A 101,405-nucleotide genomic window follows, 5' to 3' on the forward strand; every position below is an offset into this window, starting at 1 on the left:
GGTGGCCAAAGTGGTTCCATTTCCAAGTCGGTTTTTAAAACCTTTGAAAATATCAATAGGGGATTAAGGTCTTGGGGACCTAATTCAACCTAACCAGTATAGTTCATATAGGTTGGGTTTGGATTAGGCTTTGAGTTGAAAATATCAATAGGGTATTGAGTTTTCTCATCCATATTTATTTGAGTTAAATACTTAAACTACTCCAATAGTTTAGCTAATAGACAAGAAGTTACCCTAATGTTTGCATAATCACTTAATGTATTCTCTAAATTTTCTAACAATGGACAAAATCCTCCCCTACCCTTAGTGCACCATTACAATCCATTCTCATGTGATATCATGTAATTTATATAATTTTTCTTAATTCCAAAACTACCTTTTTGCAATCAACTTTTCCCTTTACTATTCTTTAAATTTTAAAGACAAAACCCAAAAGCTCCGGCTTCAACTCCCACTTCTCTTTAATTGCCTCACCCATACCTAGCGCATCTCCCATGAACCAATGCCTCCAAGAAGCAGGAGAATGCAATTAAAAATTAAGAAAAAAAGGAGTAAAGAGCATCAACACTAGTTTGTTGGAGTTCAAGCTACCAAAATAACAATAACTCCTACAAACTAGAATAACTTGGTCCTTATTATGGATTCTTCCATATTTCTTATGAGAATCTGCAAGACCATGATCCGTTGGCTCTTCAAGGGACTCATTCTCTAGCTTCTTTCTCAACTTTCTTCTCATTCTTGGTTAATAATCTAAACCCATCTTCCATTGGTGGTGGACTTGCCTTTCTAATCTCATCGGATGATGAGAAGATCGGCAACGCAGGTGGGGTTTCTTGGCCTAGTTGGAAGGAGCTCCACGTATGGGTTCATTGTCATTGAATTTGACACGCTGATGGACGTGGAGTTCAAGGACATTAACGGGAATCATGTTGGCATGGATCCAAATAGCTTGGTTTCTTTTTAGGTGGGCAATTGGGTATAGTCAATGTAGAACTAAAGAGCGGAGATCTCGTGAATGCTTGGATTGATTATGATGGGTTCACTCACTTGTTCAATGCCTTGACTCTCTGTTTCTTACTCAAATCTTTGGCCAACCAATCCCCTTTTGCCATTCACTCTTAACTTGGATTGGTTGGTGAACGATTTCATTTTCGTGGGTTTCTCTGGTTTGACTCGACGGAGTATTGAGATTCACAACATCAAATGGTGGAAAACAATTGGGTAGAGCAGCTCTCCTTTACAGTGGGTCTCTGATGACCTAGTAAACGCTGAATAGAAAACACATTGGAGTTGTTAAAGGAGAAGGAAAGGTAACGTCTGAATAGAAAAACAACACTTCCGGCCACCTTCTCCTATCGAAAATCTCATCGGGATCACACCTTCAACAGCATCTCCATTCGACCCTAATAACTTAAGTTAAACTAAAGGATTTCTTTAACACTTTACTTAACAGAAGGGTAAAATGGTCATTTTATTTTCCATCAATTTTTAATAGTTTTGTCCATTGTCAAAAACTATAAGGATAATTTAAGTGAATATGGAAATAGTAGGATAAGTTCTTGTCTATTTGCTAAACCATATGAGTAGTTTAAGTATTTAACCCTTTATTTATTTACATATATCAACAATTTCAATTTAGTATAACATGAATTTAGTATTCTTAAAACATTTTTTCATTTTATATATAATAAAGTTAAGATTCATGAATTTTAATCCACTAATATGAGGTCAGAAGAAAAAATAAAAACATTGTAACAAAACAAAGCAAAGAAATTGGACCCAATCCCAAGCTTGAACAAAAAAAAAAAAAAAAGGATTTGGAGTGGGGGTTTAACAACTTGGGTTGGGTTAAGGCTTGCCTCAATTCAACCTAATTAAGCTTAACTTGCACCCCTAGAGAGAATTATAATGCAACCAATAGATAAGCTTAATGTTATTTGATTATTCTATTCTATTTTATTTTATTTTCTTCACCTCATTTTATAAGGGAAAAAATCCTATTCTGATCCTTCCTGGCCACCCATAGGCTTTTTTTTTTCCTTCCTAAATGAAGCCAAAAGGATGTATGAATTCAACCCATCAATGACCAACCCATAACCCACCAATCCACGTAAGGCCTAAGACTCACATTACATAGACTCACCAATCCTTGTTTGTGTATCATTAAATGACTTACTTGGGTAAATGCACTTACCTAGGCAAGTGTTTATCGGAAAACATTTAACTAGATAAGAGCACCTACCACTCCACCAGTGTTCTTTTATTCCTCGGGTAAAGGTGTACAATGACTGATTTATCTAAAAATAGTGACATTATTGAAATGATAATGTTGTTTCACTGCATATTAGCAATTTTTGGCATGCATGGTTAAGTAATTTACCCAAGTCTAAAGAGATTATTACTTCCCCATGTAAATGAGCTGCTTGGGAGTTGTTTGTGTCTACAAAACCCACTAATACTGGAAAATGAAAGTAGTTTTTTTTTTTTTCTTTATCATGGGACTTAACAATATACATGCCCCTACTTTACGAAAAACAAACGAGGCCTTGAAATGGAGGCCTAGAGGGTAAAAGGTAACCTATGGTCAAATCTACTAAGAGATCATGTGAATAGTCCAAACTTACGAGTTAAAGTGGTGCATCAATCCTCTATGACAAATGTTAGATAATGTATGCCCTTATTTCTAATCAGATTGATGTACAAATAAATTTATTGTAAATGAATAAAAGTACATTATTATGTTGATATTGGTATGTTTCTGTGAGATTACCCCTTAAATTGGACACTTATGAGATTCACGTTAGTTTAAAATGTTCTCTACCATTGGATAGATTTGGGGAGTTTATCATGCAAAGTTCGACATTGATATGCTGCCAAAGAAGTAGAGGCAGCTTGTCTCAGCTACTAGGGTTAGACCCAAAGCGCATACAGTGTGTGTTAGGTTGAAACACTGAACCTGAACCATTTTTCAGTTATGCCCTGGACCCTAGAGATTGATGGGCAAAACTGAAAAGTTACACATAACCCTTAAACTTAATTATGGTGTTGCACTAGGTATTGGATTGGGTTGTCTTTGATATGCAAATCAGTGAAATCCATTAAGGGTCAAAATCTGAGTATGTTAGGGCAGTCTAAGAATTCATCTGAGTGGATGATCATAGTGATAGGATCGGCCCCTTTGTCAGACAAAGTGAATGATAAGGATTACACTCTCTCTAATGAAAACATGAACTACCGACATTGGATTTCAACTATATTTGAGATTTAATATATATATATATATATATATATATATATATATATATATATATATAATAATGTTTTATAAAAAAATGTTTGCAAAAAGGGTTTTAATTCTTGGGATCCATCCGAGCAGAGAGTATGAAACTATACATTGCAGTTAGGGGAAAGGTCCTTCCCCGTTGGCCAGTGTTTGATCATTATGGGCCGAGAGGCTAAGTTAAGAGACCATTATAGGGTTACCTAATGGGCTTTATCTTACTTAAGTCCATTATCCTTGGGTCTTCATAGGATGGCTTAATTCAATGATCATTTAAATGTAAATGTTGGGCCCATTTTGAGCCCATAGTGATATACTCAGAGGTTCACTGTGTTTAGTAGTAGATTCGACCAAGCTTTTTCATAGAGGCTGTGCCAAACCCATGTGGACTTATGTGAGGTCGTTATGGGGTCCCACGTCATACAAATTAGGCCTAAGTTGGTCATGCAACACCCTTGGATCATGAGCCTTATAGCACCCATCCCCTTACGAGGATAAGGCTTATCTCTTAAAAGAGTCCATATCCAAATTAAATTTGGATAATCTCCTAATTTGATTAGGAGAAGTGCTCCATAAAGAGATAAAAGAAGAAGATGGCGAACTAGACTAGGACACCTATTTTCTTTTTCTTTTTGTCTCCCAATAAACCATAGTTTGACCATAGCTATTTTGGAACTGATAGAGATCAGTTTTCTTCTGTTTTTTGAAGAAAAATCCAAAGGAATTTCATGCTCACCTTCCCCAATTCGATCCAAACAATTAGATTGCAGTTTTGTTGAACCGACTTCAAGAATACACTATGCCATCTCCAGTGGAGGCTAGTTTTAGGACTGATTTGGGCACAATCTTCAGGAATACCTTGGGGTCAATGTTTGTGGTATCCGTATCAGGTATACATCTCTCTATTTGGTTGGTTTTAAATCTGATATGATTTAGTGCAAAAACGATCCTAAAAAATGTAGTTTTTCAAAACTTAGGGAATTCAATTCCCGAAAGGATTAGGAAATTTTTGAAATTTCGCCCAACCATCTAGAATGGTTCATCCATCCATATGATGGATCCTAACTCTTTCTTCAAAAAATATATTGGACCAGTCATGATATGCCATGACAATCTAAGCCTCAATTCATAATTGAATACTTCCTTGGCCACCCATTGGCCTTTTCTCATTTATAAATGAAGCCAAAAGGATGGTTTAAATGCATCCCATCAATAGCCAGCCCATAACCCACTAATCCATGTAAGGCTTAAGACTTGCCTTACATATAAAATTTTTCTTGGAGTGGAGGCCTTGAGGGGGAAAGGTAACCTACTAAGTTTGTTTAGAGATCATGTGAATGGTCAAAACCCACTAACATAAGTGGTGCACCAATCCTCTATGAAAAAACATATTGGGATCAATCACAATATGCCATGACAGCCTAAGCCCCAATTCATACCTAGGTCATTCCCTGACCATCCATTTACCTTTTTTTTCTCCTTTATAAATGAAGCCAAAAGGACAATCTAAATGTATCCCATAAATGACCAACTAATAATCCACTAATTCATGTAAGGCCTAAGACTCACACTACATAGGATTTTCTCCAAAGTGTAGAGGCCTAGAGGGGAAAAGGCAACTTATGTTGGAGTCTATTGAGAGATCATGTAAGTGATCCAAATTCACCAATAGAAGTGGTGCACCAATCCTCCATGAACAATATATTGGACCAATCACGATATGCAATGACAACCTAAGTCCTAATTCATACAAACCAAGGATATGTGTGGTGCATCAAGATTGGTCTAACATTATACGTGGAACTACAAATGTTTTAATGAACACCTAAGTAATGTTATTCTTAGGGGTGCAATTTGGGCCAAGTTTAAGTGGGGATCGAGGTTGGGCTAAGTTTGGTTCCCTTATCTACCTCCTTTTGCCTTTTAGGGCTCATTCATTTTTAGATGAGTCATTTATCTAGGTAAATGCACTTACATGGGGTCATGAGTAGGTGCATCTACACATGTTCTTTTGATCATAAATTTTACCTTAGTCATAGCCCGATGGTTCTTACCAATGACTATATAGCCGTTTTAGGGGATTTAAATGTTAAAAATACTCCACAATAGTTATAAATAGTTATTTTGGAGGGGTATTTGTGTGTTTTGCCAATGGGTTACACAAAATGACTTAAATGTCCTCAACAACTACAAAAAGTTAATTCAAGGGATCATTTCAAGTAAAGCGATAAATGAACTTTACAAATGATCAAAACATCCCTCCCAACAGCTATACAAAACTAGTTTGTGAGGGTATTTTGGCCAATTTAATTATTTTCAACCCCTTTAAATACCATAACCCTTATCCAATTTCATCACAACAACAATCAATCTCTCATACCTTCGATTTTTTTTTTTAATTACAACAAGAATGAGGCTTGTAGCTTAATCAAGTGTTTCACCTTTCAAGTTAAAGTTGTGAATTTGGAAGGTTTAAAAGCTATGCATTCAAGTTGAAATACTGAAACAACAAACCAAAGGTGGACTTTAAAGTGTAATTACCGAGTTAGTTATAATTTTTTATAAATTCTATATTTCAATATTTACTAAAATGGATGGTTCTTAGATCCCCTTTCACTTTGCTGGCTTTGATGAATTTCAAATCATGGTATGATAGCACCAATGTCAAGATTGCTGCTAGAACTACTGAGTAGTGAAATCAATATGAGACTAGTCCTAGTGATTCTATGGCAATAAAGAAAAAAACCAACTGTAGGGGATATTTAATTATCAAAGTAGTAGTGGCATTGCCATTTAAGAAAACATATTCAATAAGCTCAAAATGAGTCAACCCAAATCCAAATATCATTTATTAATTTTCATTATTACCATGAAAAAACGAGGCAAGCATCAATTAAGTATATAACACACACTAAATAACCATTTATATTTGCCAAAGATACTAGATTTGAAAATTTTGTACAAACATCAATTAATCTTGCATATAGAAAAGTATTTAGGAATATAACTAGATTGGATGTTGTAAACCTTTTTGAAACATATAAATAAAATATAATTTATACCTTGGCAAATATTTCTTCTAAATTCCCTTTACTTCATATGTTTGGTCTCTTAGATATAATATTAATTATGTTTGTGTAACTACTCATTTTATTGGCGATACACAGGTTTTATAAAAGGATTTTAAGTTTTACAATATTAGAATTGTCATATAATGCCCTAACAATTGAAACTACTATTTTAAATACCATACATAATTATGTTATAAAAGATAAAAATTTTTAATTATTCTTGATAGAATTAATAATAACGATTTAAATACAAGTATTTTAAAATATCAATTAAAACATATTTTAGAAGGAAAATTATTTCATGTTAGACATGATTGCCATATTTTAAATTTATGTATACAAGATGGTTTAGACATGATATCACACCATGTTCAAAAAATTGGTAATTATATTTTATTTATGGGCAAATTTCCTAAACTACCCTAATTGCTTCGCTAATTGACAAACTGTACCCTTATTGTTTAACTATTGTCTTACACCACCCCTACTATTTATAACAATTGTCATCGCCACTAAATTCTAACAGAAAGGATGAAAAGTCACTTTTACCCATCTACAGACAATCAATTGTAAATTTCCAACAGAAAGGTACAATCTTGATCGGCACAGCTAGGCTGTTACCTCCCAAATGATCAACTAGCTTTGACTCGTTGATAATAACAATGAGCTTCCGAGCCCTCAACCATCTTCTCCGTAAGCAAAGGCCCACCTTGGCCTTTGATAAGATTGAGATGTGGATAGACCTCATTGGCCCCATCAATTGTAAGATCAAGAACCGGTTGCTCATTGAGGTTGGAGAGATGATCCCCAACAACATTGCTTGATCTTCGATTTTCTTTGAGGTGGGTATCCTAATAATATTCTTGAGAGAACCACGCCCACATTAGTTGAAGTGGTGGAACGCCCCTTTGAGCCAAAGGGGGAACTTCTTGGTCTCCAAGAGATATCTGCAATGGGATAGAGCTAGTGCCTGGTCCTTTTCTTGGCAAAAAGCAAGCACTTCTTTATCTTGAAGTGCATTCCAATTTTTTATGGAAGGCACTCCAAGTACAAATATTTTCCCTTGTCATTCCATTTTTTGAATGACAGACACTGTAGGTACACTATTTCATGGTCGCAAATGATCCATTGAATTGGATCATCATCAAACCGCTCAAAAAGAAGCGCTTTTTCTTCTTTCAAGTCTTTTGCGATGACATTGATTACCCTTTATGGTGGAGATGAGGCATCTGGGGTTATAGAAGTAACAAACCCATGCCCATAATCGAAATGAAATAGGATTGGTCAAGGGGAGGTTCAGGACAATACAAAAGTTGGATCTGTAGCAAAGTGGAGCCTCTCGAGGTATGGTGGCTTGTGTTGTCATTTCGATCCATTTGTGGAAGATCATCAATCTGATTCACTGCAAACCATGTAGCCCCAAAGTGAATTCAAAGTTACTGAAGTCAAATGCTTTCTTGGAACCATGCTTAGCTTATTCAAATGCCTTCTCCCCATCTTAAGCAAACTATATTCAGTGAGGTTTTAGGAAGATTTTAGAAGAGTAGAGTCCAATTTAACTTGGACTGGCATCTATGTTAGAAGAGGTAGAGATGGATACGGAGATGAAAACTAAAAGGAGGCAGAGGCAAATGCAAAGGCGGAGCTTGGTTTGCAAGGAGGAAAGGGAGAGGGAGATGGGTGAAGGGTAATATTGGGTTTTAAATAAATTATACGTCATGTGGTGTCACATGTGTATGAATTTTGATGAAACATTAATGAATGCTAACGACAGGGGTAGAATTAGTCAATTGTCAGAAACAGTATGGGTGGTTTAAGACAATAGTTAAACAGTGAGGGTATAGTTTGTCAATTAGCTAAATAATAGGGGTAGTTTAAGAAATTTTCTCTTTATATATTAGATCTTTAGGTATAAGAAAATTAATATTTAAAAAAAGTGTCATTGATATGGAAAAAAATATAAAAAAAAATCGATTAGATATCCAACATAGGTGGAAATCCACATATATTATGTTAAAAAGTACTATACTGTATAGAAAAGTTAAAAAACTTTTATAATGAAAGAATGCCAAATAATATAATAACTGATATTGATTGGAATATGAAAGTTTGTATAAAAGAGGTTTTACAAATAAACATTTTTTCTGGTATTTATTATCTAACTTCTTCTATTTTAAGTAACCACTTATATTCAATTAATGAGTGTTTTGCAAAACACGGAAACGAAGGCTATATTGAAAATATTCTTGAGCAAATAGAAATTAAATTTAAAAAACATTGGAAATATTTCTTCCTTTATACTACTTAGTTGCAATATTAGATCATAGGATCAAACTAGAATATGCAAATATAATACTTAATTCACACAATGAAAATATGCAAACAGATATAGGTAAACAAAAAAATTTAAAAAATATATATTATTTAATATGTATATTATATATGAATCTAGAATAAAAAAAAAAAACTGTTTATTGCCACATGATGAACCTATTAGTAGTAGTAGTAGTGTAATAACTAAGAGATATTTTATTTGTAAAATACATTTTTTTTAAGTTTTCTCATATATGAGGAAATAGATAATTTTGATATTTTAGCTTGGTAAAAAAGCATATAAAATAATTATCTTATACTTGTCGCGCCATGGCATGTGATCTATTAACCCCTTTAGTGTCCACAAGAGCATTAGAAATCTTGTTTTAGTGTAGAAAGCAAGGTGGTAACTAAGAGGAGGAGCGGGTGATAGATGATACATTAGAAATGTGCATGTCTAAAAGATTTGTTGGAAGCAGAAGATATGTTGCAAGATAAAGGAGGACCTGACAGATCATCCAATACCACTAGAAGAAGAAGATGAAAGTGGAACTTGAAATTGAAGAAAATTTTTGAGATTATTGTAAAATTTGATATTTTCAATTTTATTTGTAACTTGTAGGTTATTTGTAATTTTATTACAATTTTCCAATGGAATAGAATTTTATTACAATTTGTAATTTTATTTGGAACTTGTAGGTTATCCATATGGAACAGAATTTTAAGATTTTTTTAAATATGTTATTATAATCTTTCAAATTTATTGTAATTTTAATTTTTTTCCTTATTTTTTCAAATTTTCTTAAAAGATATATTAGCGCCACAACCTAACCCACATTACACCTCAAATTTTTACCCCAAAATTTTATTATTAAAAGGGGCATTTTTTTATCAATGAATTGTAAGATTTATTAATTCAAAAACAAAGATAGTACATTTTAGGGAGAGACACGAAATGCTACCTCCCCTTTAAAGAGGGGAGATGGAGGATACCATCAATCCTTTAGTTAATAAACAGAAAAAAGGACAAAGAAAATTATAGAGAAGCCCAATACAAGGAGACCCGAGTAGCCCCTTGTTTAGCAAGATAATCAACAAAGTCATTATCTGATCTACCCAACAATTGAAATCTAACTATCATATCCCTCAATAGAAATTTAACATATTTTAAAATATCCTTAAATTCCCGAGTGATAGTACCTGGGTCAGCCACACAACTTTTTTCAAAATTGATTTTCAGATTTAAGGCATTTTCAAAAAGGTTTATTAAGTTCTTAAGGTTCCTTACCTTTCACAAATCACTTCCTTCACAAAAGATTATAGCATCGTCTGCAAACTGAAGGTAAATCACAGGAACACTATTTCTTCCTATTCTCTATCCACTCACAATCTCCTTCCTATCTGCTTTTGAAATCAATCTACTTAGCACATCAACAACAAGAGTGAATAGAAAAAGAGGGAAAGTGGATCACCTTGTCTTAGCCCCTACATGCTGGGAAGAAGTCTTTAACTACTCCATTGACAATGATGGAATAATGGTAAGAAGTAAGACAACTTTTAATGCAATTGCACCATCTTTCCCCAAACCAACACTTACTTAGCACCTTTAATAAGAAACTCCAGTCCACCAAAATTGTAGGTTTTTCAATATCCAATTGCAAACAAAGCCTTTTTTACCCGACCTCTTTATCTCCTCCACACATTCATTAGCTATCAAGATTTGATCTACTATTTGTCTCCCTTGTACAAAACCTTGAGCTTGACTAATTAGAGAGGGGAGTACAACTTTGACCCTCAAGGATAAGACCTTTGCCAAAATTTTGTAAATACTAGTCACCGAGTTGATTGGTTTGAAGTCCTTAGGATGCTTAGCGACAACCTTCTTGGAAACAAGAGCTAAAAAAGTAGCGTTAACTCCAGGTCTAACAACAAAATTATCCTCAAACTCCCTGAAGACCTAAATATCATTTTTAACTATGTTCCAACAATCTTGATAAAAGGCCATCATAAATCCATCTGGCCCAATAACCTTAGATCTATCCATTAAGAAAATTGCTTGTCTAATCTCTTCTTCCTCAAAGTTTCTTTCCAACCATCCCTTCTCCCTCTCACAAAGACTTAGCCAATCTAGACCACCCACTTCCTAAAGGGATGAGAGATCCATCATATGGATGGCCGAACCCTGTAGGAAGGTTGGGTGAAATTTAAAAGTTTTCTCCCTCTCCCGTGTGGAAATCACATTCCCTATTTTAGAAAACTGCATTTTCAAAGATCAATCTTGAAATCAAATCGGACCATATCTGAAACCAAAAGGTAGGAGAGGGATATACCTGATATAGAGTAACAATAACTCCCAACGAAGGTGTTCACGCCCAAGGAGAAAACCAAAGGCTACTCCCAGTAAATATAACACAGTGTGAGGTGGAGCAGAATCAGTAGGATGGCTCTTCTGCAAGAACCAAATTCTTCAGCAAAAATGTGATGGAGGGCTGGTGAGCACGACTTCAAATTACCTTTTCTACTATAATATCAAGAACCTTTCTTGATCACTCCCACAGGTGGAGATCAAACTGACAAGGGTGGCAAAAGGAGGAAAGAGCAGAAGACAAGAACAGTCAAACTGTAGATTCATCTCTCTTTGTAATTTGTGAACTGAGTATTGTGTGTCTTGGAGGCTCGCCCTACTCCTCTATTTATAGCCTTTAAATAGAACATCTTCTAATCCCATTAGGAGTTTCCTAATCCAAATATTGTATTTGGATCTGAACTCTCTTTAAGAGATAAAGATAACCCATTATCTTATCTGCAGATAAAAATCAACCATCCTAATCAAATTTGGAGTTTCCTAATCCAAATCTTTATTTGGATTTCGACTATCTGAGTGGATAGGGATAATCCCTTATCCTATCTACTAATCTAAATCCCAGAACTGCCCCTATTTAAATAATATTATTAAGCCAGTTCGAATTGGGTTTTAAGCCCATTAAGTCCATGTGCTCACTTAACATCCAAGCTGCTGCCAAGTTAGCTATCTTTGTATGGCGTGGGACCCAAACATTGATCTACACATCAGTCACATGGGTTCAGACCAGCCTTTGTTACAAGGCCTGGTCAAATTGACTATAAGAAACAGTGAACCCCTGAGTCCATCACCATGGGCTCTTAATGGGCCCAACATTTACACTAAATAGTCTTTGAATCAAGCCACCTTATAAAAACCCAAGGGCTGTGGAATATATCTTTATATAAATATATTTTGCAAAACAAATTTCAACGGTTGAAATCAACTACCGGTAGTTTTGGTTTCCATCAGAGAGAGTGCATCCCCGATCATACCCAGGTTTTGACCCCCTCTAAGGATCTCACTGATTGGCATATCAAAGACAGCCTAATCTGACACCTAGTGTAGTATCATAATCAAATCTAGGGGTCAGGTGTAGCATTTCAGTTTTGTCCATCTATCTCCAAAGTACAGGGTAATACTGGAATTCTGATCTGGTTCATGGTTTCAAGAAAACCCACACTGCATGTACCTCAAGTCTCACCCTGGCAACTGAGATAAGCCACCCGTTAGTAGCACATCAGTATCAACTTTGGCAAGATAAATCTCCCCAAATCTATCCAACAACTGTGAAGATTCTAAACTAACACGAGTCTCATAATTGTCCAGTTTAAGGGTATTACACAGAAATACACCATAATAACATTAATCAAATTTATACTTTATTCATTTACATTAAATGTCATAATGTACATCATTTTGATTTGAGCTAAGGGAATACACTATCTAACACTTCCACCCTACAATCAAGTGGTCTTCTCATAATTGACTTGAAATTATCTAAAATGCATTTGGTTATCTCTTCTTGATAATATAGTTCCTCTCCATCAATCTTAAGTTGTGATACAAAATTTTTCCTCCTTCGCCCATTAGTCATCGCATGAAAAAATTTTGTGTTCCCATTTCTTTCATTGATCCATTTAACCCTTGATTTTTGCCTCCATGATATCTTTTCTCGCAACAAGACCTCTTCTAATTCATTCTTTAACTTCATCTCAACTTTCTTTCTTATGCATTCATAGTCCTTTGGGATTCCTTCTCCAAATCTTCAATCCGAGTCAACAACGAAGATTTTAAATCCTCTATTCTCCCAAAATGGTCCATGTTCTAGACTTTTAATTTTGTTCTCAAATTTCTTAGTTTTTTATGAAATCTAACTTCTTTCCACTTCACCACCTTAGCTCTTAACTCTATAAACCCTCAACATTTTTGACAAAGTCTAGGTAAGACAACCACATATTCTTAAATCTGAAGGGTTTAGATCCAGAATCTAAGGGTTCCTCTCCTAATTGAATAGGACAATGATCCGAAGTAACTCTAGGTAACCCTTTAGCCATCAAACCCCTCCATTGATTCTCCTAGGATTCATTGAACAAGAATATATCCAACTTCGAACAAGTTGGGTTTTCCTAAAAGTTGGACCTAGTAAAATTGGCTTGCAAAAGAGGAATCTCCTTCAGCTCATAAGAGTTGATAAATTCATTGAATTTTCTCATGCTAGTCGTGATGGATTGATGAGGGTTATTTGACTCACTTGTGAATCGAATTATATTAAAATATCCACCCAAGCACCAAAGACCTTTCCATAAAACTTGAATACTGTACAACTCCTCTCACAATTCATTCCTCTCTCTGTAATTGTTGGGCCCATACACATTGGTTAGCAGCCAAGTAAAATCTCCCTCCACCATCTTGATTTCAAAGACACAGAGAAGTTACCTACTTATTCCTCAATTGCTTCTACAACATCTTCTTTCCACAAGGTGATTATACCCCCTGAATCTGCCCAAGAGGGAATTGAAACCCAACTAATCCCTCTTGACTTCCAAACACTTCTAGCCAATCTTTAGTCCAGCCCTTCTAATTTGGTCTCTTGTAACACTACAGTGTCCAGCCCTTCTCTTCTAGGCATTTCCTTTATTAATCTTCTCTTCCTTGCACTTCCAAACACTTTTATCCCAACTAATTCCTCATTTATTAAAAGGGGAAATTTTGTTTAATAATATTTTGACAACTCACCCCATCCCTAGGTGAGAAAGTTACTTATTCACTTGAGAGCAAAATATTACTTACCATAGTAAATGATACACATGGAAAAATAAAATTAAAATGGGACCTACAATTACCAATACATTAATGTGGGAAAGTTGGCCAAATTTCTCATGGATAACTTTCCCCCCTTTATTTACCAAAACATGAACGGGGCCTTAACCTGCCCCTAGTTGCAACCCTAATTACTCCCAATTTTTTAAACCCCAACTTGAAAGCGGGATCGCCTTTTTATATTTAGGACAATAAGTTAATGGTCAAACCATTTAGATCAATAGATCAATTTGTGATATAAAAATTATGAAAAATAATAATATAAAAAAATTAGTACCCTATTGAATGGATCAATTGGGTTAATAATTCAAGTTGTGATTAGCTATCCATAAGACATTACAAATGTATATTGGGAACATTTCCCCATGAGTGACAACATACATGCACAAGGGATGTTCCTTATGTGTGGCTTTTCATGTGGGTAGCAAATCCAAGCTCCATTAATTCAATCATCTAGGGTTGATAAGATGAAGGGTGCAAATTAGGTGGGTTGGATTTGGTTTAAGTTCAACACAAGCCCAAGCCCTAAGAATTGGACCCAAGTCCTAAGCCCAAATTGTATAACTTGGGCCCAACCCACATTGAAATTTGATGCACTTCAGTTGGCCATGGGCCCGAATTGGGCTAGGGTTGGTCAATTAGCCCAAAACTAAAATTTGGCATAAATATGTGTGTATATGTATGGTTTACCAAAAAATGTACATATATGTATGCATGCCTGTATACATAATTGAATTGGGTTCAAGCTATCAAAGTACAAGACCTGAGCCCAACCAAAATAGTAAAAGCCTGAACTTTATGGCCTAAATCCACTATGAGGACCGAAAATCCAAATCCATCCTATATAAATTTGTAGGCTGAATCAATTCAAGAATTTGGTTTATCCCACCCAAGTTGCACCCTTAGATGAACTATTGATTAAGTCAACGTTTTTGTGATACAATGAACTAGTAGTCACCATGGTTTGACTCTTTTTAGGGGATAAAGAAAATGATTTCATAAAGACAACAAAAACTAACACTATACAACCATAAACATTATTATGCTTATAAAAAACATGAACATTATTCGTAATCAATGCCTCGAGTTTTCATAATATGTAGTAATGTGAATTTTTTGAATCTTTACATACATACATATCTATACTATCTATAAAAGTATGAATAGATGTGATTGGCTTTTGAAATTTTCACTAGACTAAAATACCCCATATCTAAGGTTTAAATTAGAGGAGCAATGGTAAATATGTAATTTTGTTTTCTCATTTAATGCTTATTAGGAAAAGATTCTTCTTTCTCATTTAATGCTTATTACAAAAAAGACACAAAACTCCGTTCTTTTTGTTCAAAATTGTAAAACAAGTCAATGGCAAAAATGTTATTTAACATTCCATGCCATTTAATGCTTGTGAGGGAAAATACACAAAAATCCATCTTTTTGTTCAATCATTGGAAAACAAACCATAGTAATGGTGGAAATCTCCCTTCATGTTTTTGACTATTGCCCAAACCCCCCTTAAAGTTTGGTAATTGCAATCACTTCCCCTAAACTTCTTGAAACAGTTGCAAATAGACCCCCTTATAAAATCTTCTAACAAGCAGCATGAAAATTGATGAAGGGTGATTTGGCCCGACCTCCTGACTGGGTGACACGTGTACGTGACTCAGCATATATGACAGCTCGGAATAGGTGGACTGATACATGGACATGACTCGACGCAGGTGACAGCTCGCTACGGGGCGAGCTCGAGCACGTCGATGTCTCGGGCTACACTCCGAGTTAAGTTTGTCCCAGTTCGCGAACTGGAACAACGAGCTCGCTCTAGGCCCAAGCAAGTGGGCCGCCTCGAAGACAACTTACCTCAGGAAGAACCACCTCGGCACGCCACCAGTAGCTTGCTACGGGGCGGCTCGGCGTTCTACGGGAAGCTTCTAATCTGACAAAGCCGTACCTACCAAACTGCTCCTGCATCCCTCATCTAATGACGCAACACCTGCCAATTCAGAAGGCTGCGCCCCTGTCTCCCGCCTGGTGGCGTCATGCTTACAAGTTGTCCCCCCAGCTGCCGGGACCGTACCGTGCAACGGTCACTGTAGCCTGCCTACTCTCAGCCCTGATAGTAATGGCTAGCCACTCTGAGGTACGACCTGATAGTGGATTGCCACAGCAGATTTTTGGGATCAATCCCACTGAACCTGTCAGATGCGAGTATATAAGCACTCCGACTCCTCAGAGGGGAGTCCCATAACGCCGCTAAACCACGGTGCCCCATAACGCCGCTGAACCAGCAATCGTTCGATTGCCACTGAAGTAGCCGACCTCCCCGCAGAGGGGAGACCTCCCAGGCCTCGTCCCACAACAGGAGAGGATCAACAGCCCCCCGCCGCCTCGCAGCAACAAGGCAGGTCGGGGATCGCCTGCCCCACCAAGGCCGGTCTATCCCAACACATGCAACCAGAAGCCTCATTGATGGGCAATTGGTTCAAAGTCCTGGCTAACAAACTTTGGGCAAAATCCTTCAGCTCTCGAAAGCCAGTTCCAACCAAAAGGCAGTGGAGGCGGTGCCCCAAAGCTCGCCGTGCACTAATCCCTAAACAGCTTGTGGAGCTTGACCAGTCGGAGCAGCTCAAAGGTAAGGCGGGAGCAGACCCGGGAGTCACAAAGGTCGTGCCCCTCCTATCAGTACCATCTCCCCTCTCTCCTGACCTCCTAATGGATCTCATGCCAAAAGGCTTTAAAATTCCCCCTCTGGACAAGTTTGATGGGTCGTTCAATTTGAGTGACCATGTGGACTCCTTTCAGTCCCACATGCACCTTGTCGGAGCTAGCAAAGCCTACATGTGTGTCGCCTTCTCCACGACCTTAAGAGGAGTAGCGCACACATTGTATAGAAATCTCCCATCCGGGACAATACGGAGCTAGGCACAGTTCGTGCAAGCATTCACCTCGCACTTCATCACTAGCAAGAAGTATTCGAGGTCGCAAGAAAGCCTTCTCAACATTGTCCAGAAAGAGGGAGAGTCCATCCGGAACTACATCAAGCGCTTCAACGACACCTACCTCTCAATCCCGAACTTGGACCCTACGGTGAGACTTGTCGTGGCCAAAAGAGGAGTCACTCACCGGGAGTTCAAGTGGCATGTGGTAACGAACAAGCCCAAGGACATCACCGCCTTCCTCAAGCTCGCCAACCAGTTCATTGAGACTGAAGAGGAAATGAACCAGAAGGCCGGAGCCCCAACAGAAAAGAGGAGGAGATACGATGGCAAGGCACACCATAGGAGCAGTAAGAGGAAGAAGAGCAAGTCCCCAATCAAGGGAGACAAGTCAGGTTGGCACCCCCGAGCTCCTCCAATCGAGAGGATGAACTACACCCCTCTCAACATGAAGCGAGGGGAAATCTTAATGACAATTAAAGATGCACCATTTGTAAGGTGGCCACCCCGGATGAAGGGGGACCCCGCCACCAGGAATAAGAATGTATATTGCCATTTCCATAAAGACCATGATCAAAGTACCGAAAACTGTAAAAGTCTCTGCGACGAGATTGAGGAACTCATTCATCGTGGGTACTTGAAGGATTTTGTACAGAAAAAGTAATAAAAGCCAAGCAAATCGGCAGGGGGAGCAGAGGAGAAATGCCCCCGAGTCCAGTAACAGGCAAGCCGAGCAGCAAGAACCGCCCGAAGAAAGACTAGTCCGCGAGGTGATAAACACAATTACTAGCGGATCCATCATCATGGGTTGCACCTCGGTGGCAGGGAGGACCTCGGTCCGTGAACTAGAGCATGAAGAACGGAACCCACCAAAGTGCCCATGGCTTGCAGACCCCATATCTTTCACCGAGGACGACGCGCGAGGAGTCCAGTACCCCCATGACGATGCGTTGGTCATAAGGATGAAGATCAATGACTTCGAGGTCAGATGTGTCTTGGTGGATTCGGGAAGCTCAGCCGATATCCTATTCAGAAGCACCTTTGACAAGTTTTAGTTTCGGGAGAATGACCTCCAGCCTGCAAGCACCCCTCTAGTGGTCATAAGGATGAAGATCATTGCCTGTAGAGATCGGGACATGGCCCAGTGTCGCAAGATTCGAGCACACCTTCCTGGTGGTAGCCACGCCTTCCCCATACAACACCCTTATAGGAAGGCCCATCACCCACACGCTTCGTGCCTTGGTGTCTACCTACTACTTGACGATGAAGTTCCCCACGGACTTGGGCATAGGAGTAGCCCGAGGTGATCAACTCGAATCCCGAAGGTGTTACGTGGCGGCCCTTAAAGGGAAAGCCAAGCTGACGGAAGGTGTTGAGCTCGAGCGGCCCGTGGAATATCCTGAAGAACGAGCTGCGCCAATCGAGGAGACGGTCTCCATCTTGACTTCAAAGGAAGACCCGACCAGGACCCTCCAAATCGGAGCAACAGTAGTGGAACCCCTTCGAACTCGACTGGTAAGTTTCCTACTCCAAAATTTAGATGTATTTGCATGGTCCGCGGCAAAAATGCCTGACATAGACTCGAAAATAATTACTCACAAGCTAAATACTGATCCCTTAGTCAGGCCCATTAGACAAAAGAAACGCAACCTCACCCCAGAACGCTGGAGGATAGTCGATGAGGAGGTCGGGAAACTTCTTGCAGGCGACTTCATCATGGAGGTCCATTACCCGAGTTGGGTGGCTAACCCCATTCTGGTAAAGAAGGCCAACGGTAAATGGTGCATGTGCGTCGACTATACTGACTTGAATCGGGCCTGCCCGAAGGACTGTTTTTCACTCCGCCAGATTGATCGTCTAGTGGACGTGACCTTAGGGCATAAGTTGTTGAGTTTCCTGAATGCATACTCGGGGTACAACCAAATCAAGATGGACCCCACCGACGAAGAGAAAACGAATTTCATTATCGAATTGGGCCTGTACTGCTATAAGGTCATGCCCTTCGGGCTGAAAAATGTTGGGGTGACCTACCAGAGACTTGTAAATCAAAATTTTGAGCCACTGATTGGCGACAAAGTTGAATGTTATGTAGACGACATTGTCGTCAAGACCCGACTTTTGAACTATTTAGTAAGTGACCTGCAATGCGTATTTGAAATCTTGCGCAAGTAATATGAAACTAAACCCGACCAAGTGTGTCTTCGGTGTCACCTCGGGAAAATTCCTGGGGTACATAGTTAGCTGACATGGCATCGTAGCCAACCCTGAAAAAATAAAGGCCATCCTGGATATGACCCCACCTCGCAAATTGAAGGAAGTTCAGAGGCTGAATGGTCGAATAGCTGCCCTAAGCCACTTTTTGTTTAAGTCGGCAAATCGATGCCTGCCTTTCTTCAAGGCCATTAAGAAAAGTAAAGGCTTCGAGTGGACTGAGAGTTGCTAGTCCACCTTTGACGAACTAAAAAATTACCTGACCAGCATCCCGATTTTAACCCGGCCCGAGGAGGGCGATGTTTTAAAGATGTACCTCTCCACAAGCGATGAGGTAATTAGCTTGGTACTGATAAACGAAGTAGATCGGGTCCAAGGACCTGTCTACTACGTGAGCAAAGTTTTGCAGGATGTCGAGACTAGGTACCCAGAGATCGAGAAGCTGGAATATGCACTAATTGCAGTAGCTCGGAAACTTGGGCCGTATTTCCAAGCCCACATGATCGTTGTCCTTTCCAATCAGCCTCTAAGGCAAATACTGCTCAAGCCCGAGGTATCTGGGAGGCTGACGAAGTGGGCTATAGAGCTCAGCGAATACGACATTCGGTATGAACCCCGAACAATGATTAAGGCCCAAGCTCTGGCCGACTTCGTGGCGGAATGGACTTTCAGCACCACAACGCCCGAACTGATGGAAATCAAGTCCATGAAGGAAGCCTCCACTAGTGTGGAACCAACCCCAATCAGAACAAAGTCAACTTGGGACAAAGAGCCTTGGATCCTCCACATAGATGGTTCATCGAATCAGCAAGGAAGCGACACCGAAGTCATCCTATATGGACCAGGCGGAGCGAAGCTGGAGTATGCGCTCCACTTTGAGTTTGTGGCATCCAACAACGAAGCATTGATAGCCAGACTCATGCTAGCAAATGAAGTACAAGCGAAACACCTCGTACTTCATCAGGCAAATGAAGTACCAGCTTGTAACCCCACCATGGCCGCCTACCTTGCCAAGGCTAGGGAGGTTCTACCCGGCTTCCAGTTGTACTTCATCAAGCAAATTCCATGATCTGAGAACGCTGAGGCCGATGCATTATCCCGGTTAGCCAGCACAAGCAGGAATTCCATGAGGACCGTGTTGGCCTAGCATTCTCAGGAGGGGGGCAGAGGAGGTAGCTCCTGTTGCTTAAGCGGAGCCGAGCTGGGTTGACCCACTCGTGAGCTACCTGCTGCATGGGACCCTCCCTGCAGATCGCAATGCAGTCAGAAGGGTAGAGCGATAGGCAACCAAGTACGTCATTATAGATAGACGACTATACAGAAGATCCTACACGCTCCCCTACTTGCGCTGTTTACGATCCTCAGAAGCCAAGCTCATTCTCCATGACACTCATGAAGGGCTGTGTGGTGGACACTTGGGGGGCAGGGCCCTCACCTAGAAAGCACTGCGACAAGGATACTACTAGCCAACGGTGAAAGTAGATGCACTCGAGCTTGTCAAGAAATGTGATAAATGCCAGAGGCACGCCAATATCCATCACCAACCCGTCGCCGACTTGAAGTACCTCACCAGCCCATGACCCTTCGTATAATGGGGAATCGACAATCTTGCACCATTCCTGCTAGCGACAGGACAGAGAAAATTCCTAGTGGTGGCAGTGGATTACTTCACAAAATGGGTAGAGGCGGAACCCCTAGTGACAATTACAACTCGAACGGTACAAAACTTTTTTTGGAAAAATGTAGTATGCCGCTTTGGACAACCTCGAGTGCTCATCTCGGATAATGGAAAGCAGTTCAAAGATATCAAGTTTCAAGACTGGTGCTCCGAGATGGGGATATAGCAAAACTTCACCTTGGTAGCACACCCTCAAGCGAATGGGCAAGCAGAAGTCACGAACAAAGCTATACTCCGTGGACTGAAGGCCCACTTAGCCTGAGCTAAAGGGTTATGGGTGGACAAACTGCCTATTGTACTATGGGCCTACCGAACTACTATCGAGATTGTCACGGGTGAAACCCCCTTTAACCTCACCTACGGCACGGAGGCAGTGATCCCGACTGAAATTGAAGTACCCACGTTACTCTTAGAAGCGTACGATGAAGAGGCCAACGATGAAGAGCTCCGCACCAACCTCGACCTAATAGAAGAGGTACGGGACCTCGCGTATATCCGGACCACAGCATGCCAGCAAAGGGTGGCTCGGTACTATAACAACTGGGTCAGGAAGCGGCACTTCCATGTAGGTGACCTGGTCCTTCGGAAAGTAATGGTACCTAAGCCCAGAGCGGGTAAGATGGGGCTGAACTAGGAAGGTCCATACTGGGTAAAAGGAATACTCGGGGAAGGCACGTACGAGCTCGAAATGTTGGAAGGAAGGCGGGTACCCCGAGCCTAGAACATTAGCAATCTAAGGCAGTACTACTTGTGATTGTTGGCCCAAAGTGGACACCGAGTCGCTTCGCCTGGGCGAACTAAGTCCCAGTCGCCTCTACGGCATGGGCCAACTAAGTCCCAGTCGCCCCTACTGCGTGGGCGAACTGAGTCCCAGTCGCCCCTACGGCGTGGGCAGACTAAGTCCCAGTCGCGTCTACGACATGGGCGAACTAAGCCCCAGTCGCCTCTACGGCATGGGCGAACTAAGCCACAGTCGCCTCCACGACATGGGCAAAGCTTAAGAGTGGGCTCTAAGTCACTCCAAGAACCTAAGGGCCAAGATGTCGAATTGATAAGGACCTCGGCACCAACTAAGTCCCAGTCGCCTCTACGGCATGGGCAAAGCTTAGGAGTGGACTCTGAGTCGTTCCCCGAGCCCAAGGGCTACGAAACTAAACTAACAAAGGCTCCAAATAGTGCGTAGGACCTCACCCCCTCACCTACTAGAGTCAAAAGCACAGACAGCTCGGGCATGAACCCTATGATACCTACATCACCTTGACAACGATCACGGTTTGGGTCCATCAGAGGACCTACGTTCAAACAGACGAATTCTATGCGGGCAGCTTGAGCCAAGAAACTTAGAGAAAATCTTGCTAAGGTTACCCTCACTCGCTACCAGGCTCGATAGCCGGATAGTTCGAGGTAACTCACATAATTCGGGATGACTTCCATTTCAATTACCCTTGCTTGTTGCTAGCTCGGTAGCTCGACAGCCCGGGTAACCTATATACACATGACTTGGGCCAGGAAGGAACCATTTTAAGCAAAAACAATATTTCATTAAGTATCAAGGTTTTTTATAAAAAAACCAGTCTTAACGGCCTGAGAAAATACATCAAAAAAAAAAGAGAGAGAACCGGGCTCAGCTACCCGGGAACATGCACTCAAAGATCAGAAGAAAAAAAGAAGAGCAACCCCAACATCAAGGGTCCACCACTTCCATGTCCTCATTAGTCTCCTTCAGAGAATTAGACTCCTCCTTCATCATGATGCCGTCAAGGCTAAGGCTAGAGAACTTCTTCCAGACCAGGTACCGACAAAGCTTGAACCCCGAACGATTGGAGTTCATGCCGTACTCGACCTGAAGGTCACGAAACTCCGGGGACTCTTTAAATCGGTCCACCGCCTTGACCTTTTCTTCCTCCATGACAATGTCAAAGGTTCGAGCTCGTACGTGGAGGGTGGCCTCTAGACTTCGAACCTCCTGCCGAAGGCGCTCCCTATCCTCGGCCGTCCTAGAGGACTCCTCCCTGTAACGAGTGTTCTCCTCGATCAGCTGGGAGATCCACGATTCCTGGTCCTGAACAAGTAGCCCCTGGGCCTCGCTCCCCTTCTTGGCCTGGAGGACCTCACCTTGGGCCCGGTCCAACTCGCGATTGAGCCTCCGTACTTCTGTCCTCTAGGCGTGGGTGTCCTTGGAATGAACGGTCGTCTGATAGGGCATGGCATGGAGGGCTGAGTTCAACTGCCAATAGAAAGCTGAGGTAAGTAAAGAAAAAAAGGGAGAGAGAAAAAGAGCAAGCACTTACCACCATGCAGTGAGTCAAAGCCCAACTCCGCATTCGACAGGAGGCGATGCGCATCAACATGAGACAACACGCTTGCCCCTCTGAGAGTTCGACAGGAGGCGACGCACATCCACATCCGACATTACAGCTGCAAAATGCAAAGAGGAGTTAGCCCAGCTCGCAAAAACCAAGAAAGGAAGGACTAACCTAAAGGTAACCTACCTGGGCTCAGGGCCTGCACGAGCTTGTCCTTGGCCAAATAGTCCATGTAGATGAAGCCAATCTCTGCCCAGGACTGAAGTGTTTCCCACGTCCTCAGATCCAAGCTAACGCCCAAATCCTGAATGGCAGCCCTCTAGTGGGTTGGAAAGGGCCACCCTTGGGATTACGAACTACAAAATAGCCCCGCTTCCAGGTCGAGACCCTGTTGAGCAACTCATGGAGAAGCTTGAAGCCGGGACGGGGGGAAAAATAGTAAGAGCACCTATTTGCAGGAGCTCCAGGGGAAGCGTTCTTGATTGACAGGATGGAGGCGAAGGTATCGAGAGAAAGAGGAAGACAGTACTCGTAAAACAAAGAAATGGTCCCCACTAGGTTTCGAACAGAATTCGAGTGCAATTGGTCTATGGTGACTTTAAAGTGAGTGAGGACCTCTACTATCAAAGGGTGCATGGGAAGGCGAAGACTAGCCTTGAGCTATTCCTCGAAAATCACGATTTCGTCATGATCATGCTCCCAAGGATAATCGTCGGTCGGAAGGCTGTAAGTAAGCTCCCTTGGGAGTCTCTTGGGAGTCTCTCCATCGGCATAGAAGAAGGGCCAAAACTGTCCGGCTCCCAACTTCGAGAGGTGGAAGCCAGGTTATCAGAGACTTCCCAAGCCTTCGGAGACTACCCATTGAAAGGTCCCCGAGCTCCCCCCAAGCTCGAGGGGACTTCGCCCTGATTACCAGCCCGGGAAGGAACACCACCGTACGGATACCCAAACATAATTGGATAAGACAGAAAAGACTCACCGAAGAAGATGGGCTGAAAAGAGCGACGCGAACGGGGAGAACTCGAGTAAGCAAGGCGAAGGCACGATCTCAGAGCTGAAAGGAAGGTTGGTTGGTATAAAACATGAGGCCTGGGGCCCTCCTATTTATAACCATTGTGCCCGAAAAACAATGGCCTCGATTAAAGCAATCCAATGGCTCACAGTAAAACCGACTGCACATCCTCCAAGATCAAAAGCAGTTTAGTGCATTTTTGGCACCCGCGAGATCTATAAATCACGTGACGTCCGTGCGTACACCTCACGTGGTTTGACAAGATAGTTTTAATTACGGGTCAAATCCACCTATCACTTCATGAACTCCCCACGCTAGGGCAAGCCCCCTAGCTCGGGGAGTGGGGGGCAATTGATGAAGGGTGATTTGGTCCGACCTCCTAACTAGGTGACACGTGTACGTGACTTAGCATATACGATAGCTCGGCATAGACGGACCGGTACATGGACATGACTCAATGCAGGTGACAGCTCAGCAAGTGTCAGCTCGCCACGGGGCGAGCTCAAGCACGTCGATGTCTCAGGCTGCACTCCGTGTTAAGTTTATCCCAGTTCGCGAATTGGAACAACGAGCTCGCTCCAGGCCCAAGCAAGTGGGCCGCCTCGAAGACAACTCACCTTAGGAAGAACCACCTTGGCACGCCACCAGTTGCTCGCCATAGGGTGGCTTGCTACAAAGTAGCTCGCTACGGGGTGGCTTGGCGTTCTACGGGAAGCTTCTCATTTGACAAAGTCGTACTTGCTAGACTGCTCCCACATCCCTCATCTAATGGCGCAACGCCTGCCAATTCAGAAGGCTGCGCCCCTGTCTCCCGCCTGGCAGCGTCGTGCTTACAGGTTGTCCCCTCAGCTGGCGGGACCGTACCATGCAACGGTCATTGTAGCCAGCCTGCTCTCGGCCCTGACAGTAATGGCCAGCCACTCCGAGGTACCACCTGATAGCAGATCACCACAACAGGGATTTGGGATTAGTCCCACTGAACCTGTCAGACACCAGTATATAAGCACTTCGACTCCTCAGAGGCAAAGGTATCACATATTCACCACTCTCTAGCTCTCATCTTCTTGCGTACTCATTCTCTTTCTCAGCTCGCTACCGAGTTCTAACTTAAGCATCGGAGAGTCCCCGCTGGGTGTTCAACCCCGGGTCCCTTCGTCCTTCTTGCAGGTATCTCTTGCTCGTCGCCAGCTAGAAGCCTCATCACTTCTAGCTAGGAGTGGCCGGATTGCACATCATAAAAAATGTTCAAAATAACCTTGCAATTATTATTGATGCTGGTTTATACATAAAAAGCAATATAAATGTCACGAGCAACCAAAAAAAGAGAGTTTAAAGTTGTAATTTTACCTTTGAGCAATTGATATGAAAGGCAAATTTGGAAAATACATCAATTCTGAAAAAGAGATTAGATGGGATTAGGGTAGTGATTGGTATGAAGAAAAATTTGGAAAATAAGTATTTTGCTCAAAAGTAACTATATGGGTATTTTGGATATTTTTGTACTTTTGGTAGAAGATTCTAACAGAGGATTTACTTGCAACTGTGTCAAAAAATTCACAGGAGGTGATTGCATTTACCAAATTTTAGGGGGTGGGGTGGTGTCAACAATGACAAAAAAAGCTTGAAAATACATCTTATGTTCTCAATAGCCAATGTTGGGCCGCATTAATCATCATGAAAAGATTTCCAACTTGCAAATGGATGAACAATTTATTCTTTAAACTATTTTCTTGTTTTTTTAATATTTTTGACCTATTTTCATTGGTTCAATTTTTTATCATTAAGGTAATAGATGGTTTTTCTATTATTTATTCCCACCATATGGTGGGTTAATTTTTCATTTTTGTTAAAGCCCACATCATTTTGTGACAAGATAGCTATAGGAGTAAGTGATACTTTTTATAATAGTTCATTATAAGGTTTTCAAAAGCTGAAGGAGCTAAAGTTGGATTTATTATATAGAAGTTAATTCTTGCAAATGTAATGTGAATTCAAATAACATTCTAACAAAGGTAACTAATAAAAATAATTAATTTTATTAATGAACCATAATAAATAAGAAAAATAAGAATTTTATTATTTCTCGTTACCTTTGAAAGAATTTTATTTGGACATATCATTATATTAATAAACATGTGATAAATAAAATAGTTTTTATAGATGTAGAAATATAAAATATTTGCAAAAAAATTGGAAATACATTATATACTATCATTATCACAAAATTTGTCATGTGAAATGCACATATACAAATACTAGTATATATAGAGAGAGAGAAAGAGAGAGAGAATATAAAGAGAAAAGAGGGGAGGTGTGGGGTTCTCTCACCACAAAGCTCACATGTGCTTCATCATCCTCTCTATTTTCACACATGTGCATTTTTTTAAATGAAATCATTAAAAATATAATAAGTCATCAACATTAAAACTCTCATGCGTCTTCATTGTATTTCATAAAATCTATATTTACTTTCTCTCTTTCATAAATGTCTTAAAATAGAACTGGCGGCGGTTTAGAACTGGCGGTAGAGATAATTAAGGTGGCGTTCTCCTAGCAACCGCCGCTTGGGAAATTAAAATAGAAACTCCGCAGCGGTTTTTCATTGAAGCAGACTTGAGACGGTCTAAATAACTCGCCCGTCAACTTTCATATGAGATGATAAAAGCCAAATACTCTCAAGACGTACTCCTGCATTCGCTTGCCTCCCGCGTTCAACAATATTGTTCAAATGATTTTAGGGTTAGGGTCTTGGATTTTGGGGGTTCCATTGACCAATAGAATGCGTGATATCTATTTGAAACTGCAATTTTGTTGTTTTTTAAGAGGTAACTTTCATCTCTCATTTTTTTCCTACATTATATTTGAGCACTTTCAATTCCATATGCTATGTTTGTTTTCATTATATTTTTATCTTTTGTCTTTTGTTGTAGGATTCATTGAACCGATGAAAATCATCTCACCTTCGTTCTATTGTTGTTTAAAGACCTCTTGCATATCTCCATTACCTATGGATTCTTTGTTGGCCTCTAGGGAGCTACTGACAGTAATCACAACAACCATTTTAGCCAGTATGAGTAATGTACTCATATTGCTAATCCAAGTTTGGATTCCCCATTTCATTTTCTACATTCTTCTCATTTTTATCTTATTTTATTTTGTATTGTTATTTTTTGGTCTACCATCTGCTTAACCTTGTTTTAATGATAATCAATGACAATGAATTGCATCCTGTTGAACCCTGATTCAGTTTTGTCAATTTAGCCTCTGCTTAACCTAGTTTTAATGGTAATCAATGGCAATGACTTGCACCCTATTTAACCCTGATTCAATTTTGTTAATCACATGATAATTATCTTTTTTTTGTGTTTAATCTAAATGAAATTAGTTAGTACTGTTATTATTTTGGGAATTTTTTGAGAACTTTGAGAAGTTTTTTGCAATCTAATGGAAGTGGACATCCTTATTTAATATCATCTGGGACAGTCTGATTTAAGAAGATTGAGATAATAGATTTCTTCTTTGGTAGCTTCTACTTCTAAGTGGCTTGCATTCTAGCATTCATTTACTTATGAATTTAGAAATGTTTAATGGATGTTTATCAATAGATTCCAATCCAAAATTTTCAACAATGATCAAATTTGAAACACTTCTTGATCAACAACCTAGACCCCCATATTAGATACTTTTTGACGTGTCTATCTTATTTGTTGTTGCTTCCTATGGTCAGTCTCTTCCATCATGAAGTTATAGGTCTTTAGAGTGTCAACTCTCTCGGTAGTAAGTTGTAAAATCCAATATCAAGTTGCAAAGAGTGGCTTTGAGGTGAGATGTTAGCTATGATTTCTAAGTCAGGTGCTTTATTATTCTTAGAGGCTATAGATATGCTGATTTTAATGGTATTGTAGAGGTTTTCCAAATGACTTTTGGTAGTTTGAAGCGATATGTTTGACTTATCCATAAACCCATGAGATATATTTGCAACCCATTGCAATCAATAGTTTTTCAGCTTCGATATGGGTTATAATCATTTTTATATTGTTTTGAATATATCCTTTGATGATTTTGGCATTTCTTGCCACTCAAATTGATTAAAGGTTACATTATGAGGGCACTTGGGTGCTTGAAGATCTTGACTTTTGTTTGGGAATTGGACCCACTATTTATAGGGTAAGTTTAGGTTGGATTTTTTATTTGATTTAGAGACTTGAACTTAATTGATAATTCACAATCTATTTTATCTAAAAGAATGTACCCACACCAAGATATTGAAAATTTTTCTGCTGGATTTTTTTTTTTGTCTTAGGATATTAAATTGGATTAGATTTGTTAGAGAGAGATATAACTTATGAGGTAGCTTTGTAATCTGGATTAAAATTTATTTGTTTCTTAGGCTTAGTTTGGAAGGAGTACAAATACATATATGCAAAGTGTAAAACCTTGTATTTTGTATATATTTGTATTGTACATATTTGTATATGTGCTCTTTCCAAACCGAGCCTTAAAGTTTTGGCTCATCGAAGAAAAAACTAGCTCAATTATACTTTGCATGAAATTTTGAAGGATTATCATTTGCTGGTGCTAGCCATATTTCTTATTAAGACAAGTTCTACCTTCTATAAATAGGATTATCATTTGCATGTATGCTCTGTAGCTGAGAAGAATGCTACAATGAGCATGGGTGTTGGATGGGAATGATTTGAGTTCAACAAGGATGCCCCACTTGATGAGGAAATTGAAGGTCTGCTCATTCCTCTTGTGTTTAAATCCGTACTCATTCTATAAGTTGAAAAACATTAAAACTTCCTTGTTTTGTATTTCGCCAAGAATATTGACAAGATGCCATTGTTTTTCCCTTTAAAACACAGATCTTAAGCTGGAAGTTTATTTTACGAAGTTCACCAACATGGTGGCATTTACTTAATACAAAAGATTTTGAAAACCAAATAAACAAATAAATGGCTAACACATACACACACACACACACACACATATTAGCAATAGGTTGTGCACACAACTTGAGGGGCTATTGTGGTCACTTGGTGAAGAAGAAAGAAAATGCCAAAGGTTAAACCACATGCAGTATACCCTTCCCAAGACCCTTCCTAGTACTGTGCACATGGCGCTAGGGGAGGTCAGGTTTAGTAGTTGAAGGTGACTCAAAAACTCTGATGTATCTTTTCATATCAATACCCATGAAGTTAAAGTTCAATTATTTCAAAAAAAGAAAAAAATAAAAGAAAAAGATATCACAACTTCAATTATATTCTCCTTTGGTCCCACTAGGCTGCCTAACAATCTTTTACAATAAAAGGGTTAGCTTGTTCAATTGAAAAATGAGCATGTATGGCCACAACTTTTGGTTTGAGTGCCTCCATATTATCATCTTGTTGCTTTAAATTTATAGGCAGGCATTATTTGATACTTCCTCTTAATTTTTTTATTGGACTTCATTACATGAAATGTATGTGTGATTCTAATGGCATGTGCATGTGTTTGTAGGAATGCTCGTATAATATAGATTCTTTATCACTCAAAGGCAACAATGATGCAACATGCACACTTATTCTGATTCAAAACATGACTAAGCCAAGGGCTTTCATAGGTAGTTTTGTCTTTTGAAGGGAAAGGGGAACCTAGTTGAGAGAAGTGATTCACAAGGGCTCAACATTTAGAAGATAGGAGTTCCTTTGGAGAGGAATTGGATGGCGGGTTGGGATATGATGCTTTCAAATGGCCTTGACGTGTGTAAACAAGTTTGAGAGCTCCACTTGTTTATGAAAGAAGACTTGTTTGTTTTTCAAGCCATGGTGGTAGGATGGGATGTTCATATAACTATTGCATTCGGTTTACCTTTTATTTACTATGGTTGTATCCATCAGGGAGCTTTTATTTAGCTTATCTTTAGTGCTAAGTACTAAAGTTTAGTGTTACGATTTGCAGTATTCAGCCATTGTGCTAAGTGGATTTGCATTCGAAGATACACTACATTATTTGAGAAATCGATTTTTTTAAAATTTTTTGTATTTGAACATTTGGATATTGTATTTTAACAATTTGTTTTGGATATTATAATAATTAATCGTCTAATTAATATATATTGTTGCAAATTGCATTTTTATATACATTTAAGTTTTCATGGCTAGGATTTGCATAAAGTAGGTATTAAACCGATAAATCAATAAAAGTGTGGGTACAAAAGGTACAAATAAAAATCTAGAATAAGAACATTAAAAGAAAAAAATCTAAGTCGGTGGTCTTAATGACCACCAACATAGCCATAAACATGAACTAAGGCGGCGGTCAGATTGCCAGGTAAAAGGATTGGGCAATAGTTGGCAAAATCTGATCTACACCGCCCTCTAAAATGTCTGGCACGACTTAAGGTGGCGGTCAGAAACATCTAAACTGACAGTCCAAACTTTTGACAATGCTAAGCCGGCGGTTCTTACATACCGCCGCCTTAGAGGTGTTTGGACCGCTTTAAACCAGCAACCAAAGGCGGCATCCACTTAGCTGGCAGACCAGAGACCGCCGCCTTAGATCTAAGGCAGCGGTCTAAAGGTCTAAACCGGTGGTTCTTGGACCGCTGACTTAGACAATTTTTCTTGTAGTAGGGTTAGGTTAAGGGCTAACACAAAGATGAACCCTAATTTGGACCTAAACTAATGTCAAAACCCAAATGTGTTCACCCAATACATGGGGTGAACCAATTTTCTTCTTTAAACTCTTAAGAAACCATTGCTCCTTTCCATGGGTTATAGAACTTCTCTCTCTCTCTCTCTCAAATTTAGTGTAGATTTGTTTCATGGATTGTTTTGGTTCAAATAATAAAATATAGTAATAAGGCACTTAATGCAAACTTTTGGTAGGGGTGGCAATCTTGACCCTAACCCTTTTGACCCTCCTGCTTCAAAACCCACCCATTTCAGCAGTGGGTTATATAGGTCAAGGAAAAGAGGGTCAGGGTGGGTGGGTTGAGGGTACCCATTGGGTCAAAAAAGGTTAGGGTCACTTGGGTCAAGGAGAGGGTCGAGAGAGTGTAAGGGGAGAGGGTCGATAGAGAAGCTACTGCAAAAGTCGAACTGTCGAACAAGGAGAGGGTTGAGAGAGGGTAAGGGGAGAGGGTCGACAGAGAAGCTGCTGCAAGAGTCGAACTGTCGTACAAGGAGAGGGTCGAGAGAGGGTTAGGGTTTCAAGCCACTCGCCGTAGAAATTTTTTCGCAGTTCTCTCAACTCTTTGTTTCCGCCATTGGAGCAAGTTTGTCCTCTCCGCCATTGAAGCATGATTGTCTCTCAATTCTCTGCTAGTTTTGCAGTTCTCTCAACTCTCTCAACTCTCTCAACTCACTGTTTTCATCGCTGTTGTTTCTCAGAGTTCTCAAGTCGTGTGTACATCAGAGCTTTGGATAGGTACATCAGAGTTCTCAACTCTCTCAAATAGCTGTTTCTTATTGAATGGTTTCTAGTTTCCACATGGAATCATTTTTTTTGTAGTCTCCTTTAATTTAGAGGATATATTGATTCATATTTTTTCCCACTTGGTTTATGAGATTTTGCTTTTCGCTGTAATCTCTTAATTTGAATTAAAGTGCTATCTACAAAGCTTCTGGTAAAAGAAATCTTTGGATGCTATATTTTTCTTATATCTTGTGTATGGAATAAGGATGTATTATAGATCAAGAAATTCAAACTTAAAAATCTTATTTCAGATTTCTAACCCAGTACCAACGACCTCAGAAGTTGCAATGTTGAGATTGGAAGTTGCATGAATTGTACAACCACCTATCAAAAATTTATTATAAATGGAAGAGTGTGGTGTTTTTGAAAAGTCAAAGCTATTTCCTGATTTGATAATATTATGTGTAGTTAAGATATGCATGAAACCCATGCATGTTTTAATTTTAAGCCTCTGTTTTAATTCCATGGTCCTGCTCAAAAAGATACAGAAAAGCTTATCTCCATTAGATCTTATCTGTTTTCAATACTTCAACGAAATCAAGATCTAATTACAAGAAAGCCATGGATTATTTGAATTGTCTTTTATGAGCAATACTGAATAAAAATATGCAAAGTAGAAGAGCTAGGCTCCATTTTATATCAGGTTGACAACCTATGATTTACTCCCTTTATTGTGTCATCTCATTCTTATATATGCATTAAGAGTTCATTCTCCATTCCCCATTAAGCTTTAAAGTATGATGATATAACTTATTTTGATTTGAAATGGGTTAAGCACTAATAATACATTAACAGTGGATATGATTCTTTAATAGAAGAAATTGGCAAAGTAGGATTCATATAACTGACCCTATATAATTGGGATAAGGCACTGATGATGATGAACACATTTTACATTATTATTAGATGTCTTATAAAAGAATGATGAGGACTAATTCCTTGAGCTAGGCTTTTATGCAGCAAATACAAGGACTTCTTTTGTATTGCCACATGGATTTCTTTCATGTACTATACTCATATAAGTGGATATAGGGTCTTGTCTAATACCTATTTTTTTCTTGATATATTTGTAATATTGCCATACTATGATCTCCAAAGATGTTAATTTATCAAATAAGTAGGTTTATTGTCAAATTACAGTTGGTTAAAAAGTATGATTGTCAATTGTATCTGGGTCAGACCTGAGAGTCCTAATTACAGATCCAATCTATTGGGTCTGGTTCATAACTGATTCTGCACATTTACCTATCAGTGAGGTTCAGATCTACCTAGAATTGAATCAGACCTGACCCATTAGGATATCCTCCATACATGAGATGTGTGGATACAGACTTCTTTGGGAGGAGATCCGGACTCGACCTATTGAGTTTGAGGCATGTTTGAAAACTATATTAAGTTTTCTAAGGTATATTATGTTCTTTGGGAGGAGACCCGACAAAACTATATTAAGTTTGAAAACTAAAATAATATTTAATTAATTGACATGTTTTCTAAGGTAAGCAAAGGGTAAGCCTACACTTTTAGATGCTATTAGATGCAAGGTGCACAGGTTAATCAAATCAGTATTTGAAAACAATTCCTTGAACACCATTAATTGAAACATGTATGATGGTAATTTAGTGATAGAGGCTCTGCAAAGCAGATGTAACAGAGTCGGTTTAGGTGCAACTTGAAAAAGGCCCTCTACTTGATAAGTTAAACCATGAAACAATATTAGCTTGTCTTTGAATGCTTTTATCATTGTTGGGTGAATGTAAAATGAAGTAAACAAGGTTGCTTTGTAAGAAGGCCCTTCAATTCAATTTCTCGGGTTCTATTCAATTGAATGATTTGATGTCTTTATTAGCTTCAAGGGTTCTAGAAGTGTGCATATTAAAAATAGATCGACAATAAGTAAAATCATAACCATCTCATGGTGTTTAACTAGATTTTTTTAGCTTTTCTTCAAGCACTTTCAAGCAGTACCACTTAGATCTCCTACAACCATTGAGTTCCCATTAACTCTAGGATGAAAACAGCTCAAAGCCTTACAGAATGATTAAGGCTTGTAGGAATAGGATGAAAACAATTCAAAGCCTTAGGATAGCCATCACCCACCAAAAGAAGTATTTGGTTGAAAATTCAGGCCCTGTTTGGTTTGCAGGAATAGGGGTCTGGAATCAGAATTGGAATGGGCTATTTCAGTTCTAATTGTTTGGTTGGGCAGAATCAGAATCTCATTCCTATTCCTGCTGGAATGGCATTACCCCATTTGAGGGAATGCCCATTCCCTGCCCGGCTGCCCCTCCCTTGCAAATGAAATCTTATTCTTGCTGATTCTAATACCCATTCCTATTCCTATCTGAATCAAACAGAGAAGGATCAAACTGAGAAGGATGGCTAGGGTCCCGTTTCTCATACACTTACAATATGAAATATGTACTTTTTTTTCTCTGTCATACACCTAAATTGTATGTTTGCATGTTTTTTGTAGGTTTTGTTGAAAATGTCAGAAGTCTCAAGTTCTACTAGTGAAAAAGAGGTTTTTCAAATGTAGGGGGGTTGTAGCTTTTGTCTGCATTTTTGGTATATTTTTTTTAATTTTCGATTATTTCTGGTATTTTCTACATTTCTGCAAATTTCTGGTATTTTCTGCAATTTCTGTTATTTTCTAGTATTTTCTGCATTTCCTGCAATTTCTGTAATTTTCTGGTATTTTCTGCAATTTCTGCTATTTTTTTGCTATTGTCTGCAATTTTGTGCTATTTGTCTGCATAATGTTTGCAATTTTCTGGTATTCTCTGCTATATTTCTGCATTTCTGCAAATTTTTGGTATTTTCTCCTATTTTATGGTATTTTCTGTTATTTTTGGTATTTTTCTGCATTTTCTGAAAATTTTGGTATTCTTCTGCATTTCTGCATTTTTTTTGCAATTTTTGTAATTTCCTGGTATTTTCTGCATCTTCTACAATTTTCCTGCTAGTTTGTGGTATTTTCTGCAATTTTCTTATATTTTCTGCATTTTTTTTGCAAATTATTGCTATTTTGTGGTGTTTTTTGCTATTTTTCTACATACTTTTTGCATTTTTTTTGCTATTTTTCCTGCATTTTCTGCAAATTTTGGTATTTTTTCTGCATTTGCTGGTATTTTCTGAAATTTTCTGGTATTTATGATTTGTCTACATAATTTTTGCAATTTTCTATTATCTTTTTTTTTTCTGAAATTTCTGCAATTTTTCTGGTTAATTTCTACACTTCCTGGTGTTTTCATGCATTTCTGCAATTTTCTGGTACTTTCTGCGTTTTTTTCTGAATTTTTCTACAAAAGTTTTGTAATTTTTGGTATTTTCTGCATTTTTATGCAATTTTCTGGTATCTACTTTATTTTTTTTTTCTGAAATTTCTGCAATATTACTGCCTTTTTTGCATATTCTGCAAAGTTCTTTTGGTATTTTTCTGCATATTTTTTGCATCTTCAGGTATATTGGTCGGCCCGACCCATTTCTACTGCATGCCATCCTTGGCAGAGATCATTCTCTCAAAATGTTGTTTCCGGGTATACGGGTCAATCCGACCCATTTCTACCACATGGTATCCATGATAGAGATCATTTTCAAGTCAGTGTTGTTTTTGGGTATACGGGTTGACCGACCCCGCTTTTGTATTTATAGGTGAGGATAGGTGGGTAGTATGGGTGAGGGTAGGTAAGGGTCAATATGAATAGGTCAAGTGAGTCAGGGTTAGGGTGGGTTGTGACCCTTTACCAAGCATTGATGATGGGTCATGGTGGATCAAGATGGGTGGGTTGGTAATCAATCCTTGCCCAACCCAACCCAACCCAATCCACCCATTTACCACCCCTAGCCTTTGGTTATCTTCCACTAATTCAATTTTCAACTTGTTTTTTAACTCGGTTATTAATTTTATGCTAAACACATTTTTTTTTTTATATTTATAGGGCTAAACAACGGGGTAGCTCATCCCCCAAACTAGGGTTGTACATGGGTCGGTTCGGTTTGGTTACATATGTCTTTTTCAACCGAATTGAACTGCTCGAGTTGAAGTTTTAGCCAACTGAAATTGACCGAATGAGTATAAAAATCGACTTGTTATCTGAACAGTCGGTTTGTTGGTTTGGTCAGTTTAAATCCAACCGACTTAAAAAACTTGAGACTCAATATTCACAAATACAGTTTGAATAACTTTTCAGAGTATAGACTGTACTATTTTATTTCTTAGAAAGTTAGACTTAGAGTTTCCTAGTCTTTTCTGTTAGGTTATTAATGCTCAATCTCAAAATGAGTGAAAGATAGCTTTTGAATGAATAATGACTTCTTTTCTCGAAAATTGAGAATTTTGAACATTGGAAATTGAATATTTTGCCTTTTTTTAACTTTTAGTCGGTTTGGTGTGGTTTGTTTTTGGTTTACAAGTACATAAACTGCAACTGAACCGACCAATCGAGTTATGTATGCTTATAAACTGAAACTGAAATGATATACTTTAAAAACCAATCATATCGGTTTGAGTTGGACCTGTTTGGTCGGTTTAGCCTTTCTCATGAACAACCCTACCCTAAAGGCCTTAACCCCCTAACCCCAAGAGCAGTGGGGTTTGATCCCAAGTCTCCACTACAACAATTTGGAGAACCTATCAATTGAACCACCATTAGTTGGTTCTCGGGCTTGGACCTTCTACCCACATTACAACTGTGCATTAAGAATATCTCCTGTCATTCATGGGAAGATGTTCCCAATACACAGTGGTGGTGTTATGTGGGAACACTTAGTGGGTAGCAGATCCAGAGTGTTGGTTCTATTGCTAAGCAATTGATTTATATACACTCATAATATATAAGCTATATAAAGGGAATAAGCTTGATCCTTGTCAAATAAAAAAAAAGCAATAAGTTTGATGCTCTATAACTAAAAAGGAAAGAAAAATGATTTCTTCTACTATTTTATATGTAATGAACTAGAAACATATAAAAATTTTAATAAATTTCTATTATTTCATTTATCCTTTAAATATGCATTTTCAAACATTTTCAAACAGCAGCCCATGTATCACACGAGTCACCACTAGTATATATTGGAAGCAACAAAACAATTTCTTCAAACAACAACCAATTGAATTCAATAACTGTCATCAAAGAATGCCATGGCAAAATTATTCAACTTAGAAAAACAGCTTCTAACATTTTGAATGCAAGAAGAGTGGATGGGCAAACCCAACGACACCCCTACAATGATAACTACTGTATTACTTTTTTGTTTCATATCTATTCTACTTATAAGTGTGAATGAGGAGTCATTGGCTTTTGGAATTTTTTTTATTAAAATACCCTTCCTTTTGGATTTATTTCATTTTCATTGAAATAGCAGAAAATGTAATTAAAAAAATATCATTAATTACATTCAATTACATCTCTTTAAGTCTCACATTCAAGTCATTAAATAAATCACATTTTCTCTCATTGAGTCTAATATTTATACTTTTGTTTATCATCATTAAATTTCACTAATAAATCCATACACAATAATTATTAATAGAATGTAATTTTATATTTTTAAAATAAATCTAGAAATGAACTTATATTTTCCATCTAGGTTGTGGGTAAGTACTTCAACCATTGGGATCAAATGAATAATTTCATGATGTGATAAATAAATAGTACAAATTTGGAAATATAAAAAATATAGAAAAAAATAAATTTTGTAAAATTTGGACGTGTTTCTATTGTTGTAGTTATTATTATTATTATTATTATTATTATTATTATTATTATTATTATTATTATTATTATTATTATTATTATTATATATTTCATATTAAAAAATAATTATGATAAAATGGGCATAATTTTATTAATGATGGACATCAAATATACAACTTAAAATCGATGATAAATTAAACCATCTTCCTATCTATAGGGTGGTTAACCTATGATGTATAATTAAAAATAAAATTTTTAAAATAGAATAGTACAAAAATAAAACAATTTTGGGCGCATCTATAATATTATATACTAATAATATAAACAAAAATAAGTATGATAAATAATAATTATTTTATCAATGGTATAAATAAAATGCAAAATTAAAACTAGTTTAAAAATGAAACCATTTCCATATCCATATGGTAAGTAGGCCAATGATCTAACATTCTGGGTCAAATGGGTCAATCTATAATGTCATAACTAAGTAACAAACATTAAATACATGCATACATATTATTGATTCAAATCTGAATCCGATCAAGATGTTAGATATTCGAATATGATATGATTAGATATAATTTTTTTAAAAAGGTAATAAATTATTAAAAGAAAAAGAAAAATATAACAATTGAAATAAAAAAAAACAAAAAATATTAGTATTTTTTATTTATTTTCATCATATAAAAAGTTTATAAAAATGCAATATAAATAACATATTTATAAATAAATAATAAATAATATATTTTAAATATAAATAATTGATTTGACTACAATATTAAAAACCAATGTTCAAACAATATATTGGAATTGCATTTTCTCTTGGTAAATAAGTATTTTTTATTATCTCATAAATTAAATAATAAAAAATAAAATATATAATTTTTTGTAAATTTTATAAAAAAGTGAACATACATTTATAATATATATTCTTCATATTAAACAAAAATATGTTTTAAAAAATGAGAATTATTGTTAGAAAAGATAGAAATGGCTAAAATGCAATGTAAAAATGAATTTATGTCTTAATCATAGTCCATTTTCCTGGTTAGATAGGTCAACGGTTCAACCAGTAAGGTCCTTTGGATATTGATTATTGTCATCATCATCATTTGATGTTGCCATGTGCAAAAATAAATGTGAAAATAAGAATTACATTTATTGATAATGAAAATGTAATACATGATTTAAAATAAACAAAAAAAAAAGGTTTTTCCATCCAAGCGGTGGTGGGTTAGTGGTTCAACTATTCATGTCAAATGGATCAACACATGATGTTGTTATTAAGTAATAAAATACATAAAATTCTAGAAAATATAAAAATTTGTAGATATTTTGGGTACATTCTATAATATTATATATTTATTAGATAAAAAAATGTGATTAATGAGAATTATTTTCATTAATGATAAAAATGGGATAAAAATTAAGATAAAAAATAAATAGCAATAATGTTTAACACATGACCCTACTAACCATGTCAAATGGTTCAATGATTCAATGATTCAATGAGCTAGGTTATTGTAGGCAAGTGATTTGGTAGGGATGCAAACAAATCATATCAGATTTGAATCAGGGTATATTCAAATTCAATTCGATCCAAAGATCTGATTGGATCTCATAAATATTGATTCAAATTTGAATCTGATCAATATGTTGGATTCATCATATAAGAAGTTTATATATATATATATATATATATATAATTGATTTGACCATAATATTAAAAACCAATATTTAAACAATATATTAGAATTGCATTTCCTCTTGATAAACAAGTAATTTTTATTATATCATAAATTAAATAATAAAAAATAAAAATATAGAATTTTTTTATAAGTTTTATAGAAAATTCTGAATACACATTAATATTGTATATTCTTCATATTAAACAAAAATATGTTTGAAAAAAATGAATTATTGTTAGTAAAGATAGAAATGGCTAAAATACAAAAAAAAAAAAAATTAATGTCTTAATCATAGTCTATTTTCATGGTTAAATAGGTTAATGGTTCAACCAATGAGGTTTGTTAGTTGATGACTATTATCATCATCATCATCATTTGATATTGTCATGTGCAACAACATATACTTTTACTAGTTTAACAAATAAGGTAATGATAACTGACTACCTTGATAATTTAGGATAGAGATTAGTGATGGCCAATGGCTCCACCAATCATGTGAGGCTTTTTGCAGCTGAACTACCCAAAGGCTTGTTTAATGCTTCCCTTTTCCCTCTTATTATAGCAAAAATTAAAATTGGAAAGATATATATCAAATAATAGTTGATTATAAAAATGAACTCGTATCTCCTACCCACAAAGAATCCTGCCCATAGGACACTACTACCATACCTCGAGAACATATTTTTGGTGGATAACTTAATTGGCTATATCATGATCAACATCATCTTTCGAGTCTTATCCTAATTATATGGGGTAGATTACATAATTCCTATTTTGATATTCCATTTTATTAATGCTATATCCATCTTTAAATTACTATAATGCTTAAATCATTTATTACTATATCGATCCATGTTCTTTTTTCTTATCCCCATCTTTTCTGATCCGTTACAACTTGCTATATATGATATTTTATTGGATTTATCCCCTACTAACACTGTTCTTGTAGCATAGTGGACCGAATTTTCCCATCAAGAGAAAGAGATGTGGGGAGTATGAAGCTTATGTTTGTAGATCTTTAAGGCTTTATTGAAACTTTCTCCCTAAGAAGAGAAACTGATTACATTTCAATTCATGAAAACAACAATATTCTACAAAGGTTTTCCAAAAACAATAAACTTCTTCTTATATACTATTTTCATGCTTTGACCAAAAATATATAGATGACTTCACCCCTTTTGCCTAATCTATTTTTCATTTTTTTCTCGAAGAAATTCAAGCCATGTTTGGTTCTATTTTGAGCCTCATTCTCTTAATTCTTGCTCAATCTAGGCAAGAATGAATAACATTAGAGTGTTTGGTTACAAAATTCTTGCCAAGGGCCACATTCTTTTTAGAATGAAAAATCAGCTTCATAGCACAAAGAAATTTTTGTCATTCTTTGAGGAAACTCTGCCTACAAAATTGTTGTCATAAATGTTTACTTTTGCAAAAACACTTTTACAAAAACACTTTTATAAAAGTACTTTTACATGAAAGCACTTTTATGAACCTAGTTTTACGAAAGCACTTTTGTGAAAGTACTTTTACATGAAATCACTTTTATGAAAGTACTTTTACATGAAATCACTTTTATGAAAGTACTTTTGTGAAAACATTTTTTTTCAAGTAACAAAAGTATTTATATAAAAGTACTTTTATGGAAGTACTTTTCAAAAGCACTTTTATGAAAGTACTTTTATAGAAGCGCTTTTATGAAAGCACTTTTATAAAATTACTTTTATGAAAGCACTTTTATAAAAGCACTTTTATGAAAGCACTTTTATAAAAGCACTTTTATGAAAGTATTTTTATAAAAGCACTTTTATGGAAGTATTTTTCTAAATCACTTTTAGGAAAGTGCTTATAAAAGCACTTTTATGAAAGCACTTTAGTAAAAGGACTTACAAAGGTATTTTTACAAAAGCACTTTTATGGAAGTACTTTTACGAAAACACTTTTATGGAAGCACTTTTATGAAAGCACTTTTAAGGAAGTACTTTTACAAAAGCATTTTCAAGAAAGTACTATAAAAGTACTTTTGCGAAAATACTTTTACAAAACATCTATGCCAAGTGGTAAACGTTGACTATTGGAGACCTAGGCTTGCATTTTGTGAATACCAGAATGATCTTTTTTTTTTTGAAGAATGAAAAGCAACATAGGACATTTGTCAGGATGACAAAAATTCATTTTAGTAAAAAAGTATTTGGTTCATAGCAATATTTTTTCATTTGCCTATTTTTATCAATTCTTTTCTATTTTAGAATTTCATCTTGGGTAAGAATGAGAATTGAACCAAACATGGCCTCATTCTCTTCTTCTTGTTCTTTTTCATCTTTGTTTTCTTTTTCTTCTTCCTTTTAGCTTTTGTTTTGGCATGCGATGAAGTAGTAGTTGTTGTTGTTGTTGTTTTTTTTTTTTTTTTGAAATAAGGGTGTTAGCAGGTAGCTAATGGTTCGATTCATTCATTTAAATGCTCAAAAATATTTATATACTTTTCAAAAGTATATTTTACGAAATAAGGGTGTTTTTTTTTCAAGTAACAAAAGTATTTATATAAAAGCACTTTTATGGAAGTACTTTTCAAAAGCACTTTTACGAAAGTACTTTTATAGAAATGCTTTTATGAAAGCACTTTTATAAAATTACTTTTATGGAAGCACTTTTATAAAAGCATTTTTACGAAAGCACTTTTATGAAAGTATTTTTATAAAAGCACTTTTATAGAAGTACTTTTATAAAATCACTTTTATGAAAGCACTTTAGTAAAAGGACTTACAAAAGTATTTTTACAAAAGCACTTTTATGGAAGTACTTTTACGAAAACACTTTTATGGAAGCACTTTTAAGGAAGTACTTTTACAAAAGCATTTTAGGAAAGTACTATAAAAGTACTTTTGCGAAAATACTTTTACAAAACATCTATGCCAAGTGGTAAACGTTGACTATTGGAGACCTAGGCTTGCATTTTGTGAATACCAGCATGATTTTTTTTTTGAAGAATGAAAAGCAGCGTAGGACATTTGTCAGGATGACAAAAATTTCTTTTTAGGAAAAAAGTATTTGGTTAATAGCAATATTTTTTCATTCTGCCTATTTTTACCAATTCTTTTTCATTTTAGAATTTCATATTGGGTAAGAATGAGAAAGAATGAGAATTGAACCAAACATGACTTCATTCTCTTCCTCTTGTTCTTTTTCATCTTTGTTTTCTTTTTCTTCTTCATTTTAGCTTTTGTTTTGGCATGCGATGAAGTAGTTGTTGTTGTTGTTGTTGTTGTTTTTTGTTTTTTTAAATAAGGGTGTTGGCAGGTAGCTAACCGTTCGATTCATTCATTTAAATGCTCAAAAATATAATGGTAACAACCAAAAAGGAAAAAGGAAGAAGGGGCAACAATGCTCACCCCATAAAGAGATATCATCCGCAGGTTCAAAATTGGTTTGGGAAAAATAGAGGGTTCAGCTTCTTAATCAAGTCACTTAGACAAGTGTAAACGATGAGTTAGAATCCTCCATATAGCATGCATGGTTAGGGCAATCATGGACCAAGTTTTAGCATTGTGATGCACCTAATGAGCTTTATTAATATTAATAATAATAATAATATTATTATTATTATCTACTTTTTCAACTTGAAATTGAGCTAGTAATATTGCAAGAACTTCCAACTTAAAAACCTTCCATTTTAGCTCGAGAGTCGAGACTAAGCAATTGATTAGTACTTCACTAAGGGTCAGGATCCACCATTTGATGGTAGCCATTTGGAAGACTATGTGACTATGCGAGTGGAAACCCTATCTGTTTGGATGATTGCAACTATAGTAATTTATGTATGTATTATTTTTGGATAGTTGGAAGCTAATTTGTCAAACTTTAGAGAGACCCAATAAATCAGATGGCTAAAAGGTATCATGTTGATTTTTGGCCAAATGTTTTGCATTAGTTTGTTATTCTTTTTTGTCTCTAATATTTATATTAATATTTTTATCTGTTATTTGGCCCAAAATAAGAAAAATGAAGGAAATTATGCATCAAAGCATGAAAAAGATGGATCCACCTGTTCTTTGCCCCAAAAAAAGGAAAAAAATGATAACACCTTTATCTGAAGATTCTTGCCATGGCTTTTGCTTCGCGCCCAGACGACCATGGAAAAAAGTGAAGACATTATTTTTTCTCTCCATTTATTTTCTTGTCTTCCACTGTGCTCATCTCTTTCTCATCTTGTACAACTAGTCAGTATAATTAAGTTAATATAAGAGATTTAAATAGTAGCGACTTAATTAGCGATATGCTCTTTTGATTGATGCTACAGGTAAGGGTGACTTTGACGTGAAGATGGTTTCTAATTGGTTGGAACTTGGAGGCTTGAGGGGAAATTTAAAGTTCACCAGAGGCGGAGAGAACGATATATCCCATAATTGTGAAATGTGAAAGTTCTGCAAATTAAACTAACATTTCTTCATTCTGCACCTATCTCCAGCAAGCCAACTACGTCCATAGCTACTAATGCCTATGCCAATGGATATAGTAACATTGCATGTTTTAATTTCAGCTTGCTATATGGGATTATTAATTTAATTAGTATAGCAGAAGTAGTTCTCCCACCCTTATTCCATCCATTACTGGCTACTAGGCTCTCGGTCTAGTTTAATCAGTTCTCTCAGAAATATTGACATTTATTAACATTGCCATATATCATGGATCATTTTGTAGGACACAGACATTAAGATGTAAAGAGAGCTTGACATGCATTTACATAAGATATGGAACGGCCACCTCCTAATGCAGTAATGCCCCAATAATATATTCTATTAATGGCCTTTTTTTTGTAGACAGCGCAGTGCACAAAAAGGTCTTCAAAGTTATCCTGAGGCAACTTCTTCAACAATCAATCTGGATTTCTCCAAGTTATCCTGGTTTCTCCACGAGTGTGGAGATGGGGTTGTCAGAAGAGGGCAAATATGGTGTAGTCTCAACGTTCTTGGTCTTTGAACAACCACCTTTGTTTGTTGTCGTAAAACACCATTTACAGCTTTTGAGTAGTTGATTGACTCGTGGTCTCTCAGTATTGTACCTTCGGATCCATAGGCCTTGGGGTCACTTAAAGTCTCCAGTGGGTGAGGAGAATTGAGGAAGGCCCTAAGAGCACTTGCTATCATCACTCGGGATCCACATAGAGTCTCGTTCAAGACATATAGAGCAGTCCCAGGAGGGAGCAAGGGGTGAGGAGGAGATGACTTCTCATCTGGTTGAAGAATGTACAATCGACCCATTGGCCCATATAACAGTTTCTGCATGTTCAGGTATAGGAAAAAGAGTTATATTAAACCCATCAGAATTAATTAAACATCTTTTGATGATCCTTCTCATTGAAACCTAGCCACCCACGTGATGCACAGAGGATAGATATAGATACAACAAAAACAATGTCATGTTGACTCCAACGGATGCTTAAGCAATGGCCAGAAAATATTGATAAATCACACCAGCCCCACCATTATAACCCAATAACCCAATGTTTAAAAAAACCGACCGGGAGCTGAACTGCTTTTACCACCTGTTTCTGAGTCAACGGGTTGCTTGGACGGTTTTCGGATTGAATGATCCGACCGTTACGGTCAACGACAGTTAGAAAACACTACTATAACCACAATATCCTCAAACACCTTACAAATTAATATGTGCATGCGAAGTGTAAATGGTGGTGACCGGTGAGCATTGTGGATGTTGTGGTTAAAGATGTGGTGTATAAACCAAAAGAAAGACGAGTCGTTTAAGTTGATGAATTCATGCCTGATGGCCATAGCCAATCTTGGCATATCTCAACTAGTACTAGTAGCATCTTACTAAAACTCCAGGATCGTTGAGATAAATTAAACAAGTGACCAAAAGGAAACTTACATTGTTATTGAGGCAAGGGTGAGATCGGAAGGCACCATTGAGGCGCTTGAGGACTTGCACGACGTGGTTGGGATAGTTGCAGGAGAAGGCTCTTGGAACGATATCCCTATGCATCATTACAGAACGAACGTGGCTCTCATCCAAATTCAGTTCTTCGAGGATACGATGTCCTCCGCAGAATATGAACGGTGATCCAAAGGTAACAACGGGTAGTAGACTGGGAGGCTTGATTACTCCCCTAGCCAACAGCATACCCCAAGAGAATGTCCCGTGAATCGAAGTTTAGCTCCATCTCCATGTTTTGTCAAATGACTTAGAATCTCTGGCGTAAATTGTTCATAAATCCCCTTGGCAGCTTCATAGATACCTCTGTGGACCAACACCTCTGTTTCCTACAATATAGACAAGTACTGTTTGATAATTTTGTTTTCTCTTCAACTTTAAGATTGGCTCTTCGCCATAATATTATATTTTAATGCACAGACTGTATGAATATTACCATGCCTTTTTCATCCCATATATTATTGAATTTAGATACCAGAAGGATAAGCTAATTATACCTCGAATTTGGTAGGTTCAAAGAAGAGGTTTGCTTGCCAAGATGCCAATGAATCTGATCCCTGCCATGCACCCATTCACGATCCACTAGGATGTCATTCCCTCTTGTAGATTTGAGTAACGAGTCTAACGACTCTAACCATGGTTTACAAGTGCGCAGATCTATACCTGAATGATGAAGCAACGAGTACAAGTGCTTGGATCATCGCAAACGAACCACTCGCATGGAGAAGAGTGAAGTGACCGAAGGTCCTTTGCTGCTTCTTGCTTTGCTGCCTCTTCGGCGGCTACAACAGCCGTCATTGTTGATGCTGCAACATAAGCTGCCATTTCGGACTTGTAAGCCCGAGAAGAGGAGCACCCTTCGTCCTTTCGTGGTCGTGGCTGGTCACCCTGGTTATGTGATTCTGTCTTGAAATCCAGATCCTCGTTGTTGGAACCACAGCCAAGGGATAACAGTCCCCTGGTGCGGGAGTGTACGTATGATGCCGCTGAAGAGGCAATCTGATAAGCTACAGAAGGACGGATTGGACACTTCTGCTCAAAATCCAGTGCTTTCCTTGAACTGGCTTTAATAGAGGGAGCTAGAGGTACGCGAGTGGAGTCAGCATCAAACTTTGCCTTGACAGCAGCGGCTTCTTCTTTCTTCTCCAAGGAAGACGTTACGAAGTGTAGATCGTAGTATTTGTTCAAGTCTTCGGCCTAAGTATTCAAAATGAAATCAAATATGTTATAGTTACTTCTCCGCAAATCGCCTCTTATACTGAAGCACCATCTACTTAACTAAGATACAACTTACAAGGTTTCATGAATGAATGAATGAAGTTTACGAAACAAAACCATGAATTAATGGACACTTGGGCAAACTGGACACATGGATTTCTTTAGATGGAGAAAGAGCGTTGTACGGGATTTAGTTTTTTATCCTAGTCATTTGGGCAAACTGGACACAATTGCTTAATGCTTCTTAAGTCTTTAAGCTGTGAATGAGCTGCATCCAGCTTACGCTTTACCCCTTTCAAGTCATGGGTTGAGCTAGTGGTCTAAGAAGTTCCATCTAATACTGTTCAGTGGTCAAACTCCAAACGAAACGGCGATTAATAATGTTGCAAACCTGGATTTTGGATCGTTTGGTTGGTATTCTAACTACGGACTCCATTTTAGAGAAAAGTCTACACGACCCAAAAATCATTCACGTGGCAACAGGTTGAAACCCAAACGGACCCCACTTGTTCAGATTTCCACATTCCACTTCCCGTTCTATGATGTCAAGTTTCAGACCAAAAGACAAGTCTATAGGAATCAGGAGTCTAGGACTTTAGGAGACGACATGGCCAGGGGGAGATGAATCGATGGTCACTCAAGACAAGAGGGTCATGAGTTCAGTACTTCACTTTGGAATTGGACAGACCCAAGGCGATACCTGACATGGTAGCAGAAGCAGGCCGGTCATTTAGAAGTTATAGAACGAGAAAGGCTGATTGATCATCACTTTCGCGGCTCCCAATCCTCTCCCTCTCTACTGGCCGGTGAAGAGATGATCCTCCACTACTGGCCCAATGATATCATGCCAAGTTTTTTTTATCCACCGTTCAAGGGAGCTGGGGGCTTTCCCTCCCTTTGAACTTCTCCCTTTTTATCCATTGGCCCAATGAGGAGTTTAGGATTTTCTTTCCCTTTGAACTCTTTTATCCACCGTTCAAGGGAGCATTCCCTCCTTTTTTTTAAAAGCAGGGGAAGTTTTTTTTGGGAGAGAACGTTCAAAGGGAGAATGACCAATCAGCCCAGATTAGAATTCATGTTGACCGTGAATTGATGTTAAATTCACGAACAGGATGTGGTTTATAGGGGAAAAGGGCTAATAATAAGGGGCTGGAATTCTGCATCGGATGTATCCGTACTTTTCCGTTTTTTTTCCGTATTTAGTGATTTTTTTCTCATTATTTTTTTTCCTTCAAAATTAAGCGAAAAAAGTGGGAGTACCTTGATCTCAGGAATCACATAGGCTATGTTGCACAGGAAAGCCAATTGCGAGAGGAGTTTCGCATCAGACAATGGAACTCGAACTAACAACCTCGAAAAGGATTCTTGATCGAAAATGGTTCCCTCTTCCTCATCTTCAGGGCCGTAATCAACCACACAACTACCTTTGCCTTCATCTTCATTTCCGGTTGCTTGTTCTTTCTGTTGTCGGCTCCTCCAATGACTTCGAAGCTCTAAAAGTCGCTCCACCCAATTCGCTCTCTTCTTATTCTTCCTCTTCTTCTTCTTCTTCTTCTCCGATTCCTCCTCTCCTTCATGGGTGTCGTCCGAGTAGTTGAACACCCTCATTTTTTTGTCCATATCGGGATCAAAAGGAGGCGATCGGACCGAACCTGAGAGCTGGAAAGGGAAGATGCCAGTGGAACGGCTTTTCTTTAGTTTGGGTTCGAGCGAAGCAGCACGGATGCAGTTTAGCGAGTAACGTAGCTGAGGGTCGGACTTTGATCTTCGGAGACCAGATGGGCCGCACAGGTCTTTGCCGGAATGGGACCGCCGAAGACTGTTATGTTCTCTGGGCATGTCTTTTGTCGTGCTGGCGATCGGAGAACCGGAAATGCTGACTGAATTGCACGCCATAGTTGGTCTCGGTTGGTTCGCTTTCGACTTTTGCTCCACTCTGACAGTACCTGAGAAACCGAGCTTGGACCTTTACCGAAGAAAGCTCTGTCCTTGTCTGGGAGTAATGGGCTGGTTCGTTATCGTTGAATGCCGGATCCATTGGAGTTGGAGGAGTTCTCGGAACCAACACATCGGATGGTAAGTTGGTAACGGCAATTTTGAGGAAAGACTGGTTTTAAAAATTCCCCTCATGGTAGAAACTACGAAAATGCTGCCACTTGTAGTTGCGTATCATACGACAGTATTATAAACAAAATCAACAGTCTAGGCATCTAGGGGCAGGTCTGGGGTAAGAGATTTGAGGACGAGTCCAAATCTGAATCTTCTCTGGCTGATGGTTGTTGAAGTGAACCCCCTTATGTCGTGAGTTGTGATTGGTTAAAGAGTCACTGGGCCAATTAGATGAATTCACATGGAATTTATTAGATGCAGAATTTGGGTCTATACGTCCTCCTCGATCTCAAATTGATAAAGTCAAAATTCATGTAGCAGTTTTCAAGGGGCAAGAGTAAATAATGTGAGAGGGACTGTGGCTGTGGGGCATCTGAGCAATTTTCGCAGGAGGCTCGTAATAATCAGTTTTCGTCTGTACCTGGATGCCAGCAACGTTAATTAACTGAGTCGATCTCGATGAACGCCTTGATTGTTCCGAACGACATCTTTCCACTTGTAGACTAGTTAACTCAGGATTTCGGATTTCCCGTTGTTCAAAGTTTAAACTGGAAGTGCTGAACGTCCACTCTGCCATGGTAGAGTTTCAAAGATATTAACAATAATATATTTAATTATAAGACAAATAAAATAAATATTCATAGTTCATGCTTCATATACAACTCTACCGCTTGTATATATGAAAAAGATTTGACAAATTTTTAACGGAATATATCATGATAATATTCTGAAAACGAAACATTTTTGAGGTGAAACAAAATGTGAAAGACAACGATCGAGGAAGAACAATAAGAAGCGCAAGGCTGGGCCAGCCAATATAGATTCACAAATGAATGCAGAATTGATAGAACAAACCACATAATAAATCGTAGAACAGAAGAAAATTCGCGTTCGAAATTCAGCCAACTCATATGATCGAAATAATCAATCAATGAGCAAAGTGAATTAGTGATGCCTGGGAGCTTTTCTATCTTCGATTCACCATCATCATCCAACTTTACTTGGAAGAAGGTCGAAGCCGGAATTAAGAGAAGAGATAGAAGAAGAAAGAAGAAAACGACTGGAGATACACACCTTTTAATTTACACATGCTTCAAGAATGGTTTGATCCGTTTCTTCGGATCTCCGGACCGGAGCAGAAGTCATTTCGTGGATGAAACCACTGTAGAACATATAGCTATAGGAGTGAACGAACAACACGGGAAAGCAGGTGAGAGCGAAACACGAATCTGCGTGTTACAGGTTCAACTTCAAAGCATCGGAGAGAGATCAGGCGGAGGTATAATAAGACAAGACAAGGAGAGCCGAACTCCTTGGTCCTTGCCTTTGACTGCATCTCAATTCCCCTATTAACTTATTTTAAATATTAATTTATAATAAATAAATATCAGGTGTTAGTGCAACAAATCTCTGGCCAACTGGCTTCCTCCGTCCGAATCTCGGAAACGCGCGATGGTTTTGTCGTTGTAACGGACTTTTAATGGTGAAGTGAATTTGAATCCCATACTAGTTAGAATCTAATCACGTGGACGTTTCTCCATCGGGTTGCCACTTGCCACGATCATAGTTTCTATCGGACTAAAAACACCTGCTCTCTTTATCTATGGACATCAAACTTCCGTACAAACTACAAAGCGAAGCAACGCTTAAAAACAAGTGCTTATTACAATAACTCAACTTTTCTCAAGTCTTTATTTTAAAAAATAAGCATTTAAATAAGCAATTGTGAATGAATAAAAGTATTTTCATAGAAATACTTTTATAAAAGTATTTTCGTAAAAATATTTTCATAAAAGTGCTTTTATAAAAATATTTCTATAAAAATACTTTCATGTAAAAATATTTTTATAAAAATAATTTACTTTCACAAAAATACTTTTCATAAAATTACTTTTATAAAAATGACTTTATAAAAAAGGTATAATTGGTATTCTGAAAATTCAACAGGAACAATTATGAGAGAAAAAAATTGAATAAATAATTATTATATAAATACTTAAAAATAACTAGAAATTTGAACTTAAAAAATAAGTTCTCATTTTTAAACTAAGCACTTATTTCAGATTACCAATAAATGCTTGTGATCCCAGCTCAAATAAATACTCCCAAACATGGTCCTTAGACAAAAGAACAAAAGTGGGGAAAAGGGTAATTTGATACAAGATTAGAGAAAGTGATGGAAGTGAAGGATAGGTACATATGAACATTATTGTTCATAGATAGCAGTGCAAAGGTGGAAAAGTACTTTTTCTTTGCTTTTCGCAGAGGCAGCCATGAGGCCCATGACTCAACTGAAATGTTCGGTTGCATGAAGAGGGCGTGGGCTATGAACTCCACATAGCCTCCTGGTTTGCTGTTGGTGTCTAACTACTCAACAGACTCGCTCATCTTTCCGCCCAATCTCATCATGTAAAGAGTGAGGGTGAGTGGAAGCTGCCAATTCCATGTGGAAGTTGTGAACTTGTGTTCTTCTTTAGTTCTTTTCAGTTTGGGCTCGGAATTAGATTAGTCCAAGCTGTGCACAAGTGCAACCTCTTCGCTTTGGACTTATTTTAATTCTGTGATCTGCCTCGACGGCGGTGCTATATGAGATATGTGGTGTGAGATTATATTGGTGGAGGATTAGAAGGTGTTCTGTTGGCAGATGATCCAGGTTTGAGGTAAACGTGAGTTTGGATCTATTCTTCACACAGAGCATCTCACACCGACCTCACAGGTACATTGTATTGGGAGATGTTCCCAATACACAGTGGGATGTGCCTGCGAAGGTGGTGTGAGGTGCACTGTATGAGGAGCATGCCCCAATTCAAGGTAATTTATTTTGTTTTATTAGCACCGCGTTATAGTTTCACAGATTTAATTAAGGTTATCATAGAGATCTTCATTTTACCAAAGCACCTTCTATGTTTTGCAACCTATTTATTTAATCAAATTTTCACTGAGAATATGATCATCTAAACTGGATGGAAAATGTTCAAAGTGCACATAGGCTTATGATTGTTTATTGCAAAATTATAGTTAACTATTTTTTTTTTTATACAGAAAATAAAATTGATTAATAGAGCCAAAAAGAGTGGTTATTTGTATTTTATTAAAGGGAAAATAAATATTAATGTTAAAATTATCATTTTCCACTATCACTTAAATGAAAGATTTTAAACCACAGAGAGTATTTTAAAACACAATTTATAAAGTAGGTTTTAGTAAATTCATGACACTATACGGGTGTTTTAATAAATGACTTTCACAAGTCAACAGTTTTAGGTTATTTTGGGACTAATGCCATTTTTTGGACTAATGCCAATGTTCTTTGGGACTAATCCATACAAACTGTTTGCCGTCATCGGTAAGTCCAAATTTCCGCTACATTTATAGATATTTTCCGGTTTTCTCAATTGAAACGAATGTTTTAAAAAATGATCTTGAATCGAAACTATTCTGGCTATTGGTTTTGGGGTTAATGGTTCAACCATCCGATTTGAATGGATAATCTTTTTTGATAAAAAAATTAAAATAAAAAGGTCAAAAGCTGTTGAATGAACCAGAGAATGGGCTTGGGGTAAAATGGAACCAGTTGCCTGAACAATTGCTAGACTGAATGGTCCGACTGTCCGGATCAATGGCAGTTTGAAAATCATGATTGAAATCATAACAACAACTATAATTTTGGGTTGGAGACAAGGCCAATCAGAAATCCTGCCATTTACATTCGTTTATACATCAGCATGAATTCCCTCGTTTGCCCAGGTTAGGCTGGCTGTTGAAGATCATGATTGACCCTAGGTTTGGCTAAAGGCCCAATGCAACAGTGGGCTGGTCCTGGCCTTGTGCAACTGAACTGGGTTGATCCAATACAAGTTGGTCTTGCTTTGGGTTTGCTACATTTTGGTGGCTGCTAAAGAGTAAACACGGGCTTTGCCACCTACCTGCGGCTTAGTTGTTTGAGTACCAGGAGCCACATATAAGAGGAGCTGATTTATCTTCATCAATTTTTAGCTGCCATTTCCCGGTAGTTGTTTTAGTGTATGGTGGCACAAATTCCATTCCTCTCATTTTGAATCATAGATACAACGAAGACCCCGTTTATTTTTGGGAAGTTATTTATTTGGAAAATTCACTTATTCAGGTAAATATATTTTTATTTATCAGATAAATAAGATAATACGCATTTTAGATATAAAAATACATTATTAAAAAGGACAATTTTATATCATTTGTTGACAATTTTCCCTTCAGGTGGGATAAATAAGATAATACGCATTTTAGATATAAAAATACATTATTAAAAAGGACAATTTTATATCATTTGTTGACAATTTTCCCTTCAGGTGGGAAAGTTATTTTCTTACCTGTGAGATGGGTATCACTTACCACTTATCTAAGGAAAATAAATTTTCCACAGACCCTACATAAATCTGAAAAAAAATATGAATATTTTGGTCAATTAAACTAAAATCCCATTGATCAATTTTCTCCCTTCTCAAAACAGGTTCTTAGTAGCTCTTGAACAAACTGACATTCATATATCTACGTATAAGACTGGAACAATGGTTTGGTACAAAAATTAATTAGGGTTTAAATTCAAGTACTCTAAAATTAGTAGACTCTTTCTAGACGAACTATTCTAATAGCCAGAAGTTAATAAAGCAGCTGAAGCAAAACAGAGTCTATGTTTATAGCTAGAAGCTCCTCTGAAGGATTATGTTCTGAATCTGAATCTTTTGAACATTTTTGCTGATTTTGTTTTTGGTATATACAATCAGACTGAGTAATAATCTAGTTCATAGTATAGCATGCAAGTGTGGATTTGATATAAATGTAAAAACATCTAAAGTACAAGTATGGGTGTACAATTTGCTTAAAAAAAAAGGAAAAATAATATCAACTCGAGTATGTAAAGAACATTATAGACGATATGCTAAGAGACACCAGTCTTCAAGGTTTTTAAAAATGACCCCGAAACAGAACTGATCAGGGGGTCAGTTTACGGTTAAGTGGTTCAACTATCTGGGTCGAATGGTTCGATCCATGATGTCATAAATAAATTAAAAATAAAATATATATTTATAAATAACAAAAAAATAGCATAAAATTAAACAAAAAACTAAAATTATCTAAATACAAAAATAATATAGTACAAAATACATAGAAAATATAAAAATAAAATACAGAAAAATTCTAAAAAAAAAATAATTAAAAAATACAGAAAAATAAAACTATTTAAATACAAAAATAACAAAGTACATAACAAATAGAAAATACAAAAAAAGTACAAAAAAATTCTAAAAAATACAGAAAAAATAAAGATAAATTAGGATGTGTTTAGTCATACTCATACATGTGCATAAAATACAAAAAAAAAAAAAAAATCCAAAAAACTACATAAAAACACAGAAAATTGTAAAAAACTGAAAAAACACAGAAAATTGCAAATAAATTCAGAAAATACTGAAAAATACAGAAAAATAAAACAGAAAATTGTAAAATACTGAAAAATAGAAAAGTGCAAATAAATACAGAAAAATACAATAGAAAAGTGCAAATAAATATAGAAAAATAAAATAGAAAACTTCAAATAAATACTGAAAAAAATACAGAAAAATAAAGCAGAAAAATGCACATAAATATAGAAAAATAAAACAGAAATTTGCAAATAAATACAGAAAAATAAAACAGAAAAGTGCACATAAATACAGAAAAATAAAACAGAAAATTGCAAATAAATACAGAAAAATACTTAAAAGATACAAAAATAAAATAAAACAGAAAAGTGCACATAAATACAGAAAAATAAAACAGAAAATTGCAAATAAATACAGAAAAATACTTAAAAGATACAAAAATAAAATAAAACAGAAAGTGCAAATAAATACAGAAAAAAATACAAAAACTAAAACAGAAAAATGCAAATACACTAAGAAGTAAAACTAAATAAAAGCAAGACTTGATTTATAAATGCCCTTACCTATACAAATGGAAATGAACCCCTTTAGATGGTCAAGTCTCTCAGAGTTTCCTTGGACCTCCTTTTCAAAAACACTAAGAAGACAAGAAAAGAAAATTTGCAAAAGATTCCATAGATATTGCCATAACATCATGCATTCTTAGTTCATCAAACATAATATTTAGATACCCAAAAGTAAAAAGATAACAATCATAAGTAACAAAAAGATCACAAACCAAGTTCAACAAATATTAAACACAAATCAAAACTTCAAGTTTAACATAGAGTTCACTAATCTAATCATCCAAATTCTCAAGATATGTTGGCCTCATTTCTCAATGGTATCAACTACCAACCAAAGCCAGGTGGTATTTCACCATCATCTTCATCTTCATTTTCGAGAGGTTGTGTTTCATCAACATCTCCAAGTTGGGTGTTAGCTGCATTTTCCTCCATGATTCCCCATTGGTCAATGATAATTTAATCATCACCACTTAAAGAACAAAAATAGAAAATTAGAACTCAAAAAATAGCCAAAAGAATCAAGTATGAAAATGCCTTTTGAGATAATATCAATAATAATTACCATTAGTCCTAGCTCTTTTTCTTGATGGTGATTCCATTATTGGAAATGTTGTCTCATCAGTTTTAAACATATCATCATTCTCATAACCATCAAATAATGGAGGATCCTCATCATCGTTCACCATTCAATCTTCCACAACATCAACATGTTCATGCTTGATTGGGTCAAGACTTTCAATTTTTCTCCTACAGAGCAATAAATGATACATCAGATGCAATGAAAGCATAAAAAAAGGCAACCATGAAACATAAAACGCTTACCCATCCATCATATGCATGTTGCAATGAACATATACTAGATCATTGAGCCTCTAGAAATGTTCAAAATATCGATAAGCCCGATACGCTGGTAGGGGCATATCGGGCAAATCAATACTTCATTTTTATATTTTTTTTCGCAACCGGTTCAGGAGGGCCGGTTTAGGTCTCCTCCATACTCTGAATCGGCCATACCCCCGATACACCCACTATAGGGGCATATCGGAGGGGTCCCAGAACGATATGTATCAACCGATACGTGTCGATATTTTGAACCTTGGCCTTTGGTGCTCTAACCTATTCATTTTCTTTGTGTGTATATGTTAAAAAACACTCTAATTGTGTTCACATCCAGAAGAGAACTCAAGAAAATATGAAAAACATGAAGTATGAATTGATTCATAATTCTGGGAAATAGCAATATTTATAATACATTGAGAAATTGTAAAATAATTAGGAAACAACAACTAGGATAGATCCAAATATCTAATCTGATAGGATCGAACTCTCCTTGGTTTGATCTCCACCGTCCGATCTCCCTAGATGCATGAATCTTGGATTATCTTGCTAATCTTGATGCTTCTTGGAGTCTATCTTGATAATCTTAGAAAAGTTTTGAAAGAGTCTTGCTTTATCTTGCTAATCTTTGGAAGAGTCTTGCTTTATCTTGCTAATCTTGGATCAGTTCTTGTTTATCTTGAATTCTTGGACTTAACCTTATCTTGAATTGACCTTATCCTAGGAGTTGCCGCCCCTAGGGTGAGATGGGCCTTGTGATGGGCCTCCATCATTCTCCCCCACTTGGAGAGAACTCGACCCCAAGTCGTGACTAGGATAGGCAAGTGTTATTTCTGGCAGGTACCGATGAAGGTCAGCAACGTTGAAGGTCTTGGATATACCCATATGGTCTGGTAAATCCACTACATAGGCATTGTCATGAATCTTTTTCACAATCTTGTATGGACCATACTTCCGAGGCTTCAACTTGTTGTAAGTACCTACGAGAATCGTTTCCTTCCTTAAGAAGACCATAACCTCATCACCTACATCAAACACTTGAGGTCGGTGGTGCTTGTCTGCGGCCATCTTGTACTTGGCGTTGGATTGCTCTAGCTTATTCTTCACGGCCTCTTGGATGGACTGATTTGTTCTGCCATCTTCTTTGCTGAGGTATTGGCGCTAGGTACTTTGGGTAGCTTCACTAAATCTAGTGCATGGTTAGGGACCTTCATGTATACGATGGAGGATGGGGATTTTCCTGTAGAACTGTGCACTGCATTGTTATAGGCGAACTCAGCCTGGGCAATGGCGAAGTCCCACTGTTTTGGCCTCTCCCGGCATATGCTGCGGATTAAATTCCCTAAGGTCCGGTTACCACTTCTGTCTGTCCATCTGTCTGCGGATGGGCTGTACTGCTGAAATTAAGTGATGAATCAAACAACCTCCATAGGGTCATCCAAAAGTGACTGAGGAACCGTGTGTCACGATCTGATGTGATGATCTTGGGTACCCCATGCAAGCGGACAATTTCCCTGAAAAATAGTTTGGCTATAGCGGATGCATCTGTTGTTTTCTTGCATGGGAGGAAGTGAGCCATTTTTAAGAATCTATCGACCACCACAAAGACGGAGTCCATGTTCCTCTCGGTCTTTGGCAAGCCTAGCACAAAGTCCATGGATAGGTCATCCCATATAGCAATAGGAATGGGTAGGGGCATGTAGAGACCTATGTTCTGGGCTTGTCCCTTAGCTGTCTGACAAACATAGCACCTGCTTACAATGGTAGACACGTCCCTTCTTAACTTCGGCATGTAGAGACTTGTGTTCTGGGCTTGTCCCTTAGCTGTCTGACAAACATAGCACTTGCTTACAATGGTAGACACGTCCCTTCTTAACTTCGGCCAGTCATATCGCCCCTTAACTGCTTCTACTATTTTGTCCCTTCCCAAGTATCTTCAAGGCTCTAACCACAACATAGAACTCCTTGTCATAAGTAGACCACTTTATCCTAGCTTCACTGAAGAAAGCAATGAGTCTTTTCTCTTGGGACAATACAGCCCCTATGCCAACTCCACTGGCAACACATTCAACTTCAAATAATTTATTAAAGTTTGGCAAGGTAAGGACAGGAGCAGTACATAATTTTTCTTTTATGAGAGCAAAACTTTGCTCTTGTTCTTCTCCCCATTGAAATTTACCCTTTTTTCTAGCATTCAGTAATGACAGCCATGATACTACTAAAATTCTTAATAAAGCACCTATAGAAGGTTGCCAACCCATGAAATCGCCTGACATCTGTGACAATGGATGGGGTCGGACACTCCCTAATGGCTTTCACTTTTTCTTCATCTACTTTTGCTCCATCCTTGCTTATAATAAATCACAGGAGTAATAAATTATCATTCATGAAGATGCATTTATTCAAATTAGCATATAATTTATTTTCCCTCAATGTTTGCAAGACTTCCCTAATATATCCCACATGCTCAGTGATAGATTTGGTGTATATCAAAATATCATCAAAATAGACTACCACAAATTTACCAATGAAGGGGCACAATACTTGGTTCATTAGCCTCATGAAAGTGCTGGGTGCGTTGGTTAGTCCAAAGGGCATGACTAACCACTCGAACAGGCCATCTCTAGTCTTGAAGGCTGTCTTCCATTCATCTCCAGGACGGATCCTGATTTGATGATATCCACTCCTGAGATCTATTTTTGAGAAAACTATAGCTCCGCTTAGTTAGTCTAGCATGTCGCCCAGCCTAGGAATGGGAAATTTGTATCCATTAGTAATCTTGTTAATGGCCCTGCTGTCGACACACATTGTCCAACTGCCATCCTTCTTAGGTGTAAGTAAGGCAGGTACTGCACAAGGAATCATGCTGATTTGAATGTGTCACTTTTTCAATAATTCTTCTACCTTTTCCCGTAAGATTTTATTCTCCTTAGGACTCATCCTGTAATGTGGGAGGTTAGGTAGACTAGCACCTAGAACAAAATCAATATGGTGCTGTATATTTCTCATGGGAGGGAGTTCATTTGGTAACTCCTCTGGAATTACATCATTAAATTCATCCAGTAGTCCCTGTATTTCAACTGGAATTTTATTTTCATCATTAACATCTTCTCCTTTTACTACTAACAAATGTATTTCATGAATATCCTTACATTCTTTAACAAATTCAGCATGATGATGGGTGATGGTAAGGAAATCCTTCTCATGTGCCTTTGGAGTATTTGTAATATTTTTTTCTGCTATGGGTAACAAAGTATAACATGTACCCTCTTTTTCAAGTTGGTAGGTATTCTTCCTATCCATGTGCCTTGCATCTGTATCAAACTGCCAAGGCCTCCCTAACAAAATATGGCAAGCATCCATATCTACAATATCACAATATACTTCATCATGGTACTTACCAATTGAAAAAGGTACATTGCAGCGTTCTTCCACTTGTACGCCGCCTCCTTCCTTAATCCACCCAATTGTGTATGGGTTGGGATGTTTTTTAGGAATCAGCTGTAATTGTTGGATGACATCCCTGTAATTGGTACGAAATAATCAATGCCTTTGAGAAGTATCCTTATTTTTCTAGGACAACATTAATTTTCTTACTACACAAGTATATTCCTCATGTTCATATGGACCCTCTTCATCCTCTCCATCAGGTCCACAATATACTTCCTCCTCAATATCTTCTTCCTCATCCCTTTCTACCATATTAACTGCCTTCCTCCTAGGATAGTCACTGGATCTATGTCCCACCTCATTACATTTAAAACATTTAATAGGAGCAGGTCTTGCATAAGGGTTACTGGGTTTAGGAGGGTTAGAAGGATTACCTCGAGTATGCCCTCCTGTAGTAGCCTTACCGGCATTACTTGTGCTTGCCGGGTGAGAAGGTTGTATTGCCGGGACTGATTTGTTCCTATCGACAGTTGCCGGTCTGTTGTCGCTTCCGCTGTACCGGCAGTAATTATCATCGTGTGCCTTGTCTTGGAACATTAATTCTACTTTCAAGGCTAGGTTCCTTGTTTCCTACACACTGAGAACCATCTGTACACCAATTTTATTTCTGATGGACAATCTCAAACCGCTTAGATAACGGACTGCCTGCTGGTTATCACTTATAGATAATTGATTTCTCTAAGCTAATCTCAAAAATTCAGATGTATATTCATTAACACTGCGAGAACCCTGTGCACGCCTCTGATAAGATTCGAACATATATTGTTCATAGTCAGGAGGTAAAAATCTACCTCTGATTAATTATTTCATGCGTCTCCAGGTTCGAACATGACCCATTCATTCTCTCATCCGGGTCTCTCTCATCCATTCCCACCAAACAAATGTGCCTCCCTTTAATCGGAAAGCTACTGGTTTTACCCTTTGTTCCTCTGGTATCTCCATGTAATCAAAGAACCTATCGACTTCTGTTATTTAGTCCAGAAGTCCCTCTATACCAAGATCTCCACTAAAAGTAGGAATATCTACATTGAGTTTAAATTCATCATTATTCTCATGGGGAATGAAATTACCTTGATTGTGCTAATTTCTACCTTTTATGTCGTTGCCGGGAAGAACTGGAGCACCACCAAATTCGAAATCATCCTCACTGTCATCGTCAAGAATTGGGCGTCGGGACACAGTAACGACGGGTGGTCTATCGTGGTTGTCTCCTTTGATCTGCTGTGGATTTTCCCGGTTCCGTAAGACAACCTCCCGTAACAAGGTTTGCAGTTGCTCAGTCACCTCTGCCAACTGTCATTCGATGTTACGTGTGGTTGTGCGCTGTTTTTCAATCGCTCTCCAAACAGCTGGGAACCCCTGATCTCCGTCACGGGGTGGGTTGCGACTGCTACCGTCTTGGTTGGTCATCTGTCTGAGTGAACTCCCTGCTCTAATACCACCTGACGCAGTGTGGAAGCAATGAAAATCGGAACTGACTATGCAAGCACCGGGCGTTCACTAGCACCTAGCGAATAACACCGATTTCTCTAGGAGAGAGAAAATGTGGCGAAAGCTAAAAGAAGAGAACTCAAGAAAATCTGAAAAATATGAAGTATGAATTGATTCATAATTTTGGGAAATAGCAGTATTTATAATACATTGAGAAATTGTAAAATGATTAGGAAACAACAACTAGGATAGATCCAAATATCTAATCCGATAGGATCGAACTCTCCTTGGTTTGATCTCCACCGTCCGATCTCCCTAGATGCATGAATCTTGGATTATCTTGCTAATCTTGATGCTTGTTGGAGTCTTTCTTGATAATCTTGGAAGAGTCTTGAAAGAGTCTTGCTTTATCTTACTAATCTTTGGAAGAGTCTTACTTTTTCTTGCTAATCTTGGATCAGTTATTACTTATCTTAAATTCTTACACTTAACCTTATCTTGAATTATCCTTATCCTAGAACTGCTACGGTGAGATGGGCCTTGTGATGGGCCTCCATCAATTAGTCTAAGGAGAGGCACCGGCAAAATCACATCACCCTTGGAAGTTTCCTGACCCCTCTCGCTCTGACCCTGATAGGAGAACTTGTAATGGTCTGGTGTCTTCAATGAAGCAGGAGGAGAGAGAGAGAGAGAGTCTAGGAAAAACCATAGTCGGTTCCTGGAACACAGCGGTAGGACCGTTGTCGGATGGGATTACCACTCGTACATGATTTTGGTCACTGGAATATAGCGGTGGGGGTTCAGTTTTGACTAAAAAATTGGGGATTTTTTAAGGGAACTCTTGTTTGTTTTCCCTTTCTTTGCAACGATCCATCGCTCGCAGTCCAACGCTACCACACTACTCATTCATACGGTAGTAGTCGGACTTAACTGTTCATCTTCACCAAAAAGCACATGTTCATCACATCAGCCTCGAAGGGTGATAACGCTACACAAGAACCCTTCGAAGAAGGAACCCCAGTGGATCATCCTACTTCCCTTGTCTTCAAAACTCTCTGCCACGCCAACCCTTTCACTGAACGAGAAAGCAAAATACTCCCCTGCTAAAAGGAACTTCTAAGATCAGATCTTAGTCATTTGAACCGCACATCGTCGTTTTTTGCTGCCGACAACAACCATACCAGCTGTAGCTGTTAATCTAGTTCATTATTTCTCGTTCAAGTAGCCCAGTCGGGTTTTAGCAACCAGTTGCCAGTGTAGGCTAAGCATACGGCGAGGGCATGAAACCAGTTTCAGTGGTTGAAGCATATCCAGATGTATACTACATAGTTAGAAATCCAGTGAATTAATAGTTTAAACTAACAAAATCCCCAGAATTTCATCCACAAGAATCACCCACCATTAATAATAATACTGCTGTAAATAAAGGGAAAGCGTGCCAACGAATGGGACCCGCTGAGTCCTGATCAAGTTCTCTGATTTTTCACTTTGTTTGGTGATTAACAGATAAGTAGGTTTCAACTTTCAACTCTCAAATTGCTTGTTGATAGTTGAAAAGAGTCACGCGAGTATCATGGAGGAAGCTGATAGGCTGAGGTTGAACACGAGTAAGGAGTCGATGGGCATCCTCACACCATTGCAGGCCGTGGGCCTTCTGGTTGCTTCCATGAAGCCGCACCTCTGAGTGGGGAAAAAGAAGGGATCATTCGAAAGGGGGAAATTGGTAGAGATGTATATAGTTCTTGTACTTTCCAATTTTGGTGAGGAGAAATGGAACTAGAGTTGCTTTCTAATTCTGCAACTCCTTGTTCTCATCGATAGAAAGGGGAGTTGCAGTGGCGTATTGGTGAACCAAAAAAGAAAGAGAGAGAGAGAGAGAGCAGTATTAGGTTGAAGAGAAGGAATGGGGGAAGTGAAGAGAGTGGGATGGAGGGTAGTTTAGGTTTTTAAAAAAAAATTATACATCATATCTTGTAACGTGTACGGATTTTGATGGAAATATTAACGGGACTAACGACAGGGGTAGAACTAGTCAATTGTCTGAAAACTTAAGGGTACTCTAGCACAATAGTTAAACAGTAAGGGTATAGTTTGTTAATTAGTTAAATAATAGGGGTAGTTTAAAAAATTTACCCAAAAAAGATTTATTACCTGAGGCATTGACTTTTTGTCTTTCAAAAAATAGTAAGCTCTTTGTTTAACTTTATCTCCACGTCATCTGATTTGACTGCAAGCTTTTCAATGACATAAAAAATTACAGACACAATGGCCGAGGATTTAACTTTTGATTTTGTATCATATTGGAAGGCTGGGTTAACATAATAGCCTACAAGATGAAGTCTATGACCCATTTTTTTATTCCATCTTTTATCAATAATCTCCATGATTGGGCCATATTTAGCTTTCTTATAATTAAAATATTTTTTCAATGATTCATTTGCTTTCAACATAGCATGATACATATACCCCATTGCACGCCTAAACTTAGAATCTTCAAGTTTCAATGCCCTAATAAGAGGTGATGTGAAACTACAATCATTTTGCACTATGCCCAAAATTTAGAATCCAAAACCATTTTTATTACTTCTTTCCCCTTTGCATCTTTGGCATACCTAGAGTCAATAAAACTCCAGTCTGTCACCAAATTTTGTAAATCATGCATGTTCTTTAAAATTCTATCAATTGCAATGAAATTAGTTGCAAAGCGAGTGGTTCCAGGACGTATTATCTCAGTCCAACCAGGTCTCTTCCTTAGCATTGGAAGTACAAAAGTATGATTGCAGACAAATTTGGTAATTTTAGATGCACATTAAACCACATTTGCAACATGATCCATTTCCCCAATTTCCTTTAACATCAAGTTTAGATAATGTGCTGCACAAAGTGACCAATATATCCATGGAAATTTTGTTTCCAACAATCTTCCTGTAACTACATAATTTGCAGCATTGTTAGGGACTACCTGAACAACATTTTCTGATTTTACCCAATCAATAACATCCTTAAACAAAAGAAATAAATTCTTTGCACTCTTGACTGTTTCAGAAGCATCTACAGACTTCACAAATGCAGTTCCTATAGGACAATACACTAAAAAATTAATCAATGTTCGACTACGTCTATTTGTCCAACCATCAGCCATTATAGTGTAACTATATGTAGCCCAATCCTTACGGAGTTTATCAACTGACATTTGAACCTCCTGAACTAAATGCTTCAACAAATTTGTCATACAATTATGATATAAAGGAGCTTTATACCCTAAGACTATAGTAGAAAGTGCATTCAACATAGGTTGAAATTATCTTAAATGCAAAGTGATGAAGGGTGATTTGGCACGACTTAGTAAGTAAAGGTCATGTGGACGCAACTTACCCGAAGGATGACAACTCAGCAAAAGGAACCTAGTCAGCAGAATTTAGAGCACGGGTGTTCGGTCACTTCGGCACAAAGCCATCTCGGCATAAAGTCACCTCGGTACCTATTCCAGTTCAGAGACCAAGAAACGAAGTAACACATAACCGACTCCAAAAGCTTCACAATAGACTCCAAACTTCGCGAGATCATGCCATGTAACGGCTGGCATTATCCTCTCTCCGCTCAGATCGGGCTAAGGTGATAGACTTCATTCACTGACGCGCTACTCCCCGACTAAAGCAGAAATGAATCTTGTCCACTTAGGCCGAAGACCTTGGAACCGTTTTCGTAAGGTCCACGACAGCTTAGCTATATAAGGGCATCAACCCCTCTGGGTCCCAGGTATGCACAATTATTAGCTTACTAGTATATATCACTCAATTTTCAGCTTACAATACTAACTTAAGCATCGGAGCGACCTCGCCGGGTTAGCCACCACAGGTTCTCTGAACTTCCCTGTTCTGTAGACTGAACTAGCTCACCACGCAGCCAAGCTCCAGATCATCCTCCATGTAGAAGCATCCAGATCGTGCTCCATAATTTGGTGTTGTTTGTGGGAATTCGATCCAAAGGCCATTCCAACCTCTATCTTACTCTCAATGGACTCCTCCAGCAACACCGGGAAAGGTATTGACATGAACGTCCCCAGGGGGAAAGATTAGCAACCAACTCTCCATCAAGGTCGCATGGTGTATATTAGAGAGTTTACCATCTCCCTCATAGTTTCGAGGATCCCATCATGGTTTGTATCACAGACCCTCTCACAAGTGAGCATCCCGCTCCCCTAGGTGGGCACCACCTTCTCAGACCCTCTGTGACTCCCCCTAGGGTCGGGCACACCCAGTTCAATGACCTGGTTTAGTGTGTCCGAATGATGTAGATCCAGATGTAACAGGTCCAACAGTTCCAGCAATACTTTCTCTACCAGTAGTATCAACAATAATTTCCACCATTGCAGCCGAGTCAACAACTGGTTCCGCCTCGACATGCCACTCAACATTAGGGGCAGAATCGGAGCCCGCACAGATCCGCTCAAGATGTCCGCCGATCCCCCATCGTGTGAGGGGACATCGCAGGTACAGTACCTCCCAAGAGCCAGACTTTACCATGGGGCAGGACGAATAGACAACGCACTCCCCTGATCTTTCAGGGGGGAATATAGGAGACAGGCCCGAAGTCAGCCAACCCGACAGAAGCAACCAACCATAGCATTCACGGCCTAAGAACAACAGGTCATGGAGAGAAGATCATCAGGTCGGAATCCAAGATGCAAACTCGAGGCAAGCCCCTTTTGTGCCTCACCATGACCAGCGTAGGCTTCACACACAAGAGGAGTCAGCGAGAAGGAACCCCGATGCACCTCGCGATAGTGTTCGGGAGTGTGAGAGAGCTAGGGTCGAGGTACTAGACCAGACTGAGGCTAGCAGCACCAATGTCGAACCTGCAAAGAAGCAACAATGGCGACATCGCAAGACTCGCTGCTCTTCAGCCAGAAACAGTCCACCAGAAAGAGATGAGGTAAGTTTGATGGCAACAAAAACTACGCCTGCTCTGCTAAGCTGGTCATCCCCTATCACCCGAGCTCCTAGTGGCCCTGATGCCAAAGGATTTCAAGGTCCCCACGCTAGACAAGTATGATGGGTCATTCGACCCTAATGACCATAGCAGCCTTCCAATCTCAGATGCACCTTTCCGGGGTTGACGAAGCCTGCATGTGTGTGACCTTCTCCACCACATTCAGAGGGGTAGTTCGGACCTGGTATAGGAACCTCACACTGGGCTCCAACAAGAGCTGGGCTCAGTTTGCTGACCTATTCACAGTGCACTTCATCACTAGTAAAAAATGTCCGAAGTCAAAGGAGAGCCTTCTGAACGTGGTACAGAAGGAAGGAGAGTCTATCAGAAGCTACATCAAGGGCTTCAATGAGACGTGCTTGTAGATACTGGACCTCGATGTAGCAGTGCGCCTCATTGCAATGAAGAAGGGGATTACCCACAGAGAGTTCAAGTGGCATGTGGTAGCAAACAAATCGGAGAACATCACTGAGTTCCTCAAGCTGGCTGATCAGTTCATCGACACTGAAGAGGAAATCAACCAGAAGATTGACAATCCGTCAGGTGAAAAGAGGAAGAGAAAAGACAAAGGAACAAGCAATAGCAAGCAAAACAGAAAGAAAAGTAAGTCCCCAAGAAGAAAAAGAAGCAAATCTCCACGTTAGAGAAGTAACTCACCCTCGCGTGGCTACAAGTCAGGTCGGCATTCCAGGACCCCTCCAGTAGAGCGAACTAACTACAGCCCCCTTAACGCGAAGAGAGGAGAGATCCTAACGGCTATCAAGGACTCCTCCATCATCAGATGGCCACCCATGCTAAGGGGAGACCCAACCACAAGAAACCCAAACGTCTACTACTACTTCCACCGGGATCACTGTTACAACACGGAGAATTGCAGGAATCTCTGCAACGAGATCGAGGAACTCATCCGCCATGGGTACACCTGAAGAATTACATCCTACGGGAAGAGAGAACGCAGGGAGACCGGTAGGGAGATCGTCAGGGAGACCAGAGAAGGAACGCTCCCAAGACTAGTAGGTAGAATGAGCAGCCACCTCGACAGTTACCAAAGGAGTGACCAACCCGCGGTGTAATCAATATGATCACCGGTGGGTCCATCATTGTGGGGTGCACATCATCAGTAGGGAGGACATCGGTATGGGAATTGGAGAACGAAGGTGAAAACTCGCCAAAGCAACCTCAGCTTGAAGAACCTATCTCTACTTCACCGAGGACGATGCACAAGGGATTTAGTATCCATATGATGATACCTTAGTCGTGAAACTCAGAATCAACGACTTCGAAGTGAAGTGAATTCTAGTGGACTCGGGCAGCTCAACGGATATCCTTTTCAAGGAGACCTTCGATAAACTATAGTTACAACAGAGTGACTTGAAGCCAGTAGACGTACCCTTTGTAGGTTTTAGAGGAGAAGAGGTCAGACCCCTCGGTCGGGTCACTGTATTAGTAGAGACAGGCACGTGGCCGAACGTCGTGCGATTCGAGCACACTTTTCTGGTGGTCACACTCCATCCCCTTACAATGCGATCATAGGTCGGCCTATCACACATGTTCTACGTGCTTTAGTGTCCACCTATTACTTAGCGATGAAGTTCCCAACTGATTACGATGTGGGGGTCGTTCGAGGTGACCGGCTCGAATCCCGTAAGGGCTACATGGCGACCCTGAAAGGAAAGGCAAAGCTGGTGGAGGACGTCGAGCTCGAACAACCAGCGGAGCATACAGAGGAGCGAGCTGCCCTGACAGAAGAAACAATCCACATACTGGTTTTCGAGACCAAGTCAGCCAAAACTCTTCAAATCGGCACCTTGATCGGCGAACCACTCTGAACTCAACTTGTAAGTTTCTTACTCAAAAATAATAACTCACAAACTTAATGTGGACCCTCTAGTCAAGCTAGTAAGACAAAGAAAATGCAACATCGTCTCGAAGCGGTGGAGGGTAGTCGATGAGGAGGTTGGAAAGCTCTTCGCCGCAGACTTCATTAGGGAGGTCCATTACCCGAGCTAGGTCGCCAACCCGGTACTGGTGAAGAAGGCCAATGACAAGTGGCGCATGTGCATTGACTACACTGACCTGAACAGAGCCTGCCCGAAAGATTGCTTCCCACTGTCCAGAATTGACTGCCTAGTAGACGCGACCTCGGGGCGCGAGTTGCGAAGTTTTCTGGACGCCTACTCCAGCTACAACTTGACTAGGATGGACCCTGCTGACCAGGACAAGACCTCATTTATAACCAAACTCGGGCTGTATTGTTATAAAGTTATGCCCTTTGGTTTAAAAAACGTTGGGGCAACATTCCAACGACTTGTAAATAAAGTTTTTGAGCCATTGATAGGCAATCAAGTGGAATGTTATGTGGATGACATGGTCGTGAAGACCCAATTCTCGAACTCTTTATTGAATGATTTAAATGATGTTTTTCAAATTTTAAGGAAGTATAATATGAAATTAAACCCGAACAAGTGTGTCTTCGGGATCACGTCAGTAAATTCTTAGGTTATATAGTGAACCGATGTGGCATCAAAGCCAACCTGGAAAAAATTAAAGCTATTTTAGATATGAGACCACCCCAGAAAAGAAAGGAAGTCCAAAGGTTGACCAAACAGGTAGCCGCACTAGGCCAGTTCATGTCTAAGTCGGCAGGTCGATGCTAGCCTTTTTTCAAAGCAATAAAAAAGAACAAGAATTTCAAATGGACCGAGGAGTGCAAGCTCACGTTTGGTGAGCTAAAAAGGTACCTAAGTACTGCATCGGTTCTAACCCGACTTGAAGAAGGAGAAGAGTTAAAGTTGTATCTCACCGCGAGTGATGAGGTGGTCAGCTAGGTACTGGCCAAAGAAGTTGACAAGGTCCAACGACCTGTTTACTATGTTAGTAAAGTTTTACAGGATGCGAAACCATGTACCCCGAGATCGAGAAGCTAGCGTACGCACTGGTCATAACAGCCCAGAAACTATGCTCGTACTCACAGGCCCACACTATCATTGTCCTCACCAACAAGCCTCTGAGTCAGATTTTGCTCAAGCCCGAGGTGTCTGGGAGATTGACGAAATGGTCCATCGAACTAAGCGAATATGACATCCGGTTTGAGCTCCGCCTAGCAATTAAAGCCCAAGTCTTGGTGGATTTCGTCACAAAATGCACACTCAGCACACCAACCCTGGAACTGACTGAGCTCGCTAATACGTTGGAGTCATTGGCCAGTGTGACACAGGTCCCCGTCAGGGTTGGACTAGCGTGAGACGAGGAGACCTGGATCTTCCACATAGATTGCTCGTCGAATCTACGAGGAAGTGGTGTTGGATTGATGCTGTACGGGCCTAGCGAGGTGATGCTGGAGTGTGCTCTTTGGTTCATATTCGAAGTGTCGAACAATGAGGTGGAGTATGAGGCACTAATCGTCGGGCTCAACCTAGCAAAAAAGATGGGAGCCAAACACCTAATTTTATGCAGTGATTCACAATTGGTAGTCAACCAGGTTAATGGTGATTACGAGGTTCGCGACCAGATCATGGCAGCATACCTAGCCAAAGTTAGAGAGATTCTGTCAAACTTCCACTCTTGCTTCATTAGGCAGATACCGAGTTTCGAGAACGCTAAGGCCGATGCACGGTCTTGATTAGCCAATACCAACGAGAACACGAAGCAGACAGTATATATCCAAGACTTGCCTTGCCCTAGCATTCTCGGGAGGGGGGGGCAGAAGAGGTCGCTCCCGTATTGGTAGCAGAACTGAGTTTGATAGACCCGCTCATCGACTATCTGCTTCACGAGACCCTGCTGGCAGAATGCAATGCAAGTCAGAGGGTAGAATGACAGTCAACCCGATATGTTCTAATAAGTGAGCGGCTGTATAGGAGATCCTTCACGTTCCCCTATATACGTTTCTTGCGACCTTCATAAGTGGATCAATTATTGCGTGACATCCACGAGGGACTCTGTGGAGGACACTTGGGGGGCAGGGCGCTTGCCTAGAAGGCGCTAATGTAAGGATATTACTGGCTTATCATGAAAGCAGATGCCATCGAGCTTGTCAAGAAGTGTGAAATTGCCAAAGGCATGCCAATATCCCCCGACTACCTGTTGGCGGTCTAAAATACCTCACCAGCCCATGGCCTTTTGCTCAAAGGGGGATAGACATACTCAGACCTTTCCCCCCGGCAATTGGGCAGTAGATTACTTCATGAAGTGGGTGGAGGCCGAGCCCTTGGTAACCATCACATCTCTTTACATACAGAATTCTTCTGGAAAAACATAGTGTGCCGCTTCATACTACCTCATAAAAAACTTGGACTTCGTCAAGGAGGTATGCGATCTGGCCTACATTTGGACAGCGGCTTACCAGCAGAGAGTAGCTTGGTACTATAGCAACTATTCAGAGTCGGCGACTTGGTTCTTCGTAAGGTAATGGTACTTGAGTTCGACATGGGTAAGCTCGGTCCGAATTGGGAAGGTCCTTACTGGGTCAGACGAGTGTTCGGAGAAGGAACCTACGAGCTCGAGACCATGGAAGGGAAGTAGGTACCTCGAGCTTGAAATATCAGAAACTTAAAGAGATACTTCCTATAAACCTCAATACAAGCAAAAAATGACTAAGTTCATAAGACAACCAAGCTGATCCTATGGACGACGAACTGGATAGAGGACCTTAGGTCAGTCCTAGAAGCCTAAGGGCTATGGTACCGAGTTGAAAAAATACCTCGGCATGATTTGCAACCTAGTCGCCTCTCCGGCATGGGCAGAGAAGTCCTACTCGCCTCTTCGGCATAGGCAACTTAAGACCCGGTTAGCTATTCGACATTGCTCATTAAAACCCAGTCGCTTTGGCATGGGTAAGGCAAAGTAGCTCGGGTGCATTTAGGTTAGGCATGTACGCCCTACAATGTCTTCTCACCCTGGATTACGATATCAATTATTCCTATTCGAGTTTGGAAGTAATCTCGAGTTCGGGAGTAATCTATACTTAGAAAAATTTTGCAAAAGGTTTGTATTCCATTAATACAGTACTTCGAGTACATAGTAACAAAAAAAAAAGAAGGGGAGAGAAGAAGAGAGGATTACAACTAGTTAGTCGAGCTCGGAGGCTTGGGACATCAAGTATTTACAAAGGGGGTCCAAGAAAAGAGGCATCAGTCAGTACAGGGCTCCTCGTTCCTAGTAGAAGCATCAACGGGCGAATCTGTCTTCATGTGGTCCTCGGCGGCATCAACTCCCTCTCCCTCTCCGTCTGTATCATTGTCGAGAAGGTCGTCGCCTTTCTCCTCCTCGGAATCCGGGTCCTTTGCGGTTTTTACAGCCATCTCCTTCGTGACCTTAAGTGTCGTGATGGCGCTGAGGTTGAGGTGGGGAAATTCATGCCGGGTCAACCACTTGCTGAGCTTAAATCCCTTGCAGTAGCCCGTTGCACCGACCTCGACCATCTTCTCGCTGTACTCTGCCAAAGACTTATACTCCTCTACAGCCTTGGCCTTGGCATCCTCTATAGCCGGAAGTAGAATTTTAGCCCACTCCTTCACAAAGCGCCTCGAGGTTCTCGTTCTCTCTCTTCAGGGCCACCTCGTGCTCCTTAAATTGCTTCTTCACCGCTTTGAGCTCATTCTTCTCCATCATCAGTAGAGTTAATAGCTCCTTCTTAGCTCGCGTGTCTTTTTTCAGCTGGTTGATCTTGCAATGAGCTAAGTTGAGCTTGGAGTGGGCATTTCGAGATGACTCCTCGGCTTCGAGAGCTCACTTCAAGTTCACCTTGGACTGGTAGGCCAAGGCATGGATAGAAGAATTCACCTACCAAAAGACGAAAACAAGTATAAGTATGAAGAAAAATTTAAGTACCAAGCAACCTGAAGGCTTAGTACATACCACCATGCAATGCGTGGTCTCTCGGGCCCTGAGCTGAGTAACTGGCAAGTCAGCCCAACAAGCAACCTCCTTGGAAAATACCACGTCCTTGCTCTTGAGAAGGTCGGACTTCAGAGTCAAAATACTCCAAATTGAGGTATCGCTGCCCGAAGAGGTAGCGACCGTTGGTATAGGCTGAGGCTCTAAAGACGTTGTCTCCTTGGGCGCATGGGGTGGAGTGGCCTTGCTTTGGTCCTCCTCAACCAAGTCGATCACAGGAGGATGTTTGGCGACAAGTGGGTGTTCAGGGGCAGAGGCGGCGACATCAGAGGTGGTAGTCTCGGTGTGGAGGCGAGCCTTCTTGGAGGCCCTCTTCTTCTTCTTTCCCTTTTGCATGCTCCCGAAGAGTTCATCGACAGGGATGTCATCCATGGAAACTGCAACAAGTAATGAACTAAGTTAGATACAACATTGAACTAAAACAAACAAGAAAAAGGTACAACAGTTAGGAGGGCTCAGAGCGGCTTGCACGAGCTTCTCCTCAGTCATGAAGTTCATGAACTTCAGGCCAAGCTTCGCCCAAGATCGGACCTCCTCCCTTGTCTTCGGGTCCAGTCTGATGCCAAGATCTTGGATGGCTACCCTCCAGTGAGTCTGGAAGGGCCACCCCTCAGTGTTACGGACCACGAAGTAGCATCCCTTCCAGGCTGGGACCTTATTAGGGAGCTCGTACAATATCTGTACCCGTGGTGAGGAGACATATAGTAACTTCGCCTGTGCTCGGGTAGAACACATGATGAGTTTTTTTTTTATGGAAAGGATCGAAGAGAATATGTTGAGGTCTAGAGGTCGGTTGTAATCGTAGAAAAGGGCAATGGTACCTATGATGTTACGGATGGAGATTGGATGTAGCTGGTTTATCACAATGTCAAAAAACTTGATGATTTCAATTATGAAAGGATGGAGTGGAAGACGCAACCTAGATACGGCCTGCTCCTCGAAGACCACGATCTCGTCATGATCGTGATCCCAAGGAAAGTTGCCTAAGGGAGTACTATAAACAAAATCATTGGGAAGCTTGTACTGAGCTACTAGGGATAGGATCCTGTCCGTTGTCATCGTAGACGGACTGAAGCTATGAGGTGGAGGCCGACTTGCCAGAGGCTTCTCACTCTCGCCGAGGTGAGTCCACCTTGAATAGATTGGAGTCCACATCCTGTGCTAAAGTGCCTAACTCAGCAGGATAAGGCTCCACGGTTTGTGCCGAGGCGCCTAGCTTAACCCCAGCGGACTCTTTGCTCCCATCTAGAAGGCTATTTAAGCGAAGGCTACACATACTAATAGAAAGGACAAACAGAATTGAAAGCAAAGGGAGACGAACTCCTCAAAAGAAGAACGAAGAAAGACAACTTCGGACCTGGGAATAGCTGACACCAAGTTAAGAGACTTGAATGCAACCTCAAGGACTCTAAATTCGTGATTTTGTGGCGAAGAAAATGGACGCACCTTTTGACGTCCGCGCATACTTGATATGCGATCTGGGTCACTCCCTGGTTGAGCCAAACGATCGAACAGGTCCTACCAATGGTTCGCCTTCTGTATCACCTAGGCTTTGTGCAAAATCCACTTGGGCTCGTCATGAACTCCCCACGACGTGTCAGGACCCCTGGCACGAGGAGTGAGGGGCAATTGATAAAGGGTGATTTGGCACAACTTAGTAAGTAAAGGTCATGTGGACACGATCTACCCGAAGGATGACAACTCAGCAAAAGGAACCTAGCTAGCAGAATTTAGAGCACGGGCGTTCGGTCACCTCGACACAAAGCCATCTCGGCATAAAGTCACCTCGGTACCTAATCCAATTCGGGGCCCAAGAACCGAAGTAACACATAATTGACACCAAAAGCTTCACAATAGACTCCAAACTTCGCAGGATCACACTACGTAACGGCTGGCATTATCCTCTCCCTGCAGATCGGGCGGAGGCAATGGACTTCATTAACTGACGCGCTACTCCCTGACTAAAGTAGAAACAAATCTTATCCACTTAGGCCGAAGACCCCAGAGCCATTTTTGTAAGGCCCACGATAGCTCAGCTATATAAGGGCATCAACCCCTCCGGGTCCCAGGTATGTACAATTATTGGCTCACTAGTATACTTATCACTCAACTTTCAGCTCGCAATACTAACTTAAGCATTGGAGCAACCTTGCCGGGTTGGCCACCTCAGGTTCTCTAAACTTCATTGTTTTGTAGACTGAACTAGCTCGCCACGCAGCCAAACTCAAGATCATCCTCCATCTAGGAGCATCCAGATCGTGTTCCATCACAAAGCATTCAAGGGAATACAAGCATCACACAAGCATTTCATAATAGCGCGATCCACGTGATTAATTGCTTTCTTGGATGCCAATACACTCTTAATACTAGGTTGTGCACCTGGAATGGTTCGTGGAGCAAAATGGCTAGTTATTAGCCCTGAAGATGATTTTCCCTTTCCCAATGTAGTTGGTTTCTTCCCTTAATAAGTATCATGTGTAATAGGTGGATCTATTTCCCTAATCTCAACATCATCATCATTATCATTCCTTCCACATTGTGTCCTAGTGTCAACAAAATTCATTGGTTGCTTTTTACTTCTTTTTCTTTCATTGATTTCATTCAACGATTACTTCATTTTGTATTTTACATTATAGGGTAATTTACAACAAATTGCAATGTTTCCTTTCCTTTGGGAAAGATGTTGTTTCATCTTATTAATCCCTCCCCCTTTAAAAGTCCTTTGACAATAAAGACATGCCATTGACTTTGATCCATTAAGAGGGTCAACTTTAAGGTTGTGTTTTGTTTGAAGGAAAAAGTAGGGAAAGGAAGGGAATGGTCCATAGTTTTTCCCTCAAAACAAACATAAGGGAAACATGCTCCCAAGCAGAACCGGTTTTTGCTCTATCATTTGATGAAATGGACTCTTGTGATGGAGCTGTATTAGATGTATTAGTATTTGGACTTTGGGATTTCATCATATTAATTCAACCAAAGAAACCCAACTCAAAAATAAATCCCTTCATACAAACACAAAATATAAAATTTAGAATTTAGAATAGCACATTCTTTGACTAAAAGAATCAACCAAATTATAAAATCACTCCATGCAAGCACATTCATTTACACAAAATATATGCAATGTAATTTTGTTTCAATATATCCATGCATGAATCAAGAATCAAAAATTAATAATAAATTAATAATGCATAAAATCAAGAATCAATTTTCATGAGTGGTCTATGGGTGCATATGAAAATCAATTTCATGAATCATGATAATGTGCATATGAAAATCATTCATGATGGTGTTGGTTTATTGGTGCAATCCTTACAGATTGCATATGAAAACCAATATGATAATCCGCATATGAAATCCAATATGGTGTTGGTTTATAATTTGAAAACCAATATGATAATTTGCATATGAAAATTTTTATTATATTGAGTTTTCCAATAAAAGTTAAGCAAAAAATTAATCAATTTTCATGAATCATGATAATCTGCATATGAAAATCAATCATGATGGTATTGTTTTATCATATTGAGTTTTCCAATAAAAAATAAGCAAAAAAATACACAATTTTCATGAATCATGATAATCTGCATATGAAAACCAATATGATATTTTGCATATGAAAATTTTTATTATATTGAGTTTTCTAATAAAAATTAAGCAAAAAATTCAAAGCTCACCATTTGCCGTCGCTGCAAAATCGTCAGTTGCCGCTGCAAAATTGCCGACCGCCATTGCTCCTTGTTGCTACTGATTACAAGAGGAAGGAAATCCGCTGCTACAAAATACCGGCTGCCGTTTTAAAATTGTTGACTACCGCTGCTCCTTGTTGCTGCTGATTACAAGAGGAAGGAAATCCACCGCTGCAAAGTCAACGGTCATCACTGCAAATTTGTCGACCATCGCTGCTCCTTGTTGCTATTGATTACAAGAGGAAGGAAATCCACTGCTGCTCCTTGTCGCTCACCATCGTAGATGAAGCCCTTTTGAGGAAGGAAATCCACCCCAGTCGTTAGTCGTCGTGATTCACCGTCGGTCGTGGCTACCATAGGTCATCGGTCACGTCATCGGAGAGAGGAAGGAAGGCTGAAACTTGGATGGGTTAGAACAAAAATGAACTTTTGTTCTAACCCTAACTCGTAAGGCTGGAATAGGGGACATGAATGCCATTTTTTTTTGTTTTAAATCGAGCCAAAATGAATTTTGCTACTCACAAACCGCTGTCCGGGTCGAACGGTTTAGTGGTTCGATCACCCGAGTCAACGGTTTTTTGACTTTTTCAATAGTTATTTAATAAATAACGGTTTACAGTATAACCGGACCCGGGGGCTGAATGATTACTGGTTTTTTTGGTCTGACTTTCTGATCCGGTCTGGTTTTGAAAACCATGCTCCTCTTAGTTGCTAAGACCTCAATGAGGTTATTAAATTCCTCCATACTTGGAGAATTTTTTAGCTTCCTCCCGTTTCTGCTATGGGGGCACTCTTAAGTAATATCAAATCTCTCCGAGCAAGATTTCTGGTTAGTATCCCTAGAAGAACAAACAGTGCAATTCACCACGTAGCTTCCAAAGTCTAGCATGCTAACTTTAATCTTTGTGAAAGAATGAATTTGCCTTCCTAGCTAATGCAAATCCTGTTCAATGAATATCTAATGATGTATCCTCCCTTATTTTAATGAAATCTCATTTACTTAGTACCAAAACTAAAGTTGCCAAGACTTGTTAATGGCCGGACTCGGATTTGGCTTTTGCCAAATTTTGAATGGACCCGAAGTAGGAGCCGACAGAGTAAAATCAGACCCGAAGCCCAGCCCAACAGGTCTTAATAGCATTCATCTAAGATGCTATAAGAATTTAAGATTTGTATGAATTACCAATAGACCTTTCAGTTGGTGACAAGACACAACTCGTTAGTCAAATGTACTCAATTACGAGGAGAGATTTGGACCCATTAAAGTAAGACGTCAGGAATCAAAATTTGCAAACTATTATATCTTTGGGCCTTGTCCATTCTTTCTTTTTGATTGTCCCTGATGAATCCTCATCACATCACTCTGTTTTAACCTTTCTCGTTAAGTTGGAAACAGATAACATCAATATTTCATAATTGTTGGTGTTAAAAAGAGTTGAAAAGACATTCATCGATGTGAAGTTACGAAGTTGTAATCGTAATTTCTAAACAAAAGAGCGGATTCACTTTAAGGTTGGTCCGCCCTATGGCTCGACTGGTTCGGGCTGACCATGTAATTATTTGTATATCCATCTCTACAGCAAAATCTCTTCCCAAATTTCATTTTGGGTTGCAAATGTATATAAATTACATGGAGGCATCTTTTAACTTATGCGTCCTTTATATGTCACGGGTAAATTTAAATTCATCTAAACCTCATGTTGGGGTGCAAATTCTTCAACTGTTTAGAGGAAAAATAGTGAACCTATAGTATATCTCCTTTAGGCTATGTTTGATTTGAAGGAAAAGGTAGGGAAATGAAAGGAAAGAATACATGTACAAATCAAATAGAGTCTTATGGATTCATCAATTCAACTTTGCATTTAGTTATCGTTTTCGAATCATCATTGATGCAGGTGGTCGAACTGTTCATCCCAGAAATTGATCACCTAAAAACTATCAGGCCCCATTTGGTTTGCAGGAATAGAGGTATAGAATCAGAACCGGAATGGGCTATTCCAATTTCAACTGTTTGGTTGGGTGGAATTGGAATTTTATTCCCAATCCTACTGGAATGGCATTCCCTATTCCTCCATTGGGAATAAAATCTCATTCCAGCTTATTTAAATTCCCATTCTCATACCTGCCTGAAACCAAACAGACTATGGAAATAAACCATTCTGGTTCCAATTCCAGTTACGAACCAAATGGACCCTCAATTTGATCAGCAAATTGCTTGCCTAGGCAGTTGAATCTCTAAAACGTTCGACCCAAACAACAATTTTTGGATTAATTTTATATTTTATTTATTTATTTGTTTTCTTAATATTTAATATTATGCAGGCTGACCTAGAAACCATTGGCCAAAATAAATCTGTTTTTGGATCGATTTTTAAAACTTTACTTTCAATTGCGGCTTTGTGTGTGGGACACAGCTAGATGCCAGGCCCAGGTATACAACATTGGGCTGGGTGTAGGCTCAAAACCTTACTACCTTGGACAAAGTTTTGGCCCCATTTTGTGCAGACCCAAAATACATAGGGTAGGATGCTCCTGGTTTTACATCAATCTAGTCCGTTCTTTACCCGATGATTACATCAACCAGGTTTTACATCTGTGGAATGTTCTTTTCTTTTTTGTTTTTTGTGTAACCACTTATGTGAGTGTTGTAAAGCTTTATGTAATCTTCATCAAGAAGAAGATTGCCTTCAGACAAAAAGAATTGTTGATTTTATTTTGCTGCCATTTCACGCGGATTTGACTATAGTTGGCATCCCTTAACATTGTGGGACCTACAGCCCCATAAAAGAGAATTCTGGAAGTCAGCTACAGGTATAAGGCAAAATAGAGAGAGGCAAAAAAATGGAACTTCAGGAAATGTCTGTTTATTTGGAACCGTTGTTTTATAAAAAATGGTGCTTCAAGTCACGCCTTGGAAATTGGGAAGGCATGGCTTGGAGCAATGCCGAATTTGGCATTTTCTGGAACTGCAGCTCGTTGTTACCAACATGGACATGAGATGGCAGTGATAGGGAAATGACGTGACACTGGATAATAGGTACCAGTGTTGAAAAAGTTTTTTGGAGCATTGGTACCAAACAAAAAACATTGCTGTTACTTCAGGAAATGTCCTACCTGACAGCAACATTTCCAAACAAAAAAAAAAAAAAACAAAACATCGTTTTCTCAGAAAAACGATGCTTCCAACCCACACATCAGTAGCACTGTTTTGCAGCATCGATGCCAATCTTCAAGGTAAGTGATCCTTATCATGGAAGAATAAGACCGAAGAATTAGGAACTATGATGAATAGATTGGACTGAGGTCATGTAGTCATGCTAATCCTTGTTAGAGGAACATTTTCCCAAGGTTTATTGTTGATGTTACTTGAGTTGAGGTAGACGAGCAACATATGAAGTGCCTTGTTGAGTTGGATGAGCTGAAGTGGATTCAACTACTTGCAAAAGCAGAAGTTAGAGGAGGCTCTGAGGTGGTTCCCCTACGAGAAGAGACTGAGTTCGGCTTCAGTCAGGGCAAGGTCCATTTGGACAGCTTTTTTTTGTCTTGCATTGAAAATATGTCCATATTTGTGTGTTTTATTTCATGGAGAGATATTCTCAGGTTGAAGAAGGCTGTTAGAAAAGTGTGGGCACAGATTTTCCCTGATAAAAGACTTTGACGCTCAAGTCATTAAAGAGATTAATGAGGCCAACTAGGCCTGAGTTAGTGAAGACAAGCCGGTGGCAGCCAAGTAGAGAAAGAGAGCTGAAGTGCTTAAAAGAGGTAGATTGCAGGAGAGCTAGAGTGCCGGAAAGAGTTGAAGAAGAAAATACCTTAGGTGGCCATGTGCCCTTAAATTCTCGCAAGGGAGTGCCAATGTGCTCCTCATTTCGTAGGATACATGGTGTGCTCTGATGTCATATTCGACTGAGATTCTAGGAATTGGTATCGTGCTCCTTGCATGAAGGAGATTGGAGTAAGCCTAGTGTTCGCCACGTGTCCTTTTTGGGATCCGTGATGTGCACTGCAGTTATCCTCTGTGGCGAATGATAGCGCACCACGTTGCCATTCTCCACATCAGCTAAGCTAAGCAGCTTGATAGATGCTTCAAGGTATAGAATAATGTGTTTTCTGTGAACATAGACAACTGAAAGAGAAGGCCAAATAGCAAACCTGCATCATTGTCAAGTTTAATCCTTCTTCTGATACAATTCAAAGGAGAGCAAAGTTTGTAAGAGAATTGCAATAAATCTTGACTTGGCAGATGATTGCTTTTTGTTCTCAAAGGTAGATTTAAACAATTACTGAGTGTAGGGGGTATTCGTCAGTAGGACTAAACTTTGAAGAATGATGGATAATGGATTTGGCGAGGTAGGGAGTGAAGATAGTGAAAAGTCCCTTGCTAAGGCTGTGTTTGGTACATAGGATGCTTATCATTGTGCCGGCTAATCTTCCAGAAATCTCCCGCCTCATTAGGCTGTTTTTCAGTTCAGCACTGCTTGGAGGAAGGTAGGATTAGTCTAGATCTCCTCTCAACAAAAACTGCATCAATACTCTTCCAACATAATATGTGTCTCCAGTGAATTTGCAATAGGGCTGTGGAGAAGATGTTGAATAGTTTCTGAATCTATGACTCAGTTGGGAAGGAATAAATACAAATACAAATATGTAAAGTGTAAATGCTTGTATTTTATATTATTTTGTATGCATTGGAATGGTACATATTTGCATTTGTATTCTTTTCAAACTGAGCCAAGTTTATGAAATGCTCATTTGTAGTTGTAATGAGTATTAAAATTGGTTTTCATAAGATATACATGATTCTTCTCAAGGGCTTGTCGGATGGGGTCTGGGGGGGGGGGGGGGGCAAAGGAGACCGAATCAGCCCCCCATAATGTCCCATAGTGCATCCCCGCTGTGTATTGGTAATATCTCCCAATAATGACATCATCATTTCAGGTATTATTATTGGGAGATATTCTCAATACACAGCGGAGATGTGCTGTGAAACGATGGGGGACTGATTTGAACTCAAATCAAATAGGGGAATGCTATTTCTCTCATTCCTTCCAACCAAATGGACCATTCCGGTTTCAATTCCAAACTCCAATTTCCTGCAAATCAAATGGACTCTTATTGTTTTTCAACATTGAGAATTGGGTCCCATGTACCATAGTGATTCTGCGGAATGTATTAAAGCAATTTCAAGAACGGTTGGAGGTTAAAAACACCAAGACTTGAGGTCAAACTTGCTAGCACACTCGTTAGTTCCGTCCCCTATACCCCAGACCATCCATCCATTGTACAATCTTTGAGGCACTGAATGGTGCTCATAATTTCCTCAGCCAGAACAACATCTTCACATTTGTCTCAAATTCAAGGGAATGACGAATGAATTCCTGGTTTGTGAGAGTACGAACCAACTAGGTTTCAAAAAAAAAAAAAAGATTACGAACCAATTAGCTGCAATGTTCTTTAGCGGCATAGCAAATCCAGATTGTGTATAGGGGGTGTTCATTCATTTGGTTTGGTTCGATTTGATTCTAAATTGGTTAATTAAAATATAAATGCATGTTATATTTATTTTAATAATTATTGTTAAAATATATCAACATTTATAGTTAAAATACATAGTATATATTATTATTAATATAAATAGTAATCTATATACATTAATGTTAATAACTTAATATTAATAATGAAAATATAAATATGTGTATTTGTTTCATTTAATTCAATTCAGTTTGAAAGAAATTTTTTCTCAAACCAAAAATAGATATATCTAAAATCATCAAATTGAGCCGTGCAAAAAACCGAAATAACCAAACTGAATTCAAACACCCTTGTTCATTGAAGGGAGTCACCAGAACTTGGAGACCGCTTATAACCAAAAAGCAAGCTATTGGGTTATGGACCACTCTTGTTTATAAGTTTCTTGCCTCTCTCGTTCTTTATGAACCCTAATAAATTAAATATAAGTTTCTTACACCTCTCGTTTTTTATAAGTTTCTACATGTAATATATGTATTCTTTTATATTTAATTTATGTCTTAATTTTTTAATTGTAAAAAATATTAAAATTACAATTGAGATCATAAGTTTTTTTTTTTTTTTTTTTTTTTTTGCGAAAAATAGCAGGGCAATGCACCTTTGGGGTGCATAGATTTTAAAAAATTACCAAAAAAAAAAAAACCACATCAATCAGACATCAAAATACAAAATTATGACCTCCCAAAATTTACATACACATTTAATATACAACCCGTGACCATATAATCGGGTCAAATGGATCCACGGTCCAACCAATTGGGTCAAATGACTCAATGGCAAATTGATAACACTAGTTCCATGCATTACCATTACATGATAATAGAGTGAGAGTATGACCTTAAAAAGAACAAAATTAGTTTTCACATTCAAGAACTTAGTATAACCTTATACAGGTTTCCCTACCTGATGAGTAGGGATAAAACGACCGTCCAATTATGATATCTTAGCATCACATGTGGCACGACCTTAGAATAAGGCTCCTTGACAAGTCGACTCATGCTATCTAGGATAACACTGACCTCACTTAAATAGCAGATCGATAGATCGACATACGGAAACTTCTAGGTAGTCCCCAGCAACTCCAACGTGGGTAACCAGTCTAACAAATGACCTAATGAGTTAGGCAACTTCGGGAGCTCCTCTTATCCATTCGCATCACTTGATGCCTCTGAAATGCACGGTGACACACCACCAACCTGGCAGCGGTAAGCCTGGTTCTTCCTGCTTCTTGGGGAACCGAATAAGGGTCAATACGATGCTATGCAGGAGTACCCCACAAGTACTAGACAAATAAGGCTTATCACCTTCGAACATGCTGGACACGCTTTGGCCGAACTTTGCAGCCTACATAAGGGTGACTCCTCACTCTCGAACGGTATGCTCACATTATTACTCTCTAGCTCTTTGTTCTGAATTCTTCCCTATCAGTTCTCATTCTCCTCATAGTGATACTAAATTGATCGATGGAGTCCTTTTGCCCGGACCTATTCTTCCATGCTCTTTGACGTGTTTTCTTCTTGTAGAATCAGTTTGCTGATTTTACCAGCATTTGTTCGAGCTATTATAGTTAGTAACGATTCAGCCACTTCAAACATCATCAATTGGCACCGTTTTTGAGAAACGAGCGAAAAATCATTCTTACATACTCTCTTCCGTTGATCACTATGTTGTCGCCAAAGGGTAAAGAAACCCAAGTTGATGGGTCCTCCTCTAGGGGCAATAGCAGACCATCAACCTTTCAGTGGTCTCAATATGTGTGAACACTCAACAATTCTAGGAGTTGATGCTCTACATCATAAGCATGGACCTCTGTATGCAAGCCTGGGTGCAGTGCATGACCGCACTCTAGGATTGCCTCAGTTCAAAGCACCAGCTTAGGTACCTCCTCATTGGAATTAGGATCGCCAGCTTCCCGAACCAAAACAAACAACTTCCACTTCATCGCGGTCAAGGAGAACGGATCTGCTCTCACACCTGGCATCTCACTCGCACATCCTACCATTCATTGGGTACATTTCCCCTACTTATTAGTGAATATTCATGGGAGATCTTCCCAATGCACGGTGATGTGCCTGTGAGGCGCCCATTCATGATAAACAGATCCCGTCACGTCAAGAAGACCCCACCTAGACCCACACATCGGAGCAGCTCGCCTACATATGTCCCTAAGGAAATGGTTTTGAAAACAAATTGATTCATAAAATAAAAAAAAAAACAAAAACATAGAAAATATGTTTTAATTATGCATGTGTATCTTTATTTCCAAAACTAAAAATAATGACATGTGATGGAGGGTGATTTGGCCCGACCTCGTAGCACGGGGACACGTGGATATAACCTGGCATAAGTGACAATTCAACATGACAGCCTGACCATAACTCGGCGTAACAAACTCGTCGGAGCCCGGCCGGACAACTTGGTGGATGTGGCAACTCGCCGGGAAGTAACACCCAGCTTACCCTGAATTCTCTCTAAGGGAGGAGCGCCTTGAGCTCCCTCCAAGCAAGGAGTCCCGAGCTCCTCCCAATGAGCCTCGAGCTCTTCCTTCCTGAGAAGGAAACACCTTGACCTACGGCAAAGTATCCTGAAGTGGAAACACTTCGAGTCAGTACCATTAACACTCCTGTCCATATTTGCCTAAGGCTCGCTTCAAGCATAAGCACCTCAGCGCACCCCCAGTACCTCGGTGTAAGGCAGCTCGGTGCAAAGTAGTTCGACAACCTGCAAGAAAGATTTGCCTGACAACAATACCTATCGAATCTGGAGGCTGCACCCACGTCCCTCGTCAGGCGACGTCATGCCTGCCATTTCTAAAAGATGTGGCATGCTTGACAGGTCCGTACCCTACAACTACTGCCTGCACCCACCACCTCAGCTCTGGCAGTAACGATTGCGGCAAAAGTGGTTACGCCTGATTTGACAGAACTCCAATATAAAAGGACCCCGATCCCCAAGGAGCAAAGGTATTAAACTTGCGCCATCTGCACTCTTAGCCCTCTCTTTGCATTTTCTACAGTTCTTTCAGTTCTCTCAGAGTTCTAACTTAACCATCGGAATGTTTCCACCGGGTGAGCTCCCGAAAATTCTTCACCTCCTTCTTCTTCTTAGGTACCGTCCGTTGCTAGTTAAAAACCAGATCTCCACCAGCTAGGAGTGTCCAAATCGCACAGCATCAACATGTTCTTAACTTCTTAATTTAAAGAGTCTATTTTCGTATGGTTCTATAAATCATATAACCTATATACTTTAAAGTTTGTCCTTTTAGAAAATATTATTTTATTGGTTTAAAAGACATTTTTTGAAACAAAACCAATTTTCCGAACAAGAAGACGCGCCATGGTTACTTCACATGCTCCACCACCAATAGAGGCTGAGAAATTGGTTTTGCATCTTACCGAAGGCATATTCTCTTTCCTATTCCAAGCTATGATAATCTACTATGGCATATACCCCAAACCATGTTACTGCAGTGGAAGAATCACATTTCAATCTTCTTGTTTTTTCTTTTTTTAACTTTTGGCATCTCTCTCTTGTCATTGAAGAAAGCCAAAGAAAAAGGGGATGGTCTAGTAGATGCCGGACACGTCTCCAAAGTGGATCTCCCAGTTGTGGAGCATAGAACCCTTTTATAGTGCACACACATGAATTATCTAGAGCATTGGTGGGGCCATAGTTAGTGACACGTGTCAGGATCTAATAAGTGGGCATCACGGCACTCAATTGCTTTAAACTGCCTAATCACTCTCTGGGCAACAAAACAATGTCTGGTCTAAAAAGGAATTTTGGAAATGGATAAGCATTGAGCAAGTGTTCTATCTTTTTCTTCCTCTGCAACTCATCAATGGCTTCAATTCCTAATGGATAATGTTGTTTACTTTCAATTGAAGACTTATCAAATCTGGATGAAGCTTGTATTAAAAACACTGAAAAATGGTCGCAAATTTCTACCCAAACATGCATAGATATGATTTGGCCTCTCGAATTTAAGGCTGCTTAGCTAATATTAGAATTCCAAGCTCGGAGATATAGACGGCTAGTCCTTCCGATTATGGTACCAGTTCAGGAAATGTAGACTGGGATTCTATATAATCACTTGTCCGTAGTGTGTTTTAACTTTTAACTTTATTTGCGTTATATTGATGAAGTCAAAATTTTAAATATTAGGATAAATATAAGAGTTTAATTACATATATTTATTAATTAGTAACTCCGTGCGATGCAAAAAAAAAAAAAGAAAAAAAAAAAAGAAAGATGTTAGGGTTTAATGAGCTTAAAACTTATTGTTTTATGGGGCTACACAACCCGGGAGTAGGGATAACAATTTTCTCCATCTCTGTTGTGTACTTGACCTCCCCAACCAGATGGACATGGGGATGGAGACTGCCTTAGTGGGGATAGGGTGGGGATGGGATAGCCCACACTTCGCCCCAACTCTGATAATATTTATTAAATATATTTGTATATATTGTATTAAATATATAATATTATTTATGGTATTCATAATATTATTTGTATTATGTATATATATATATATATATCAAAATATATTTAAAATATTATTTGTGTTTTAATTTTTCTTTTATTCTAAATAAATATATTTCTGAAAATAAACTTTTAATTAAAAAATTTGGGGATTTAGGTCCCTGATGGGGAACCCGTCTCCGTTAGGGACCGGGGATGTAGGCTAAATTTTTTCCCAACGGGGATCAAGATAAGAGACAAGGATTAATTTAAAACTCGGGGTTCGAATGGGGAATATGATCCCCACCCCTAAACCCGTCCATTGCCATTCCTACCCGGGCGTCATCCCCCAAACCCATAAATATAGTTCCAATAATTATGGTAATTATAAATGCAATATCCAATACTTATGAAAATTATTTATTTGAATAATTGGAAGCATTATAATTTAACTTTCGCTAAATTAAATTACCAAATCAGTAATTCTTAGTAATTAAATTGCCAAAATCACTAATTATTTTTTAAAAATTGTAGTATATATCAAAATTACGGAAAATATAAAAAGTAAATTTATATGTATCAAAATTAATTTTCCAGTAAAAAAGTTTTGAACATTTTAACTATTATCTAATAATATCATTAAATATTAATAAATTAATCAAAATTACTGAAAATATCAATAACTACTTATTGATAAAAAATACTGATAATATCAAAATTACTAAAAATGTAAAAAATATATTTATTTAAATAAAAATTTCCAATGAAAAACTATTGATATTTTTTAATTATTGAATTTTCATTTATTAGTATTTAATTAATTATTCATTTTCAGTAACTATTGATTTCAATAAATAAATTTCAAAAATTTCTGAAATTAAAATACCCAAATCAGTAATTTTTAGTAAATAAATTTTGTAATTTACCAAAATTATAAAAAAAAATATAATTTAGGTGTTGATATTTACTAATAATATTCAGTAATATTTAAAAATATTTTGCAAGTTAATTTCACTAACTAATTTAACCACGCTTTTGGTTTTTAGATGGTTTATTGGGCATGTAGTATAGCTTAAGAGGTGTTTTAGGAGGAATTTTAGGTGGGATTGGGAATGATAGGGGTACCAAACTGTGGGTCTTTTTTTTTTTTTTTGTAATCGAATTGGTACTACCGATTTTTGGGAAACCAATAACCGAAACTGAAACAAAGCCAATCGGTTAACCGTTGGTTCGGTTTGTTGGTTTTTCAATTTTTTAATTTTTACAAAATATATATAAATACATAATAAAAATTTATAAATATATAAAATATTATATTTGAAATAATAAATAATATATCATATATTATAAATATATATTTATATACAATGCATATTTATTATATCTATATCTATATCTATCTATCTACATATAATATAATATACATAAATATATATAAAATATATAGAAATATATGTATACTGGTCAGTTCGGTTAACTGCCAATTTTCTATATTGGTTATCTGAAACCGAATCAGTATTTTCGTTTTTTTTAAACACCGAACCGACTGGTTTGATTAATCGATTTTTTGATTCGGTTTTGATTGATTTTTTAGTTTTTTTTTGTTCACCCCTAGGGAAAGATAATTTAAGGGAAATTTTAGGAGGAATTGACTAAGCGATTGAGAACATAAGAGAGAGTTGTTGTGGGACTAGTGAAGAGGAGAGGAAAGCCACGTGGCTAAATAGAGGGGCCAGAAAAGGGGTAAGGGAGAAACGAGAGAATATTAAAGAAAAATGAGAGAAGTGGAAATGGGAGAAAGAGAGGACTGCTGATATGGTGTATGCCATTATATAATATGGTATAGAAGTATAGATATCAGTTGCACGTTAAATCTAAATTTCAACCAATCACATTAATATCTGTTTAATTTTTATTGATTAAGATGCATTGCAATTTTTTCCATAAATAAAAAGTTATTTATACTATTAATTATAGGTTTTAACGGTCCAACCGTTTGATCCAATCCAAATCTGACAAAATTGGTGCCTATACATACTGGGTTCTGGTTCAGGAGTAATTGGGTAGGGCTAATTGCTAGCTTGCCGCCAAAAGGGATGCCAAGAATGGACCCCTCTCTCTCTAAGTCACTTGTGCTTGGGACCCAGACATGGTTGCATGAATGGGAATTATGTCTGTCCCGCTGTGAGCACTTGCACGTGTTTGTCAGGTGTCAACAACCCTCCTGGCCTTGATAACCTTGATGGAGTTGGAACCAGAGGCTGAAAAGAGTAGTCGTAACTTTTGTGGCTTGCTAGGTGTTTTACAGTCAGCTGCTTGGGACATACCATTGCTACACCCGTTTGCCCAACAGATTGATTGAAATTATCCACATCCACCAAGAATCACCTGTGTCATGTCCACCCGATCTCTCTGACCCCATGAAAGAGAGAAAGGGTGAGAATTAGGGCGAGATGGGTTTTGGGAATGATTCAGGCAATTTGTTAGGGATAGAGGTTTAGAATTGGGCCATTTCGATTCTAACTATTTGGTTGAACGAAATTGAAATTCCATTCTCATCCTTGATGGAATGATATTTTTACATTTGAGGGAATAGTCATTTCCTTTCCTTCTTTGGAAATGAAAGCTCATTCCAACTAATTTTAATTCTTATTCTAATTTATATCTGAACCAAACATATTATAAGAATTAGACCATTCCAATTCCAATTTAAGTTCAGATACTGATTTCCCACTACAAATCAAACAAATCCTTAATTATTCTATCGTCACTACTGTTTAGAATCATATATAGCAACTACGCATACAACATATCAATAGCTCAAGGTCATCCAATCCAACTACCATTAATTAATGATGAAAGGTACCCACTATTTATATTCGACAAAAGCAAGAAAAAGGTGAAAAAGTCGAAAGCGAAAGACAAGTGGCTCATATGAATGCAATGGGACGAGAGGATGAAACGTCTCCAACCAAAGCTTTTTATTTATAGTTGGGTTCAGTTTTCACTTTTCAGAATTCAGACCATCGATTCACGATTGCATTAGCCAGCGTCCGGCCAACCCAAGTTCAAATTTGTCAATCCACCACAATCCAATAATTTATAGTACCACTAGAGAAAAGGAAAAAACAGACAAAAATGCCAGGTGATCAAATACTAGTTACCATAAAAAGGAAAACATATATTAGCTATCAGGAGTTCGGATCTCCTGCGCACAATAATTCTGCCCACGTTTACCTATAACACACTATCTCCCATAAATCGGGAATATCTCCCCCTGTATAATATTATGCAGGGGATGATATGTACTCCACTTGTAACTGCGATAACGTGAGCAATGAGGTGTAGTAGGTTCATTGGTGCAAACTTTATGGATCATGGATTCAATTAAATTGCTGGTGTCAACACCAACCACAATCAGGGATTTCCTTATTTCAGGGTGGGGTTGCTAATGATTTAATTAGACTAGGGCCTGATCAAATGAGCAGAGGAGCCTATTATGTCCGGATCTGCTCCTCACTGAATACTCCACACACTGATCTCACAGCATGTAACAGTTGTACATTAGAAACATCTCTCTTGTTTGTATATTATTATTCATGGAAGATATTACTCAAAATATACGAATATATATGTAACTGTGAACCAGTGTGAAGAACAGATTCCAATTCGTAAGGAATGCTCAAGGAATTAATTGATGAAAAAACCAGTATAGGTGCTTATTGAATTTGCCCATTTCTCATGGAAAGAAGACTTTTTTTTTCACTGAATTTAGCCAACATTTTAACAAATACATCATTGGTAGGAGGCTCAAAAGTAACACCCATAAATTTTGATAAATAACACCTGATTCATTATCATAACAGTTGATTGGTCAACAAATTTTCAGATATCATAGTCGAACCTCTCATAATTAAAGAAGGTAAATCTTTTTTAACCAGGTTTAACTGTACCGGAAATGTATGCACAATATTTTCAACCCGTGGTCGAACCAATGTCCCTGATCAACATCTTTGTCATGGTTTTTTCTGAATAGATTGTTAGACCATTTAACCAATGGCGGGAGAGTCAGAAAGTTGGAGACTATAATTTTCAAACCATTCAACCAAGACAGAGAGCTTAGCTTCTTAAGGGATCGTGACTTTGGTTTTTTTTTTCAAACGTACGAGAAAAACGCAATTGAATTTGGACGAAATAAAGTGGCTGAACCACCGGAAGGTGTCATGGTTCTTGTGGAATGTCAGTGATCGAAGAATGAGAGTTATTTATATATATATTTTATGGTTTTTAAAACCGAAACGGTCGGTTATCAGTTCAAACGGTCCGGCTGTTCAATTCAAATGGCCGGCCTGTTCTGACAAAAAAATAAAAAATAAAAAATAAAATTGAAAAAGGTCAAAATGGTTCGAACGATTAACCAGCTGATTCAGTGGTTTACTAAATAAAATCAACGGTTTTAAGGAAAAAAAAAGGGGTTTGGAGAAAAATAGAACCGGTCCCGGTTTTTTCAATCCGACCGTCCGGTCAGATCCAGTTTTGAAAATCATGATATATTTTTCTAGTTAATGAAAAGGTATTTGGAATCTTCCATGTGAGCTAAGGCGGCCAGCTGTCAGCCACTAGTTTATTATTCATTGCTCTTATAATTTGTCTTGAATTATTGTTTGCTAACTCATCAGGCTGATCATTGCACCAGGTTGATTCGGTTTTTGTTCAAGATGGAGTAAACTGGGTTTGTGCTGATTTGCATATCGATCTATGATTTTAGACAAGGTAAATAGGACTCTGAAAATCCTATATCTGATCTGTGACATCTGATTCAATTACTTGGATTTGGATGTAAATTTGCATCCATTAGTAATTGGATCAATTGCATATTTGACTCCAAATTTGATAAAAAATTGATTCTAATTATATGCAATAAGGCTGCATTTGCCATTCCTTATTTGAAAAACTTTTAACAGCGATAGGAAGTCCTTAAAATAAAGATAGCCAAATGCAGCCTAGCTAAGTGATAAGATAATACATATATAAAAATAATTAAATTTTAAAATTAACTTTTCTATTTTAATGACAATAGAGTGGAGTTGAATTGAGTCCAAATCCAATCTAAAATCTGAAATATCAAACTTAAATCGGATTTGGATTTGGGAATTTCAATAATGAGATTGGATCTAATGTAGCTGAATTCGTTCCAATCCCATTGTCATTACAGCCATGAAGGTAATAGATAATTTCTGGTCGAACCGTACGTGTTGTCCACTTTATTATACAGAATTTCGTTTGTTATTCAGAATCAAAGTTTACCTCTTAACCATAGTTTTTAAAACTGGACCGGATCGGGTCAGACGGTTGGACCAGAAAAACCGGTAACCAATCAGCCCCCAGGTCCAGTTATACTAGAAACCGGAAATTCCTAAAAAGCGTTGAAAAAGTCAGAAAATCATTGATACGGGCGGTCGGACTGCTAAACCGTTCAACCCGGGGAGCTGTTGGTGGGTTATCATTTTTTTATTTTCACTGTTTTAAATAAAAACAAAAAACAAAAAATAAAATGATTTCAATATCCCTAACCCAAAATAGGCCTTTTAGGGTTAGAACCCCATTTTCATTCTAACCCTTCCCTCCTCTCAACCCTCACACCCAACCGACCACCTACAGTGGCCAGCACCTCCGGCATCCGACTGTAATTAACGGTGACCGGCGATGATGAATTTGCAGCGGCAACCAGCGTATTTTACAGCACTTCCAAGCTCCAACAGTAAGAGTTGCGGCAGACAATTTGCGGCACTTCTCTCTTAAATGTTTCAAGCTATTTTTGAAGGATTTATCGTACATAGAGATTTAAGGGTTTATTTATAGATATTATATACACAAAGGGCATCTCTTTCACTGCCGACTACTCTTGATAGTTGAAGAACCAAAACATGCAGAACTGGCCTTTCATTGGATCTGAACTTGCTTGCCTCTCTTTAACCCTGAAGGTAAACCATAAAACGGGTCTATTAACAAACGTTTTCTTTCTTCTAATTAGTTTACCATCAGGAAGTTTTGCTTTCAGTTAAATAGGATAATAAACTACGAAATGACAACAAACTTCTTATTATTTAAACTTTTGAACAGTCCTATTGCTTAGAGGCTGGACTGAACTAAAAATCCGAGTGATTGATGATTCTAAGAGTTCATTTGTTAGGTGCTGTTTGATTTTTACAACAGGCTCAAAATGTGATACTCTGGGAAGTTCCTTTGGTTTTTCTTTTGATTTCTAAGTAATACAATCCATATTAGGTTCCAACTAATAATAGGATCTCGTATGGTTCTTCATTTTTTATTATTGAATCCAAATATAGAGCTTTGTATTCTTGTAATTTGACTTGAATTTTTTGAGGGTTTTCTTCTTGAAATCTCTGTGTGTTCTATTTTATTTTTCTGTATTTTTTTTTTCATATTTTCTATTTTTTATGTACTTTGTTATTTTTGTATTTAGATAGTTTTTTCTGTTATTTTTCTATATTTTTTCTGTGTTTTTTTTGTATTTTCTTGGAATTTTTCTGTATTTTATTTTTATATTTTCTATGTGTTTTGTATTGTATTATTTTTATTTAGATAGTTTTATTTTCTGTATTTATTTAATTTTATGCTATTTTTATTATTTATAAATACATTCTTATTTTTAATTTATTTATGACATTATGGGTCAAACCGTTCGACTCGGACGTCTGAATTGCTTAATGAGAAACCGATCCCCTAACCGATTCTGTTTCCAGTTTGTTTTTTAAAACCATGCTCTTAACATATCACTCTCTCTCTCATATATATATATATATATATATAACAAACATGCGGGTACCAGTAATATTACTTATAGTATAAGTTATCATTGATGAATCTTATTGTGGAGATTTTTTCTAGATCCCTTAGGTCAATCCATTCATCAAAAGTATGAATACATGACTAAAGAGTTCATAGAGGCACCTCACAAGAGAGAGAGAGAGAGAGAGAGAGAGAGAGAGAGACCTCAGAAGATGATCAACTGATTTCTTAGTTGAAGGTATGATATTCCTTATTGTATTTTTTCCTCAAGCCTATCCCCTATTCCCTTATTTTCCTTAGGCTTAGTTTGGAAGGAATGCAATTGTAAATATGTAGAGTGCAAAACCTTGTATTTTGTATTATTTCATATGTATTTGTATTCTTTCTAAATTTAGCTTTAATTAATTGCATGTAAGGTTGGTAATCTTGACTCCAATCCATTTGACCCACCCACCATGGAACCATCCATATCCACCCAATCTATTGGTGGGTTAATATGGGTCAAGTAACCTATTAGGGTAAGTGGAAAAGGGTCAGGGTGGGTTGGTTTGATGGTACCCATTAGGGTCAGAATGGATTGGGCCAAAATCAACTCTATCTATACTTGTCAAATCTCAAAAAATGGAATGGTAGTGATTTCAACTCATGCCTCCTAATGTGACATCTTATTACACTTCCAAACCACCATGCCACATTTCATTTCGAGATTAAAAATGAAATAAAATAGATTTTATTAACTTTTGTGTTCATATGCAATTTTATATAAAAGCAATTTTATATAAAAGCAATTTTATAAAGTAATTTTATGAAAATGACTTTTACAAAAGCATTTTATGAAAGTATTTTTACGAAAATACTTTTTATGAATGCATAAAAGTACTTTTACACGGAAACACTTTTATGAAAACACTTATGAAAGCATAAAATCACTTTATAAAAGTACTTTTACACAAAAACACTTTTATAAAAGCATTTTTGTGAAAGCATAAAAGTTTATAAAAGTGCTTTTACAAAAATACTTTTATGAAAGCACTTTTACAGAAGTACTTTCATAAAAGTACTTTTGTGAAAGCACTTTTATAAAAATTATGCATTTTTTCATTTTCTGCATTTCTTTAATTTTATGATATTTTCCACATTTTCCGCTATTTTTTGGTATTTGTCTACATTTTCTAAAATTTTCTGATATTCTTTTGCATTTTCTACGATTTTTTGTGCTTTTTCTACATAATTTTTTATTGTTAGTTGAGGGGGATAGCTGACTTGACCTCGCCTAATCGCCTTCTTCAAAAAAACAAAATGAGGTGGCTTTATAATCTCCTTAATTTGGATGCCTTATGACATGGAAATACCATCCATTTCCTTTTATAGTGCTTTTGTAATGGTTAATGCACCTAACATCAACAAGCTTAATTGTTCAAGCATCTTGCTTAAACCCATTGAAATACTGTTTAATACGGTGCTTAGAAAACTCGATCAGACCAGCTTGACGGACCAGTTGAACCATATGATCGAGCCCTTGACTGGTTCGGTCATACCCCCAACATTGGATTGGGTAAAAAATTGGTTAAAACCGTCAATCTGGCCGGTTAAAGTGGAAATCTGGTGAAATAATCCTAGTTTTAGAAAATTGATTTTTTTTATCAATGCAAATTTTTTGAGGCCATAATTATGTATCCTGAGTGATCAATTAGAGTGACCTTTTTTTTATTTTAGATAATTTTTCAAAATCCTTGTGTTCCCAAGGTGGCAAAGGTGCCTTGTCCCACTATTTTTGCCAAAAACTCCTTTTTTTTTTGCCTCAAATCTGAATTTTTAATATAAAAAATTTAAACTAAAATAAATAAAAAAAAACATGTTATAGAGGAATATAATTTTATATTTTGAATATATTAGTCTAATATATAATTTATAATTATATATATTATATTTATATTTATTACATATATATTACATCTGAAAATTGTTTATATATATTTAAGTGGTGTTTTTGTGTTTAGCATGAGCTTGAAAAAAAAGGCGAAAAAATGGAAAAGAAAATAGAGCATCATCCTTAAAAGAATGCTTTAATGCAAAACTAAATTAATTTTATAATTTATATTAACTATTTTACATTTTATATATTTATATTCACTTATTTGCATTGTTTTCAAATACAGCCTTGTAAGACAAATTCTAACGAAATCACAGTTGAACCAAGGACGAGTTCTCCGGCCGGCAGGTCCTCATGATTATTTGACAGTTGTGAACGATTGGTTTAAGTTAATCGGTTAAGCCTTCACCCAGTGACGGACTGACGGTGAGCTTTTCATTTTCGATGTCTGTTTGATCCCGTCTGAGGAACTGTTGAGAATGGGCGGGAGTGACATTAAGAGTCTAAATAAATCTTTTGGTCGGTGCCTCCACTTTGGTTTGGTTGACAAATCTTCCCTCTCCTCACCTCATTACCTACTCGTTATAACCAATTAACTAACGGAACAGAAAACCAGTTGAATGGAAAGACTTTTAAAAAATTGAAATATGCCAGCTGACGACTGACTAGTGACGACCCATCAAATTGGTAAAGTTGATGGTTATGCTTCTCACAGGCTGGCTTGGGATCATCTTTAATTGGTAATTAATTCTCATCCACGCTAAAATAGTAAAACAGTTAAAAATATGGTTTTAGATTAGGGTAAAATTTTTAAACTACTTTTATGGTTTAGCTAATTGTATATCTTTACTGTTTGAAAATTGACTAACATTACTCTTACTGTTTTTGACAATCGACTAATGCTGCCCTTATCATTAACGTCTGTTAATATTCCATTAAAATCCGTACACACATGATATCACGTGACATTTATTTATTTTTTAACCCAAAATTACCCTTATCTCCTTCCTCGCGACTTAGCACACCTTTCATCCGCCGACCTCTCTCTCTTCCCTCTAGCTTCCTCCCCCACAGTCTCCATCATCCTTTTTTTACGCTTTTGGTTCTTCAACCCTTCCTCACAATTGTGAAAATCTCCTAAACTGGAAAAGAGAGAAGACATGCTTCTTCATCTTTGTAAGGCAGTAAGTTGATTCGTCTTGTTTCCTCTTGATTTCTCATGTTTAATCTCCTTCAAGTATCTCTCCCAGTTAATGCTCTAGTTCTAGGGTTTTTTTTGTATATCATAAAATTTTAGGGTTTTGGTTTTATAAGAACTCATTGAACTTTAACTCAAGATTTACCAAGGAAGATATAGAGAGGTGGAGAAGTAGCTTCCGATTCATGGAGTCTGTGGCCGGAGTTGCCGCAGGGCGTGGTGGTTCACTGTCGATGCCTTCTCAGTTTGCAAGGAAGAAATGGCGTGTCATTGCCAACCATCATTCCATCCAAAGTGCCGGAAATGAGGTAAAGATACCTTCTATTCCAAGTTGGACCTCTTCCTTTCTACCTCTCCATGTCTCCTATTCGTACTCTTATTCTTTAGCGGTTGGTTAATCCGATGAGAGAACGATATATGAGATAAGACTCATTTTCAGCAACGTCTTCATAATGTCTCCGGACAGAGGGAGGAACTGCACCAAATGGAAATCGAGCTTAGAGCTCAACTAATAGCTAGATCCGAGATAATGGGAATGCAAAACAACTTCGATGAGCAGATCAAAAACCATCTAATGTGCTCCCTTCTCAACTATACCACTTGATGGAGTGCAATCCGGCCGGTCTTAGCTGTCAGCGATTTTGCCTCTGAGCTGAAGCGACAGAGAGCCTGAAACGGGAAAGATGAGGGAACTCCGGGGGGAACCCGGTGAGATAACTCCGAAACTCAAGTTAGTACTCTCAAAGGCAAAGTATAGACCAGATGGCGCAAAGTTCACATACCTTGTTGCTGCGGGTAGGGGGCCTTTTATAACCACTTCGCGCACTCACTCCGAAGCCCCTGTCAGGTCGGGTATGATTACCCTTGCTTCTGTCAGTTCGGGTGTTGTCATTTCTACTGGGACAGAACCGCCACTGCTCTTTGTCGAAGTCGTCTTTGTAACTGGAGATGGCGATGTCAGGAGGCGGTGGTAGGTGACCGTTTGGAGCGCGGCCATCAAGCGTCAGATCCCCAAGTCAGTCAGGTGCGCCGCCCTTGGGTACGGACTTCCTCGGTGTTAGGCATGGTACGATTTGTTTGGTTTTGGCGTCCTGGGGGTGATGTGGTGGAGTGGTGAGCGAGGCAAAGTCTTGAGTTCGGAAGTATGTCTTGTATTGCTAAAGTAGGCCAGTTTGGCGAGGTATGTCCCGAACTGCTACAAGGTAGGCCAGCTCAGCGAGGTGTGTCCCGAACTGCTATAAGTCAGGCCAGTTCGGGTTACTGTCTGGCTTGGGGCCGAAGGGAGAGTTCGGGCTCCTAGTATGGAGTTCGGATTGCTTGGTAGGGGAGTTCGGTCCGCTGGTTTCTCCCCTTGGTGCTCGCATCTTAGGCGTGCTTTTGTGCCGAGCCATTGCCTTTGCCACGTGTTGCGTAACTGTGAGGTCGGATCAAATCTTCCTTCATCAATTACCCCCCACTCCTCGCGCCAAGGGTCTTGCCCTGGCACGGGGAGTTTGCGAGGTGGTAGGTGGATTTGTCTCGTTCTTTGAATCTTGACAGTGCGAGGTGCTTTGCCAGGGTTCTTCGGTTTTCTGGAGTGTCCGAAAAAGGTGGGGGACGTGCTTACTGCTTATAACTGTTGACGGACATGGCAGCACACGTTTATTTTAAATTTCAAAAAATCGCGTCGTTGGGACGTGATAGTGGGTCTTTTAATTTTGAAAAAAGCGCGCCACTGCCATTTTGAAGAGACGTGCGCTGGCAGTTTCCAGTCGCAGAGATACGTGTGCAGCGCGTTGTCAGTTTCAGAAAAACGTGCACCATTGCATCGTCGGTTTCAAAAAGATGTGCGCTGACATTTCGTTCATTTCGGAGAGACGTGCGCCAATCACGTCTCGTCTCAGGGGACGTGCGGTTAGTGCGAATGCGGGTCGTCGGATTGGTTTTGATCTGCACTGTTGGTCCTTGGTTATTGTAGCTATAAATAGTAGGGGACCCTAGCCGATTTGTCACTTCTGCGGTTTACTTTTGAGCTCACGTCCAACTTTTTAACTCACAACCAGGCATTTCATTTCGCGTCTAGGCTTGTTACTTCGCCTTCAAGGTTTTTGGCTTGTTCCAGTCTCCGGAGCCTTCAAAACTTTTTTCCGGTGAGTACCTTCCTGAATCTACCTCTTTTCCTCGATGTCTTGCTTTGATAGCTCAAACGATTCTTCAAGTAGAACTGATGTAGGTTCTACAAACCGAGCCGTATCCCCCGACTGCCTTAGTGATCCTAAGGTGGAACTTGAGGATGACCTCAAACCCGTAGGCCTAGCCGCTTTGAGCAGTTTGGCGTCTACCTCTCATCGAGGTCAGATGCTAGACAGGTTTGGTCATTCGACCATGATGCCCAAGGGGCTCTAATCTATACTTATGTCTTACAATCTGCCTGGGGGCTATACCTATTTCATTCCTTCGGGTAGCTTTCCTTGGGAACACGGTCCTGATGAGATCGTGATTTTTCGGGAGCAGCTCGCAGCGGGGCTGCAACTGCCTTTTCACCCCCTTCTCGTCGAGGTCATAAACCACTTCAGCGTTACCATCGGCCAGCTTCATCCGAACTCTATTCGGAACTTGGTGGAGTCTCCCTTTTTTGCGAACAGAACTTCCCTTTAGACTTGGAGATATTCTCCTCTATCTTAATGCTCAAGAAACAAGCGGGTTCTCTTCCTGGGGGAAGATGGGTGTATTACCTGTCTCCTCGCCCGGGCTTTAAGCTTCTGCACGAACTTCCTAACAAGGTCCCGGCATGGAATCGGGACTACTTCGGGGTGCAAAGTGCACAAGGGTGGCCTTTTCAGACCGGGTGGGGTGAGGCCGTTCGTGATTCTGGTGTCACTCTCGATAAAGAGACGGTGAAGGGCCTCCGGCAATGGGCACGGCAAGGTTTAAAGTGCCATCAGTACTTAACGGAGGCCAAGCTTATTGCAGCCTTCCTGAGTTCGGGTAGGTTTCTTAGCTCAGGATTCTTGTTTGCTTTGTTCTCTTGTTCTTTTCTGATGCCGAACTCTTTTCTGTAGGTGTGGTGGACGCAGAGAAAACTCGTGGGGGGTGCCTGTTCCAAGGCATGAAGAGGAGGAAGCGGGTAGCCAAGCAAACTCGCACTGAGCTGCCCCAAGATGAGGAGCCTCAAGTTCCAGGTCACTCGCCGGAGGATCTGCCTAAGGAGCTCGAGGTGGCTCTTTCGATGCATGAAGTAGTTGGGGCGCCTAACGCTGAGACCACTCACACAGGTGCTCCCGCCTACTCCAGTGCTCATGCTCACTCTAGGTCCGCTCATACGCGGGCTGGGCCCTCGGGTTTGGGAGCTCAATGGGAGTTCAGGAGCATGTTGTCGTTGAACTATGCTCTTCAGAAGAGTAGGGAGGCTACTTTCCCCGAGGAGACTGCGGCGTGGACCGATCTTCCCTTAAATCAGATCGTCTATCGTGTCGTAACTCATGCTATGATGGTAAGTCAAATTTCGTCTGTCTTCGTTTTCTATCTTTCTTGTTGTTGTCGCTCACTTGTTTCTTTTGGTAGGTGAACTCTTCTATTCACGCCTTAGCGGCCCAGGTGGAGAGGAGCTCGCAATAGGCACGAGTTGCTAAGGCAGCCGCTCATGCAGTCGAAGAGGCTTTCCGTGCCACTGAGGCGAACACCCGAGCTACTGAGGTGGCCGCTTATGCTGCCGAAGAGGCTACTCGTGCTGCTATGGCCAGGTAGGCGATGTCTCAACGGGATGCCAAGGCCATTGGGGTAGTCGTGAAGAACATGGCGGACTTGAGGTTGGACCTGCAACATCAGGTCGAATATCTTCAGGAGGACATCAGGGAGAAAACACAGATCTTTTCCCAAGGTATTGAAGACGCTAAGAAGAAGGCCATTGAAGACTACATTGCCTCTCCGCGTTTTGACGACCTGATGGTGGATTCTTACAGAAGAGGATTCAAGCTGAGCCGGTGGATGATCCAAAACACGTATCCCGACTTCGACGTTAGTGCCATATCCACTTCGCTTATAACTTAGGAGATGGCCAATGCGGCGGATGGCGAGCCAGATTCTAAGGGCGAGGCAGGGCCTTCGAATGTTGTTGAAGTGCCTTCTGATGGGGAAGAAGTAGCTCCGGGCTTGTAAATTTTTTTATGTACTCTCCTTTTTCTTGCAATGGAATAGATAATCTTTTCGGTTAAAGTGTTGTTCTTTTTTCTGAACTGATTTTTTGTCGAACTGATAATATGCCAATCTGTTTCTTGCCCGGGTTATTGTACTCGCACGACCTATTTCGGTGTTTAATACTTAGTCTCTACTCTGCATCTTGGCCCTAAGGCTCTTGTAGCGAATTGATTTTTTGCCGAGCTGATAATATGCCCGACTTTTCTTTGCTTGCTTATGCCGAGATTCCTGTTGGCTCTGCATCTTGGCCCTAAGGCTCGATAGCGATTTCGTCCACTTCGCTTGGCGGTTTATAGGTAGTATCGCCTTAAGTTAACAATGTTCTATGCTCGGGGTACTTGTTTGCCTTCTAAGGTTTCGAGCTCGTATGCCCCCCCCTCGAGCACTCTCTTTACTTTATAGGGCCCTTCCCAATTTCGTCCAAGTTTGCCCATGCCAGGTTCGGGCAACATAATCTTACGAAGGACCAGGTCGCCGATGCGGAAGCTTTGCTGCTTTACTCTGGCGTTGTAGTACCGAGCTACTTGCTGCTGGTAGGCCGCTGTCCGAATGTGTGCAAGGTCCCTTACCTCATCCAGTAGGTCAAGGTTGGTACGCAACTCATCTCCATTCGTCTGTTCGTCATATGTTTCTAGTCGCATTGTTGGTACTTCGATTTCCACTGGGATTACTGCTTTAGTGCCGTAGGTGAGATTGAAGGGGGTTTCTCCCACGGCGGTTTTTTCTGTAGTTCGGTGAGCCCATAAAACACTTGGTAGCTCTTCCGCCCACAACCCCTTAGTTTGATCTAGACGTGCTTTCAGTCCGCGCAGGATGGCTCTATTCATTACTTCTGTCTGACCGTTTGCCTGCAGGTGTGCGACTGATGCGAAGTTCAGCCGAATCCCCATGTTCTGGCACCACTCTTGGAACTTGATATCCTCGAACTATTTGCCATTGTTGGATATCAGTACCTAAGGTAACCCGAAGCGACATACTATGTTCTTCCAAAACAAGTTATGTATGTTTCGGGCCGTAACTGTTGCTAAAGGTTCGGCTTCTATCCACTTTGTGAAGTAATCTACTGCCACCATTAGAAATTTTCTCCCACCTGTTGTTGGCGGGAACGACCCTAGGAGGTCGATGCCCCATTATGCAAAGGGCCACAGGCTAGCGAGGTATTTGAGGTCGGAAGCAGGCTGATGGTGGATATTGGTGTGCTTTTGACACTTGTCGCATTTTCTAACGAGCTCGACGGCTTCTGCCTTCATCATTGGCCAGTGGTATCCTTGTCGAAGTGCTTTTTGGGCGAGTGCTCTGCCCCCAAGGTGTCTGCCGCACAAACTTCATGAGTGTCGCAGAGTACGAACTCGACTTCGGCAGGTCGCAGGCAACGCAAGTAGGGAAGCATGTAGGACCGTCGGTACAACCGTTCATCAATTATGACGTATTTGGCTGTTTGGCGCTACACCCTCTTGGCCGCATTGCGGTCTACAGGGAGGGTTCCGTCAAGCAAGAAGCTCGCGAGTGGGTTGATCCAGCTCGGCTCTGCTTCGAGGACAGGAGTGACCTCCTTTGCCCCACCGAGAATACTAGGTCGAGGTAAGTTTTCTATGTACACGGTTCTCATGTTGTTGTGACTTGTGCTGGCTAACCGGGACAGAGCGTCGGCCTCAGTGTTCTTTGACCTCAGGATTTGCCTGATGAAGTGTGACTGGAAGTTGAGCAGGGCCTCTTTTACTTTCGCCAAGTATGCAATCATGGAGAGCTCGCGTGCTTCCTATTCGCCCGTAACCTGGTTGACTACGAGCTGGGAATCACTGCAGATGACTAAGTGCTTTGCTCTTATCTTTTGCGCTAGGTTCAGCCCGGCTATCAGTGCTTCGTATTCTGCCTCGTTGTTAGATGCCGCGAACTCAAAGCGTAGTGCGTATTCCAATTTTGTGCCACCCGAGCCGCACAAGACTATTCCAGCCCCGCTGCCTTGCTGGTTCGAGGAACCATCTACGTGAAGGATCCAGGGCTCCTCATCCCAGTTCGCGCTTGGCCTGACCAAGAGAGATGCCACACTGGCTGCTACTTCACGGGGTTCAGACATTATTGGCTTGGGAGCTCCGGGTTCGCCCGAACTGGGGACCTCGAGCTCAACCTGTTGAGGGGCTTCGAGGCTAAAAGTGCACTCGGCGATAAAATCTGCCAAGGCTTGAGCCTTAACTGCGGTCTGTGGTTTGTACTGGAGATCATACTCGCTGAGTTCGATGGCCCACTTCGTCAGCCGACAAGAGACCTCGGGCTTCAGCAAGACTTGTCTTAAGGGTTTGTCAGACGACGACAGTGAGAGCTTGGAAGTACGAGCGAAGTTTTCAAGCTGAAATCACCAGTGCGTATGCTATTTTTTCTATCTGCGGGTATGTCGTCTCTGCTCCCTGCAGAACTTTACTAACGTAATAGACAAGCCGCTAGACCCGATCTACTTTCTTTATTAGTACCGAACTGACCACCTCGTCGCTCGCCGAGAGGTACAGTTCCAAGACCTCGCCCTCCTCGGGTGTGGCTAAGGTTGGCACAGTGGTGAGGTAGGTTTTTAGCTCATCGAACGCGAGCTGGCAATCTCAGGTCCAGTCGAACCCTTTGCCTTTGATTGCCTTGAAGAAAGGCAGGCAGCGGTCTGTCGATTTGGACATGAAGCGGCTCAGAGCGGCTATGCGGCCGTTTAGCCTTTGAACTTCTTTTACTTTCCGGGGTGGTCTCATATCAAGGATGGCCTTTATTTTTCCGGGTTGGCCTCAATACCACGCCGGTTGACAATGTAGCCTAAAAACTTATCCGAGGTGACACCGAAGACACACTTGTTTGGGTTTAGTCTCATTCTATATTGACACAGAATTTGGAAGATAGAATCCAAGTCTTTTATTAATTCCCGCAAGAACTGTGTTTTGACGACCATGTCGTCTACATAACATTATACTTTTGTGCCGATTAAGGGCCGAAAAAGCTTATTTACAAGTCTTTGGAAGGTCACCCC

General features: G+C 39.1%; 3 protein-coding genes and 1 long non-coding RNA gene across 6 annotated transcripts; 2 read left to right on the forward strand and 2 right to left on the reverse strand.

Moving 5' to 3' along the window:
- Nucleotides 1-19,285: 19,285 nt before the first annotated feature.
- On the forward strand, nucleotides 19,286-20,044 carry LOC148879646 (uncharacterized). The gene has a single exon (XM_088974924.1). It carries the CDS (start codon nucleotides 19,286-19,288, stop codon nucleotides 20,042-20,044), a length of 759 nt encoding a protein of 252 aa, XP_088831050.1.
- Nucleotides 20,045-26,692: 6,648 nt separating this feature from the next.
- LOC148879647 (uncharacterized) lies at nucleotides 26,693-30,093 on the forward strand. Of its 2 annotated transcripts, XR_016104302.1 has the most exons (4): nucleotides 26,693-26,796; nucleotides 26,902-28,138; nucleotides 28,595-28,709; nucleotides 29,471-30,093. It is a non-coding gene; the product is annotated as an uncharacterized LOC148879647 (long non-coding RNA). The 2 variants fall into 2 exon arrangements; XR_016104301.1 differs by having other exon boundaries at nucleotides 26,902-28,709.
- A 13,357-nt stretch (nucleotides 30,094-43,450) lies between these two features.
- On the reverse strand, nucleotides 43,451-49,447 carry LOC148879648 (alpha/beta-Hydrolases superfamily protein). Its single transcript, XM_088961247.1, is given in 7 exon segments — nucleotides 43,451-44,086; nucleotides 44,697-44,950; nucleotides 44,953-45,088; nucleotides 45,257-45,316; nucleotides 45,423-45,956; nucleotides 47,238-48,656; nucleotides 49,161-49,447. Coding segments are annotated over 6 exon segments (2,049 nt in total). The 5' UTR covers nucleotides 47,874-48,656; nucleotides 49,161-49,447; the 3' UTR covers nucleotides 43,451-43,657.
- A 4,700-nt stretch (nucleotides 49,448-54,147) lies between these two features.
- On the reverse strand, nucleotides 54,148-74,828 carry LOC148879649 (uncharacterized). Of its 2 annotated transcripts, none has more exons than XR_016104303.1 (3): nucleotides 74,340-74,828; nucleotides 54,617-54,801; nucleotides 54,148-54,523 (listed from the first exon to the last, which is right to left on the reverse strand). XR_016104303.1 is itself a non-coding variant. In XM_088961248.1 (3 exons), the coding sequence occupies exons 1-3, from the start codon at nucleotides 74,392-74,394 to the stop codon at nucleotides 70,495-70,497; spliced, it is 525 nt and encodes a 174-aa protein (XP_088817374.1). In that variant the 5' UTR covers nucleotides 74,395-74,811; the 3' UTR covers nucleotides 69,740-70,494. The 2 variants fall into 2 exon arrangements, 1 of the variants encoding a protein (XP_088817374.1); XM_088961248.1 differs by lacking the exons at nucleotides 54,148-54,523; nucleotides 54,617-54,801 and adding exons at nucleotides 69,740-70,548; nucleotides 70,624-71,039 and having other exon boundaries at nucleotides 74,340-74,811.
- Nucleotides 74,829-101,405: the final 26,577 nt, after the last annotated feature.

This window comes from Nelumbo lutea, chromosome 1 (assembly GCF_056320005.1).
Source record: "Nelumbo lutea isolate HS-2025 chromosome 1, American lotus-T2T, whole genome shotgun sequence".
NCBI classification, from domain to species: domain Eukaryota; kingdom Viridiplantae; phylum Streptophyta; class Magnoliopsida; order Proteales; family Nelumbonaceae; genus Nelumbo; species Nelumbo lutea.

What these genes read in the sequence shown, in the direction of transcription:
- LOC148879646 (XM_088974924.1), top strand. Translation starts at nt 19,286, where the DNA reads ATGTACCTCTCCACAAGCGATGAGGTAATTAGCTTGGTACTGATAAAC.
- LOC148879649 (XM_088961248.1), bottom strand. Translation starts at nt 74,394, where the DNA reads ATGGCGGTCGGCAATTTTGCAGCGGCAACTGACGATTTTGCAGCGACG. An exon ending in TTTTGCAGCGACGGCAAATG is followed by an intron (nt 71,040 to 74,339) that starts GTGAGCTTTGAA and finishes TACTTGTTGCAG; the next exon opens with TTTCCATGGATGACATCCCT. An exon ending in AGACCACGCATTGCATGGTG is followed by an intron (nt 70,549 to 70,623) that starts GTATGTACTAAG and finishes GTCTTTTGGTAG; the next exon opens with GTGAATTCTTCTATCCATGC.